Below are 144,179 nucleotides of genomic sequence, written 5' to 3'. Positions count from 1 at the left end.
TTCAGCAGATCTATTATTGCAGAGCTGTTAAGGATGTCAGCCTGATTTTGTGGTAATTGCTCCTAAACATATTCAGATGATTCTATTATAGCCGAGATTCTCTCTAATTGAAGATAAGTCACCTTTATTATTTCACTTGGATTCTGATTTATAGGTATAATTAGGTTGAGCTATAGCTACGGATCAAGAGGTAAATTTGGGCCGAGCTATAGCTAATAGATCAATGGGTAAATTTGGACCAAGGTATAACTTTCATTGGTTGAGTTATAGGTAATGGATCAAGACTTGTTTTCTGAGTAATAAGTGGCAGTTATCGAGTAATACGGAACGGACCAGACTGTAATGGCTGAATTTGAGGTATAACGACCGAATTATAGATATAACGATCGAGTTATGTGTTGGTAATTTGTGAGCCATAAAAATCCTAACGTCTTGACCTAATCCGAATTATAGCTTGTAGTCGGTGAGTTATAACGACCAAATCAGCATCAATCATGCATCATGCATGAGAATAGTAGTAGTAATGTTTAATATGGTTATTATGCAGTGGAGTGAGGGAGAAGGGTCATTTCAAGCTGTGGATACTCACAATGGGAAGCTGTTGTGCGGTTGTCACGATGTTCTTGCATGTCAGGTAAAGCAATTCATCTTCTATCATTATTTTTCTTCATCTATTTATTATGAACAATAACCCTATATGAAACTGCTACAACTAATTTTGATTCTTTGTCTTCAGCTGGAGCCACTTCACACGCTTGTTCATCATCACAGAAATCAGAATGCCAATCAAGGGCAATGATTGTTGTCAATTTACAGTCAATTAATTTGAAGATGAGTTTTATGGTGTCTTTTACTATGGTACCTAAATTGTCTAATTTGCTTTTAAAAGTAAAAAATAAAATGTTTAAAGCAAAAAATAAAATATTTGAAATTTATTAAATATTATCTATTTGCTTTTTCGGTAAGTTAGGCACAATTTCAAAGGCACCGTAGCATTCACCTAATTTGAAACCATTATTATTGCTTGCAGTTTAGACAAATAATGGTGTTAAGCTGAGTTCCCAGACCCATATACACAGTTAATATATACATTAAGGCAGGGCTACCAATGATGAGAAAATTATTGCATACCGATACAATCATTCTGCAATCTAAAGAGCTTTGCTGAATACTTTAATTAATTATAGGATAACGCTATATATATGAGATTCAAACATATACATACATTAATGTCCATGCAAGCACTTGAAATTAAGAGAAAATAAATGTGTAGCCAATTAAGATCTTATTAATACATTGATATCTAACTCAAGCATGCACATTACGACATTGCTCTTTAACCTGCATTAATATCCTAAATCCTAATCACCGTCCTTTAGGGTCCCCAATCTCTGAGAAAACATTCTCAGACATTAACCATTGTGTTTCTCTACTACTCTCAGTGCTAGTAATTGTGGTAGTTGTTGTCATGCTCACTCCACTATTCTTACTATTATTATCCCAAGCATGAGCTCCATCACTTATGCTGCTACTACTAATAAACACCTCAGAACTCCCACCTCCAATGGATGAATTCTCTTGAAGCTGCAGAACAAACTCAAGGACCCCAACGACGTCGTTCATGGAAGGCCTTTGAGTCCCATCATCATGCAAACAACTCATGGCAAGATCACCAAACTTTTTCAAGCACTCAGATGCAATCTCACCCTTCAATTTAGGGTCCACAATCTTACCAAGGCTACCCGCATCATAGCACCGCCTCGCCCAATCAACAAGCGACACTTGTTCCTTCTCCAAAAGAGTACACGTCAGACTTCTCTGTCAAACACTGTCGTTTATAATACTCGGGATCTAAATACCCCACACTCCCTTTGACTAGCGTGCTGACGTGTGTTGCGGCTGTACCCGTAGGCCCAACTCTCGATAACCCGAAATCAGAAACCTTGGCAACCCACCTCTCATCCAACAAGATGTTAGTACTCTTGATGTCGTGGTGAATGATCATGTGCTTCGCGCCTATATGGAGGTAATGCAACCCATGCGCAGCTCCTATGCATATCTCAAGTCTCTGCTTCCAAGAAAGCGAAGGATTATCGCTGGTGTTGTACAGATGATCCCGCAAGGTGCCACGTGTCATGAAATCGTAGACCAGGATCATCTCGTTTCTCTCGCAGCAGTAGTCAATGAGGGACACCAGGTGAAGATGGCGAAGCTGAGAGAGCATCTCGATCTCGTTGAGGAACTCGTTTACACCTTGCTGAGAACCCTGTTTGAGCCTCTTGATGGCCACGGGTGTTGCACCGTCATTGATGTACCCTTTGTACACGTTCCCGAACCCTCCGGCACCGATCACGAAGAGTTCGTCGAAGTTGTTGGTGGCGGTTCTGATTTCTTCAATTGAGAAGTGACAGCAGAGATTCGTGGGAAGCTGAGAAGATCCCTCTGATTTGTGCTTCAAACTATTGTAATAATCACCCTCGCCGCTTTTCCTCCTCCAGCGTTTCATGAGGAAGAAAATCGAAACAACTATAACTGACAGCAAAATAGCACCTGAAACTGCACCTGCCACAGCTGCAGTAGGGGTATTATTCTTGCTGCTGAAAACCTCTGGATTGCCGGAAGGTGCTTTGGGACGTGGATCAGGGTTAGGTCTGGCGAGGTTACCGCGCGAGTCGTTGATTTTGAAGAGTTCGAGTCCGTTTAAAACTACATCAACGTAACCAGTGCGTGGACTAGGATGCATTTTCAGTGAGATATTGGCATTTTTCTGATTATCTGAAGGAACAATGACTGCATAATCTTTCACAATAGGCACGCCTCTTTGTCCATTAGTCCACATGAGAACATCAGCGTGATCATCAACCATCTGATCCTGTATATAGATGTAGAATACCCTGTCACCGGGGATTTGAATCACGGGATCAAGCTCACAGAAGTGGAGCCTGAGCATGTAGGTGAAGCCAGAATCAGTCGGAAGCTCCTATGTGAGATTGAAGCTCCAGTTGATTGTGGCGTTTCCTCTCATCATATGTCGTAGAGTTCGGTAGACAAGGTTGGGTGCTGTGTAATTAGGGATCAAACTGAAGTTGAGCTTTGTAATTTCCCCGAACTCAGAGGCAACTTCGCCTGGAGAAGTCTTGTAGTCTTCATCTGTCACCCATGATCTCAACATGCCAGTGTCACCGGAAGGTGATATTATCCTATCTTGATGTTGAACTGGTACTTGGTCTCAAGTGCTGAGTTGTTCTCTAGGTGGTACGGAGTTGTGGACCCAAGAAGCCACAACGCTTTGTTGTCGTCATCGTTAGGGTTAGTGTGGTAGAGATAATGCGGCAATGAAACCACTTCGATTCCGTTTATGAAAGCATTGTATGTAGTGGCGTTGATAGATGTGCTTGGAATGAAGCTCAGGTTGAGTGTGTGATCACCGTCTTGGACATAGACGGAGGACTCTCTAAAGAAGGTATCAGAAGCTTGGTGGTCATCATCAGCATCAGCGTAGAGGGAGGCATTGAAGTCTTTGAGGAGTGTGTAATCACCTGATTTGACTGAGAAGTACGCTTTGGCAGGGTAACTACAACAAATTCATGCTCAGACAACCCTATAAAAATGTTGTCTATAATAAGAAAAAGTGTTGTTTTTATCAAAGGCAACACTTTTCAAAAAATGCAACATTTTTTGGGAGTTGGCAATACGGTCGTTATCTTTGGTGCAACGCTTTTCTGTATTAAAGAGAACCTTTTTTTAGCAACCTTTGAAAAACATTACCTTTTCTACACAAAAAAAAAGCAACTCTGCAGAAGGGTTGCCTTAGAGAACCCAAACACAATGCTTTAACAAAGACTTTATGGCAACACCTTTAATTTTACAAATTGAATTTTTTAATACATAAAGCAACACATGTCCAGATTTTTTTAAGTTGTCTTTTCATATACCTAAAGCAATATTTGTATAAGTTTTTTTTTGCTATTTTTTTATATATCTAAAGCAACACTTGTCCAGATTTCTTTAAGTTATCTTTTCATAAACCTAAAGCAATACTTATCTAAATTTATTTAGAGTTTATCTTTTTCTAATACCTAAAGCAACACATTATTGAGTTTTTTTTAGGTTCTTTTTTTATACCTAAAGCATTATATTTTTTACCTTTGTTATATTTATATGACATTTGAAGGATATATAGAACACACTAATAATATTTAAATATTTAAATATTTAAATTCAATTAATCAATATAGAGAGAATAAGCTAATAATATATATTGCATGTACATAGAAAGGTGTTCTAAGTGTCAATTAACATACTTGCTAAGTTATCAAGTCAAATAAATAATAAACATAAGTAAACAAAATACATGTTTTTCTCATGATAAACTTGAACAAAAAAGAAACTAATTTTTTCATTTGAAACCAAAAAGACTTTCTGTTTTACCATTGTGCCAAAAATCGCCTTTATCTCTTCAAAAAACTTCATCCAACCATAAGCAAGCTGCAGTCAAATCTAAATGGACAAAAAAAATATAGTCAAAACATCAGTTTAGCAATAATATTGTGGAATCAGAATAATTAATTTTCTTACAATTATAACAAGATATAAGATACAAAAAATACTCGAGTACAGTATCAGTTTATACATTACCTTGCTCTTCATAGATATTGCTACCAGTTTATCACGGTCGTCTTCCATCTTCTATTTTCTAGTTAAAAAGTTGAAATTCAGTGGAAGGTAGACAGGCAGAGTGCATTATCGCACTTCAAGCTCAAAGGTCTCGTGTGAAGATGAGCCTCCACCTAATATCTTAAGTTTTCTGGAGCGTTGGTGACTAATACAAAGAAACAGTAGAAAGAGAAAAAGGCCGGCGTCATTACTTGTGTAAGGTTTTGAGCCCTTTGGTCATAGTTGGTAGATCCAATTTGTCATTTTCTATATTTATGGTGATTGTCTTTTCTTTTGAAAGGGTTTGAATAATTTGTCTTCATTATTTTATCTATCATTATGAATTATCCTAGTTTTTCTGTACTTGTATAGGGGATAACATTAAATTATACAATAACAAATACATCAAAGATAGGAGGAAATTACTGAATAAGAAGTTCGTTTTTCCAAAGAGATGAATTATAAGTTTCTGTTTTGAGAGGAAATATATATTTTGCTAACAAGATCTCAGTTTTGCCAGCATATATAATCATAAAGAAAAAGCAGCTCGAAAGGAAAACAAAATAATTTCAAGAGTATTGCTACAAGTTTTGTCATGCTATTACTCTTTTAGGCAACACTTTCTTATTAGCAACACATGTGAGCATCCAAAATTATTTGGAAGGAGCCATACACTAAAATATTGAATTTTAATTTTTTCATAGAACAACAAATTAGAGAACAGTAACTCAAGTTTTTTCAGAAAATAGCAAATCACAATACAGCAAATCAGACAATAGCAAAATAATTTACTAACTAAAAATTAAGAACTAACTAAACTGTAATGAATCAATTCAAAGAACATCAAAATCAGTTTTCTCAAATACCTAGAAACAGAAGAACAGAGGAAGAACGAGAAGGAGAAAAGAAGGGATAGGGATTTCTTGCGATTGAGCACCGCGCCCATCGAGGAGAGCACTGTGCCGTCGCCGTACATGGAGGAGTGCACCGCGATTGAGCGCTGCTGTCACCATTAGGAAGGGGAGAAAGGGTCTATGCGTTGTTGTAGTGGCTATATTAGGGCTTGTAGAGAGCACTGCGCCGTCGCCTGTCAAGGATAGCACCGCGCCGCCACCATACGTGGAGGAGTGCACTACGATTGAAGGCTGATGTCGCCGTTAGGAAGGGGAGAAAGGGTGCGTTGCTGCAGTGGCTATGATAGGGATTGTAGAGAGCACCTCGCCATCGCCCGTCAAGGAGATCACCACGCCGGAGGAGTGCAGTGTGATTGAACGCTGCTGACTTGCTGTCGCCGTTAGGAGGAGAGAAAGGGTACGGTGTGTGTGTTGTTGCAGGGGAGAATGGCTATGTTAGGGCTCTTGTGGGTGTGAAGTGGAACTACTGAAGCACATTTGTTTTTTTTTTTTTCTTTTTTGTTTAAGTTACTTTTTCATTGAAAAATAATTGGTGGGAATATGATTAAAAGTTTCTCTCTAAAAGTTTCTTATAAAATGTTGTATTTTATTTAAAAATGTTGTCTTAAAGTTTTTATTTTGTAACATTTTGTAAATGTTGCTTTAGATATCAAAAACAAATTTTTTATGCGTGGCCAAAAATTTTGTTATCTTTGCCTTACTCAAAGACAACTCGTTAAAAATATTATCTTTGCCTATCTAAAGCAACTTTTGTTAAATGTTGTTTCGAATAAGGATTACTTTAGGTAAAAAATGTTATAGTGGGTTAAAGTTTTGGTAGGAAGTTGGGTTGAAGAAGAGGCGAATGAACTTTTGGCCTGGAGTGGCGACAGGGAATGAGTACATGAATTGGGAATACGAGACACGGGCTGAGGTGTAAAGCCCTGAATGATGGTTGGTATGAGTGCGTCAACAGCAACTGATGATGATGATGTTGTCTTGTTTTGGGTTTCTAGCAAGAGTTTGATGTTGATGTCTGAAGTCCAGTTGCGACCATCGAAGGTGAAGTTGTTGGAGGAGCCACAACTGATGCTATACACATCAGTAGGATTGTAAATTTGGTCTGCTGCGATGATGATAATGAAAAAAGGGAGGCATGTAGGAAGGAGGAAGAGATCAGTGGTGCTGGTGGTCCTTAAACCAACCAGCCGCCGTGTGGTGGTTATGTATCACTACAAGAATATGGCAGATTAGCTACCACAAAAAGAGTCGTAAAATCATCACTAATCTGACGCAAAATATAATTTGTGACAGATTAGCTACCGCCTAGCAACTAATGCTTTCCTCGCTAATTACAAGTCGCAGATCAATGAGGCAAACACAACGGTCGCTAATTCACCGGAAAGTTTTTTAGCTACCGAATAGATAGTCGCAAATCCATCACTAAAGTAAAAGCTAATTCTATAGAAGAAATAGACTAAAATATAGTCGCTAACTAGCGTCAAACTCTACTGCAGCAGAATCATCGCTAAATGCAAGCTAACTTCGTAGACAAAATAGAATGATTAGTTGACACTAATTAGCGAGGAATTTTTCCGAACCTAACTCGCCGCAAGTTGTCTGCTAATATGATCGCAAATCTGTCACATTTTGTAGCTAATCTATAGCTAATCTTTGAAAATCCTTAATCAAATTTGTAGGAATTTTGTTGCTAAACGAAAGCTATTACTATTACAAATGTCGTCGCAAATTCTTTTTAAACTAGTACCAAATCGATAGGTATCTCACAAATGTTTCACTCGCAATAGAATCTTTAATTTGTCACCATCATCAATAGCAAGTATGTCATTAATATTTCACAGAATATTAGTTCGAATACCAATTTTGTCACTATACTAAAATAAACCTTATATGATTCTTTTATTTTAGTCATTTAACTAAAAAATTATAACGCAAACAAAAAAAATTAGTTTAAAATTATATATGTTTAAAAAAGTTCAAACCATATTTAAAGAAATTATGTATTGAAACTTAACCTAATAATAACCAAATCTTTGGGTTTGATCAAATGCCTATTCTATCTATTCAATAGCTCTAAAAAATATGACTTAATCACTAAACTAACAAAGAAAAAGGCTTAGTTACAATATCATGTAAAAATAAGTACTCACTCAATTCTTTAGAGATGTTTCAATATAACTGTCCAAATGTAATCCTGCTTCTATAAAATCATTATACATTACACATCTCAGTTTCTCATTACACATTGAAAATTTTTAAAAAAAATGAAAAATACAAACACCTAAGACTTGACATATCAATTGCATAAAGAACATGTCCACCAATTCCACCTTCAGTTTTACTAATGTTGTCACTTATACTGTGATCAAATTGCAAAAATATCACAAAAAAATAACATCAGTAGGATAAGTCGAGTGAGTGTACCCAATCAAGTTCATTATTTTGGATTCAACTCTGACATCACTAAATTGGCATATTTTACTAATGAATCCTGAGTTGCTGTATTGTTTGCAAATTTCAAAACTAGCAATTTATTCTGGCTCCACCAGAGCATTTTAATTTCCAGCCATTAAATTTGTGAGAAAATAACCCAAACATAACTCAAAAGAAAAACTTAAAGTCATAAGCTTGCTAAAAATGTTCTAGAATTTTAACTAGTTGGCAATAAAAATATCATTTTTAAGTCTTCTGAGAATGTGACCTACTCGTTTATAATATATGTGAAAAATTTTAAACACGTATCATGGGTGCACATGTGATCCTTGGAAGTTGATATACTCCGTATATTTTGTTTACAGTATAAAAGAAATATGCTCATAATTAATTCGTTTACACAGTAAATGAGATATAAGTACCTGTAATTATAAAAATATATTTTTTATAGATTTAAAAATATAAATTTTTAAAATAATAAAACGATATTAAAAATATAATTTTGACCGATTTAAAAAATAAAATTCGATATATTTTTGTTAATGTTTAAATCTACTTTAATTAATTTATATCTCATCTATATTTTAAATTTTAAATTAATAACTTTCTCACGTTGTTAATGAGAACATTTCAATTAATATGGGAGATAGACGGTTTTAATGGACGATTTTAACTCAAGTTACATAATTTAAAACTGCCCATTTAAATACGTAATATAAAACAACCAATTTAATATAACAAATTTTATAAGATATTTCATGTGCTCTATTATTTGAAATGTTCAAATTATATCCTTTAAATTTTATTAAAATTCTTAAATTTAAATGATAAATCGTTTAAATTTTATTTATCAAAATTTTTAAATTTATGTGATGGCAGTTTTAAATTATGTGACTTGATCATTCTAGTTTAAATAGACAGTTTAAATTACGTGAACACGAAACTCAGACGAAAACAAAATGCTTCCAATGATCTGCATTATGTGTCCTCTAGTGTACTGTAACAAGCGCTCTTCTGTCGACTCCGCCCCTAATTTTTTGCATACAGTATCTCAAATCATGAGAGATTGACTGTCCACTTGTTCTATGATTGTCTGTCATTGGGTCTGGGTATAACAACTAACAACTGTTGACAGAAGTCCTCAATAGAACATCCATCGTAGAACCTATGCAACCGCTGACTGAATCTCCATCAATATTCTGTCCCAGCTGATATGCCACATCCTACAGGATGATGGTCATCACTTCACAGGGCAGGTGACACTACAAAAAAATGGTGAGTACCATCGGATTTAACGTCGAATTTAGCGTTGCATATTAGCGGCGGATTTACCATCGAATTCATTGGCAGTAACGACGTCAAATTCGTAAGGTTAAGTAATTACCGGTAGATTATGATTTTCGACAGTAAATTCAACGGTAACATTTTGAGGAAAAATAAATTAAATCCGTGTGTCCTTTATAGTCGGGTTTACCGTCAGATTTACCAATTAATGAAACGCTGCATTTTGGTGACCTGCAATGGTTTACCGTCAGAATTTTTTTATGGTAAAATGGGCGTAAATTCAAAATACAAACCCTCTCCCCCCCCCCCATTTGAACCCTCACCAGCATCACCATCATCCTCTCTCTCTCTCTCTCTCTCTCTCTCTCTCTCTCTCGTCGTCAACCCTTTATGCCAATCCCTCCTTCTTCCCCTCCCTCTCTCTCTCGCTCTCTCTCTCTCTCTCCTTCGCCGTCACCACCATCTGCCACCATCACAACTCAAGCTACCACCACTACAACATCCACCTGTTCCCTTATACAGGTTCTTGAACAACTCTTTTTCAATTCCTTTAATTTTAGTTTACTTTAGTTTAGGTTTGAGTAGAATTTCAATTTTAATTTTGAATTAATTTTAAAGTTAGTTCAGTTTAATTTTCTAATCTTAATAGATTTAAGATAATTAAGTTAGGTTAGATTCAATACATTAAGTTTTGAATTGTTGAAGTGTTTGGAATTGTGTAATTGTGTTAATTGTTGTATTGATGACTGTTTTGCTGAGAAATTTTTGCTGAGATTGTTTGATAATTGTTTAATTTTAGTTTAATTTAGTTAAGGTTTGATTAGAATTTTAATTTTAATTTTGAATCAATTTAAAAGTTAATTCAGTTTAGTTTCCTAATCTTAGTGGATTTAGGTTTAGTTCAGTTTAGTTTTCTAATCTTAGTGTATTTAGGTTGATTAAGTTAGGTTAGATTCAATATATTAGGTTTTGAATGGTTGAAGTGTTTGGAATTGTGTTAATTGCTGCATTGATGACTATTTTGTTGAGAAATTATTATTTGGATTGTTTGATAATTGTTTAATTTTAGTTTAATTTAGTTTATGTTTGATTAGAATTTTAATTTTAATTTTGAATCAGTTTCAAAGTTAGTTCAGTTTAGTTTTCTAATCTTAGTGGATTTAGGTTGATTAAGTTAGGTTAGATTCAATACATTCGGTTTTGAATTGTTGAAGTGTTTTGAAATTGTGTAATTGTGTTAATTACTACTGCGTTAATGACTGTTTTACTGAGAAATTGTTGCTGAGTTTGTTTGATAATTGTTTAATTTTGGTTTAATTTTAATTTTGAAGACATGATGACAGGCTCTGTTGCAGATCAGACTGTCAGTCGTGGTTGTAGCCATGGTCGGGGTAGAGGGTGGGTTTCTTCCGGTACCCCCGGGACTTCTGGCTTCTCTCCCTCTACTCCGAACACCGCAGTGACGCCATATGTTGCGGGTTTAGCAGACCAGCTGTTCATCATGGTCCCTAGCTAACCCTAACTACGTGCCTCCGTCTACGACGACGACGCTGCCTCCTACCACTTAGCAGCCCGCATCCACGGCGACGCCACCTCCAGCGATGGATGCCGCGGCCCCGGAGTCCAGCCACAGAAGTGAGGCAGTAGCTAATGCCCCTCCACCACCTTCCATCATACGGTTGACCATTTGGCCTGATGACAGCACCGGATAAGTATCATGTTTAGTCTGATGTATTTTCTGTTTATGATTATTGCTAAAAGTGCCTGAAAATTGATTCTAGTTTAGTAGATTTAGGTTTGAATGCTAGTTAGTATTTTTAAGTTTCAATGATTATGATTAACTTTATTGCTAAAAGTTCCTGAAAATTGATTCCTGTCTAGTAGATTTAGATTGACTTGGTTGCCTTGTTAGTATTTCCCATTTCAATGATTAACTTTATTGCTGAAAGTTTTTGAAAATTGATTCAATGATTATGATTCCTGTTTAGTGGATGTAGATTGATTTGGTTGCCTGCTGGTTATTATTTTAAGAATCAATGATTATGATTCCTGTTTAGTGGATTTAGGTTAATTTGGTTTTCTGATTATTGTTTTAAGTTTCAATGATTATGATTCTTGTTTAGTGGATTTAGCTTGATTCTTGTTTGTGGGTTGTTGTTAGGTTTGCGCCGAACAACGCCGCGTGTACTCAGGAGAAAACCAAGACCATACTAGTAAGTAGTGACTTTAATTTTGTTAATAACTCCGTGATATTCTTTTACATATCATTACTAGGCATCCTAATCATTTTGTATTTTTCATGCAGCATGTGTAGTAAAAGTCGTTGGATCGTGAGGTGACATTGGTGGAGACATTCAAGTACACCCATACGTTGAAGAAGAACAAAGAGATATTTGCTGATCAGCAGTCTTAAGACCATTATATAAGTAAATATACATCTGATTATCTTTTGCTATAAAATTATTAGATTAGATAAAAAAAATATTATATATGTATGTAGTTGCATTGCCACCCACCTTTTTAACTTTTCTAGATCCGTTCCTACCAAGACCATCAGCATAATAGATTATTAGTTGATTAAGGGTTTGAGAAAGAACATTTTTTTATCAAACTAATTAGCTATCAAATTCAGTAACTAACATAAAATATATAATAAAATATAAATACATATTAAAAATAAATCAAATAACATATATATTTTTATGTAAATATATAGTGACTAATTTTAATGTACAAATAACATTATTTTTGATACATTTATTGTCGATTTTGTTTGATCTTTGAAATTCTTTAAATAAATTTAAAGTAATTTTGTAGTGATAATTATATTGGTTGTATTTGGTTCTAAGAATAGAAATAAAGATACAAAAATTAGTATTTTTGTATTTTGTTTAGTAATAAATTAGAATAAATTATAAAAATTTAATTTATTCTATTTTTTATTTAAAAATTTAAAAATATATAATAATAAAAAATATAATAATAAAAAAAATAAAAAATTATAAAAGCTTAATATATTCTATTTTTTATTATTTTATTGGAATACATTTTTCACACCACCACACCCATGTATATGGTTGTCCATTCTCCACTGTATAACAAGCTGTTTTCTATGTTTATCTTATTGTTATAGAGATATAATCATTTATCTCTTTTTCTTATCAACTTAAATGTTTTAAAAAATAGTATTATAATATGGTATTAAAATTTTTATGACTGAAATATTTAGAGTTTAATTTTATTATCCTTTAAAAAGAGAAAAAAATTGCATATAAGACAAATAAAAAAATTATACAAAAATATATATAAGTAAATCTAAAAATTAAATAGACTTACTTAAAAAATGTATTAAAAAGATATAATTATTTATATATATTTTTTTATTTTAAATTAAAAAAAATGATATCATGACATTTTTTTATATCTCTTCGTTCCAAATAGAAGTGTTCTTTATAAATTTTATTTACCCTTATAATTATGCATGGTAACTACATAAAAATTTGATCTCAAAATTGTATGTAATAATTAAACTTAAAATTATAATATAAGAGAATGCTAAAAACTAACACTTCCAGTAAAAATAAGTGAAGAGTTAACTAACCTGATATCTTTTATATATTATTATAAGGTGGATACTACAATGAAGATGTAAAATATCTTCTCATAAAGATATTTTGGTTAAAAGTGTGGTTTATTTATTTAGCCACACTTTAAACAAAAACAACACTTTTATAAATATCAAAATCTAACCATACAATCCATCATCCAAAGGTCAAAAAAAAATATATTCACATGAAGACAATTATAAAATTTTCATTGTAGTATCCACCTTATTATAAAACCTCTTTTTGGTGAGTGAAAACAAATGCTTAATCATTATCACCTTACGCTTCAATTATTGGATTTTTTATTTTTAAAGAAATGATAAATTATCTTCTTTTTTTTTTTTTAATCTTCCCTAACTCCTATTTTAAAAAAGTTTAAATAAAAAGCGAAACGAACCGAAAAAAGAAAGTATTTTTGAAGGTAGTGAACCTTGTTGATGAGACTCGTTAAGCTTCACCAACAGCAAATCATAGAGATGCAAGGGACGGACGTGAGGCGGCAACACGACAAACGAATATAGCTAGGAGCCTATTAAACAAGTTATTAAAAAATAATTTATATTAGTTAGATTCGGCATTTTTTATGCAAAATTCCTTTCAATTTTCATGCATCTGACCCTTTAATTATTATTATTACATTCACCATTATTGTGTATTGGATTAATGAACTAATTGGCCTAGTAAAGAAAACATCAACAACACAACGCCAACCGATCGAACTAACAAGACGTCATTAATTAATTTCATGAACAAATATTCAATATGGTGACAGCGAACATTCACATCCATACGATCGACTCCAAATAAGGATGATGTTCTTCCTGCAATCCTGCCCAACAAACTTCTTTCAATTTTCGTAAATACTGCATGTCTCATTAAGTCATAGTCCAAAGACATACCAATTTACACAAGTAAAGTCACAACATAAAAATGTTCAATTCTAGAGCTATTTCTTCTTGTTAAGAATAGTTATTTATTGGTTTCTTCTGTCATACCCTTTGGGTGGTGGCCTTGGTGGAGTTGGGTGATCTCCGTTTTTGTATGAGTCCTTTGGGCATCTGTTACTTTTGATAGAGATTTAAAAAAAAAAAGCACATATAATAGGTTGTCCACATAAAAAATAAAATCCCACGTAATCAACAAAATTTGTTATTTTTTAGCTAATACTTAATGAATACTCTAAAATTTTAAATATTAATTTTTAAATTTTAAATTTTAAATTCTAAATTATAATTTCTAATAGTATATAAATAAAGTGTTGATTAAATATTGACTAAGATTAATAAAAAATGTTGGCCTCTAATATTTTTCTCTTAGAAACGTTATAAATAACAATTGTGCTACATATATACTAAAATCAATTACTAAATTAGTCAATATATAGTATAAAATTAAATATATATTAAAAATAAATTGACAATATATAAATATATATTTTTATATAAATTTATATTAGTTAACTATGAAATACAGACACTTTTTTAATTTGTTGTGTTTGCGTGTCGGACACATTTTGAAAACGATACTCATCGACATTCATCTGACACACGTGTCTTCGTGTCCAATCGTGTCTCAATAAAAAATTAAAAAATTTTTTCGAACACACTTAGACACATCTAAATATCATAATGTGTCAGCATGTCTAGCCTTATTCTTAATATATATTTTTAAAATGAGTTTATAAATGGTATATATTATTAATTATTAAAATAAAAATATTTTAAATATAAAAATAATTATAAAATTAATTTATATTTTAATATTAATAAATTACCAAAATATCATTATAATTTTTTTAAAAATACTTTATAGTTTATATATATATATATATATATATATATATATATATATATTGTATTCCCGTGTTTTAAAAGAATTTTAAATTTGTGTGTTCGCATGTCCTGTGTCGTATCGTATCCTATATTTGTGTCAGCATCTGTGTATCATAAATAGTTAATTTTTGGTGTGCACATAATATTTTTATGAATAATGCTAGGTAGACAAAAAAAACAGCCAGAACTTGCCTTATTTAGCATTCATTAATTGTCGCGACAATTAATGAATACTAAATAAGGCAAGTTCTGTCTGATTTTGGCTAATATTTTTTTGTTACCAAACATTTCTCTATTTTTATACAACTAATATGTTATAATAGAAAATATAATATATATTTTTAAAATTTTGTATACATTAAATGCATTGATACGGCTAAAGTTTCTTATTTTTGTTTTCTTATCTAGTGTATTTAGGCATTCATTAATTAATTTCTATACATTTAATTAGAGGTGCCTAACTACTATTAGGTCAATAAGGCTAAAGGTTCAAAAAATAATTGAAATAATTTTCATGATTTAGCGTTTACTATGATAACATTTATATATTCGCAGTAACATTTATTTATTCTCTCATAAAAAAAAAAATGAGATTGTTTATTTTATTTTAAAAAAATCTATATAGATTACTTTAATGTATATTCTTGTAGCCTTTCTTTTTTTATATTACAAATAATTGATAAAAAATCATCGTTCATTGCATAAAAAATTATAACAAAAAGTGTGCTGTATAAAAAACACCACTTTTAAATTATCTTCCATTTTTTTTCCCCTTTGATTATATTGTGTACACTTTCATGCCTCTGTTTACCTATTGCCAATCAATAATTGGAAGGTGAGTTACGGATGGAGAACTTTTTCTTTTTAATATTGTATTACTAGAAGTGAAATCCTTCATCATGAACCAAACTATGTGTTGAGCACAACTATGGCCATTTACAAAACGTCAGTGACGTTTTGTGTTTCTTCAATTAAAATAATATTTTTTATTACAAAACGTCAGCGACGTTTTGTTCTTTCATGATTAAAAAATTTTTTTTATCGCAAAACGTCAACGACGTTTTGTGTTACTACCACAACCGTGTAGAACACCAAAATGATCAAATATTTTTGTATTTCACATTAAAATTATTCATATATAAAAATTTTAGCCTACGGATGGACTTCACTGCTTGAGCCATCCTTGCTCTATAATAAGAGTTTAGCTAATTATATTTTTAAAAATATATATTAAAGTTATTATTAATAAAAGATTTTAATTTTTTTATTTTAATAAATATATTAAAAATTTAAATTTATATATTTTTTAAAAATTAATTGTTAAGATAATTAATTCAACTTTTATAATAATTTTGAATTGAACAAAAGTACAATAATGCTTGTTAAATAAAAGAATAATCCCATGCATCATCATCATTACAACAAACAAAAATTATAGTAATCTATATATGTAGACCAAAAAGAAAAGATTATGTCATCAAACAGTTTTATTTTTAATCTTAAATTCCCTTTCATCATCAACCTGTTATTTACAAATAAAAAAAAAAGTCACCAACTAACGATTATTATAAGAAAGCTTTATCCCGTACGTAGTAGCTAGAAATGAATGAAATGAAATGAAATTTTCTCATATTGTATACAATAATACAAAGATGTCAGATATATATGGATGATATTTTAACAACTGAAAATCGTCTAAGAATTGTAAATTGAATTAATACATATGTAGATTATTTTGCAAGGAAATATATATAAAATTCACACAAAATATATGAGATCCATACTTTTATTAATTCAACTTAAAAAAATCATATATATTATATACCACTAGCTAGTCATCCAGAAAGAAACAATAATGACACAAGCATCTGTGTAGACTTATTGTGCATGGCAATTACAATTAAATACGGAGTAACAACTAACCAAATTAGTCTTTAGAAAATCCTTTACAACATGCTTTAAATTTTCAATAATTTTTTAATTATTACCTGATTTTTTTAAATGCACTTGTCTCTTGTGTAGTAAGCTTTGATTCGATAACAAAAACCACAGTACAAATTCAGTTCAATTTTCTCTCAAAAACTATACATTTGTTCGGTATCTCGTGTTCCGAACGGATCGGTGGAGCTCTGAAAGTGGAGTGATAGGAACTAGCCTTGGAATGGGTCCAACAGAGGGGTGTAGAGGTTTCACGATCTTCCAAACTGTTGCGATGTAAGGAGGGGGCGCCACCTGCAATGACATTCAAATCAGAAGAAGATACAGATGGTCGTATTAGTGAGGGTGGTAATGACGTATTTTGGGAGAGGGGTAGGGCTCTCCCTATGTATACCCTGTTAGAGGTGGGTCCCGCAAAGACAGACCTACCTTCTTCGAAATTTTCTTGCACAGCTATTACGTGGTGAGCTGGAGGATAAGTGTCCGGGTCAGTTTCCCGACTCGAGTTCGACGCCCATTGATTCAGCCGCCCGGGTCGGGTCAGGTTGGACGCTAGCTGGGCTGGGTCGGAACAACATTCAATCTCAGGATTCTTACAAAGACAATGAAGCATTATTAGCAACTTCTTGTTACTTGGTAACAATTTTTTAATACTTGTATCACTATCAAAATAACTTTGTTTATAAAAAAGTTGAATTATTCTGTCTCATTATTAAATTCTAATAATTGATAATAAAATAAATCATAGGATAAATAAAAATCAACGTCTACTATAAAGTCCAAACTAAACTTGTCCTAAATGTATAGAATCCTAGCCTCTTTCTACGGGGTGTTGGGAAGACTAAAGACTTGTACAAGTCTTTGCGAACAGTGAAAAGTTAGCAGGATATATCTTTTATTCTTTTTCCCGTTGGAATAATTTTGTGTGATTCACAAGTTGCAGAAACTTTCAAGAATGATGTGACACTAATAAAGTTGGAAGGACATGGGGACGTATGTAGCAATTAAAAGATTCCATCGTCACATGCCCCGTTATTAAAGACTAGAGCAAAAACAAACAAATTAAAATGAATTTCATTTTCATTTGGCTAGCCAATGAAAAAAGAAAAAATAAATTGAGAGATAAGAAGGAAATAAGGAAGAAAACAAATTTTGCAAGGTTCACTAAAAGGAATCATTTTGGTGGGGGAAGAAAAAGACTCAGTTTTTAATATTTTAACTTTCGTAAATTAAGGGGAAATAATAAAAGAGAAAATTATATTTTATTTCTCGCTCTTTTTCTTCATTTATCAAATAAAAGTCAAATATCTTAATCTAGTATTATTATATTTTGGTTTATGTAAATTATTTTTCAAATAAACCACATAATTAAAGAGATTCAGCTATAATTCAATAAGGGAGCTACTCAAATGAAGATGCAAAAAACATCTTTTTATGAAGATGCTTTGTATAAAAGTGTGATTTATTGATTTGGCCACACTTCAAATAAAAACAACACTTTTATAACATATCAAAATCTAACCCTACAATCCATCATCTAAGGATCAAAAAGAAAAATCATCACATGAAGACAATTATAACATCTTCATGGGAGTACCCACCACTCAATAATTCCATCTTATCCTAATAACAATCAAACATTTCCCACCTCACCCCAGTACCCCACCACACCCCAGCTTGTGATTACTGAAGACATAAAAACAACGATTTTGATAAAATAATTGCTGCTGGCCGGGTGGGATCGTACGATTGTTTTACCTATTTAATATAGCAATAATGTCTTCAACAAATTCAGTGTTGATGATTGATGAAGATACTTTGTTAAACGATATAACAGCCTTGTGTACTAGTAGTAGTCTACACTCTGAAGAATTGCTGATTTTTGTTTTAGAGTAATAAGCCTGAACAATAATAGTATTCAGTAATAACTGTAAGCAAAAATCACTAAAAAAAGTTTAATTATATTGAATAATATATACTTGACCATTTGCAACCAAGTATTTTTAAGCCTTTATATATTTATAATATTACACAGGAAATTTGTAAAGGAAAAGTAGATTTTAGCAGAAAGTAACAAAATTACCCTGCCTTTATTAGCTACCTATAACGGAAACTAACAAACTTACCTTATGGTCATAACAGACACAACGTTTTACCTAGCTATGTATATATTTAACAAGGACAATTCCCATCAGCATTATTATTGAATCAAGTTGTAGTAGATTTTATCTTGCTCTTGGATCTCCAATTTCAGAGAAGACCAGACCAGAAATCATAGCACGTTCCTCACTACTACCCGAAATCGTGGTGACCCTACTATCCTTGGTCCCGGATTCATCACTAGTAAAAAGCACGTCACTCCCTTCATCACTCGTAAACTGCGGTATCAACGGGCTCTCCTCGCCCTTTTCCTTATCTTGGGCCCCACCAAAACTTTTATCTTTGTCGCCTTCGGCCAACTGCATTGCAAACTCGAGTGCCCCCACCACATCATTCATCGATGGCCGTTGATTTCCATCATCATGCAAACAACTCATCGCCAATTGACCGTACCATTTCAAACACTCTGGCGTGATTGAGCCTTTCAAGAAAATATCCACCGTCTGATCGAGCTTACCCTGATCGTTCAGTTTTCTTACCCAGTCAACCAAGCTGGCCTTGTGCTTGTCCACGTTACGGATCAAAGGCGGCCTCGCACACAATACCTCAAGAAGGACCACACCGAACGAGTACACGTCAGATTTTAAAGTCAAGCGTTGACGCTTGTAGTACTCAGGGTCTAAATACCCAAGGCTACCCTTCACAAAGGTGCTGACGTGGGTTGTGGACATACCCGTAGGTCCCACTTTAGATAATCCAAAGTCGGAAACCTTGGCCACCCATTTTTCATCTAACAAGATGTTGGTGCTCTTGACGTCACGGTGGATGATATTGTGCTTCGCACCTGCATGGAGATAATGCAGCCCTCTTGCTGCGCCCAATAGGATCTCGAGTCTCTGCTTCCAAGGAAGAGGGTTGTTGTCTGAACCGTAGAGATACTCGCGGAGAGTGCCACGTTGCATGAAGTCGTAGACAAGGATCATCTCTACGCCGTCGTTGCAGTAACCAATGAGGGACACCAAATGAAGGTGCCGGAGCTGGGAAAGCATATCGATCTCGTTAAGGAACTCGTTGATTCCTTGTTGAGAACCGGGTTTGAGACGCTTGATGGCCACGGGGGTTGCACCGTCGTCGATGTAGCCCTTGTAAACGTTGCCGAACCCTCCAACTCCGACGATGAACACATCGTCGAAGTTGTTTGTGGCAGCCCTGATCTCTGCGATTGTAAAGTAGCGGCAGAGGTGTGATGGCAGTGACGACGATGCGCCTTCTTTTTTTGTGCTTCCCTTCCTACAAGAAGAACTCCTCTTTCTCCTGAAAAGGATTAATCCAATAACAGATGCTAGCAGGAGGCTTGAAACTACGACCGTAAGGAACGCAACAATGATTGTTTTCTTTGAGGATTTATTAGAAGATTGGTAGAATGGTTTCGGTTGCGGGGGCATTGGGTCAGGATTGGATCCTGCAAGGTTTTGACTCTCATCACTGATTTTGAAGATCTCCACGCCATTCAGTATGACATTATAGTAATTGGTTTTTGCCCTTTGAATTGGTAGTCGTTGAAGCTTGATTGAAAGAGTAACTTTATTGGAATTTTCTCGTTGGTCAGACATAAACACAGCGTAGTCCCTATGAACTGGAATCAAGTTGCCAGTGCTCCACTCAATCACATCAGCCTTGTCTTCAGCCATAGTCTCAGCTATGAAGATCTGAAAGATTCTGTCGCCTAAGTTTTGGACCTCTGGCTCAAACTCACAAAAATGCAACCTCACCATGTACGTGAATTTCGAATCTACATCGAAGAGCCAAGTCACGTTGTAGTTTTCAGTTGCGTTCATCCCGTAGCTTCGGGAAGTTAAGTATAACTCTTCTGGTGCAGTGTAATCAGGAATGGTGTTATTCTTGAGGTTTACGTGAAGGCCAAAGCCAGCAGATTGGCTACGCGGACGGTGGGTCACCAAGTAACGATCATCATCAGATTCCCAATTCCTGAACATACCTGTATCCTGTTCTGGAGGAATCGGTCTTCCGCCAACGTTAACTCTGTAAAGTGTCTCAAGAGCTCTGCTAAGTTCAAGTTGGTATGGTGATGAGTAGGCATAGCCAACAAGGTGAATCCCATTATCGGATTGATCAGTACTATTAGGGTCGCTGTAATAGAGGAAGGGAGGCATAGACACCACCTCGATCCCGTTGATGAAAGCATAGGCATCTTGGTGCTGCTTGGTGCTGGGAACAAAGGTTAGGTTTAACCTCTGACCTGCTTCAACATTTATCAAGTATTCTTTGGAGACGGTGTCTTCGCCGTCGCGAAGCCAAAGTGAAGCGTTGAAGTCTTTGAGAAGGGTGAAGTTATCTGCTGTAACAGAGAAAAGGGAGTTGTAAATCTCAAAGTTGTCATAAGTTGTTGGATAGAAGTGAAGCCGAAGGAACTTGGGGCCGCCACTTTTGAGAGGGAAAGAGTATGTGAACTGGGAGCGGAAAATGCGTGCGCTGTCATACGGAACCACATCAACTGAGGGCGGGGTGGTAAGAGCCTTAATTATGGATGGTTGCACATTTTGTGGCTCAATGGTAGAAAATAGTTTGGAGTCAATGTCACCAACCCAATTCCGACCACGCTGGTTTGCGTTACCGGAGTAGCCGCAGCTGACTGCCAATTTATCGACAGGATTGTATGAAATCACCAGTGGCATCCGGAACGACAACTGAAGCAGCAAAAATATTAGCATATAGAGGCTAATCATCGGTGCTTCCGTACCATACATGCTCGAAGAGAATATTGTTCTAAATTCTTAATTTCTTTTTTGTTGGTTCTTTCTATTTTATCTATCGAGTTTTAATGGAAGTTTCATTTATAATGATGCGGATATTGGCTTGGCTCACTGGGAAAACCCAGAAGTTGCAAAGACGCTTCTTCATTTTGAAAAAGTCAATTTTTGATTTTTTTTTTTTTGAAAAAATTCCAAAAATTAATAAATTTATTATAATAAAAGAGTTAATTTTTTTTTTTATGATAAATAGTAAATACTAATCAGTTCTGGATTATTTTTCTAAGTTCATTACTTTTAAGAATCGAATTTAAGAATATCTAAGGTTTAAAAAAACTCATTTAATGATCACGTGTTATTTTGGATTTTAAGACGTTATTGCTTAAAAGAATAAATTATAATAATTCTTTATTAATTTACTTAATTTTTATCATTTAATTTTATGAGTTTTTTTTTTTTTTTGCACCAGGTATCCATCAGGCCGGAAGTCCAATGACTAAATTATACGTATCAGTTCTGGATTATTTTTCTAAGTTCATTACTTTTAAGAATCGAATTTAAGAATATCTAAGGTCTAAAAAAACTCATTTAAAAGAGTAAATTATAATAATTCTTTATTAATTTACTTAATTTTTATCATTTAATTTTATGAGTTTTTTTTTTTTTTTGTTTGCACCAAGTATCCATCAGGCCGGAAGTCCAATGACTAAATTCCTCGGGTACTGCAGAGGCACACAAAGTAGGCGACCCTCCCAAGCAAGCAAGCTCCATTTCCATCATCCAGCGAGTATCGAACCCGGGAGAGATGGTTAAGAGACACAGACCCTCATCCATCTGTGCCAACTTACGTTGGTTTTATTTTTCTTCTTTTAAAAAAGAAGATTATAACATTGACTACATATAAATTTAATAACATCATATGAAGATAAAATTACAATAAAACATCAAACATCTTATAATGAACGTAGGTCATAAAAAGAGTAACTCATAAAAAAGATCAAAATACTATAACCTCAAAATATATACATTAGTTCAAGTACATGCACTTAAATCTTTATCTTAATTCCTCTTGCGATCCTTAAATGTCGGAATTTTTGCAGGTAAACTATACCTTCCCCACCCCTGACACACACACCCCTCTCTCATGGAAATGATGGATTTAGGACACTAGAAATACAGAATAAAAGAATGGTGACAACATCATATATATCTTCAATTCATTTTTTTTACAATTTTATTCAAATATTTTCTAAACTCAAAAAAGCAAAAATATTTCTAAGCAATGAAGTTGTCTATAGAATATGTTATTTGTCACATTTTTTTTATTATTTTGAAAGAAAGAGCTCAATGCTCGAAGTGGAGCAAGCAACCTACAAACAAATTAAACCATAAAAATATAAACCAAACAATACCTATGTCATCTCCAACCTAACTATCAACAACACGGGTTAATTAACATACTATTTTCTAGCACAACAGAATAATCGAATAACACAATCAACTACGTTTGTTACCTTATTTTTAAAAATAACAGCATTCCTATGTAACCAAATATTCCATATAATGAAGAAAAATCTAATCAACCAACACTTGTGCAACTCTTTTGTCAACGGCATACTCCATCAACTCTCAAAATGATCCTTTAAGGTACATGGGATAGTCCACTCCGGTCTAAACTCCTTGATCCATACACACTATACCTGTCAAGAGTACTCATAAGTAACAAATAAGTATTGTACAGTTTTAACATCCTTCTTATACGCTCCTTTGTATTGACCTGGCCTATAATACAAACCAAGTGAACAACTCAACTCTAGGCAAAACTAATCCTTTTCAAATTTTGTTTGTGAATCTGTAGCTCGGAATATCATTGTCCATGGTCTCTTCCTGTAAAATCTGAACATATGAGTTAGTAGAATAAACGTCTTCCCTGTTAAATTTTCACACCACTCTATCTTGTACTTCTGCTATCAATATAACAGATTGCAAGACATGAAGCATCTAATCCAAGATATCTACCTCCCAATGGTAGAGTTTTCTCCTCCATTGAAAGTTCCAAATCCACTCTATTCCATCCCAAAACCCACAATCTCCAATTACTAATCCTTTTTTGTTTGAAATCAAGAAGAGTCTCGGAAAGGAGTCTTTCAGTTTTTCCACTTTGAGTCAAGTATCCTCCCAAAATCTGATGGATCTATCATCTCCTACCTCCATAGAAAGGCCATCAATCATCTTCTGTTGGACCTGTTAGTCCTTTATTTGCAGTTGACATATGTCTCTTCACGGGTCTCCTTTTACTGGTAGTGTCTGAGTTGACAGCAATTGATCAGGGTTTAAGCTATTACAGGAGCACACAATTTTGTTCCATAATGGACAATCTTCTTTTGAGAAACGCCACCACCATTTAAACAATAGAGCAGTATTACGGATCACCATATCTTTCACCCCCAATCCTCCTAGCTTCTTTGGTGCCTGAACCATCTCCCACTTAACAAGAGTCATACCAGGTTGTCTATCTTCTTTCCCCCAAAAGAATCTCCTCTACAACGAGATTATTCTTCGTGCAACTGCATTTGGCATCTTATACAAGCTCAAGTAATAAATAGGTAGGCTATTTATTACTGACTTTATGAGTACCACCTTTCCGACTTTATTAAAGACCTTTGATTTCCACAAGCTAAGTTTTTCTTTCACTTTATCTATTATTGGCTTCCAAATTTTTACAAGTCGAGGATTTGCTCTGAGACTAATACCAAGGTACCTCACTGGTAAAGATGTCTACTAGCATCCAAGAAGAAGGCACATCCGACTCCCCCACTCCTGACTCTGATTCATTGGGATCAAATTTGATTTGTCGAAATTAATACTCAATCCAGACATCATTTCAAAGCACCTCAAAAGTCGCTGATAATTTCTCACTGTCTTTTCCTTCGGCGAATAGAATAATAGAGTGTCATCAGCAAATTGTAAATATGATAACTCTATATTGTCCCTACCGACTAAAAGTGGAGAAATTCGCCTGTTCCTTACTGCCTCCACGATCATCCTGTTAAGCACATCCACCACCAGAACAAACAAAAATGGCGACAATGAATCGCTCTGAAGAAGTCTCATCTCCATATTGAATGGTTTCAATGGTGACCCATTAACCAGAATAGAGATAGATGCCAATCTAATACACTCTCTGATTCATGCCCTCCTTGTACTGCTGAATCCCATCTTGTCTAACACAGTATCAACAAATCACCATTTAACTCTATCATATGTCTTTTGGAAATCCAGTTTGATTATCACTGACGCCTTCTTCTCCAGTTTCAACCATTGCACAATTTCGCATGCAATTAAAACTCCATCATGTATCTTCCTTTCCTTCACAAAGGCACTTTGTGATTCTCCAACTAAACCCGGCATTACACTCCTCATTCTTCTTGTCAATAATTTAGATATAACTTTATAGACACATCTAACCATACTTATAGGCCTGAGGTCTTTTATCTCCTTAGCCCCAATAAATTTCGGAGCCAATGCTACTCACGTGCCATTAGACTCTGCTGATAGTCTTGCTGTCTCAAAAAGTTCATCATATTTGTAGTGAAATCCGTTCCAATCTCATGCCAATATTTTTTTATGAAATTCATATTGTACCCATCATTTTTTTTTAAGTCTTAGATGATTCACAGTCCCAAACTGCCTCTTTCATTTCCTCCAGCAATGGCATCACCTCAAGAGCTTCAGCTTCCTCCCTTTCTAACCGATTAACTAAACCATCTCTAAACCTCAAATTTGGAGAAGCTTTCTGGTGGTATAGATTTTTATAAAAATCTCTAATTGTAACTTTTATTCTTGCATGATTCGTCACTAATCTCCCATTAATCACCAATGACTCAATCCAGTTATTCTTTCTTCTCGCTGAAGCAATATTTGTGAAAATACCTTGCGTTCCTATCCATCTCTGCAGCATGCAAGATCTAGATATTTGCTTCTACTAAATATCTTGCCTAACATACCACTTCTCATAGCACCGCACTAATGCCTCCATTGTACCATCATAAAATCTACTGCTAACCAAATCATCCACCTTCTTTATCTTTTCTTCAAATTACTTTATCTTCTCAGTTATATTCCTAAAATGCTGCTTATGTCATCTATTCAGCGGTATTGACAATGCTTTCATCTTGTCTAAGAATTGCCCATCTCCTAATTCCCCCACTCCTCCTTTACTGTTCTCAAGAACCCTTTATGTGTGAACCACAGGTCCAAGCTACGAAACAGTCTTGGGCCTTCAAATTTTCTTCTATCCTCCACTATCCAAGGGCAGTGATAAGATAAACCTCTTGGTCTTCCCCTAAGTTGCGTCTCCGGGTACGCATTGAACCAGCCCAAACTAACCAAACTCCTATTAATATGACTGCACGACTATCCCCTTAACCATGTATACCTGCGATCATTGAGCGCCAAGTCAACCAACTCCAAATCATTCATCCATGTTCTGAAATCATCAACAGATACTGGTAAACTAGTCGCTCCTTTCCTTTCTTCCAAATGCAAAATTTCATTAAAATCTCCTAAATAACAGAATGGTACCTGACACAACCCTGTAATATAACTCAATTCTTTTTACATATAAATCTTTTCAGCTCTCACATATGGTCGATACACCAAATAAATAGCACAATAAAAATTGTCTTTTACTACCACCCCTTCTACACACAACCACCTATTCCCTTTATAGCAATTAGCCAATTTAAAAATTGATTCGTCCCATATTAACAACAACCTTCCAAAAGTTTCAACTGAACTTACAAACTCCTAACTAGTTCTATCATTTTTCTAAATACGTATTACATCGAATTTAGACGCCACTTCTTTTTTTATCTCTAATAAACCGCAAGGTTTGAAAATCACAATTTTCAAATCTCTAAATTAATGAGTTTGAATATAATATAAAATTGATCTTTTTTTTATTTATTTTTTATTAAAAAATTAAATATTTCATAAATAAAAGAAAACAAAATTAATTTCTCAAAATAAATTTAATTATGTTAAAAAATTATATCATGTTATTATATCTCATTGCAAATGAGTTTAGCAAACACATATTCACGATGCAAGATGAACAACATATTTAAACATATAAAAAAAGTTGAAAAAATACGTAAAATTGCAGTGCTCTTTTATCTATGTTACTGTTGCGTGTTTATTTATTTTACTCAGGGCGAATAAGAATTTATTTGTCATGGTTTAGATTATGACTCATATAGAAGAATTTAAGTATTTGGAAACTGGAGAGCTATAATAATCGTTACAGCGGTAGAGAAAAAAAAAAGGTTATTTACCTAATATAAAGAACGTTAACTGTTAAAACAAAAGGAAATCAAAAGATAATCATGGTTTTATCATCATCAAAAAAAATCTTTGATGGTTCATCCAAGTTTTTCAAATTTTTTTCTAAATAAATAGTTAAAATAATTTAGCATATGATCTTTCTAAAAGTGTGATGGCTTATCCATCTTAATAACTATAATTTCGTTCAAGGATATTGAAAAATACAATCCAACGTACAGTTTGAAATTAAAAAAGTCTCTCATATTTACATTAAACTAAAAAATGAGAAATCACTACACTAATTTAATTTTGCTAAATAGCAATCGTTATGTATTTAACACCGTGACCGTCAATCCATTTGATTATGTTGTCACTACTTAAATCATTGACGTTTCTATTATCTCTACAATGTATTTAGTAAAGTAAATGTAATTATGAGAGGTTTCAAAAAGCATCGATCTAAATACTAAAATTCTTCCCAACAATAAAGTTTGGATAACAGAAAAAAAAAAAAAAAAGTAAACTATCATTTCTATTTACGAAGGTTGAAAACGCTAATACATTTATCCATAAAAAAGAAAATTACAATTTGTACCCATAAAATATGAATTTTATATAACAAAATTATCCAAACACTAAAAAATCACATAAAAACCTCAAATTACCCTTATCATCATTCGCATTATCCATCACTCCTTCTCTCTTTTCTTGTCTCTTCCTCGCCTGAGCCAAACTTTGAGTTCAAAGGTACTACTACTTCATCACTACCATCACCACCACCACCACTATACCTTCATTATCATCTTCTTCACATAAAGCAACAACAACAACAATAAAAAAAGCAAATTGTTTCGGACCACCGCACCACCACCGGCGACCACCAAATTGTCGCCCCTTCACCCGATTTCCTCTCTTCCTCCTCTCTCTCTCGCCCCTTCTCTCCCCTGTTCTCTTCTCTGCTCCTCTGTATAACCACCACCACGGCACTCAATAATCGTTGGCGCCGTCAAGTCCCACCCAACCTCCACTCGCTGCCACCGCGTCCTTTCCCCCTTTTCTTTTCTCCTCCACCCTTTCCTTCTCTCTTTCTTCTTCTTCCCCTCGCCTCACCTCCGCGAGTCTAGGACCACCATCGCCTTCTGTTTTCGCTGCCTTTTGCAATCCTAGAGCCGCTGCCGCTGCCTGATCGCTACCGTGCCCCAACCCGTTCCAACTAGCCCTCTATCTCTCGCTGACACAGAGCTCCGATCCATCCCATGTTCAGTCTGCGGTTCCACCTGCTCTTTCCCAATCTACAAACCCAGAGACCACGGAACCTACATCACGCAACTATTTGAAAAAGTAGAAGAGAGAGAGAAGCAAATCACATAAGGGAAGAGAGGGAAAGAGAGAGAGGAAGGAGTTGACAGACTCTGGCGACAACGACGAACTCAGAAAATAGAAAGAGAGAGAGAGAGGATGGGGTTAGTGGTGGTGGTGGTGGAGGAGGAAAAAATGATACAGATGATGATAAGGGTAATTTGGAATTTTTATGTGATTTTTTAGTATTTGGATAATTTTGTTATATGAAATTCATGTTTTATAGATACAAATGGTAATTTTCTTTTTTTTTTTTATAGGTAGATGTGTCAGCATTTTCAACTTTTGTGGATACATACAGTAATTTACTAAAAAAAAATATACAAAATTATAAAAAACAAGTATAAAAGCACATAATAGTTTGCTAAGAAAGATAAAATAGTTTATATATAAATTTAAATTTGTGATCCAATTATCACATCTCATACTTAGATTCATAAAGGTATAATTTGTTTTTATTCAAATTTTCAACAAATATTTTAAACATATTATAAAAAAAATAATGTGAAATTTTGTAGCACAAGTGAAGAAATAATTTTTTAAATAATTGTTTATTAGTAAAAATTTATAAATTAACTATTTAAATTAAAAAATCTATTATTTAATTATCTAAACAATTGTTTTTGATCTAAAAAAATTTATTTAGATAGATTACACACTTAAATGGATAAAAATCATTGTGCAAAAAATTCATTGTGCAATTATTTTAAGAGAAATAATTTTTTTATTTTAAAGTTTAAACTTAACATTTTTATGATTGAATCATTGTTTCTTACATAATAAAATTTAAGGATTAAGTATAATTTAGTCCCTATGATTTAAGTCAAAATTTTTATTCGTTTCCAAAATCAAGAAATTGCAACATTATATATAAATGAGTCTTCAAACCTAATTCTTTATTACGTTCAACTCTTCATCATCATTAAAATTTTAAAAATTAAAATTTAAACTTAAAAATTAAAAGAGATATCAATTAATAAATTAATTAGTATTATGTAAAAAATTAACATAAATAAAAATTAAATAAAGATTACAATATGACTAATAAATTTTAATAAGATAGCTACTAATATATTACACTAATATATCAAATTAAATTAATATTATTTTTTTATTTTTTTTATAATTAATATGCATTGTAAATATAAAGAGTACAATATCTAATAAATAGATATATTAATAAAAATTAATACGAATAATTCTTATCAATTAAAAGTAAATATTATTAAATGATTGAAATTAAATAATTTTTTATCCTATATTGCCTAATAAATTTTAATAATTAACACCTAAACTAAGTTAAATAATAATAATTGAAAAGAAATTTTTAACAAATGTGAGAAATAAAAATAAAAAAATTGGTAAATAATAAATATAAATATATTAAAAAAATAATATTTTTATTTTAAAGAGAAAAAGAATTCATGAGGAGATGATACCTCACCTTCATTAGTTAAGGAGAAAATTTAATTTTAGAAGATTAAGTAGAGTAGATAATTAAAAATATTTTTGATTGATAATTAGTTTAATAATGTATTAAATATTAAATTTATATAATTATAATAAAATAATTTTCTTAAATTCGTATAATTAAGCATTATTCATTAAATACTAATTGTAATCTAATTATAATAAAGATATTTTTTTAAAATAAATTTAAAAAAAGAATAGTGTATTTATTTTAGAGAAAAAATAAATTCATGAGAAATTGACACCTCACATTTATTAATTGATAATGTATTAAATATTAAATTTATATAATTATAATACAAATATTTTTTTAAATTATTATAATCATGTATTATTCATTAAATGCTAGTTGTAATTTAATTATAATAAAAATATTTTTCTAAAATAAATTTAAAAGAAAGACTAATATTTTTATTTAAAAAAAAATAAATTCACAAAAAATTGATACTTCATTTTTATTAATTAAAAAAATTTAATTTTAATATATTAAATAGATATTTACCGGTGCATGTGACTGTCGGTGACCACTACCGCTGATTGTATTAGTATGTGATGCCAAGCTAGCTATTGATAAATTTAATCCTCGACAAACAAAAATTTCCCTTTTAGCTAAACAATTTTTTATAAGAAATAAATAAATTCAGTAAAATAGAAAATATTTATTAAAAAAAAGTATAATAACGAAAATGAAGAGTAATTTTAAGAACTGACGCAAAATTGACCTTATCAATTTAAGGATAACAAAATCACTCTCTACATATGAAAATAATGCAATTAAAGACAATGCAATTTTGCAAATATAACCCAAAGAAGCCCTCAACTTCTTTCCAAAAGTTTTTCTGCATGTGACGCGTAACGTCAAATAAGGAGTTAGGGAGTAGGGACCACAGGAAGATATTCCTTCACATGGGAAATCTGGCCCCTTAAAAGAATTTATATTAAAAGTATTAAGTAATAAGACTATTTTCATCATCATATTTAGTTTTGAAGGTATATATGCTTTTATTTTCGGATATTATTATGACTAACATTTATTGAGGAATTGAGAAAAGAGGGTTTGGAGAGGATGAAATAAAAGGAGAGAAGCAGATCAAATATGGGATAATGTTCATGTTATTGATAAGTGAGCTAGAGTGTAAAATACTAAAATCCCAAAACTTTTTTTGAAAAATAAAAGAGTTCAACACAGCAAGGTGGAGCATATAGGAACAAACATAACTGAAAGCCTTACAACTCCCCAAAATTCTAATCAAAATATCCAACATTCTCACGTCATATTCGGCATAGCCATCAACAACCTTAGGGGTGCTTACCTCTCCACTCGTCACAACTCAAGGCAGTCATTGTGATGATCTCTTCTACGCCTTTACTTTCATTCTGAAAGAGTCTTCGATTTCGCTCCAGCCAAATGTTCCAAATGATCGTGCAGAAACACCTCAGACACTGCTTTCTGTCTTCCTTCCTTCGCGGCTCATTTGTCCAACTCAGAAAATGGTCCTTCAATAGCTCCGGGAAAACCCATGGCCGGCTAGACGCAGATATCCATGCACTCCACACCTGCCAAGCAAAGTCACAACCAAGGAACAAGTGGTGGATCAGCTCATCCTCCTTATTACACAAGACACAACGCTTATCGTCCTGACTAATAACCCTGAGCCGGCTTAGCCGTTCCTTTGTATTCACCCTGCCTACCAAGACAAACCAAACAAACAGCTCCACTCTTGGTGGGGCTAACCCTTTCCATATGGTCTTCGTGAAACTGTAACTGGTAACACCTTCTGATAGCATTCCTTCTTGTATTACCTGCACAATGAAGTTAGTTGAAAAAAATCCAGATCTATCATACTTCCACACGATTCTATCATCTCTATTATTCGCTAACCTCACAGGTCTCAAAGCCTCATGTAACTGGCTCAAAAGTTCTAACTCCCACTGGAAAAGCTCACGCCTCCATTGGAGGTTCCAGACCCAATCTAACCCATCCCAAAACCCACATTCCCTAATAGTCGACCCACATTGGTTTGAAACAGAGAAGAGCCTGGCGAACTGGTCTTTCAAGGAACCACAGTGCAACCAGACATCCTCCCAAAACCAAGTCCTTCTGCCGTCACTAACCTCCATAGCCAGACCTGTAATCACCTTATCCCTCAGATGTTGCTCCTTGAAATCTATATGGCATATATCCTTCCAAGGTCCCCCTCTCGCAGGCAAGACTTGAGTGCACATTAACTCATTCGGCCTCAAGTTATTGCACGAACAAACCACCTTCTTCCACAATGGGCACTCTTCCTTCGCAAAGCGCCACCACCACTTAAACAATAGTGCGGTGTTCCAAACCATAGCATCTCTAACTCCCAGCCCACCGAATTTTTTAGGGGCTTGCACCAACTCCCATTTCACCAACGCCATGCCCTGTCTCCCGTCCTCCTTACTCCATAGGAACCTTCTTTGTATCGAAATCAGCTTCTCTGCAACCGCCTTTGGCATCTTGTATAGGCTCAAGTAATATACTGGCAGACTATTCAAGACAAATTTTATAAGCACCAGCTTCCCCGCTTTGTTTAGCATCTTGGCTTTCCAGAGGCTTAGTTTCTCCTCCACCTTATCAATGATAGGCTTCCAGGTCTTAACTAACCTTGGATTAGCTCCTAAGGGGACTCCAAGGTATTTAACAGGAAGGGTACCTTTCTTGCAACCCCTAAACGACACATACGCTGTACCTACTGCTCTTCACAATTGAGTGGAATCAAGCTGGACTTATCGAAGTTGATACTGAGTCCTGACATTAGCTCAAACCAGCGCAACAGCCGCTTGTAATTCTGCATAGTCTCATCATCTGGTGGGAAAAATAGGATAGTGTCGTCAACAAATTGGAGGTGTGAGAGTTCCACCCTGTCCCGACCAACCACCAAAGGAGAGATACGGCCATTCCTGACTGCCTCACCAATCATTCTATGCAGAACATCCGCAACCAGCACAAACAAGAATGGAGAGAGTGGGTCCCCTTGTCTCAAGCCTCTTTCCATTTTAAATGGTTTAGATGGTGACCCATTAATCAAGACTGACATCGAAGCTGTGGTCACACACTCCATAACCCATTTCCTCCACCTGCGCCCAAACCCCATCTTCTCCAGAACAATATCCACAAAGCGCCACTTGACTCTGTCATAAGCCTTTTGGAAATCTAACTTGATTATGGCTGCCTTTCCCTTTGTCCTTTTAATCCAGTGCACCGTTTCGCATGCTATGAGGGCCCCATCATGGATTCTTCTACCTTGCACAAAAGCACTCTGTGTCTCTCCTACTAGCCCAGGCATCACTACTCTCATCTTCCTAACAAGTACCTTCGAAATAACCTTATACACGCACCCAACCATACTAATAGGCCTGAGGTCTTTCATCTCCTTCGCACCAGTGAACTTCGAAGCCAGCGCCACCCACGTAATATTGGAATCTGCGAAAAACCCCGTAACAGCTCCCGTGAACTCCGTGCCAATCTCATCCCAGCATCGCTTAATGAAGTTCATGTTGAACCCATCACATCCTGGTGCCTTCGAAGACTCACAATCTCACACTGTCTGTCTAATTTCCTCAGTTGATGGCATCACCTCCAAAGATGCCGATTCTTCCTCAGCTATCCTTCCCACCAGACCATCTCTGAACCGCAACAAAGGAGAGCTCTCCTGACGATACAGGTCTTTATAAAACTCTCTAATAGCAACTTTAATTCTAGCTTGGTTTCTTATCAGTCTGCCATTGACTACCAGATTATCAATCCGGTTATTCCTTCTTCATGTCGACGCTAGGCTATGGAAGTACCTTGTATTTCTGTCCATGTCCTTAGCATGCTGAGATCGAGACATTTTCTTCCAGTGAATTTCTTTTCTCACATACCATCGCTCGCAGCAGGTAACTGGTGCCTTCCTTCTAGCCTCCATAGTAGCATCATACACTCCAGAATTTACCATATCATCGACCTTCTTGATCTCTTCTTCAAACTTCAAAATCTTACTGTTCATGTCACCAAAAGTGTGCTTGTGCCATCTTCTCAACGGCCCCGTTAGCGCCTTTAACTTATCTGTGAACTGCAACTCCCCTAAGCCCCGCCATTCCTCCTTAACCATACGAAGGAAACCGTCATGTGTGAACCACGCATCAAGGCTCCTAAAGGGCCTAGGACCTCCTTTCATCCTCTGCTCCTCCACAATAATAAGGCAGTGGTCTGACAAGCCTCTTGGTCCTCCTCGTAGTCGAGTATCAGGAAACTCTTCTAACCATTCCACACTTACCAAAGCCCTATCAAGGCGACTGCATGAACCACCTTGAAACCAAGTGAACTTGCGATCTGTAAGTGGCAAGTCCACTAATTGCATATCCTGAATCCAATTCTTAAACTCTTCTGCAGATACAGGCAAATTAATAGTACCTTTTTGTTCTTCTGCATGCACTATCTCATTAAAATCTCCCATAAAGCAGCAGGGAACCTGACACAGACCAGTAATGTAACTCAACTCCTCCCATACTCGGCTCTTCTCTTCTCTACTATGGGCACCATAAATCAAGAAAAAAGCACAGTTGAAGCTATTCTTTAGCAAAACACCTTCAATACATAGCTATCGTTCCCCTTTATAGCAGTTATTCATATTAAAAAACGTGTCATCCCAAATCATCAACAATCCCCCAGATGCACCGTCCGACCCTACATATTCCCATCCTGTCCCAGTAAATCCCCAGATCCTACTAACATCAAATCTTGTCACAACCTGTCTCTTAGTCTCAATCAAGCCTATCATGTTCAAGTTAAATTTATTTTTCAAGTCCTTCACCATTCTCATCTTTCCTTCACCCATCAACCCCCTAACATTCCAAGAACAGAAAGTCATTTTGAGCTATATTTACACACCTGGTTTTTATTTTTTGGTCTGCATCGCCGCAGCTTCGCCTTTTGTTTCGCCAATTCCCTCTTTTGTGCTATTTCTTCATTTTGAGCTTGAAGAATAGCCATTATGTCGTCTTCCTCACTGCACAGTATAGCCCCTGATTCCAAAGCCAGCTCTAAGGTTTTTTTATTTTCCAAAATTTGCTCCTCCAAGCACTGGTCACGTGTACCCCCCTGTTCAGACTGGTCACTGTGTGCACCCCCTAACCCAACATCCCCATCAGCCCTGCTCCCCTCTCCCTCTTCCACAGCAGCCTGCCCATTTCCGACGTCTCCACCATCTTCGTCTCCCATCGTTTCTGACACAGCTGCAGCGTGCTCCAGGTTATCCGTCGCTGCGCCTGGAGGTCCGTCTTCCTCCTCGTCAAAACCTGTCCCACCAGCGCGCCTCACATTAGCTCGTCTGCCAGTTCGGGATCGGGCCTCATCGTCGCGGACCCTCCGGCTACCCAGATCGGTGCTCGCCCGTCTCCCTCCGTTCTCAACCCCATGGTAGGTGCCTCCCTCCCCTTCATGGCAACGCCCGCTGGTTTCGAACGTTTCCTGCTGCGCAGCCAGGATCGCCAGTGTCTTGGTGGGTTGCGGTGAGCGCTTTTCTCGACCCGGGTCCATTCCAGCTGCTGGTTGGGGAAGGCCCAGCCTAATAGTGCATCCTTCGAGCCCCCTTTCATTGTTCCTGGGCCAAGACTTAGTGTAGCCCCGTTTTTTCTTTTTTTTTCATACGTAACTATCTGTTTCAGCCCACTACGCAAAGGAGGAGGGTCACAAGTAACCGTGCGATCTGATTCTCCATCATAACTTGAATCATCCTCATGCTCAAAATCCAGGAAGCCTTGATTGATGCCATCAATGATTTTATTCGTTACTCTTTTTACGCATATTTGATTTGTACTGCCGTTATTCCATTCATTTAAAAAATCTTCAGAAATTACCAACCCACCCCCGTCATCTTCCTCTCCTCGGCTCACCACCATCAACGCAGCTTCATCTTGGGCGGTACCTTTTGATGAATACATACGCTTCGCCTGCCACGTAACTCCCTCTGTACTCGTACTTGCTTTGTTCCGGTTCAATATCACATCCATTGTGGGTTCACTGTCCATAAAGCCATCCCTATCCTGCAGCCCACTCAGTCCATGCCCACTCTCCTTTACCAGAATGTCGTATCTCTCGGTTCCAACAGCGACACTGATTCGCTCCTAGATCACTTTCATGTCACCCGTATCAACCAGTACACGGCCTACAGTGAAATCGCTGCATAACTCTGTCGCTTTCGCACACCCGACTACTGCTCCCCAACGACTTCCTATCAAATTAAAAGTGCCAACTGACCATGCATGCAAGGGGACACTGTAGCATTCTAACCACACCCTTCTGGTATCACTACTCTCCGATTCATTCCACCTCCTCACCTTGTGAAAAGTTTGCAAAAGATCATTCAACTTAAACGTATAAGTTTCGTCAGCATTCGGGACACTATCAAAGGTCAAAAGAGCTTTAAAAGCTCCCATTTCCCGCACTTGGGTAACAGAAGGTAGTTTCCTTGCTATTGTATTCCTCAAGGAATTAAAATCAATCGGCCTCGTTGTAATCCCTACAAGGCTTCGCTGTAACCATTCCATATTATCTTGCACCACTGCAACTTCCAGTACCTTATTCCCATCAATCCCATGCCCGGTTTTTATAGTTTCCTTCATCCTTCCCTCCGTCCCAATGAGCAAGGATTCATCATCGTATCTTACCCCTTGTGTCCGCTTTGCTGATGGGTCTAGTGCGTGATCTTCCCGTCGTCCCTTCTCTACTTTCGTTGGTCCCGAGGTTCTTCTGTACTTTGCCTCTCCTACAAAAAGGATCTTGTTTCTCAGCCTCAGGCGATTCATTTCTGCTATAGATTTCGATGCCCCTCCTTTCGTCGTGTAACGGATGAAAGCAAACATATAGATGTCTCTGTTTTTCCATTTTCTCGACAGGTATATATCAATGATGCGCCCAGTCCAGTTGAACAAGTGGAATAATTCTCTTCTCGATATATCTTCCGGGAGATTGTCCATAAAAATGGAGAAAGACTCAGATTCTAGCCGTCGATACTCTTCCCTGTTCCAAACCCTAGGATCCTTGTCCTGTTCTCTAGTTCTACCTCTCAGCGTGTTTCCCACCCACACACTCGCTCGCTCTCCCTCTCTCTCTCTCTCTGTCACTCATATTAAGTTCCTAAGAGATAATAACTATACTAGGTGACATGAAATTCTTCCCTTGTGTTTAGTAAGGATAGCTTATTTTTGTTATGGATAATCAGAGTTAGGCACACCTCTAGCATATTACTAAAATCCCAAAACTATTTCTAATGGAGCTAATGATATAATGATCAGAACCTGATACTATCCTCTTCCCATTACAGTATTCTTTTGTTTTAAGTTTTAACAAATATATTATATATATATAATTTTACGATTAAAATGTGCCATATGTCATTTTCTCATTGCAATTAGAATCAATTTTTTTCTCTAAAATTAAGAAATTCTCCTCTCCTCCTTACTAATTTTACAACTAAAATATGACACATGTCACTGCTTCATTGCAATTAAAATCCAATCTTTCTCTCTAAAATTAAAAAGTTCTCCCCTCATCCCTCTTCTTTTCTCTATTTCTCTCATTTTTTTAACGAGTTAATAGTCAATTTCATCCCTGAAAGATATCTCAATTTCCATTTTCGTCCTCGAAAGTCAAAATGAATCAAAATCGTCCTCCAAAGATACCTTACCTGATCACGTTCGTCCTTCCGTCATCTCCCTAGCTGAGTTGGCAAACGTCCGTTGACGTGGGCCGTTAACTGCCAAGGTGGCAGAGAACAAAAACGACGTCGTTTCGGTAGAAAGCGCTCTTAGGGTTGAAACGTCGCCGTTTTGTCTTCAAAGGAGGGATTCAAACGTTGCAATGCGTTACCCCCGTGTCATATCAACCATCGCTCTGTCTTTCACCATGGCAGCACTTTCACCTTCACCTTCTCCTTCTTCTCCTTCAACATGCCCCCATCGACTTTAGCTATGTTAAGAGAGTTCCATGGAACCCTTCAGCATGTGAAAATTTCCACTCTTTATCATCAAACTTGAGCAACTGTTGCACCTCGCTCTTATCTCTAATCGGAATAGGGTTCGCGCAGTACCTTAAAGCAACTACAAATTTCAACCTCCCAAACCTTGAAACATCAACCTCATGCGTCCATGATTTCCAGTCTCAGCTCAATTTCTTGTCTCTCCAAAATAACCTCGTTGACTTGTGCTTTGACCCTCACTAGTTCGTCATGTCCCGAAACGTCTGCGCAGGAATTGAAACCCTAACTAAAAGATTGGGACAAGAAGCTTGATCAAATGACGCATCTTGATACTAGTTGCAAACGAGACCTCACTGATCATTCGCTATGTGATGTGTGTCTTACTGCGGGTTTCAGGTGCAACATAAACTTGTCTCCATTGATGGTAATGCTTCTCACTCTGAAAATTGTTTCAAATTTACTATTCTATATGCTGCTACGTTTGTGAATCAGCATGGGCCTGAAAGCAATGGTGCCATGAGTTGCATCTTTGGTATGTCATTTTACCCATAGGGTGGTGGTTCTAGTGGGAAAAGTCACCAGGGTTTGGTTTTTGGGTTAACCGGTGCTGGTGTTGCTTTGTTACTACTTATGTCTTGTTTGTTAGGGGTTTATGTTTGGTATGATAGGAAGGTTAGGAGAAAGAAGTTTAATGATGATGAATTTGATTTTGATCTTGAGGAAAAAGGGTCTAAGCGTAGGTTGAGGCCAAATATGGGGTCTATTTGGTTTAAGATTGATGAGCTTGAGAAGGCTACTGATAATTTCTCAACCAAGAATTTCATTGGCAGCGGTGGATTTGGGCTTGTTTTCAAGGGGGTTTTGTCCGATGGTTTGGTCATGGCGGTTAAGAGGATCTTGGAATCTAATTTTCAAGGGGATGTGGAGTTTTGTAATGAGGTGGAGATTATTAGCAACTTCAAGCACTGGAATCTGGTGCCTCTTCGAGGCTGTTGTGTAGTGGATGATGATGATGAAAAATTTAATGACAGGGGAAGCCAGGGGTTTTTGGTTTATGATTACATGCCAAATGGAAACCTTGAAGACCATCTGTTTCTGGTGAGTGAGCAGCAAAAGTTGAAGAAATCGCTGACTTGGCCTCAATGGAAGAGCATAATCTTGGATGTGGCAAAGGGGCTGGCTTATCTGTTGTGCGATGCATGTGTTCACGGCGATGCATTTATTGTTCAAATTGGGATTAGGGTTTATCCACTCCAGGGACTAATTTGACGTCTTAAACAAGAGTTATCTTGTCATCAACAACATGCTACAGCCTGGCGTTTACCACCTTGGCAGTTAACGGTCCACGTCAGCGGACGTCATGCCAACTCAGCTAGGGAGATGACGGAAGGACGAACGTGATCAGGTAAGATATCTTTGGATGACGATTTTGATTAATTTTGACTTTTGGGGACGAAAATGGAGATCGAGGTATCTTTCAGGGACGAAAATTGACTATTAACTCTTTCTTCAACCATTCTATCTATTTTATATATCATTATCAATATTAATGACTAATTACTAATTTGACAATCAAAATGTGCAACATGACATTCTTTAATTGCATTAAAATTAAAATATTAAAATTGAAATTAAAATATACCTATATTATGTATCATATATTACTATCTAATTTAATTATTAATCAAATGTATCACATGACACTCTCTTATTAAAATTGAGATAATTTTTTTTTTCAAAATTAATAAATTCTCTTCCTAAATTCTCTTATCTATCTCTCTCTATTTTTCTATTTCTCTCTACCATTTTTACTCTATATATAATTTATATTTTATATTAATAATTTGACAAATCAAAATATGTTATTCGATATTTTTTTACAATTAAAATAATTTTTTTCTTCCAAAATTAACAAACTCTCACTCTCACTCTCATTTTTCATCTTTATCTTTCTTTCTCTTTTCTCCTATTCTCTATTTTTTCTATCTGTCTGTTCTATAAAAAATAAAATTAACAAAATAATATAATTTAAATAAAAGTTATTATTATTAAATACATATTTTTTTTAGTATTTTAATTATTTAGTTTTAAACTTTTACCGCTTATCTTTCTAATCTATATTTTTATTTTTCTTCTTTTAAATATTTATTACATATAATTTGGAGAGAATACTAATGTTATAATTAAAAGTTAGATCAAAATTCAATTATTTTAAAAAAATTAATTTCGAGTTAATTTTATAACTATCAGTATAATTGTTTTATGCTAATAACTAATTATATTTTTATATACATAGAGAGAAAAAATATTATTTTTAAATAGCAAGTATAAAAATTAATTATTTCAGTTTGTGCAACAAACTTAACACCCAATTAAATATAAAAGTATACACGTTAAATTATTTTAAATTTAAGATAACGAATATTAAAATTAATTATTAATAAAAATTAGACTTTTTCATATAAAAATAATAACTAAAAATTTTATTATTTGATTTTTTATGGTTTAATTATTCTATTGGTCCCTATAGTTTTGCAAAATTTTAGGTCCCTATACTTTTTTTGTTTTTAATTTAGTCCTTACCGTCATAAAACCGTTTGAAATAACAGAATATTCCATTAAAAAATCGAATATTCTCATAATTTAGTCAAAAAATTTAATTAAAAACACCTCTATTTTTATAAAATACCAAAAATACCCTTTATATTTTTGTCCCCAAAATCATAGAACTCTAACTATCCCTAGGTTATTCTCCTAAGTTTTCAATTGGATTTCTCCTCCGTCGCACTCTGCTGCCGTCTTCCATGGCGTCGTCGTCGTCTGTCGCTGGGTGGTCGTCGTCCCTCTGTGTCACCCACAGGTGCTCTGTTCTGCTCCGGTCGTTCGCCTTGCCTATTGCATCCCCTCGTCCCGCCTTGCCTCACCGCGCCTCGCGGTGCCTTGCCTCAAATCGCTGCTCCTCGACTCCGCGTTTTGCTGTCTGGATTGGTTCTGCAACAATAGGTGATGATTGAATTTTGTTTTAGTTTTTTAGCATTGGATAATAATTCTTCTCAATAATGTCTTCCTCCCACTACACTAAGAATGGGAGAAATGTTATGCTTAAAATAATTAGTAGTCAAACGGCATCCTCTCCCGATTCTAATGCTTCAGGTTCAATGTTGAGAAATCTTAATTGTTAAATACCTCTAATTTTGTTTATGCTTATTTTTTGTTGCTGCTTGTATATAATTTGACTTTATTTGATTAGATAACCAGCATTCTGAATGACAAAGAGAACCAATTGATCTAATTGTAAAGCTTAGTTTGCTAAAATTAGTTTTGATTGTGCTAAAAATTTTGATTATGAGTTCTGATTATGTATTTTATCTGTAATTAATTGATTATGTTAGAAATAAGAAAAGAGGTGAGATTGGAGATAAGGTGTTTGATTAAATGCCTTTGAGAGAGTTGAATTGATTATGTGTTTTGATTATGTATGTTATCTATAATTAATTGATTATGAGTTTAATTGATCATTGTCATAGAGGCATACAGGTTCTACTTGTAAAAGTTTGGGCTGCAATCCTCAAGGCATTGCTGCTGACAGGCTTCGATGCTTGGTTCTGCAATACCGAAGATCGGTGGTAAAAGCAAAGGCCTCAGATACAACTGAATGTGCTGCTATGGTTAATACCAATTCCCGCAGAGACTTTCTTGGATTGGCTTTGGGAATCTCAAGCCTCTTTGTTGGTTCATTGGAAGCCAAAGGAGCTGGTTTGCCCCCGGAAGATAAGCCGAAACTATGTGAGGAAGCTTGTGAGAAGGAGCTTGAAAATGTATGGTGAGAATACATTGTTCCTTTCTCTGCCTCCTTTCTTTGTTTTTCTCTGCTAAGACATTACAAATGGTTATTGTAAATTGCTAATAATGCTTTGATATTTGATGTAATTACATTGCATCTCTTGTTTCTACTAATGTTAGTCAGCACTTTTCTCAAATGTCAGTTATTTTTTAAGAGAAATTCTTCAAATAAATCTTGAGAATTCAAAGCATTATTAGTATCTAAGCTATTCTTTCCTGATAATAGAATCTATCATTCTTAAAGGAATAGCAGACATTCTTGTATTCTTAAATTTTAATATTCACATTTTTAAGACCCTTGATCAATGACCACCATGGTATCAATGGATTTTACTTGGAATATCCATAGCTAAATGACTAATGTTGACTTGGAATATTCCAATATTTAGAATGATGTTTCTTTCCGTATTTTGTCTGAACCTCATCCAGGAAAAGAAGCAAAAGATTAATGCAGAAAAGAAGAGGAAAGAGCTCGAAAAGGAGAGAGCGAAGGATGAACTTCTGACGAGAAAGCGCCAGAGAGAGGAAAGACGAGTGAGATACCGTGCGCAATGTGGTATGAATTAAGATTGGGCTGCAATGTGGCATGAATACACTGTTTTCAATTAAGATTTAAATGTTTCTTGTTTAGTTCAAAAATCTGTTCTCTACCTTTGTTTCAGAATGCTTTGGTGTTGCTTTGTGATTGTAGGTGGTCCAAAAGCAGCATGTGCTGGTTGTGCTGGCTTTGGGGCATTCTTAGTCGTTATAGAGAAGTTCTTAGACAGGCATGGGTAGTTACCTATTGAATTGAAGTCACCCAATTTTGCATTCATTAGGCATAGCATGGATTTTCATAGTGATAATCTTTTGTCCATTTGCTAAAGGGCGCATACAAAATTGTAGTATTTTATTTTACATCGATTATTGTTTATTTGTATACAATATCAATTGGTGGATGCATTCCTCAAATTCCAAACTAGATGTAAGTATGCTCTTAAGTATTAATGTAAAGTTTATGGAAAAGTCTAGGGGGCCAGCAATTTTATTGCATTTTGGCCAGCATGTAACCAGCAGAGAAATGTGAGCCATTGGATGAAATCTCACACCAATCTTACACCATCAAATCATCATTGATGGCTAGTTGATGGCTACCAATCACAAATGTTGCTGGCCCCTAGCATTGCTCAAAGTTTATTATGTAAACTGGATGCATTATCATAATCAATACTTGAAGGATGAAAACTGAATTTTATATATGCTTATTACTACTATTTCTATTTCATTTTATCCATTCTTTTTTTTAGGTTCTTGAGATAAGGTATTTTAAAAGTCGAAAAAAAAAAAAAGAGAAAGTATTTTTGGTACAATTTGTATATAAATAAGCAAAAGAATGATAGTGACAAAATAAAAGGGATTATAGGAATATTTTTCATGTCTTAGAATCATTGAATAGGGATTATAGGAATATCTTTCATTGAATATTTATAGTTTCACCGAATTTTCAATTAAGTCCCCATATTTTTTTTCTTTTTAATTAGGTTCCTAAGGTATAAAAGTAATTTCACAATTCACTAACATTTTTTTGACGTTTAACGTTAATATGGACTAAATTGAAAAAAAAAATTAATGTATAGGGACCAATTAAAAGGAAAAAAAATATAGGGACCTAATTGAAAATTTCGCAAAACTATAAGGACCAACAAAGTAATTAAACCATTTTTTATCTACAGATACATTAGTCTTCTTAGCTAGAGACTTTTGTCAACTTACGACTTTTTTTTTTTGTAAAAGTTGTTTGATTTTATAAATCTTTTGTGCCATGCATAATCTATACTGTCAGAATAAAGTGGATCATAATTTTAAAAAACTTATACTCCATAATATTATTACGGATAAAAATACTAGTATCTTTTAAAATTCCGGACCTCATATCTAATTAGATTAGACTTTCATGGAACTTGTTTTTCAGATAGATGCACCAAAAAATTACCTTTTGGCAGTGTTTGTTTTTAAATGCTAGAATTGAAATTGGTGAATTGAAATTTAGTATTATATTTGATGGCCAGAAACTAAAATTTTAGTTTAAAACACAAAATTTTAGTATTTTTTAATATCTCCAGAAAGCAAAAAATAAAAACAGAAAAGACTGAAATTTTTGGAACTAAAAATTAAAACTTTAATAACATTTCTTTTTAAAAATACTCTCGTTTAATTTTTTAAATTCTAACTTTATCCCTCAACCTTCATATTTATCTTAAATCAAATATAATAATTAGTCATAATTCAATCTAATACATTTTACACTAAATACAATACATAAATTTAATTTAATTTTAATCTCTCCGGCTAAGTCTCGGTGTCAATCTCCTTTTCAAGTTTCAACTAAAACTAGAGATTTTAAATTTTATTGGATCAGAAAATGTTGTAGCAAAATTAAAATTGTGAATCAAATCAAAAGAAATAATCATCCAATTAAAAAATAATGAATATAATCATCTGCATACCTATTGAATTGAACATCCGACATATTCATTGTTCATATTATTTAATATTGTCATTGTTTACCTATATTTTTCCATAATATATTTATATATAGATATATGGTAGTTGTAATTGATTTTAACGGGCGGATTTTAATTTGCAAATTGCAGTTTTGTTTTTTCTTATATAAATGGTGTCTTGTGGGCTGTAGCTTAGCTATTGTGTCGGTAGTGTTGGCAAGGAATTAAATAGAAGTTGGGAGAGGCAGAGTAATAAGATAGCCTACAGTTGAATCATCATGATGAAGGAGCGCCAATCCCAAGTAGTGCTGCTCCTGCTAATAATGCTAGCAGTTCTTGTGAAATCAGATGATGGAATCTCGGGGTCAGTGTCGTCACATAACATCACTTATGGATGCTTTGGCGCTCACTGCTTAGCAACCGATATCGTGGAAGAAGCTGATCTTTTCATCACGAACCAACGAACACGAGGCAGAATCCTTGCTACCAGGACACAAGGGACTGCTTTTAGGTCAAATAATCAAAACAGTCCAGTTTGTCCACAGTCGACGGTGAATCCGTACAGTGAGTCCTGCGTCGGCGGTCCTAAACCTAAATGCCACGGCGATGTGCATCTGAGAGCACCTTATGGCTGCGCACCATAGCGATGCCAACCCATCATCATCTATCGGATGTAATTGCCTTTATTACTTCTTGTCGCTATTCTCCTTTTAATTTGCTGCCAGGCTTATCATGCTTTAATTTGGTAATATAAGACGAGGAATGCTAGGGGCCAGCATCTTTTGTGATTTGTAGCCATCAAATAGCTATCAATGATGGTTTTAATGGTGTGAAATTTGTGTGAGATTTCATCCAATAGCTTACTTTCTTTTGCTGGTTACATGCTGGCCAGAATTTAACAAAATTGCTGTCCCTAAATTTTTCCATATACCATAATATGTCTCGTTTTAGGTTTAATTTGTCGCCCGCTATATATTTGTGTGTGCATTGTTGTATTGGTGGGTATTTAATTAATCTGCATCAGCTATGACAATAAAATATTAAAATTATCTGTATTTTCATTTCTACTTCTGTGCACAGTGAACATTTCAATAATACATGGCGTCTTCTTTTTAGCTCAAATTTCTTCTTAATTATTCTCATAAGTATATGTAAGATGGGAGAGATACATATGCATAGCATGGTAGCATTGAGTGGGGGAATTACGGGATCTTTAGTTGATGACGGTATGGTGCATCATGATATTATTACTATCATTTGTTTAATTTGGGAATATAGTGAAAGAATTCTCTTTAGTTATTTTTTAGAGGGGTCTTAGGACAGTGATTTTTGTGATTTGTAGTTATTAAGTAGTTATTAATAATATTTTTAATAGTGTAAAATTTTATTTAATAATATAGGATTATTCACTTTTTTTTTAATGGTTACATATTGATCAGAATTTAATAAAATTGGTGAACTCCTGGACTTTTCTTATTTCTTATTAGTGTAGATGTACATATAAACATAAATATATAAATAATAATTATATAAAAAACAGAAAATAAAATATTTGAAACGCAAAATTAATTGTCCCCTTAATGCCCAAACCATTTTAAATATTTCTTCCAACCAATTACAGTATTTACCCGCGATGGTTTTTGTGAATTCCGAGAAGGGGGTTGAATAAAGGAATCTTAATAATTTTATCTATTTTCCATCTTTAGGACAAATTATACAAAATATATATATATATATATATATCTTTTTCGTTTTATCTCATGTCGTGTTGAAACAGAACAAAAGAATGATCGAAGAGTAATGTTATTATATAGCATGGTTTAACCTCCAAATTTAATAAGACATACATCTAGCCTCCATTACAAACTATATAGCAAAATTTTCATTATAAATTTATAATAAACCAGTTATAGCCACTAATTTTAATTAATTCAAATTGAAATTCATTCTCTACCAGCTCAAACCAAATTCCAGTATTAAGCTCAAACCAAAATTACTAAATAGGTATACTGAAATTAATCATGTCCAACTACTAAACTCAAATCAAACTTAGCAAATCTCTAAGGACTAGCCAATTTAGAAAAGGGGGACAATATTAACTCAAATCAAGTACAAAGGCTTGAGATATGCATAGGCGCTGCACATGGACTTCATTATCTCCATACAGGTGCGAACTACACTATCATTCACCATGATATCAAGAGCACAAATATCTTACTAGATGAGTAATGGGTGTCTATAGGTAAAGGATACACAATTATTTTTATGTGAAATTAATTATTAAGATTTTTATTAGATGATTCGATAAAATTATTTTTAACATAATTGTCAGAACCGAATCAGTAATCAAATCAATTAGATTATTGGTTTACTAATTTATTGGTTTAACCGATAAATTACTAGTTAAACCGACAAAATCGATTTCATATACATAAAAAATATAAATAAAACAGTAAAAAATCTAAAATTAAAATTTAAAATACATATCTTCATTAATATTTTAAAAATAATCAAAATTTCAATAAATTATAATAAATAAATTATATTATAACCAAAAAATTGTAATTCGGTTATTATTAAATAAGTATATAAAATTTTAGTAATTTTTCATAATGAGTATTTTTTTATTTTATTTTTATATTAAAGTATTTTTATATTTATTATATTGTTATATACTGTATGTATTTAATATTTATTAAAAAATAATATTAATAAATATCATATAATCATAAAAATAATTATATTCTAATTAATAAAAATATTTGATATTTTTTTTTTATACAAATTTAATAATGTTTATATTAATAATTATGAATAATAAAAAATATAATTAATTTAAATATAAGTGAGTATAAAATTAAAATAATATTTAAAAAAATTATTATGCGATTTTATTACATAATTAATAAGTGACATATAAAATAACAAGAAATAACATAATTTAGTAGCAAGGGGAGCATGTAGTACAAGGAGGACTTATGTTCGTATTACATCTTTATCAATTTTAAAATTTTCTGTCAAGTGGTTCGGTTAAACTGATTTTTCACCTATTTTGACCTACTTTGACTAGTTCTCACCGGTTTTTATCCTTAATCGATATTTGGGTTGGACCAAATCAATTGGGAATCCGATTCACTGGTTTTTTTATCGAACTAGTCGGTCCGTCCTTATCTTTACAACTATAATTTTTAACTATTAATTTTATGTACATTTCTACAATACCTAAAGTCTATGATCTCGAAATAGAAAAAAAAAATTGAAGAACCAACACCTTTTATTAATATTAACCAATATCTTAAGCCAATACCTTATTTTTATGGTGAATTATATGGTAAAGATATAAGTTTACAAATTTTTCTTTTTATGGGATGAAAGAGAGATTGAAAAAGGGAGAACCCACACTTTGAATAGCAATAAAATAATAAAAAATAACTATAAAAAGAATTTATTTTCTCTCTATACCACTTCAATCTGTATAGTAGATTGTCCCTATTTTTATACTATTATAATTTATATTAGAATTTAATTTTTAGTGTTTAAATTTTAGAATTTAGAATTGACTAAATATTGGCCAAAAATAAATAAATTTTATTAGTCATAGTAATATGACTCTACCAAGATTTGGATCTACTTACCATGACACACGTAAGAGAAGGAACAATATATAGGGAAATTAAATGCACAGACAATTACATTAAGAAAAGAAAAGAGAACACTATTGACAAACTGATAAGCATAGCTTACACCAGCATTGTCAAGCTAATGTACGAAATCAATTACACATGGAACAAGTCCATAATTTTGGTTCTCAACACAAAGACACTTATATTCATTTTACACACTGCAGTGAGATTGAAGAAGCACCCTCCCACACGCATGAATTAGTTCCCACTAGGAGGAGGACCACCAAAGAGGTAACCCAAGGAAGATCCACCACCTGGGGCAGCATGAACCTTCGTAGATGGTCGATCCTGCACCCAAAATCCGAACCATCATTAACACCGTTAACTTCTAACCATCATAACCAAGGACAATAACAAATCAAAAACAAATGGAGAAGAGAGCGATCTATCTGTGTCTTTTCTATAATAAGAAGTAATTTCTATCACTTCAATTGGGCCAAAAATTTTGGTTAAGATGCAACATCAAATAAGTCATCCGAGTTTTAGCTAACATAGACAAGAAAGATTAAGATTAAGAAACCCTGATAATTAACATATTCTCGATAAGAAAGAGAATAGAATTTCCATTACTCCCAAATCAAGCTGTAATTAACATGGTTCAGATTAATTTCTACACTGAAGTTTGTGCAATAACTTAATTATGCACAGCCCTGTTTACTAAATTTCTGATCCTGTCTTAACTTGTAGAGATACATGTAAGTTCTTCATCACTTTTTGCAAACATTACTCATTACTGTTATTCAATGATAAATAAGAAAATTTTCAATCCTATCTATTATAACACAAAACTGCCAAGTATTTGAGAACTTTCTAGGCTAACATACTCTACGGTGAAGTAAATTATGCAGTCCAATTGAAAAGAATTTAATAAAAAGTTGACAAGGGGTGTACTGTGAGAAAATTGCCACAGTTCTGTCCTTCCGCCCGGTGGTAATTGTTTGTAAGAGTCCCTGGAATTCCGGCCGGTATTTGCTTCTCGGTTGGTGGTGATGCAGCATGCACATTAGAAGGAGTATGTCCACCATTTGCAGGCTGACCATGACTGCTTGCTCTTTGGATATTGCTGGCGGCCGCGGTTTCTCCACTGCCAAAGAGATAGCCCAAAGAGCTTTGACCACCACCGGCACTGACCCCGCGACCCATTTCCAGTTGGTTTAGAACTTTGTGTGACTAAACCTGCATTGCACATTTACTTTGTTGAGAAATCTAGTGTCCAACATTTACAAAATCACCAAAGGAATCAGCATATGAAACAGAAAAAGCAGGGGATATTCATAGTCATAGTCATAGTCATAGATGCCTATATGGCTATATCATGTAATTGTCTGTACAATTTCTTTGGAATGATTGAAAAGGGTTTCACACCCCTGAGGGATGAGATGAAAATGGGAATCTTGTATTGATTGAAAAGGGTTTCACATTCCTGAGGGATGAGATGAAAATGGCAATCTTGTATCATACAAAGCAATCAAAAGCACATAGATCCCAACAACCATTCTGGAATTCTCATATTTCAATTATCAAAAGCACATAGATCCCATAGGAAAAAGCCAAGATTTTCATTTTCCAAGGACTCTTACAGCCAATGAAATCAAGTACAACAACATCATATCATAAAAGAATGAAAAACACAGAAGAATATGCAACAAAAATACACATGCAATGACAGTTTCATGTAGCACCAATCATCAAACCAAATAACAATGATAATTAACTAATTAAGTCTAACATGAAAACACAATAGATGAAGTACAAGCAGTCAACAAGATTGAGAAAGCAACTGAAATGAAGTGGATCCAAAGTGGTGTGTAGAAAATTACAAGGCAGTGATTGAGATCTGGGATTTGATTTGATTTGCTTACCTTACACTCAAGAAGAGTCCACGGAGTCGGTGACAAGTTAAGTGAGTTGAGTTCATGTTTCATGAGTTGTAGAGAGAGATATAAAAGCTGATCAACAAAATGTAGTTGGAGCTCAAATTCAGTGGGCCCATAATCGACATGGACCACATATATTTGCCTTCTCATTCTTCATACAGGTTTTTCCGTTTACTTTATTTTATTTTCTTTTTTAATGCAGTGTATAAGAGGGTGATTAAAATAACATTATGATTAGTGTGTCAATTATCTTGATGTTAGATTTTATTGGTAGCAAATTCAAAGGGAACCATTGAACCAACAAAAGCTTATTCACTTCTTAATTATCCCATTCTTTGTCACAACTAATGGACGACAGAGAAAGCACAAACCAAGACTCTTCTTAAGAAAAATCACATCACATCTTAATACATTAGGTTTAAAAGTTAAAACACATATTAAGATTATTATCAGTATAATTTTTTTTAATATTTTACTTTAATAAATATATAAAAAAAGTTAAATTTACTATAAAAACATTTTAAATTAGTATCTTAATATGTATTCTTATTATACATATTAATGAAATTCTAATTTATGATTAAGATAATAAGATATATATTTATTATTTTTTACAGTATCTTTCAGTTTGACTGATCAAAAACTAATCCATTACGAATCTGAATTTCATTTAAGAATTTGTTACCGACTAATATGAATTGCTATATACATAAAGTGATATTTGAACTTCTGATATTTATTTAAACAAATAAATAAATTAATTATTTGACCAATCCAAATTAATTAGATGATAAATATATATTAATTTAGCTTAACATTCACCTTCAAAAATAATAATCACGTTACATATATTGATATATATATAAATAAATTACGTATATAAAATACATATATAGTAAAAATAAATAAAATAATATAAATATTTATATACAACACCATAATAACTTATTTAGTTATTGAAATTTTTTATATATAAGTATTTTTTTTTTTTTGGAATAAAGTATTCCTTTTTAACTTCAGTGACTTCAGTCCTAATGTCTAGCGCACTTCGCATCTGGATTGTTCCAATTCCAAAACTAGCTTGTCATTGGGGCAAAGTTAACAAAGCATACAACGAATTAAGCTATAACTTCCTTTTTTTTTTCTTTTTTTTTTCCATTTTTCTATAAAGAGACAAAGCAATTGTCCCTTTTTCAAGGATCACGCATGCCACAACTTGCATTGGATCGTCCATGTCTACGAGAGCAAAAGCCTATTTTGCTTGCTACATGAAAAATTCGCTGCCTACGGTAATGGCTAAAAGAGTAAAGTTATGCAATAACAAGATACATAATTTCATTAGAATTTTAAAAAGAAAAAAGAATAGAAAAGAAGTGCATCACCATTTGATCCTTCTCTTATTGTCCTACTTTCGTTTCACCATCCAACAACTTAAATAATAGAAAAATTTGGATTGAAAGAATATGATTTATAAGTTTAATAGAAGAGGTGATTACATTAACACCCTCTAAAATTAAAAGGTGTTATATTTTTAAAAAATTTATAAAAGGTATAGTACTATCTAAGTGATATCAAGAGAAATTAACGTATTCAAGAGTAATTTGATTTACAATATCATCAAATCTCTTGTTTGCCTTTTTTTCTTTTGGAATATAAGAAATGACTTAACACCTGAGGGTGGGTATTTGGGTGGCTGCACTTCATTGTGCTTTATCATTTTTGGATATATACAGGAAAAAGAAAATGACTGTTTTACCAAAAAAGGCCAGACCCAAGACTTACATGACAAAAGATGAGCCCACATGGATACTGAAAAAGAAAATTGGACCAAGAAAATTACATATCAACCCAACCAAAAAAGTATCCTACTCATTTTAAGGATAATTGATACAATTGACCAAAAAAAAAAGGATAATTGATACAGTTAGTAAAGTGAATAATTTTCCACGTCCAAAAAAAAAAAGTGAATAATTTTCTTTTAAACGAAAAAAAAAAGTGAATAATTTTTTGCCTTATGCATATAGCAATTTATTGATTAGCGACAGACTTTTAAATAGAGCTCAGTTCTGCGATGAATTAGTCTTTTTAATCCATTAGACTAGAAAATACCGTACCAAAAAAGGTTAATAATCGCATCCTTATGGTTCAAACTTTGATAAAATGTCCAATACCCAAACTTTTAACAAAACAGAAGTATACTCGGTAAATCCAAAAAATATAGATGGTACAAATATTCATTCAAAGTAGTCTTTGCATTTGGGACTTTTGAAGATACAAAAAACAAAATTGGTTTCTCCCAATTCAGTTGGTAGGAGGTGTTGTATTCAATTTTTTTTCCTCAAATTTGCGTATGAATTGAATGTCACCACCCACAGCTACTACTATACCAATATAATCTCACGTTCAATATTTAATTCCACGAACGCACTATGTTTAAAGTAGAAACTCAGGTGCAGTCAACTTTATGTAAAGTTGATAATTGAGAGCTATTAAATGAAAATTTAGTCAAATCATTTAACGGCTTTCAACTATCAACTTCACGAGTTGACTACATCTGAGTTTTCACCATATTTAGATTCTAATTTTTTTTTCCCAATCATATTGAGTGTATATTAAAATCAGTTACCAAGATAGAATATATATTAGAATATAAAAGATACATTAAAAATAAATTAAACTACACAAATATTTATTTATACACAAATACATAGTAAATAATTTCAGTGTACAAATACTATTTTGTATTTTTTTTATCCACAACAGCAATGTCAAATATGTAATTGATTAATTAATTAGAGGGAGTGTTCCAGGCGCAAAAGAAATTCAAAGAGAGGTCATTGACAACTTTCATTTTATTAAAAGAAATACTACTATTTCACTTTCTCATTCATCGTATATTAGAAGTCAAATTCAATGAAAAACCATATGGACTTTACAAATTGTATGTTCATGAATGATGCTTAAACGTGAGAAGAAAAATCTCGGCGTTAGAGAATATTATAGTAGACTCATCATATTAGTTAATTTGATGAATACTTTTTAATAATCTTATAAAGCATTGTTAATTTTTTTTAATGAAAAATTCAATATTTGATACCTCAAAAAGGTTTATATTATATTAATCTGAGTTTCTTTCTCCATTCCAATGGTATCTCAAAAGGTCAACAACATATCAAACGTGTTCTCACACGAGATATCAACAAAATCAAGAGATTAATTAAGTAGTTAAAACATCTTAACTTTCATTGAACATTTGTAAAGCACAACGAATTTCTTTATTCATTTTGCTAACAGTTTCCATCTATTATAATTAGAGTGGAAAAATATTAAAATGTTGGGAAAAGTATGTAGGAAAAGGAAGAGAAAGAGGGAGAGAAAGTAGAACATAACACATGCCAGCCATGTTAGACCATCAAAAAAAGAATGTAGAACACAATTCATGCAAAGACTTTTCCTCCTTTGCAATGTGCATAGGCATGATCCCATGCTATGGAGAAGTAGATTTTGGATTTTAATTTTGTATTTTGGTAAAAACTCAGGTGCAGTCGACTTCACGTAAAGTTGATACCTGAGAGTCGTTAGATGATTTGACTGATTTGACTAAATTTTCATCTAATGGCTCTCAAATATTAACTTCACGTGAAGTCAACTTCACCTAAGTTTTCACCTTGTATTTTAAGTATCTCCATCATTATTGTTATGACTAATTCTGATCGAAACAATTCTTCTGTAGACACAAGTCTAACATGTCATCTTTGACACAATCAAATAAAAAGTTGTGATAGAATCCTGAATCGTAATTATATTTAAATAAAGTTAGTGAGACCTACTTTTATTATGAATGCACCTAGAAATAATGTGGTAAACCTGTGTCTATGCAAGAATATCCCAATTAAGAGATCTTCTCCTCAGCAAATCTTAACACTTTTTTTTTTCACTAGTAATACTCAGCAATATACCATGGATTTTATGTTGCAAGTACTATCTTTTACAAGTTACAGGTTTTTAACTCAAAAAGAATTAAATAAAAAAACAATGGAAAAGAAGAATGAAACCTGTAACTTGCACACAATAACACATTCCTATATGATGTTATTGGAGCTTTTGGTATGGAGTTGGCTTCACAAACAACTTATGTAGATGAATGTTATCATCAAAGGATCTTTGAGATTTCTACAAGTAACTTGTGCAGGGCTTGAGGCTTCGAGAAAAAGGGAGAATGATCCGCACCTTTCAAACGAAAAACCTTTTCAGGAGGGCTTGCATTTATCATGGCTTCCTGGAGAGTGATGGTTATGGCATTGTCTTCAAGAGTTTCTATGTAGAATCGCCTTACGATACCATATTTGAGGTCGGAAAGGGAAAGTTTCTCTAAAACCGGTGCAAATGGAGTTGGCCTCATCGAAACAGATGCTAATGCAACATCCTGCATTAAGAGAGAAAAAGAGAAAAGATGGTCAATTCCAACTCGCATCTGATTAACCGATTGCTCCCTCTATAACTATCACTTTAGAAAAACTTTCTTGGTTCGATATATCTGTCATTCTTACAGAAACAAAAAGAAAAGAGTCCTCTCATTCATATATATATATATATATAACAGTAGAAGAAACATTTTCGAGTAACATTGAAACTTACTTTGGCAGGACTTTGATTGAATAACAAATCCCTCAACAACGACTTGTCAAGATCGAAAGCAGTGGGAGGATGATCATTCCCATTTGCATACAGAAAAATTTGTGCTTGTTGCATAAGATCATCTGAACCTTCCTGCAACAGATAGCCAGAAGGAAAATCATCAATAAAAGGACATGTTAATTCTCTGTTCTCAAATTCACTAGTTCCTTGTAAGATATAAACATTCTTCATCAAAAGACAGCAAGTTCATCAGTTTAGCATGCAATTGAAGCATATTATGCCCACAAATCCAACCAAAGAACAGGTGAAAAATAAGATGTAATGGTAGCAAGAATGGAAAACCTTTTGAGAAATGATATCCAGAGTACTTTGTCCACTTGTTAGCATTGCCGCAGCAATAAACACAGCCTTGGAAACCTTATGAGGAAACAGCTCCATCGCATACGATATACATGCCCCGCCAAAATCATGTCCAACCAAGATTACCTGTTTTAAGAATCGGAAACTCTCAAACACAGCCAAAAAAGATACAAATTAACATAGAACAGTCCATCATTTATAAAATGAGCATGTAATGAAATAAGCACCTTTTCTCCTTCAGGAAGTTTTTCAACAAAGTCAGTAAGTGGCTTCACATATTGTGAGAGGCTCTTTATGTTGTTTGTGTCAAATGAATGAACTCCAGAACCGGTTAAATCTATGGCGGATACTTTATAACCAGCTTCTTCTAGAAGTGCTATAGTTTTGTACCAACACCAGGCACCAAAACCACCTCCATGAACAAGAACAAAATGATTCGTCTCGAGATCATCAACCTTTATACCCTGTCAAATTGATAAGAAAAGAATAACTCCTATTATTTGAGTTCGAAAAATGAGAACTAAATAATCATAGTTTGCTCTAATAGCAGTACACCAATTTCTGCAATAGATAAAAAATAAATAAGTGAATAAACACATTCAACAGAATCCGAATCAAGGAAGCTAGAAATTCTTAATACATTTTTTTGTTTGAAAATGACACTATACAGTCATTGCATCCTCAATACTTAGATTCTGAATGTCAATTATTATTTTAGAAACCATGTCTTTGTCACCATAATATCTCTGTTTTGTCATAAGAAAGAGCCAAAACAAGGTTACCTTCAAAGCTATACACAACTTGCAGTAGAAAACACTTGAAAGGTCAAACCTCACATCCTCAATTCAATGAATGAAACACAACATATTTGAAGTTTTGAACACACGTAGGACAAGCCGCCAAGAAAAATTCTCTTACACGTTCCTTAAAAATTACGTCTTGAACTAGGAGAAGAGGATGCATACATATCAAACACAAGTGATTTTCTTTTCTTTCCCAAACCACTGTTCTTGTGTCAGTCCAAGAAAAACTGATCATCACAGAAACCAATCACCACATAATTGTTTCATCTCAATATCTTATTCCATTCCCCAAACGCATCATTTCCCTCTTCATTATTTTAAGGCCATGATAGAAAATATGATCACTATTCATTATAAATAACAGAAATCAGAAGCCCAGAAAATCAAACCAGTTTTTTTAATTAAAATAACCGATCAACAAGGAAGCTAAAATAATAATTACAAAAAAAGAGAGAGACCCCATTAGTCCATTACACCTAATCCAAAACTGGCTAAATCACTAAATTATGCAACTTTACCAAATCAGCTTATATGAAAATAGCAAACAATTAAATCAAGCAGTTGTTTCAATACCATGATCAAGTTTCAATCCTTCAAAACCACAAAAAAAAAAAAAAACCTTTTCTTTCCCCTCTGGTTTTGTATGAACAAACCTGATTAACAAGCTGGTGAGGCTGAAGCAAAGGGTCAGTGAGGGACCTGGCTCTGGAACTAGAGCTTCTAGGTAAAGCATTCTTCTTTGAAGAGCCATTGGGGTACCTTAGAGAGGTAGAACGATCAAAAGCGGCAGCACCATTTTGTAGCTGCTGCTGGTGCTGCTTGAACAGTATTGCAGCAGCTATGGCTTGTTCTCGAATGGAAGCATCATCAAACTTGTCTTTGCGGGAGGAACGCGTCCTTGACCAGCGGTTGCTTGAAGCAGCAGCGTTTGAAGAACGAAGCTTCTTGGAGTTGTTTGTGGATGGTAAAGGTTTTTGTTTGAGGAGAGCACAAAGGTTCCCCATTTTGGTGGTGGCGCATGCAAAGAGGGAAGAAGAGAAGAGAAGAGAAGAGAGAGTATAATAATAAGAGAGGGAAGGAAAGGTATGCGCCTTGTTGTGAGTGAAGGAAGGAAGGAAGTTTCAGATGAAGCTAAGTAGTTGTCAGCAACAGAGAGAGAGAGAGAGAAAGTGATTTTGTGGTTCTGTATATACGGCAGCTAGTTGCCAAACTTAACTGAAGAAAACAATCTTAGATCCTACGTTTTTCAAATACATACGTGTACTAGGTATGAAATGTATTCTTATATTTATAGCTCTCTACACTTTTTCTTATTATTATTTTTCACTTTTAAATAAAGTTATTGATGCATATATGCATAATATAGAACCGGTCAAATTACTGATTTTGATCGATTTTGTTTGATTTTGATCGTTTTAGAGTCCAGTTCAATATTTTTTCAATCGAACCAAATGATTTGGTCTAATTTTAACAGCTATACATATAGGATTTAGATTATTATTATTATTTTTATTTCTCATGATATCTTTGTGTTAGATAAGTTAAAAATTAATCTACTATTTATTAATGAATTATTACGTGGAATTCAAATTTTTAACTATTACTTAAAAAGATAACCCATATTAATTAAACTTCAAATGATTATTATAATTTATAAAATAAAAAAACTTCATATTTTTTATAATAATTTAATGAAGCATTAAATATTAGTCAACTTTTAAAAATTTATATTTTATTTTAATTTTAAATTTTAAATTCTTATTTTTAAACTCTAAATTTCTGGTGAGTATTTTAAACTCTAAATTTGTTTAAAAGATAAGAATTTTTATTTTAAAAAATTTAATTAATAGTAATTAATTAAAAATTAATTTTCAATGTTTATTCCTCTTATAATATTTAGCGTACAAAAGTCTTGCTTAATCATTTTCTTCTTTGTTAAACCGGTCCGTTGGGTCCCAATCTTACCCTGAGAACGAGAGAACAAAGATTAAAAATGTGTTTGGGCTCAAGAAGAAGCATCTTAGTAGGTTTCGAATAATGATATTATTTGGGGGAAATAATTTTTAAATAAGTAATGAATTGTTTTATACATGGTGCATATACAAACAGGGATCGCGTTGTGTTACTAAAGTATGGGATAAGGACAGAAGTGGATTACACAATTAGAAAATGGATTAATATAGATAGATTTATAAATAGATTTAGTCTTTATTACAAACAGATTTTTGGTTACCGAAAAAATTACCGACGGATTTTGTCCTTCTGTAAAAGTTCCGTCGAAAATTATTTACCGACGAATTTTTACCAGTTATCGGCGGATTTTTCTTCTATAAATTCTCCATCCATTTTTCGAAAACGACAAACTTTCCGACGGATTTTCTGTCTGTAATTACATACGGATTTTTAGACGAATTTTCCGTCTGTAATTACAGACGAATTTTTCGACAAATTTTCTGTCTGTAATTTGAACTTTGGGAAATCATCTCACACTCTGATTACAGACAGAAAATCTGTCTGTAAATCCGTCAGTAAGGTAAAATAGAATTTTTTTTTAGATTTTTCCAATTACAAAATAAACTTATTTTCATACAAAATAAATATAAATTTAATACAAATTTTTATCTAATTTGTATTCGAATATTTATAATATTTCAAAAAATAAACAAATTCATCGTATTATCAAACTAAAAGACAAGTATTATAAACAAGCAAGTTAATATAATTCAAAACATAAACAAAGTGTATTGATCGTCAACTATAATTCCTAGTATATTGTTCAACCATACTAAAACTATCAGCTATAGTCTTCAGTGTCATCTTCATCCTCATCATCATCATCATAGTCCTCATCCGAAGAGATTGAGGATGGCGACGGTGGCGGTGATAGTGGAACTGCACTAGAACTACTTGACTTCACTTGGACTCCTAATATAACAGAAAATCATAGTTTAAACATCAATATAATATCTTGCACAAATTCTAAAGGATTGCAATCCAAAGCAGTTTAAACATCAATAGAAAATCATAGTTTAAACATCAATAAACAATGAATCATAAATTATATCTTAGTATAGTTATAGCAGTGGGGTAATTTTTTTCTTTGTCATAACTTGTAATGTAAGAAAGGACATACCTTTGGTGAAGAAATATAAGGTCTTTGAGATGATATCTTTGCAAGAAGCTCTTCTGTGGGATTCAGCGGCGCAGTTGTCTCTTCTACTACCTCCACTATTTTACAATATGCAAGATCAGGGTTCTTGGCCATGACTGCCATAAGTTCTGCCACCTACCATAAAACAGAACTTGTTACTTTTGCTCTGTCATTCATAGGACTAGTTTTACAAAATTGGAAATTAGCACAAAAGTTTACATGTTAAGCACCTGAAGGTTTGATACTTGACCCCCAAATAAAGTGTCTTCTGTTGATAGTGTTAGGTTATAAGTTTCCTTGTAAGAATCCGTCGGCCGCTCCATACCTCTAGGTCTCACTATCTGAAGAACAATGTAAATAGTTTTAGACAGTTAGGATCCTGCTTTATGGCATAACTACCATCATAATCTTAAAAGTGAAAAATCACATGCAGTACTATTTTCAATATGAAGTTGATACTTAAAAACAGACTTTAAGATCGGAAATTCAGCAATCAGTTGAACTTCTTGTTAAAATATGATAATATCAGAAAGAATTTCATTAATGCTCACTTGAGAATAGTTGCAGGTAAACTAAATTTGTTTGTTCTCAATGAAGTAACCAGTATGAAGTGATTACTTTGGCAACAGTTGCTGCATCATAGAAAAAACAAAACCATTTTGAGTTTTCATCATATTAAGACATTAGTCTTAACCAAATAACAAGGAACAAATTGTTATGACAGTTTTGTGTTTTAAGATTAGGACTTAACAAGATCTTAACATAAGAGTGAAGAATCTTGTCTTACCAGCATCAATAAGGCTTTTGGTGGCGCGATAATCGATTCTACAAGGGCCAGTGATGTCAAAAACTTCCTTCTCACTAGCACCAATAGAACATATAACTGTTGATGCATTCCCCAGTGCTGGTCCAATTTGATCTGGTTTTTCCAAATCACATTCCACAATTTCAAGCTTCTCTACAGCTGGGCTAAAAACCAAAAACATTGTCTTGTTATTCAATACATCAGCATTTTCTTTATTGCCAAACCTACACAAATCATGAAATCCATAAACTTTCTTGTCTTACCTTGACTCCCTCCACTTGTTCCATCATCAAGCTTCATTTGCTCAACACTCTGCATATGTTCTATATCTTAATGCACATCCTTTTCATGTCAAGCACTAATGGATACCAAATCTTGTTCATAAGATAAAACCTGTACCTTGATTAGTAGACCAGCTCTCTCAGCACTCCTCACTCTAGCTCTTACTTTAAATCCAAGTTTTATAAGCTCTCTGAAATGAAACTATCACTAGTCAGCATTTTAAAGAAAGGAAGTTTCTTCTTAAAGAACAAGTGAATTAAAGAGTACTTACAAATGTACCTAATAGTTCTTGAACCAACTCTACCAGTAGCACCAGCAACAAATACTAAGTTATCATCCTTGGAATCTGTTTTCTCAGGAATCCCCTCAATTTTTGTTGAACCTTGTATAGAGTATAAATATTAACATTCATATTAGTGATCATCAACACAAACCAAACATGTATAGCAAAATTATATATCTAACAGTTCTATCTGAATCACCTGAAGCTTGAGCTCTAATGCAGTGGAACTCAGATGTGACGCTATCAAGAAAGGATAGACTTCAAGGAAGCAAAACCATGGAAACTATGAAGAAAGGATGGATTGCAATGCAAGCTGTTGTTGTGGCTACAGAGATGACCAAGTAGAAGCAAGAGTTGCAGGCGGTAAAGTTTGCTGAAGCTGTCTAAGAAGATTAATCATGCGGCCAGCAGTTTGTTCCGTTGCGAGGTCTTTTCCAGCACACAAAACCTACATCACATAAAATAGGCAACACTAAATAGAAAATCAAATTAAATCAAATCAAATATGCATTGGCACATCAAAGCAGCAAATGCTTGATAAAAACTAACCTCAGCAAAAACTGAAACTAAAAAAGAGTAAATGTGGGACTGCATTAGGAAACTAAAAGGGAAAATTTGAGTTCCTTACCTTTCAACCATGGAACAAAGTTGATCATGGACAACTTTGGCCTCAATCAAATCACCTTTTATTGGCCAGGCAAAGTCTACCCAATATAACCTTATATTAAGCTTGGTTATCAAATTCATGCCTAGACTAGGTCTCCTAAACTAACAAAAAAGTCCATACTGCACTCACAAAGGAACACCTCAGCTTATATGATATTTCGAGACTGATCAACAACCCCCTAAGGATTCAGATCATAATAACAACTTACTCATGCTATAAAAACCTAATGAATTCCATATAGATGCATCTAAGAACAGATAAACTTGTACACGGAATACCTTATGTAAAGCGTCCACCAGAGCTGGGGATGATACTGTCACTCAAAAATTTCAAATAGGATGCATCCCGACCTTGAGATTGCCCTTCAATAGCCAACTTTGCAGAACGTAATAGCTCCGACATTGCTAAAATGATATAAGAAATCATAACCATTAAAAACAGTTGGGATAATGGCATAAAGCAACTTAATGAGCAGAGGAAAATTGTTAACAAAAAAAGATGCAAAGGAAAAATCATTCTTATACCTGAAATGGCTGCTTTTCTAACCTCCTCATGGAAGTAAAATTTAAGAAGTGGAACTAAAGTTCCTGCAACATGTCCCACATGCAATTTAATACTCAGAAAAAGATGTTTCTATAAACAAAGTGCAATATGTAAAGGTGTTATTAACTTTTATAGTGTTCCCAGTCTAACCTGATCAATCCATGGAAAGAATCCTTCCTTCAACTCATCAGCATAACAGCAAAGCATGTTACAGGCTGTGGCCTTTTCTTCCAGAACACTAGTTTTGATATCAATTCTTTTGTCTCCAAGAGTGATGGTCTCCATACTATAATAGTATAATGAATAAACAAAACTTAGTTGGATTTATCTTGCCTAAGTAAAATTATCAATGCATCTGATTCACCAGTCAAATGAAACTGTAATGAAACTGTAATGAGCATTCGAAATGAATAAACATACCTGAAGAATTACAAGCAACTTGCTAACAATTCCATCTGATGGTTTATCAATGGCTAAGAGAAGAGGGGGTTGAATCTTAGCCCATTTTTGCTTGATAACACTTGCTGTCCTTTCAGAACACTTGAGGAGATATTTCTTATTTTTGTCTCGTGCCTAGTCAAGAGACTTTTTCTTTTTGTCTCGTAACCAGCCAAGAGATATTTTTCAGTTTTGTCTCCTACGCAGCAGAAAACAGAAATGGAGTAGAAGAGAGAGAAAATCACACTAAGATGTATCCTGGTTCAGCTGCTAAGTGCAATGCAGCCTACATCTAGTCTCCATCACAACAATGATGGAATTTCACTATAATCATCATGATTACATACACCAATTCTCCCTAGGAACTACTCTTCCTATCCGGGACAAGTCCAGAATCTAATCCCCAATCCTGAACTTGACTTGGTCACTGCCAAGCTTTCAACTGCTAAGTGCTAATCTAACTTGCAAGGGGATTCCCACAGAATCATAAAACACAACACAGATGTACAAAAGACCTCTAAGGACATCTATGGCTTTTCTTTTAATTTTGTGCACTCTGTCTTTTTTTGCTCTATGGATTTTTCATACAAACCTCACAGTTTGCCTTTTTTCATGAGACTCAAGACAGACAAAATTAAACAGAAAAATTACAAAATGAAGAACATTGAAGGAGAAGAACTTCTGTTAGCTTAGGTAGCTATGAGAACTCTATGCCTTGCACTCTCGCTCCTTGCTTCAAGCCCTGGCTGTTCTCCCTTATTTATAGAAGGGGAAGCCTCCACGGTTGAAACTGTTGAACCAAGCTAAACTTCTTCTTCTTCAAACCAAAACTGGTTCGGCCAGAGAGAGAGGAGAGAAAACCGAATGTAAAACCCAACATGCAATTACCTCTGTGTCTTTCCTTGTCACCAATCTTCATCAATCCGGGCCTTCCATCTTGACTTTCACTCCAAGAAGGATTCCTAGCCCTTGATGAGTTCTTGATGATGACAGCTCCTCCTGCTCTTATCCTCTGCCTCATCCTCCACGTAGCTACAGTAGCTACCTCCTGTAGTGGTTGAGCAAAGGTAGAGACGAGCCATGCCTCCAAGGATCTTCTTCCTCTGACCGAATGGATCTCTTCCATTTTTGGTTATGGAAGGCTTGAGACTTCTTCACCACACCTTACCTTTTGTTACAAAGATCTCAGCCACTCCATACTTCAGATTTTCTTTTTTCTTGATGCCATAATCACAATGGCCTCTTCCTTGCAACTAGATTCTCTGTGATTTTTACTGATAGCTTGCTTCACCCCTCCTTTCCTGCTAGACAAGACCGAAAGAGAGAGGATAGAGGACTGAGAAAAACTTGCAATGTAATTAAAGAAGAAAATGAAAATGAGTTAGGTTTACATTACCCATACCTAGCCTCTGCTTCCTTCTTCAGATTACTTGCTTCTACCATCTTCTTCTCTAACAGTGAGGTGACCGAATGCAAAGAGAGAGAAGAGAGAGTAGAAAAAAGAAAAGCAATGAAAGTAATGTGTGATATAAATTATAATCAATTAAAATCAATTAATCCCACTTCCCATGCCTTTGCCTTGTAACGTGCATAACTCAATAAATGCCATCAAATCAGATTTTCTCTTTCCATTTACCAAGGCATTTAATGATAATTGAATAAGTTTAAAATCCACCATATGATGAAAATGAGATCCGTTGGAAGCATGCAGCAAAATATTTGAAGAAATGGATTTTATCATTTTAAATGGGTAGCTTAAACCTTGACCCAATTCCTTTTTAATTTCGGGCCAACCATCTTTGTTGGGCTTCAAAATGGTTTTACTGGCCCAACAAATATAACAATTCAGCCATATATTATATAACATATTGCACAAGGCTGAATATATTATTTTAACACGATTTGGGCTTTGATTGCTTTTGTGCCCAATACAAATCTGCACAAACAAAATTATTAATTAACAAATGTGAATTGAAGATCAAATTAATAATTTTGTAATTAATTATTTTAATAATGTTTGATCATCATCAATTTAATTTGGAGTTTTCCAAACTCATCACCATCCAAGTAGGGTGTTAAAATATCAGGCGTGCAGTTCTCTGTCTCAGCACTGTAGTTACTTGTTTCGCCGGCATCTTCGTCCTCTGTCTCAACACTGTGCCAAGCAGGATCATCCTCAATATCCAACAGCATCTTCATCAGAATGGCGAACATCCTGCTGATAAACTGAGGCAGCTTCCTCATCATCCCAGGTGCCCTCTCCCTCGCCTCGGCCAGAGTAATCACAAACTCGATCGCCAAATGCCGCGTCCCTTCCTCCAGCGACTCTGCCTCGGCAATCTGAAGCATGGCTCCAACAACATCCACCAGCTGCCCTGGAGGAACCTCGGCTCTGTACCGGCAAGCTCGATCAGAAGTTCCAGAGCCTCCTGTGCAGTTAACCACTAATCGGCACTGTTTCAAACCGAATTTAGAGACCAGAGCAAGACACTGCACAATAATGCGTTTGGAATGAAAAATTAGCGAGAGAAACAAAGGATGGAGTTAAAGCTAACTGGTTAGTGGAGTGCGAATAGATCAAAAGAATGAAGATCTATGTAACCCTATATATAAAGTGTTTGATTCGATTTGATTCAGTTAGTGGAGAAGCTGGTCTTTGCCGGAGAAGAAGTTACCAACGGAGTCAACTATCATTCCGAGCTTCGCTTCAAGCTTCGGCATTCAACAATAACCACCGAATTTCCACCGAGTTGAGATGAGTTTCACGAATCGCTGCAGACGCGACCAGAGCGGCGGTGGAGAAGCCCGTGCGACGCAAGGGATGACAGAGAGAGATCCTGCGACGCGAGCGGCGGCGACAGCGGCGGAAGAAGCTGGTGCGACGCAAGCGGCGGTGACAACGGCGGAAGAAGCTGGTGCGACGGAGAGAAGAAGCAACTCGGTGACGGAGAGACTCATTTGATTTGTGTGGAGTGTGAATGGATCGAGAGGGTAGGGATAAAATTAGGATTAACTCAATATTTTCGACGGAAAATTTTAAGTTACAGATGAATTTTCTGTCTGTAATAATTTAATAAAACGCAGCGTTTTGTCTATTGAATTATAGACGGATTTTTCGTCTGTAATTATTTTCCACGAAAAAAAATTAATTTTACCGACAGAATTATCGACGGATTTTGTTTTCTGTCTGTAATTTATGCTAATTCATTTTTTTTGTTTTCTGACAAAAAAATTCCTCTGAAATTCCATCTGTATTTCCGTGGGATAAAATCTGTCAGAAATATCCGTCTGTAATAACTAATTTTCTAGTAGTGATCACTATTTTCTTGAGGAGTTGCGTTGTCATTTTGCGAAATAGATAAGGATCGAGTTAGTAGTTCACTTTTTATCATATATTATCCTTATATTTTGAAGTGATTCAAAATTTTACTATTTAAACTTTCTTTTGATTAGGTTAAATGTTAATTAAACATCCCTTTAAATATCACATTTCTATATGCTTAAATGATTAAGTATCTGATTATTATTCATTCTTAAAAGTAACTAATTACGAAGTAGAGACATTTTTTTATTTATTGTGTCCGCGTATCGAATACATTTTGGATAGACATTTATTCATACTCGTCGATACACATTTTTTATAATCAATCGTATCTTTATAAAAAATTATTCTTTAAACACATTTGGACACACCTAAATACTATCACTTATCAGCGTATTCAACCTTATTCTTAATATGTATTCTTAAAATGAATTTAGAAATAGTATATATTATTGATTGTTAAAACCAAAAATATTTTAAATACTTTATATAATTAAAAAATAATTTATATTTTAATATCAATAAAAATACAAAAATATCATTACAATTTATTTAAAAAATATTTTATATTTTATATATATGTCATATTTTTGTATCTTATAAAAATTTTAAATTTGTATATTTGTGTATTTCATATCGTATCATGTTCTATATTGTCAGTATCTATACATGATAGTCAATTAATAAGCAAAAGTACAATGCAACAGTAATATTAAGATATTTAATTAAACCGGTTAATAACTGTTTCAATCCCTTCAACATCATAATGTAAAGTATGCAACAAACTAAATCAAAGTCTCGCACATACTAAGCTATAGCTTAACCACAGACAGATAAGCCTTAAAAGTTTTCAGGTACGCTTCATAAATTGGTTGACTTTCTTTCCATATCTGAAATAATATACAAAACTTAATGAATATATATTCATGTGACCAGCATCTTAATAATTAAGGCCGGACCATACAATTTTCCAACTGTATAAGCTTTAATATGTATGTCTTAGAACCCCCAACAAAATCCCATAAAGCCACCTACAATATCTGTTCTTTAATCTAGACATACACATTAAATTTTGCCAGCAAACTTGTTTTTCTTGTACAGTAGTGTAAAATCATATATTGTTAATGGTTAGGTACATATATATAACTTTTATTATACCCAAAAAACACTATAGTATATATATAAAGGGACTAATACCAAATAAACATTAAGAATATTTTTGTCCTTATAACAATTAAAAATATAATGTATTCCTAGCCATCCAAATAAATATTTCATAATAGAGTGATTAGATAGAGTTGTAAGAGAATGGATAACTTGCTTTTGTTATAACCAAATCCCTTCTCGTTTCAAGAAAATACTAGTTTTCCAAAAATTGATTGTGTTAATAAATAAGCTGTGAAAGTAACAGAATGGGATTCACAAAGTGAGAACAAAACAAATTGTTAAAAGAGGGTATCCAAAAACATGATTAGATGCAAAACAATAATATTGTTTCAAAAATGCAATAATAATAATCCACGATCAAAGTCTATTTTGTCAGATTTTACTTAATTGATGAGGACCACACTTTAATTCCTCTAACTATAACTAGGACCACTCTTCCTTGTTGTAACTTTTCAGGAGATGGATGCAAGAGGAGGGCCATTAACCAAAAGCATTATATCTAACATACCTTCAATAGGATGAACAAATAATGTATCAGCTTAAGCATGTGAATCCACAATCATGGCGTGCATTAAATGCACATGATCCAAGTGATCATTCTGCAAAGTAACTAGCTAGCTACACTTAATTTGATCATAGACTAATTCATTCATTCAACTTTTTTCATCACCAATTAACTTTATAGATCTGGTCAAATAGTAGGGCTTTCTGTAACCTGGTGATAATGTATACATGATCGATTTTGAGACTATTGATGGTGTCATACTAAACCTCTCTGTATCATAACTTTTATGAGTCTTCTTAACTTTGATAAAATTGTATTCTGTTTCTCGAACTACAATTTAATTAATTAAACATTGAGTAATATTACGTAACCAGCAAATATTATCGTTTTTTACTAATTTATATCCATATTTATAAAAAATTTACACACAAGAAATATATAGTATGTACATATATTTACTAGAATATACATATGAATTAATACAGTTTATACTTATATTTTTTAAAATTTGTATACATGAATTAATAAAATTTATTTATTAAAGATAATTTAATATTTATACTAATTAAATGATGACCAAAAATACTAAAAATTACTAACTCTTAAAAATAGATCCCGCTAGGAAGACAATGGACTATTTGTACAATGTGTACAATGGGTTATTGAGTTACAAAATGAACATCCCTCATACTATATAGAATAACCATCCGAGTACTAGCTAGGATAATAAACATCTTTCTAAAAGATTAAATTAATTTTGGGATTCACCAAAGATCGAATTCTTGACCTTTCGGATCTAACGTTTTAACACCATATCATGATACCACTCATTCCAAAAGCTTCAGCTGATGGAAAAAAGTAACATTAATGATTATATCTCTAATACTCCATAAACCTCCATTGTACATATTGTACAAGTATTCCATTGGCTCCTCATACTTTTCCCTTAAAAATTTATCTCAAATGACCAGTTAAATCTCATGTTGCCTAAAATAAAAAAATACGATTATTCTATATTTTTTAGAATTTGTACACATAAATTAATAAAATTTATTTATTAAAAACAATTTAATATTTATACTAATTAAATGATAACAAAAAATACTAAAAATTACTAACTCTTAAAAATTTATCTTAGAAACCGGTTAAATCTTACGTTGTCTAAAATAAAAAATATGATCATTTTTATAAGCATGATATAATATAATCTTTAAAATTAAATATCTTATTTTAAAAGATAAGTTAACTCTATTTAATTTTTAATATAATATCAAAGCTAAATTGAAATTGTTATTAGCCCGTTCTTATGCTACACAAAAATTCAAGTTGTTTTCAAGTGACTAGAACACATCCCCGTAGTTCAATTAGAAAACTCACTGAACGAAACTGAATGTTAATTAAGTTGAAAATAAAACAATAAAAGCGAAGATATATATAAGAAAGATTAAATATAGGTAGCTAGGTTTAGCATAGAAGGATGGGAATGAAGTGGTGTGTGTGTTATATTATTTGATTTATGTGGTCCAAACTCCAAACTCCTTTCACGGACTTTGATGTGTCGGTCCATCGAAAGTTAGGTGTGTGCAACACAGTATGTAGATATGTGGCATACTGCCATTTTGGTGATACATGAGGTAGGCATCATATATAAATATATATACACCTATCATCAGTTTTCTCATCATCAATATTATTGTTTCCAAGTAGTGGATCGATGGCCACTGCAATCCTCTAATTTAATAAAGTTTCATCCCTAATAACTAAATGTGTGCTCAAGCTTCAACTTTTTCAAGCTTTTGCCATAAAGATGAGAAGAATATATGATTATGTGGCTGAATTTTTTTTTCATATATGAAAAAAATATTGATATTTTTGTTGGAAATAAAATTATTTGGTATAATTATAGATATGTAAATTTTGTGGGTGGAAAGTTAATACGGAAAGGTGTGTTGAACACGTGGTAACATCCTGTCCAATACGCAAGAGACGTGTTGAATAATTTCTATAATACTATAATACACTTCAAATATTAATATTCAACCAAAACACCATCTCTATTTTCATATTAAAAATATTTTTGGTGATTATTTTATGGTAGTTATGATATTTTAAAAAGTGTTATCTAAAAAAAATGTTACAAATAAACATATAAAAAAAATATATAACTTTAATTTTAGTAACATCGTAATCACTATAGTAGTATAGTCATACTAGAATTCACCTATCTCTATATATATAATAGTATAAAAAATTTTATATTATTATTTAATAAATTAATGTGTTTATATAACTTTTAAATTTAAAAAATTAATTATGTTTCTAAAATGACAATATACAATTGAATGACTTGGTTTAAATTTTTAGTACATGATGCCTTGATTTCATGTCATCGCACGTGCGTGAATATAAATAACAAGTTTATTTAAGAAATGCTCAATTTATAAAGAATTTAATTTCACCTTCTACTTGGCCTGTTGGCTACAGTTTCATCATGTCATCATTCAAAAGACGGTTAATATATAGAAGAGGCAAAGCTAAAAATTTCAATCTTCTATGTTTTATCACCCTTCTTGCACGACAATTTCTTTTTAAGGATATATATATAACTGCTTCACGACTCTATCTCTCTTAAGTATTCTTTTTATGTTCACGTCACATACATCATTTAATTTTTACCTGTACAAGTTAAAGCTAGCTAGAATACAAATTTATCATCATGTGTATTACTAATACTAGTAATATGAATAATATACCATATATTATCAAATAAAGTACACAAATTATATACCATATATAATTAAGCTAAGTCATAGATATGTAATAAGTATTATATATTAAAATTCTTACTTTCTAAGTAACATATTATTCAACTCGAACAAGATTATTGGAAAATAACAACATAATCCTTTTGACATAAACAAAATTGTGCACAGCAGAGAAACTTCTTCAGGTGATATTATTCAAGTTGTTGAATCAATATATTAAGACTTTACTTGAGAGAACCACAATGATTATTGGGACATGAATGAATTAGGTTAGTAGAGTATTAAGTGGGGCTGTAGGAGTCAGATAAGAAGCATGAATGTTAAAACTTACCATCATATTAAAGTAATATTATATTCTTCCGTACAATGGTGGGTAATACATGGACATGAAGAATTGAAGGGCCTCTTCCTAAATCCACCATGCACGATACAAACATAAAATCTTTGACAGCTCTTGCATCAAAGTGGGTAACACTGCTAACTTAAATATTAAGCAAGAAAAGTCTTTTTGTTGTTTTTTTTTTCTTTTATAAAAATAAAATAAAAATAAATGTTTTTTTTTAATATTTACTGATATTTCCTACAAAAATGTTACATTATTGTTTCATTTTTATATAACTCATAAAAAATGCCGATATATTTATCCGAGTTTAACATTTTATGAAAAACAGTAAAAGTAATGTCTTATATTTTTATTTTTTTACTATATTTTTTTGGGCTGCAAATTTTGGGAGATACTTTTTGGTCTGGCTTTTCAGACTATTTGGAAAAAAAGGACCTGTCAAAAAAACCGAAAAAAATGCCCTTTGAGGTAGCCCATTGGGCTTCTGGCAGGAGTATTGTGTTAGTGAGGTAGGCCCACTACGGATGCATCTTCTCCTTTATTGGGCTGAAGGGAGTTCTAGTTGAAGGGACCGGACTAACGGTTCCCAACAAGAAAACAAAAATTTGGGCAGACGTTTCAGTTTTCATCGGTCCCAAGAAAACTGTTTCTGTTTCCAAGAGCAAAATTAAATTCTAGCTAAAGATCAAGACCAAAAATATAATATATATATTCTAGCTAAGGATATTTATTAGAGCTTTATCTAACAACTCTTTATTCGAAGTCAGTTTGAATAAATAGTTTAATTAATTTTTTTAAAAATAGACTTAAATAATAAATATAATTATTTTATATTTAATTTTTTAATCATAAAAATATTTATATTTAAAAAAAATAATAAATTTTTTTATTATAAAAAAAATTATTTTTTTATAAGTGCTTAAATAATTTTTTATAAATTTATAATTTAATTTTAAAAGTTACATTAAATATTAATGTTATAATTTTTTATAAGTTAACAGTTAAAAAAAATTATTTATAGACCTATTCAAACACCCTTAATTTATTATGGTTTTAGAATTAATAAATCGCAGCTGAGAGCTTGAGACTTTAGTCAAAGTAATAAATCATGTGTCTCTTAATATATTGTATTTGAATTTAAAATTTGACGAAAACTAAATAGTGAATAGAAATCCTTTAGTGTTGAATGTGTGAGCGTATAGTGTGAATGTGTAGTGCGAGTGATTTCGTAATGTAATACCAAGAATTTAGGATTATTCAATTTATCATAAAAAAAGATTAATAAATTTTAAATTTAGTTAATGTGCTAAGAATATATGTTAAGGTTATTAATAGTAATTTTTTTTACTTAAATAAATATATAATAAATATATTAAATTTAAATATTTTTTTTATAATTTCTTTTAATTGATAAATCTTATAAGAAACTTGTTCAAATTATAGATTTAGTTAATAAAAAATGTCTTAAAGACGTTGGTTCAACATATAAAAGTGATTTTTTTTTAATTTTTCCAAAACTTTAATGTCTAGTAAATTTAAAAATGTTATATTATCTTATTTATATTTTTTATACGTAAACTTTTTAATTTTAATATATTTAAAATACACATAAAACACTTGTTAATAAAATTTTAAATTATTAATGTAGATAAATTACATTTTAATAAATTTTACATAACACTAAATTATACATTGTCATATCACTAAAAATAATAATATTTAATAATTAACTAAATACATAATGACGTAGGAATAAATTTTTCTATAATGAAAAAGGTGGTAAAGTAATTAATAATGAAAAACTTTTGCGCTTCTCTAACCATTGAAAGTACATTCCAACTTCCCAGTAAATTATTATTTAATAATTAATAAAACGAACCACCCTAAGTTGAAAAATCCCAAAGCACTCGATCTCTCTCTATATATATATATGTTAACGTTTTCTCTCTTTAATATATATCATAGACAAGAACAAAGTAACAATAACATGGAGTCTGATGAAAACCAAAGTAACAAAGTAGTTTCTAAGATATCAATGAAAGGTGTTGAGAATAATACTTATGTTATTAGATGCTTGAAGAAAAAGCTTCTTGTTCTTGACATCAATGGCCTCCTTGCTGACATAGTGTCTCCTCCTCCAGAGGGTTTCAAACCTGATACAATCATAGCACGGCGAGCAAGTAATAATAATATATAAATTAAAGATACATGCATAAGCATATGCTTATGATTATTGAGTTATTATTATTATTCTACGTGTATTTTTAATAAATCATGTATAATTGTTTACACACATTTTAGTTTTTACTAAATGGGAAAGCTTAATAATCTTGGTAGTAGTTAATAATGTTAATTACGATATCTATTCCTTACTTTCTAATAATTAAATTTCATTTTCAGTATTCAAGAGGCCCTTTTATTTGGAGTTTCTGAACTTTTGCTTCGATAAATTTGAAGTGGCTGTCTGGTCTTCAAGAACTAAGTATCCGTCGTTACCCATATGTTTATTTTTTAATTTATTATTATTATTAGTAACATTCAATTTTCATTTATTATTCGCTGCTTCTCAGGTGTGTTTTTTCTATATTTAGTATTTTGTTCTTCTCTTGGAATTTTTTAATTTGTAACGAACTTGTTAAGTAATGTAATGTTAACTTATGTGGCTATTACGACTTTTGTAGGGAAAATACAGATATGGTCATCGATTACGTGATGGGAAGTATGAAACACAAGTTGCTCTTTTGTTGGGTAAGCATTATTATGATCATGCTCTGTTAATTTTCTTTTGTTCTTCATTCTCAATATCTCAATATATAGTGTATTCCTAACAAGTAGAGCCTACTAGAACTAGAGTAATGGTCAATTTCATCATTTTTTTTATTGTTATTTGTTATACAATATCAACAATAGGTTAACTCTAAAAGAAGCATTATAAGTGTGTTGATTATCAAAAGCTTAAGCCAAAATTAAATTTTAAATTAAAACTTGCATTTTGCTACTTGTGTCAATTTTAAGGATTATTCATTAACATAATCATTATTATGGATTTTTATTGTATTTTATGCCTTATATATTCTTGTGATATACATTACTACTATTGCACTTGTTCAAATATTATTTTATGATACATGCCATTGGTTACATAATTGGGGATTGTATATTAATTTTAAAACTTGAAGAAATCACCTCAAGTATTAATGGTTTATTTTCATCTCATTCTACAAAATATAAACTTGGGCAGGATGCTTCTCATTGTACTAAAACAACTTTCAAGACACTTGAAAACAAGCACAAGCCAGTGGTTTTTAAGGACCTGAGGAAAATTTGGGAGAAGCATGATCCAAGTCTTCCATGGGAGAAAGGATATTATAATGAATCAAATACATTGTTGTTGGATGATTCTCCATACAAAGCATTACTTAATGCTGTAATTTAATAACTCCTTTCTTTCTTTCTATGTTACAAATAGAATTTCATTTTCTAACTCGGTTATGAATATGTTTGTGACATTATTTCAGCCACAGAACTCGGTCTTTCCGCATACATTCAGCTTTCAGAATCGGAGTGACAATTCACTAGGTATGGTGCAAAAATTAATAAATGTTAAATAAGGTAAGTTATGGCTGTTTTTGACTGATTTTCTTTGGTTACCAAATATTTCCGATATTTAATTAGGGTAAAGTATATTTTTTGTCCCTGAAGTTTGGCAAAAATTTCAAAAATACCCCTAAGTTTTATTTTGTTTCAATTTTGTTCCAAAAGTTTTCGATTTGCATCAAATATACCCTAAACGGCTAAATTTTCAAAAAATTTAAGGCTAATCTAACAATAATACATGAAAATTATGCTTGATTTGCTTATGTTGAGGGTTGTTCTTATGATATTGTTGTTGAATTAACCTTAAATTTTTTGAAAAATTAGCTGTCAGGGATATATTTGATGCAAATCGAAAACTTTTGGAACAAAATTGAAACAAAATAAAACTTAGGGGTATTTTTAAAACTTTTGTCAAACTTCAGGGACAAAAAGTATACTTTACCCTATTTATATTTATTAGGATAATTATAATGGTTAATTAAATGGAGATGATAATTTTTTACTTTTTCATTTTATGTTTTTTAAAGCTTGTGTGTGCAATTAATGTTTTAGGTGATAAAGGTGATGTGCGAAAATATCTGGATGGATTGGCGAATGCTGAAAGTATGAACAAGTATGTTGAAGAACACCCATTTGGTCAACAACCTATCACTAAAACAAGCCCTTCCTGGAACTATTACCACAACGTTGTTGCTACTATTTCTACCTCTCAACAAGGAAAGTGATATCACTTATAATACCAAAATAACAATATTATTACTATATCATAAACTTTAATTATGATATGTATGGACTAAAGTTTTATATGTTAGGGACTAGTTGGTATCTTAAACCATTTAAATGTTTTGTACTTGCTATTATTAGTTGCGGACCTTCATCTTGTGATTCCTTTTTGTTTTATGAATATTAACATGCTAATTAGTAATCAGAGTTTCTCCTTTCTTTCTTTTTTTTTTTGTCATAAAGTTTCTCCTATGTTTTTTTTTTTTTGGCCGTGTCTCCTGTGTCTGTATGATGCTATATTGAATTGATGATATCATTTTGGGCCTCATTTCCGGTCCACATAGAATTGGGCCAAATGAATTTTTGGTCAGCGCAGTGTGAGTCCAAAGTTTAGTATAAAGAACAAAGACGCATATAGTACCTTGTGGATAGTTTTTTCTTTTTTTTTGGGCTTCGGCCCCGATTACCAACCCAAAAAAAAAAAAGAACAAAAACACAAAATTTAGTATTCTTATATTTTATTTGATGATAAAATAAAACAAATTATGAAAATATAATTTATTCTTATTTTTTTATTTAAAAAAATTGAAAAAATATAATTATAAAAAATTAATAAAAATAATAAAAAATAAGTTATACTTTTTGTTAATATTTTGTCTTTTTTGTCGTAAAAGACACAAAATACACTAATTTAATATTTTTAAACACAATATTTTAGTGTTCTGTTTTAGTGTCTGTAAATAAATGCAGTCTTAAGCCTTTGTTAAGTGCCACGTCCAAAAAAAAAAAAAAAAAAAAAAAAAAAAACTTTCTTAGATTTTCACAAAAACCAAAATATATTAGATTGGTGGTATGGAATTTTTGAATGTATCTTTGGTAGGAAAAAGTGAAATACAAATGAGTGAAGGATTTCATGGATGAATTTAGACGGTTATTCAAATATTCTTTATTAAGTCAAGAGTGTTCTGCTATTTACTATATGGATAGGTTTAATTTTGACCATATACTTTCTCTGTTTAGATAGATCATTTAGATTTATAAAGACAATTAATTATTCTAATTGACCAAATTTTTTATAATATAATATTGTGATGATAAAAAAAATTAAATAAGAATTTCTACTGTATTATACAAAAGAGTATTATACTTTTTATTTTTTTTTTTCCATAACGTATTAGCATTTGGTCTAAATTGTATATGAAAAGAAGCCATTTTGTCTTGGAAAAAAAGACAAAAAAAAAAAAAAAGAAAGAAATGATACCATTTATACATATCTAGAGGACTAGAGGATTGATTTAATATTCATATCACATTCACAACAAATTTACTTTTCATTCAAATTAGGATTGATGTGTACACATACATAGATGTTGAATGAATTTTAGCATGACACATAATTGTAGGTGAATTTTACGATTTCCCCCCCTCAGCAAATGAAGAACCTTTTAAAAAGAAGATAGAAGGAGGCAAAATTGCCTGAACCAAATGGAGTAGTTTGCCCTCAATTTACGAAAATAGTTTGGTGAGACTCATCATTATTATTCATACGTTGGACGGAACATGTGGCAAATAAGATGTCACATTATTGGAACTGGTTCACTGTTGTACTAACATGTTTTGAGCAATGATTCTAACGTATCAAAGAAAGTTGCATTATTCCTATTCATATCTCGACCTATACACTTGGTAAATTTTTTTTCATCATGCAATATATGATATGATTACGAGATTGACATGTATGTTACCAGTTACCAGCAGTGGCCATCATATTGTTGTAGGAGATAGTGGATTCTCGCGCCCCGAGTTATTTGCCTAACAACTCGCATGGTGCCTCCTCCTCTTATCAAACTATATTATACATATCAATCTTTTTGGAATTAGATGAATCCTGAGCTTGCAAGAAATTTAATTATTTTATTAACCAAGGAAAAAAAGGGTAAAAAAATCCATTGAATAACAATTGCCAAAGATGGTCTCACATTAAAAAGAAATGAAAGATTCATAAATTTAAGGTGAAAATTCATGTGCAGTCAACTTTACATGAAGTTGATGGTTAAGAGCCGTTAGATGAAAATTTAGTCAAATTAGTCAAATCATCTAACCGCTTTCAACTATTAACTTGACGTAAAGTCGACTGCACCTGAGTTTTCACCTAAATTTAATGTCTTATTAAAGGATTTGAATTGAGTTAGATGTGATATTTTTTCGTAAATTTTCGATGGCCAATAATATAACTCTCCACGGCAGCTCAACGAAAAATCTAATATGTATTTGAATTTAGAAATAAATATTAATTAGGTCACATGAAAATATATCAAATGATGATTGATGAATATGAGGACTTGAGGAGTGGTATTTATTAAAAATCCCATGACACTTAAACAACATAATTATGGTAACCTTTATAAGTACTTGTCAGTTGTCATTTTTTTAATGGATAAGTGTTTGTCATTCTTTAATTATTCTATAAAATTAAATTAGATCTATTTACATTTGAATTGAATCCACCAAATTTTAGTAAATTATTAGATAAAAATTCATGTAAAATTATTTTCATATAATATTATTAGTTCAGAATCATTAAATAATAATTTAATCAAATATGTTAAATAATCAAAGAACAACTTTACATAAAGACTATATATAAGTCCCTACTAAATTATTAACACGCGGGGGTATCTTATTATTTTGGACCGATGAGTATTTAAATTCTAATGAATCTTCACATGAAACTGTAATGAGCTTTCGGGTTTGATCCTTGGTGATCTGATCTGTATGTCTATTGAATACTATGATTTAATTTATATTTGACTTTTTATTAGTTAACAAATTATCATAAAATTGTACAGGATTTTTTAAAATATATTGCTTTGAATGTTCGTGACAATGAACATGCTAAGTAAGCACGTGACATCTATTATTGATGTCAACTTCATTCTCGATTTCCTTTTTCCATGTATATGATAGAGAATTTGTCAGAATATTGAGAAGGTTTGCGTTTGCAAGTGATCATCATCACTACTTAATTAGCCAGGTCCATAATCTTCCACGTATAAGATATGAAACTAAAGTATTTTATGCGATTCAATTATTATGTGTTATGACTTGCAATTCAAATTAAAACGAGAGAAGGAAAGAAGCAAGTTAGTGTTGATTTTATTGTTTAAGTTGTTGGAGGATATTGTAATAATAATTAAACTAGTACCTACTAACACATGTAAGATTTGAAAGGCTGTCTTCTCATGTGACATATATATGATAAAGGTCTAAAGGATAAGATGGAATCAAAAAGTGCAATTTGCCTCTCTAACATGCTTTGTCCCTAGTTTAATGCTCACACAATTTTGGGACCCTTTTCTGCATTATTCCTTAGAATGTGAACAATATTCTAGTTTTGCTCACTTTTGAGCTTCCTTTTATCATAACATCAATCTCTTTCATTCTTTGAGATTCCCCTATATTTTTCACCTCCCCCTCTAGCTACCTATATATATTGAGTAAAGTGGACAATAATAATCTCTCAATTTAATTTATTATGTAACAACTATATATATACATTTTTTTAGTAAAGTATCGTTTTTATCCCCAATATTTGTGATAAATTCTATTTGTCTCCCTAACGTTTAAATCGTCATATTTGTATTATTAATGTTTATAAAAGTGATTCAATGTTATCCTACTATCAATTATACTAACAAATCATATTATGTTTTTTAATTATTCTTACTTAGATGTATTTATTCTCAATTAGGTCTCACTTGAATGTGTTCAATTTTAATATTATACCCACTATTTGTGTTTAGATTCAATTATGTCCCTAGAAAAGTGAATTATGTAAATATTGTAGAAATTAGTTTCAATATTTGATGAGCTATTTTTCGGAGTACATTATCGATTCTATCTCAAACATTTGTATTTTAACTTCAAGAAAGGATTTTTAAAACTCAAACTAAAGCGTTTATGATGTGTAATTGACGGCAGGATAACATTGAATCACTTTTACAAACATTAGGAATACAAATAGAACGATTCAAACGTTAAGGACACAAATAGGATTTACCCCAAACGTTGGGGACAAAAACGATACTTTACTCTTTAATTTATTATGTAACAACTATATACATCTTTTTATAAACTTATTAAGTTAAATGCTTAATTTATTATAAAAATTAAAGATTACTAAAGTTGGAAACCAAACATATAGCTAGCTGAAATTATTCTAAGTCATTTAAATAAATTAAGTACCACATATTAATTACCTAACATTATATATATGTTAGTCATCAAATTAGGTAAATGTCATGAAGATAGATATTATTGGTAGATAATCATATGATATGCCAATATATATAATTATTAATTAATGGGGTCCGAATGAAGCTTCTTAATTGGACTCATTAGAGTTTGAGAGAAGTAAGATGCAGATGGCTTGCTTGCAATTCTAATTAGCCTATGTCCAATAATAAGTAAGGAACCTCGTGATGCTTCACTTTTTACATGTGATTGTGTATCCCCTTTTCCATTTCCACCTTTAACCATAGATCACCATCAATTCCTTTAGGTATGTAACGTCAAGCAATGATTAAATATATAATATAACATTGATGCTTAATTCCATATTGGTGCAATATTAGCATTATCTTTAATTTAACCGTTATTAATTATTATATAATGTTTACATATATTTGGTTGATGTGGTTGAATTAATCTATATTTAATTGTGTATATGTTATATTCAGAACCTATATATATTTTCATCATCGCGGTCACTATGATAGACTATACATTACTATATATTATATAATACTTGATGTTGAAGACTTAGTTTCTCTCATAGAACAATCCACATGACCTTCATGCAGTGTATGATTATTATTGTACTTCATCATGATTTTTTGGAACCACCATTAGCCATAAATTACTAGACACAGAATCATGAGGAATTTAGAACAATTAAAACTTTCACAATATTCGGAGGTGGCTTAGCTTATTCATATACGATAGTAATCCCCTTTATTAGCATAAGATATTTTACTTATAGATTAATTTTTATATCTTTCCTTGTTAATTAATTATATACTACATGATATACAGAAAAATAAAATAAAAAATGGGTAATGCTAGAGAGAGAAAAAAAAAAATCGGAACTTGCTTCATTTAATATTTATTACTTATCGCGACAATTAATGAATATTAAATAAGAAAAGTTATAGCTGTTTTTGGATAATATTTTTTGGTTACCAAACAATTCCGACAAAAAATATAAGAAAAAAACAAGGATTTGAACGAATGATTTTGAATTATGGTGTAGAGTCCCAAATTAATTGAAGAGAAAAATAAAATATGATTAATAAAGGCGTAGATACCTCTTTTTGTATTACATATAATAGATATAATATTAGAATTCTATGTCTAAAAAATTTAGAATTTGATCTTTAATAAATTCTAAAAATAAAAAAATAACCTAAAACAAAATAGAAACTAAACCTAATAGTATCCAATAATTCATCAATTATTTGCAAAATTAAACATGACTGTATATTTCTCTTTATAGCTGATTTAACCTAATTCTATCTTGGGAAATTGCACCCCATCTTACCTTTAATTTGACAATTATTATATGCTAATAGTGTCGATACTAAATTTTCATTATAGTAGCATTTATGAAGAGGACTATTCCATCTATATTGCATGGACATAATTAATGGTATAGTATAATAAGTTCATTATTCGTTCATCTACCTTACACATTTTGCTTAGTGCAAAACCTAGCTAGAAAACTTTATTAGGTCACCACTTGATTAGGTTAATGCAATTGCTAACAAGCCAATTTATTATGGCAACATTATTCCCCAAATTTATATCGTTACATGCGCAATTAAATGTTGTTTGGACTTTGGAGGAAATATATCTTAAGATAGAGAAAATGCATTCTTAACTAAGGTTCTTCAGCAGAGCGTGACACAGCTATTAATGTATGTTATGCAGTTTCCGGACATTAAGCTGTCCCAAATATATTATTGCAACTTTGTACCTTTAAATAATATAATTAGTAGTACAGTGTATAGGGAGCCTACATATGGATTTAAATTAATTAATAATTAAAGGTGTAGACTGTAAATTAAAGTTCATATATATAAAATCGGAAATGTTTGGTAACCAAAGAAAATCAACAAAAAACAGCTATAACTTGTCTTATTTAACATTCATTAATTGTTGCGTTAATTAATTAATGTTAAATAAGATAAGTTCTGGTTGTTTTTTTTTTTTGTCTACCTAACATTACCCATATAAAATATCTTCGGATCAGATCATTAATGCAAGTTCATATTATATACTCTTTCTTTTTCAAGTTATTAACTATTTTTTTTTCAATTAGTTGTTGTATATAGTTATTAAGATAATTATGAAATTTTACTAAAAGTATAAGTAATTAAAAAAATAGAAAAGTATTTTTAATATTATTTTTCTTTTATTAATTCTCCATTTTACAATTTTTTTTCTATTTAACAATAAAAGATATAATAGATAAAAAGTAATTAATAATTTTCTAAAATTAAACAATATACCTAATTATAAAATTCAAAAAGAAAAGAGGTAAATAATTTGAGTAAGAAGGATAAGGAAATTTATGGAAGGATATTTTAATTAATTTAATTTACACACTTTTCAAACTTAGCGGCTAACATGCACATTGCATAATAATCATTAGACTTACAAGGGGTTTTGTGAATTATTGAATATATAATTTCACGGTTTCAGAAGCTAGTGTCTTATTTATAGGATCATTATTCTGCAAAGAATTTTTCAAACTGTTGTATTACCTAAGACAATGGTTAATTTTTGTTTTAATTTTCTTGGAATCTATAAACAAATAAGTAATTAATAAAGAGCGTATATATGAAGAAAAGGTGTGAATGTTTATAAAGATTTACCTTGATGATTGATGTGCTTTAAATTATTGCCCTTGAGTATATTATAATATTGCTGCTAATTTCTGGTGTACTAAAATAATATTGAAGATCAGAACCATTAGTTGTCCTACTTTATTACCACCAACATAAAATATTGGAGGATGTAACGTAATCTCTAATTATTCTTTCTCTGATATTCATAGTATATAGATAGTATTCCAATAAAATCTCAACTTTATCTCTTATTCCAATACTATATAAAGTTCCTAGCTAGATTGTATGTGGAATATAGATGACACTCATCGTAATGTTTCATCCTATAGTTAGGAACTGTACTGATACCTCCGATACGTGTTGAGAGATGGATCGAAAATTTGCGGATCGAAACAGATATTAAATTATTTGACTGGAGTAATGTGGAGTGTTATCTACAAAAATATTCCAACGCTCAAATCAAAATAGATTTTAGAGGTATAAGATGTGTAGAGTGAATGAAATATCTGAGGGTATGTGTGGTTGGAGAAATTATAAATAATTCCTAGGAATTTTAAGATAGGAATATTATATTTCCATGTTTGGTTCAAAGTTTGAAAAGCTATTTCTAAGCAAGTTTGATTCCAGGGAATTAGAATACTATCATTTCAATTCCCACCTTCCCGTTGGTATCTTTAATTTCCATGGGAATGGAATCTTTGTAACAAAGTAATACTTGAACCACACACGTTCTGAGGGGTTTGGAGCTCCCCTTTATATAGGTGATAGTAATTATCTTATCTTATCTTATTTGGTTAAGGTAAGAGAGGTATTTAATTTTGATTATTGATTAGAAGCTCTAGTGAGCCGATTCTGGACCTTCTAGAAGGGTGAAGCGGTTCGGATTCGGATAACCAGATTTGGAGACTGTTCTGGGTGTGAAAGTCGTGAGCCAGATCCGTAACAGGAACAAAACAATTGTGATTGATGTGTAAAATTGGGTGAGGCTAATTTAATTTTAAAAGTTAATTTAAAAAGTAGAAAATATATTTATTTATAATTTTTTTAAAAATTTTATTTACAAGAGATGTAAGATTTATAATATTGATAAAATATGAAATTTTAAAGAAAAATAAAAAATATAAGAACAAACGTTTTTAATAAAAAAAAAAATAAACAAGTGACTAACTGTTTTTATTTTAAATATAAAATAAGTATAATTAAAAAATATTAATCACTTAATATTTATCAACCAAATTAAACTTGTGCCATGTGTTCTTACCCCAAGACTTTATGATGTTGTTGAATAGGAGAAAGCAAATTATCTTTTGTGCTCATTCAAATTAATTCACTAATTTTTATAATTAAGTAGTTTAATGAGAGTGTTGATGATGCAGCAATAACATGTGGTGGCTTTTATCTGCAAAAGTGGGAGCAATAATAGACCTTAACTTTGCGGCAAAAAAACTGATACCCAAAGTACTTGAAAAAGATTTGGATGGTTTAATTGAATATTATGAGAATGTTAATTAATGGTCCAATTCCACAATCAAGAGTGAGCAACTTTCTATGAATTGCATAATATTAGTGACTACACACACACATTGGACAAAGGATTTAGGACCACACTACATTTCTATGCTTCTGCTAAAATGTACCAACTAAAAAGCACATAACCAACCATGTTGCCATGGAAGTGAAACACTCTTTGATACTTGCAACGTTGGTAACTACAACGTAATCAATATTTCCTATAATGTTTTTATTCAATTCCCATTTTTAACAAACTTTTGGAGGTAAGGTTAGTACATTATTATTGACCTCTCTTTCAATTCAGACATAAATATTAATGATTTATTATTAGGTAAAATGTAACATTCATGTAATAAATAAAAATACTTGAATTGAATACAATTAAAACAATGTTAAGACTCTTTTGCATATTGAATGGTAAAGTGAAATGATAGCAGCTCCATTTTGAGGCCAGGTCCCATGTATGGGAGAAAAAGCTGATGAAACTAACCATCCAAGGGCAATTTGGTGAAAGCATGAGCAGAGGGATATGTATGGGAATGCTTCAACATACACTTTAGATCATGCAGAATTTCACTCAGTATATGTAACAATGTACCATTTCAAAAAAATATATTAAAATTATTCATCATCTCTTGGCTTGTTTTATCCTCCTTCTTTCATTTTCTCTGACAAAGTCCACATGGTTAAGGAGAGAGGTCCAAGCCACAGACCCACCACGTTGTTTTGTCCACATGGAAGTGCTAGGAAATGACCATAGAGCAGATCTGACCCTTCTGACCCACACATTCACTTCCATTATTTAATCCAATCTCACTTAGATACTTTCCTATTTCTTTTCTTGTTCAATCACACTTGTATAAATAAATTTCAAATTTAACTATCTAAGTCTTGATCATTAGATATATCAATTCTATATGTACTTCTTTTTTAAGAACAATTCTATCTTTGTATAACATCATTGTATCAAAATGTAGATACATACTCTACTACTCCTATTTAATATCTTTTATTTCATAAGCTAATTTTAATATAAAAAGAGAATCTAGAGATGAAATTTAGATAAGATCAGAATAAATAATTAAATTAGTTTTTTCAAAAATCTATTATTTTCATGATCTATTATGATTTTTGTAAATTGTGGCAGTTCCAAATCTCCACTAAACATTTTTTGTTCTATATTATTCTCATGTTTATGTTTATAACCATCATAATCACTTTAGGAAGAATTGAATAACATATTTCTTTTGAAAAATAAAAAAACTACTCTTGAATTCATACACAGCCTGTTATCTTTCCCTGCTTCTCATGTGTCTTTTATTAAGCATATTAAATTTTTAACAACTCCTTCAGTCTTCTCTCTATCTCTGATGCACTCGGATTTTGACACACCAAATTCCACCCATTCTTTCCCTCTCTCTTACGTAATGTAATTAAAAAGTTGTCACTATTACTTTCTTATATATTCTAAGCAACCTATGTTTTTTTTTTATTTTTCTTGTGATATATATAATAGTAAGGTATACACCACAATACAATTCCTCTCTATAACACAACACACTCTGGCCTCTCTCTGCACCTGCTTCTGCTTGAGCTAACAAAAGAAAAGAAAATTAAAACTAACCCTTTGTTCTGTGTGCAAACCCAGATAGAAAACAAAGAAAAAAACAAAAACATCTCTTCTTGGGTCTATCAAATTTTCTCTTCAATGGTGGATGCTAGCTACTAGCTAGTGCTACAACAAAAACTTTTCGGATTGCTTTGTTTCCACTTATTTTTTTTTTTTTTTGGTTCTTTCTGCAGAAGTATATATTCCCTTCACACTTTCTTTTTCTTTTATTTTCTCACTCTCTTTGATTCTGTTCCAAGAACATTCTCTTTCTGTGCACATGCATACACATGAAACAAATAGTACATGCAAATTCTTAATGTACTATTCTTGTTGTTATTATTATTATTCTCTCCTTTGAGAACTCTAAATTCTTAAGGCTAGTTCAAATTCCATAACAGAAGACCTGTTTGTTTGTTCTACATTAAAGAAGCCTTTGCTTGTTGACTCTATAAGCATCATTCTTGAACATTGAAGCTTTCAAGGAAGAGAAGTCAAACAAACATGTCTTCAAATAAGGTATTGAAATCAGTGAAAGATGAAAACCCAGAATTGCAGAAGCAGATTGGTTGCATCACTGGCTTTTTTCAACTCTTTGACCGCCACCGTTTCCTCACTGCCAACACTCACCAAACACCTTCTTCAACTTCAGGTATTCTTCTTCAATATCCACTTTATTTTTCTTCTTTTTGTGTGAACATTATTCACATCTGAGTAGGACAACTGCATTATTTATATTTTCTTTTGTTCTGTTTCATTTTCAAGATTTTTGCTTCATGGAATCTTAGTCAAACATGTTTGAAGAAGAAAATTTTGATGAACATGAACATGAACATGTGAGAAGGACTAGTCTTCGTACATACATAAATTGTTTCACATATATATCACGTGTATTGAGGTGGAGAGACTTTGTTGGTTTGCTGTCCTTAGAAAAATGAAAATTTTTCACCTTAGGCCTTCATATAGTATATAGTTTTATTTCTTTTATTTTTTACTACACAAAATAAAAGAAAAGAAAGAAAAGTTCTCTAGTGAAAATGAATATTTTCTTCCAACAGTAAGGGACTGACACAATTAACCTTACATTATGTCAGTAACTTGTCGGATTGCATAGATAGTTCTGTTTTCTTTTCTTTTCTTCTTCAGTTTTCATTTGTTTTCGTGTGGAGTGATTCCGGTGGTTAAAGTTCTCTGACTCCACTTAGTTACTAGATATAAAAGCAAAGCATTTAATTTACTGAACTATTTTTTTTTTTATTTATTTATTTTTTCATTTTGGTTCCTTACTCTCCAAATTAGATTTGACAGAAGCTGGTAACTGGAGTTAAATTTTGGAGCTGAGCACTTTTTTTTTTCTTTTTGTTTTTATTTTACATCTATATATTTTCAGAAATCAGGTTAGAATACATATTAAAGTAATGTTCACATCAGAACAAAGTTAAATATTCACATTTTTTAAAGTGATAATTGTAAAATTTAAGTATTATTTGAAGGGTATGAACATTACAACTAACCTGTAATTGTTTATGCTTTCTTTGTAGCTTCAACATGAAAACATGTCCATAGATATTATAGAAGTGATCTGAAAGGAATAAAAAGTGAGTTGAAGATAATATCTGAGAAGTTCTTAGTACTATAACTGAAATTTCCTTTCTTTCTCAGGTGAAAGCAGTAATGGCATCAAAGAGCTTAATGCTAAAAACACAATGCAGAAAGCAAAGGTAAGATAATGTTAGAATAGTAGTTTAACATGAAAGAATTTTAGCAGGATCAATTAACAAACTTAATATTGTGATTTTCAGGAAAAGAATCTAAAGGGTTCCAGAGAGAAGCAACAATTCTCCACAGAGTCTTCAATAACTTCTATGACTTCATCATCTTGTTCATCTAGCATGTCGTCCCTCGAGTTCAACAGGACAATTCAGACCGAATCGCTATCAACCGGTCGAATCAATGTTCTTGAAAACTCGAATTCAGAACTATCATTGAAGCGCCTTGACACCCCAACACAGAAATCCATTGACTTCTATGATATTGTCAAAGAGTCAATTCAGAGAGAATCTCATGGATTGTCTGTGAAGACTTTGCCTAAAGAGCAAAAGAAGGGTCCCAATCACACCTTGAAATACATCGACTCACCCCGGCCTCTGCCTTCCCCAAAATCTGTCAATGCAGGAGTTATGGTCTCCAATGAAGCATTCCATAATCTTGCTAAGTCTAAGAAAGCGCCTTGGGACTCGCCTCGGCTGTCTTATGATGGAAGGGATACACAAGATAGATTCAAAACTGCGACAAAGCATAAGGAACTTCCAAGATTTTCCTTGGACAGCAAGCAAGGATCCATTGGAGGTCTCAATGAAGGAAACAAGTCTCGCAACCTATTGAAGGGTCCACAAAAAGGACATTTGAGAAACTCCAGCTCAGTGCTTAACCAGCCACAAGAACCAGATACTTCGAGAAGATCATCCAGTGTCGTAGCAAAGTTGATGGGACTGGAAGCATTGCCAGAATGGACACAAACTTGCCAGACTCCACCAGCGACTGCTAGTTGCTACAACAATAAAAATGAGCTCTTGGAAAGATCTAGAACAAGTGATGAATACAAGCAGCACCAAAGCTCTGTATCTCCAAGAAGTAGCCAGGAATCTACCTCGGCTCGATACAGAATTGCTGACTCGATCACAAACACAACACCATATTCGCGATTTGCTCTAGAATCAAGTCCATGGAGGCAAACTGATGCAAGCCAAAGTTCTCAACTGCAAGTTTCCAAGGGAAGTGAATCTGATGTGAAAGCCTCGAAGTCCTGCATCTCTGTATATGGGGAAATTGATAAAAGGCGGGCAGAACTCGAGTTCAAAAAGTCTGGCAAGGATCTCAGAGCCCTTAAACAAATTCTTGATGCAATGCAGAGATATAAAGATACATCTGGCAGTACTAGTGATCAGGCTTCAAAGTCTCCATCTTACAATAGAAAAATTTGCAGTCTCAATCAAGGATCAAAGTTACAAAGCCCAAGAATTCGACAAAAAGACTCGGAGTCTGTCACAAGTGAGACATCAAACACAAGCCAGGGTAGTGAATTGCCAATATTCATCATGAAACCGGAAAAAGTTGCTAGAAAATCCAGCAATCCTTCTTCTAAAGGAATGCCAGTTCGTGGTAATGGAAGATTGGCTGAGAAGCAAACAGGCAAAGATATCAATTCAACCATCAGAAATGTCAGGGATCCTTTTAGTCAATCAATTCCTTCAGCAAATAAGGGTAATAACTCGAGAACTTCAAAATCGATGCAACCATTGAAAGTTCATCTGGAAAGCAATGGAGAAAACACTAGTTCTGGTAACATAACAGCTGCTAGGAGTCCAAGGGTACAGAAGAAGTTTGGATTGGAGAGGCGCTCTCCACCAAGCAGCCCATCTTCAGATTCTGGTATTAGCAGAAGGCAGCAGTATAGGAACGCTTTGGGGTTTCCTTCTTCTCCAAGTACAACACCAAGACCGAAATTGCACGAAAGAAATGAATGTTTCAGCGAGCCTAGCGTCCATTGGAGGGATTTTAAGGCTCGTGTTAACTTCATTTCTCCAGATTTTGACAAGAGAAGCAGTGATAGAGAAATCATTCGCATGGATCAATCAGGAAATACTAATAGCACTTCCATCCAGCTTGGCAGCCTGAATCAAAATGTAAGTATTTCTTCATTGCATTGTTAGATTTTGCATCTAAACCAATTGCTTAGTCGTTCTTTTATTTTGATCAGTGTTCAGGAAGCTCTAAGGCTGACACAATGGTTACTGTAGAACAACCAAGTCCTGTGTCTGTTCTTGATCCTGCATTCTACAGGGAAGACCCACCATCTCCAGTGAGAAAGAGATCAGACATGTCAGATGATTTAGGTATTCAACTTATATTTCATCATGGATAATCTAAGTTCATTGTCAGATTAATTATTTAAGCTAATACACTTTTTGGTGGCATTACAACTACAATAACTCAGGAAACTCAAATCAAGTTACATTTTAATTCTCTTCAAATTTTCTCATACAGGTGAAGAAGTTCTAAGTGCTGATGAAAACAGTGAGGAGAACTCTGTTGATCTTCCTTTATCCAACACAACAAAAGCTAACTTCATCATTCATGATAGAGACTCGAATACCCAGAATTTCATTCAAATTCTTCAAGATATCAATCAGAATGATGAGAAACTCACCAGCTTCAGTGACAATAAGGATCCTGACCATAAATATATAGCAGAAATCCTGCTAGCATCCGGTCTTCTTAGTGGACGCACCTCTAGCCAGATTTCTCATTCACCAGGTTACTTGATTAACCCAAAGTTATTCTTTGCATTAGAACAAATGAAAACAAACAAGAAGGATTTTAACAGTGGCAAGATTATTAGTCCAGAGCAAATGCAAAGAAAACTCATATTTGATGTGGTTAATGACATTCTTGTTCAAAAATCATTCTTGGAGAGTTCTTATACTCAGTGGCGCCTAACAAACCAGCTACCAGGTAGAAACCTACAGGGGAAGCAGCTTTTGGATGAGGTATGCACAGAAATAGACCAGTTACAACCTCAGAAAAAGAATCTTGACTTGGCCATTGAGGATGAGAATTTGACAAGTCTCTTATGGGGAGATTTGAATTTGATGCATCACCCCACAGTTTGGACTAACAGCAGCACTGAGATACCAAATGTTGTGTTGGATATAGAGAGGTTGATCTTTAAAGATTTGATAACTGAAGTTGTTAGAGGAGAATTAGCAAACAGTGCTGGTAGGCATTGCAGGCAATTACTGTTTCATTAGCTTGACCCAAAAAGAGGAAAAATAAAAAGTTCCAATCTTGTGTGTCACCTTCCAAAACACACAGTTTGAAGAGAGGCTAATAAGCTGCTTAGTTGAGTTTAACCCTTGTTTTTTGTATAAATTATTGCACATTTTAATGTCTTTCTTTATGTATTTATGGTTCATGAGTTCATAAATACATGCAGAAATACATGATTATGTATATCAGTATCTAGTTTTCACTACAGCGCCTTCTCTAAACATAAAATGGTGTCGGTTCCTCCATCTCAACTAAACATTATTATACCCTCAACTCTTATGTTCTTATAAATACTATACTGCCAAAGCATCATTAGTTTCTGTAATGTCGGAAGTAGAGCAACTCAAAGCAAACCCCATAAATAGGCAACTCTATACTCTTTGGCAGAGAACAACCATAGATTGAAAAAGTAGTACATGACGATAAAACTGTTGTGAAATTCCCATCATTGATATATGCGAATTTTAGAATGGAAGTTGTTTTTAGTGTTATTGGCAGGATTTCAAATAATGCTTTAAAGAAGCAAAAACCAAAGTAAATCGGAAAAGATGTTATTTTGATACTTTCTATGGGATTTCAGTCTTACATGTTGCATTGATTTTTAACACACGAATTCAAAGCATTTTCCACATATCAGATTGCCTACTGGCACATACTCAGAAGATTGTTAGAGTGGGAAAATGCCTGGGGAAAAATGTAACATTCATTTCAATAGTATCAGTCGCCTAAATTTCAATATCCCAGAACTAGCTATCATCACATTGTCCTGAAAAAGTGTCGAGTATACAGATCCTAGTTGAAGCAATCTCATTTACAATTGAACAAGCTGATCTGGATTTTCTAGAGATTCCCTCAGAATTTTCTCAGCCCTTCTTTTCCTGTCATCCTTCTCATCTTCCATTGCAAACCACGGCAAAGTCCTCTGATGCTCCTTTTCAGGACTCAAACCTGTGGACCTTCCTAAGAATTTGTTTCCTACCCCAATCTTAAAACGCACCCTAGGGTTCTCATTCAAAACACGCGTTGTCTGATCTTCTCCGGAATCACAGGATGTGCTCTTCATCGCTTCAATTGCTGGAGCAAATGTCTCTAACACCGATACGGATTTATCATCAAGGAAATTCCTTGCAACAGGATTATCCAAAGTGACATTGTTGAAGAGCTTAGTAGGAGGGGCAATAGGAGCAACTTCCTTTTCCCCAACTTTCAAAGGTGGTGCAAGGAAAGGATTGCCTTCCACAGATGCTTTCTTTGCCTTGGCATCATCCGGGTCAGCGAAGGTGGGCTTCTCAAACATACCTGAGACCATCTGCTGCTGTGAACTCAACAGCGACCTATCCCCGTTATCGTTCTCTCTTTCTTGGTCAAATTTGCCATTGGCAGCATGAGGGTCTGCTCCTCTTGCATCCACTGTAGGGTCAAGTGAATACGTCTGTGGATCAGGGAATGCAGGCAGCCAGGCAGGAATATGCTCCGCAGGAGGCACTTTTCCTTTTCGTGAAAAACTTGGAGTCAGCTCACGATCTTTCACGATTGGAAACCGGGGAACAGGATGTACAAATGGAATTGGTTCAACTTCATTAACATAATGAACGATTTCCCGAACAGCACCAGAGTCCTCAAGGCAATGGTCAACATCAGAAGCACCTGAAAACCCTTGCACATATACTAAATCCTCCAACCCTTGAATGACATCAAAAGCATTGGATTCAGTCCTCCCTGCAAGATTAGCATAGTAATGAGCAGATCTCCCAATGCTCGAAGCATATCGAACAGCGACATCAGACAGCGCCTCAAGGGCTGATTGCTGAAACGAATGAAAACCTTGACTCTCCAACAATTGCGCTACCGCGATCTTCGCGATTGCCTGGGCAAAATCATCAGCACCTGATTTCCTCTTCCATGTGCTGGGCTTCTCAAGATGCCTTCCAGTCTTCCCACCACCATTGCTCATATTCAGCACACTTCATATCACTTTAAAACCCGAAAAATATTATCCAAATCACTATTTCTCTTCATTTCCAGAACTCACCAAAAAATTGAAATTCACCAACTTCGCTTCTGAGAAATTTTTTTTTTTTTTTCGGAAAAGAAAAAAAGTGAACTTCAGCTAGACAGAACTTTAACTAATACCAACAATATCTTATAATTGAGCTACAAAGCCCTAACTAGTAACTACTCCCAGGCTGAACTCTATAGAGAAAACAATTTCAGCTGAATAATTAAAATTTGAGGGGGAAAGTGAAGCTTACCACGTTACCAGTAGATGAGAAGTGCTGATTGGATCTGAGGGCATAAATGGAAGATCGGTAGATAAAATTGGGAAATTTAGGGTTTGCGATTCGGTTTAGCTTAAACCCTTTGAAACCCTTGGATCGAAGACATCATTTGACTCAGAAAGAGAAAGGAGATTGAAATGGAAAAGAGAACTTCGCTCGTAGACCCGATGCGATTTCGTCTTTAGAGCCCTCTAAAGTTTATTGCGAAAATTTCGAGCATCAATGTAGAGTGTAGTCAATAATCTTGAATCTTCGTTGTCGTGGAAAGTTGAAACGGCGTCGTCCTAAACGTATGGAACCAAGCAGCGTAAATCTAGAGAAGAAAAATACTGTGTTTTAAATTAATTATTAAAAAATTGGATAAATTACGTATTTAAAAGATATAAACAAAAAAAATCTATAAAAAATAAAAATTAGATATTAAATATATATTTTTTAAAAGTTTTTACAAATATTATTAAAAAAATAAAATACTTTATATATTTAAAAGTTAATAATTTTAAGCTAATTAATTTTTCTTGTAAATGACCAAAATTATCTTTAAAAATTAAAAAATTTTGGGACTCATCAATTTTGTTCTGAATATTTATATTTATTTTTTAAATAGTTATCTAATTTAAAAAAATAGATTAAACGCACATAGTATTTTAATAAATAAAAAAATTATTTCACTCATAAGAAATAATATTTTTTTTCATATTTTTAAATCATTTAAAAGCATTTATCATTCGTATCTTTTATTATTATTTTTATCAATAGTATAATTTTTTTAGTATCATTTTGGTAGTTTAACTTAAAAAAAATACTTGTTAGTATAATATTTTGTGTAAAAAAAATCGTAAAATCTATATTTTTCATTTTTTTTTAAATCCAAAAGAGAAGTAAAACATTAAAGGAGAAACAAAAGATATGTGCTTATTTTTAGGCTTTTCTTTTGTACCTATTTTTTTATATATATATATTTTTTGTCTACCTATTTACTCTATGATGATTTCCTTTGTTAAGCTTCTAACTCTTTTTTTTCATAGACCTCTACCATGTTAGGGTTGTTTTCTTGGACCATTATTTCTATACTAGTAGTATAAGTCCTTAGGTGTAGTCTTGTAGTCAAACTATTTATCGTCGTTTAAATTGTAGTCTTATAGTATAATTATTTACCCTTATATGTGTTATGTGTGAGTTTTACCAAAAGGACAACTTATTATTGAAATGCAAATGAAATTATATATGATTTTCCCCTTCTCTTTAAATCAATTGTAGTTCTATCCTCACAATTAAAATAAAATTAAATCCTTATTTCAAATAAATGATAAAATCATGTCCAAAATTTGAATATTTTTCTTTTCCAATCCATGCACATTTTGCATACACACAACATTATTGATGCATGACTTAACCATTCTTCAGAGTTGTATTGATTCTAATAAAAAGTTATCATATAATTCCTGCTATCATAAGTTCTATGTATAAGTGAATTTGTTCATTATTTTTCTCATGAGTTAATTGATATAATTTTGTAAGGAAGAGTAAACATGATCAACTAATTTTTCATAAAAGTAAATCTAAGCGACTAGCTAACAATTTTTTAGTCAATATTAGTTATTAGTTAATTTTTAATATTAATTATATATATTGACTAAATAAATATTCTATTGGCCAAATAATATATGACGCCTTTCGCAATAAGCTTTAGGGCTACTGTAAGACAAATGTATTACACTCTAATTATATTTATACTATTTTTAATTTTTACAGTAATATTAAAGAGACAAAAAAAAAAGTTAAAATTTATCTTATTTAATATTCAATAATTACTACAATAATTAATGAATACTAAATAAAGCAAATTTTAATTGATTTTGGTTAAATTTTTTTTGTTGTAAAATATTTTCGAATTTTTATCTATGAGTATTTTCTCAAACTCAAATCTTTCTTCAAGACACCAATGTTATGAAAAGATGTGAGGGTAAAGGGAATGAAGGATAGTGTGTAATGATGGGAGAAGAGGAGGAACAGACTGAGGTAGATTTGTTCTTTCTTTCTATTATAATTTTAAATTAATTGCGTTTAATTAATCTTGATATAAAATGTAATAGTAATTAAATATGTACAAAATACCTTTTATATCAATACTACATATATACAAATTAAATCATGGAAAATAGTTCACCTTCATGGTAATTGAAACACTGTTGTTACAACACAATCTTAGATGCTAAATTTGTTGCCTAGTTTGATGTATTTTTTATGAATACATGATGAACGTTGGAAGCTAGCTAGTGAAGGCTAGCCCCATAAATGAACTATAGTAATTATAAGAAAAAAGTTAAAAGGCTTTCAAGCTTTACTTAATTTTAAAATAGTCATGTTATTAGATGACTATTTTAACTTTCTGTATTAATTTAGGCTGAATTTATCATAAAATTTTCATGAATTAATTTAAAGAGAAAGTCTAGGGAGTCAGCATTTTTATTGAAATCTAACAAGTATTTAACCATCAAAAGAAAATTGAGTAATCTTATAATATTAGATATCATCTCATACCATTAAAAATATTAATGATGGCTAATTGATGGCTACACATTACAAATTCTGCTGACCCTACCACTCTTCTTAATTTAATACTAACTAAATAAGATTAAGATTCTCTAAAATAAAAAAAATTGATAAAAAAAATCTAATTACCCTTAAATTAAAGTAGTAAGATTCATACATGATAGAAATTATAATTTAATAGTAATTAATTTATTATTTTATTATTTTTATAATTTTTCTCACTTTAAATCATTTTTTTTTTTGCTAAATATGCATGATTCCTTGTAATTACTTATTCTTTTTTTCTGTCTTGTTTTTATTGCGTTGTACTGTATAAGAGTATATTCATCATTGTAAAAATGGTACAACTGATATATAAATAACACACCCACCAAAACAAATAATAAAAAAGGTTGAGAGAATATGTGAGATCTAACAAGCTAAGTTATAAACTCGCAAGTGGATATTTACACACAATCTGTTAGTGTAAGTACAAAATTCATCATTTTCCTGGAAATTATATTATTATAGCCTTATAGGGAATCAGTTTTTAAATACTCAAATCAATCTAAGATCATTAATTAAAAAAAGATAGACATTTGTCACTCCAACTACCATATTAGTAGTATTTCTATTGGCTAATTAGTTTTGATTAGTTAAATGTAAAGACTTTATTCATCTAATAATAACTATATATAAGAAAATCATGCAAGCCACCTAATAATAATAAACTGTTCTCTAACAACCCTACGAGAAAATAACTTCCTATGATTAATACACAATGCTAGGTAGACAAAAAAAAAAAACAGTTAAAATTTATTTTATTTAGTATTAATTAATTATCGTAACAATTAATGAATGTTAAATAAGGCAAGTTATGGCTGTTTTTGGCTGATTTTTTTTGTTACCAAACATTTCCGGATTAAAATATATGTGTCAACGTGTGTCTATTTTTTTTTCGGAAATGTTTGATAACCAAAGAAAATCAGCCAAAAACAGCCATAACTTGTCTTATTTAGCATTCGTTAATTGTTGCGATAATTAATTAATGCTAAATAAGATAAGTTCTGACTGTTTTTTTTGTCTACCTAACATTATCCTATTTAAATAAGGTAAAAATTTAAGCACACTTTATATGAAGTTAATAACTAAGAGTTATTAAATAAAAATTTAGTTAAATTAGTTAAACTATTTAACGACTTTTAACTATCAACTTTACGTAAAGTTAACTGCACCTGAATTCTTACTTTCTAATAAAATGAAAATTCCTTATACACAAGGAAATAATTATAAGAATATAACTTCTGCTTACTCTTATAACAGTAGCTAATGATAAGAATTTAATGTTTTTACAATCTATATGTCTTCATGTGCAATGCATTCAAACAAACTACATAGCAAAGTGTGGAACCTAAACCATATATAAGTCCATAATGTGACATAATATTTTCTCATCAACACTGTTTTTTCCTCTTCTTTTTCATAGACAACCCTTTTTTTTTCCTTTTTCTTTTTCTTTTCTTTTCTTTCTTCTTTTTCCCATCTCTCAAAAGGGCTAGACACATTCTGAATTTGTTCGGAGACAAAGTAGACTGAAGGAACAGTACTTTGAACTTTGTCTCCATGCGCATTTTTCTTTCTTTCTTTCTTTATAGTACGTAGTACTATATATAACGTGATTAATCTCAACAAAATTCCCTAATAATGCAAACCAACAATACCCTCTTTATGTACCTCTACCCTTTGCTTTGGCAGCATTTATATGCTATACTTTCTTCCACTATAACAACCATTCAATTCTAATTTCTTTGATTTCTATTTTTTTAAACCATAAGTGAAAACAACAAATAAAATCATATTATTTTCCTAATTAATTTTCTTTAAAAAAATATTAAAAATAATCAAAGAAAAAAAAAACTAGATAAGTCAGTTAATATTTTGAGAGACAAATTTTTAAATCTTAAACTCTAAACTATCTATAATTGATGCATTTGTGTTATTTCATCTCATGGAATACAAACAAACAAAGATTTAAGAGATTAAAGAAGTAACAACATTGTAATTAAGACTGTAAATAATGGTGCCATGTCTTACAAATAAAATGAACAAGGTGTGCACTTGTTCTCTTTGTTATTATGCAAGAGAACTATACTCTTAGAAAGCCAAAATCTTAGTTTATTAGACCATTCAACAACATATAATAAAAAAGATTCAAACTAAACGAGCAAAAATTCAAATAAATAAAGCCCTACTTAATTCAAGAAATTAAAGTAGAAAATCCAAAAACATGCATTCACAAACGACATGGTTATTATTCAACCAAACCTTGTCACTAATGGAGCTTTTCCTCACACTCCTCCTTAGCTTCATCCATGCATATATTTTAAAAGGGAAGAAGAAGAAATAAAATTTGGATTAAGTTTTGTACCATGCATGAATTCTTGTAGAATCATCATCACTTGGAAGAAGGAAAATGTTGATCTTTGTGATGAGATTGATGATGACTACTTTCTCTTGTGTTGTGAGAATGGTGGAGAAGGATTGGAGTGCTCATCATAGCCAAGCTGAAAGATGGAAGATTATTTGTCAAGAGATTTTGATGAAGATGATGAGAGGACAACATCTGATGATACTGATGATGATGATTGATTTGTTGTTCTTGTCTTGGATCCATTGCTTCTGATGAATGTGAAGGGAAGTATGACTGTGTTATATTGTTCCCACCGGTTGATAAGGACAATGTTGATGGAAAAGGCACAACATTAATGCTTTGCAAATCTGTTTGGTTTGTAATAAATCCATGATTATGGTTTCCCAATTGAGCAACATTAACATCATTTGATGAGTTATGTTGCTCAAATTGGTAGTTACCAATTGGCATAGTATTCAGCAAACCTAGGAATGAAGGATGATGATGATGATTTGTAGTAGAAACAACATTTGCACCTTCTTCTTCACCTTCCTCCTCTTCCTTGTTATTGTTATTATCCTCTTCATTAACCATTTGATTATCTTCTGATGAAGCTTGTTTAGTAGATGATGATGACTTTGACTTGTTATTCCACTTAGAATAATTCTGTGCTAAACCTTGCTGCCACTGATGAATGCTCCTATTGATATTGAACATTGAGGTGCTAGCTTCATTAGTATTATTGATCATAGAATTAGAAGATGATGATGGAAAACCACCAAGGGTAGTGAAGGGATTATTAATATGTGGCAAAGGTGGAAGCTCATCAATTTCATGCTTAGCAGCATTTAACAACCAATCAACAACCTTACTAGGTTGATTAAGCCCTAACCTATCTTGAAGATCATAGAGCTGAATTGCTGTTGGAACTGAAAGCCTCACACGCCTGTCTCTCAACCCTCTTATTGTGCAAACCTTGCTGTGCCTGTCTTTTCCTCCAAATGCTCTTGATACCCTAACAATTCTTGGATCCTTCAACCTTAGCCATTGTGATGATGATGATGATGATGAAGCAGCCTTTGCTGCTGCTGCTGCTGATGATGCCTTTTCATGTTGATGATGATCACTACTCTCTTGTTTTAGTGGAAAATCTGATGGGTCTTTTGGACTATTATTGTTATTCATCTTATGTAAATGTCAATCTCTTTCATTGTTTGTTGCTGCTGCTGGTTCTTGCAGAGTTTAGCTGTACTTTCAGTACCTTTTGATTCTCAATAATTTTCATCTGTTCCTCCATGTATATATATATCAGACAACAATAGTAATGAAATTAATTCCTAGATGTTAAGTCTCTCCACTGTTGGATTTGATGGTTGTCTCTCTTAGGTATATATCTGCAATATCAAGATAACATAAAGTGTATATAATAGGATAAGGTTGAAAAAGCTGCTTCATCATATCATATCATGCATGAAATTTTAAAATATTTTACTTAATTATTTGTAATAAACAGATATGATTCTTATACTGTTAATAAGTATATATATAAGTATATCATTGAGAATATCTTCTACTATTTAGATTATTCTAGAGCAGCAAATAATTAAACCTGATCTGTCTTGAATCATAGGACAACTACATGACTATATATCTCTCATCATGCATACAATTTTGCACAAAATTAACATAATCAAAATTAATTTTAGTTAATGAAGCTAAGGCATGGAAAATTCAAGTCTGAAAAATGATGTGGTACAAGGACAAACTAAAAATGAAAAAAAAAGAAAAGCGTTTATTAATAAGAATAACATACAAAATATTAACTATTATTAGAATAATGTGGTTTCACATAGAAAACATGTGAAATTGATACAAAGTTACAAACCCTAGTTATAGTGAGAGAAGGATACTTACTTGAACACCTACCACACTGTCTGATCTGACACCAAGGACCATAAGAGATGATGGAAGAAGTGATGAAGAAATTAAGCTTGCACTATATTACTATGCTTTGATTCAGCAAGAGATAGCTAGAAAATTCTTATGGAATTTCGGTTGGTGTATGTCATTGTTATTATTGAAGAGAATAATAAAGTTTGGGTGTGAAGAAGTTGAAAACTTGCATAGCATAGAAAAAGAAAAAGGAAGTAGATGCCGGAATTGAACCAAACCACGCCGCACTCAAAGATAAAGCAATGGCGCATGGGATGCCACGTGGCACACATCCCCTTATTGGTCAAATATAATTAAATGGTAGTCTTAGTCTCCATCTATCTTATCATTTTTTATTATGGTCAAGCATTATCAATAATCATTGCCATACTAGTTACATAACACCTGCTTCATATATTATATCCTCATCATCATCACATGTTTAATCATTAATTAATTTGTGACAAATGAATTGAATTTAATAATATATTTTCTTGGAAATTAAATCCTTATTAGGATTATTATGAAGGTTAAATAATAATAACCCTAAAGGGGACCATTATTGTTAATACTTAATAACACATAGACATATATATAAGATGTAGAAAAGCGGCTAGTCACACTTTATCGACAACTACAAAAGGTTAATTATGTGACTGAATTGCATCACATGGGGGTCCATGGGAGCAAGCCAAAACCGCATCAAGTTAAAATGTACTTACCCATGAGACCACAACTTGTTACAAAAACCAATATTCGCATCATGCCTCTATATCTATCTATATATTAGTACAAGATTTTCTGCAAATAGTATATTATTAGTACAAAATTTTACAAACTTTGTGATGTATTATTTTTTTTATATTCATCATGAAATTAGAACAAAAAAGACGTATTTTTTTTTTCAATTAATATGGGCCAATTTTTAACGTTAAATTTTAAATGATCCAAAACATAAAACATAAAAATTAGTTCTATATACTTATTTTATGAGAAACGATTGCAAAATTTTGATAAGAAAAAGTCATTACTATAATTGTGAGAGTTTTGTTAAGTTACGCTTAACTTTTTGGAAAAATATATAGAAAGAAAACGTTTGCCACATACATACACATTTTTGGAAGATATATGCATGCTTTAATTTTGATTCTTTCTTACTCAAAGGTAGGGTAAAGTTAGGAAGGGAATTGAAAAAGAAATATGAAATAAAACAAATAAAAAACACGCGAAGAGAAGCATCACGAGGAGAGGATTTAGAAGACAAAGAGAGAAATCCACTTTAGATAACTAATAGTGATACTCATAAAAGTTGTGGTGTCTAGTCCATTGCGCAATTGTCATGTCTATGTGTATGATAGCTACTTGGGACAATAATTGAAAGCTACTCGCTTTCTTAATATATGAATTTAATTTTAATGTACTAACAGCATAAAATATTTTTTTATCATATAATTATATTTATTTTTTTAAATAATTTTTTATATAATTAATAAAAATAATAATTATTTTAATAATTTGACATTATATAATTTTATATATATATATATAAAATTATTTTATAGTATTAATGTATTAAAATTAAGAGAAAAATTTAAAATAGCTTTTGACAATTACTTTGAAAGATAATAAGACCATTGACAAAAAAAAAAATCCAATTCGATTTCTGATAATTACTTCGAAAGGACAACGAGGTTCTTGTGCCAAAAAAAGTCAATGTTATTTTTTTTGGATCAGAGACTAATCTATCCCAAAATAAAAAGATCAGTGACCGAATTTGGTATTTTTTTTTTTGGAACCGTTGTCTTTTCGAGATAATTGTCAGGACCGGATGAGTATTCGCTCTAAAATTAAATTTGAATGGAGAGAGAGAGAGAGTAAGGGACCAATTATTATGCATGTTATCTTTTATTTAAAACTCTCCACTCAACGAAATTCAGGACCACATGCAAAAAACTCTTTTGGCAGAGAGATATGCATGGAGGAGGGGCAATTTGAGGCTTTTCACTAGCTACTTACATAAAGTAGTTAGTGACACTCACATCACAATAAGTGAATTAAATCCAAATGACGCATGCTTTCTCTTCAAAAGATTAAAGTCAATTATTAATCATGCATGTGTGTTTCTGTGTGTGAGATGCAGAGAAACGTAAGCAACTTCTCTTTTCTTCTTTTTCCTTCCCCATTTGGAAATTCAAGACTAAAGTATTTACTAGTACTATTCAGAGCTAACTTAAACAATGTAGCTAATTAAGTGTCAGGTAAACTATTATTTTTGTTTAAAATATTTGCAATAAATTTCAATGTATTTTTTATTTTTTTTTTTGTATTTCAAACATTTTAAGTGATTCAATATTATCTATACCTTTTAACTCTATTAAAAATAATAATCATGTATATCTTCTAAAACTGTGTAATTTAATAAAAAGACGATTTTATATAAAAATAAGAACATGATGACAATGTACAAAGGAAAGAACGAAGACTATACTATCTTAAATTTTTTATGAGTTATTTTTTTATTCATTTTTACTATTTTTAAAATTTATTCACAGACGATAATATTATAGCAGTTTGCTAAACAATATTTATGATAAATAGTCTCACCATATTTATTAATAATTTTTTATTGAGTTAATTAATAGTGGGATAAATAATATTGAGTCATACTTAAACCTTTTAGACCATAAATATGAAGAAAAAAAATATTAGAGACAACATACATTACTATTTATTTCAAATATTTAGAACAAAAATAATATTTTATTTTAGGTAAATTATATAGATTTTAAATGTTAATGGCACGAAATCAATAATGAAAATTTTTTAAAAAATGTTTTAAATTGTTGATAAAGAATATTCTTTGGGACATTTAATTTATTAGCTCACAAGTTTATTCAAATAACAAGAACATATCATCTATAATTTATATCAATAAATTAAAATTTATATATTAAAAATATTTAAAAAATTAATTTTATATATTATCTATCTATTAATTATAAAATTTTAAATAATTAAAAAGATTAATATATAAATGCGTTGCTCTTGTTCTCTTTTATCCTAACAATTTAACTAACTTTATCAGGTTCTAGTTCATCGTCCATTTAATTTACAATAAAATAAATAAAAATATTATAACTTAAATATAATAAAATAAAAAAATACATTCATATATATATATATATATATATAATTGAACCAGCTCATGAACTAATGAGCTGAGTTTATCCAAACTTAAGCTCGACTCATTAATTTATGAGTCCAATTCTAAACTCAAACTCAACTCACCAACTTATGAGTTCACCTTATCAAACTATTAATGAATCGAATTGGAACTGACTCATGAACTAGATTAACTCATTTTCAAACCCTAATCACAACCTTAAGACCCTAATTAGAATAAGCATGAGAAATTTCTTACTTGTTAATAAGGTGGATTCATCTATCTGCAAGAAAAAAATACCTGAAATATACAGAAAACTAGCTTGGTCTCTAAGCAAAGCTAATGACTAATAGAAATTTTAATCAAGTTCAATGGTAGTTGCAATACAATGTATGGTTGAATGCCCTAGACAAGTCTATTCATATATATGCATGCGTGAATGATTAATTTAACGGTATGAAAAAGACACCAAAAAAAAAAAAAAAACATTTAACGGTATGAAAAATAACAACTACTTAACAAAGCCCTTATCCCTTTAACCCTTTGAATTTGTCTAACTTCCAAGAAAACGAAATGACCTAGCTACCCTTCTTTTATGCCCATAAAAGGAAAATGCGAAAGCGACCCTATTATTGCTTCATATATAAGATAAAAAAATAAAATAAAATAAATTAAACTCTAAAATATCTGCTGGTGTCTTGTGTGTGTTTTTATTTGCAAAAGTTGGATGCCAATTGCAAACATCAAATCAAAGGATGATAAATTTTTCTACATTAGGAATTGAAAAACCATATCATCTAGCATCAATATATAGTATAGCATATAACAATTGCAAACAAAAAAATACTTAATTAATAATTATTCGTTAATTAAAGCAATTCAATACCATATGTATAATATAACACTACAGATCAGAAGACAGAAGTATTTATCATCCATCATGATGAAAACTGTTTCATCCATGAACAGTGAAGCATATAATTAAACTCAACAAGAAATAATAAAACTAGTATTATATATATATGAATGCAATGAAAACAGTTTATAGAGGATAATAATAAGAAGTAGAAGAAAAACACAAACGAGGGTATGAACAAAAAGGATCGATGAAGCTGATGAAGATGATGATGATGATGATGAAGAAAGACAAAATCCAAGTTCGTTCCTACTACTTAGCTTCATTCTGAAAAGGAAGAGAAGGTTAGTTTCAACCTTAGAGGCAAAGTTTCTTTGTTATTATCTGTGAAAAAGATGGAGCAATTGGTTATGGTAACTTGTAACACAGAGAGTGGCTTGGTGGTACAGAACATAGAAGAAGATCGAAAATGTTAAAAGGAATTATTGAAACCGAAGATAAGCAGTAGTAGTAGAGTGGTGAGCATCTCTAGAAGGTTCTGGCAAAGAAAAAGAAAAGATCAAAAAAACTTGATGAGTGTAATAACTGAGCTGGTTTGTGGGGTTAACATACACATTATGGTCCAAAAAATGGTCCCCAGATTGTTAAGACAAAGTTTTGGAGGAGACAATAGTTCAGAGCTCGTGACTAATCACTCTCACTTTTCTGAATAACCAGAAATGCTGCAGAAGCTATGGCAGGAGTTGCATAATGCATGAACCTCTGTCTGCAACGTTTTCTTTTACTCCTTTTGTTCAGTTATTAACTTCAATTTTGTACGTAGTTGAAACTTGAAATCACTTTAACTTGTTCAAGAGATCAGAATTTGAAGTAGTGAGCTTATTATATAAAAGTTTATTGGATTTTAGTCCATCGCTTTTAATAAGTTGACAGACAGGTTTATCGAGAAATGTAATTAACTTCAGTAACCATTTCATACGTGAACTTAGCTTTGAGATGATACAAAATCTAATTAAAGCATTTTGAGGAGGTAGTTGACTTATGTAGCTTGCATTATACATGAGAGAGTCAACAGTACCAAACATATCATATCATATGTTTAGGGGAATGTTTGGTTGGGTGTAGGATTGAAGGTAAAGTACTTTTATAAATTAGTTTTATGTGTAAAATTATATACAATTTTTTTTTTGAAGCTTGAAAATTTTATTTTATTATGGTTGTGATACATACGATTTTCTCTAAAATTTTTGTGGGTATAATGAGATTAATCTATGTAAATATATGTTTCTCTGCACGTAAGAATACAATTGTAATTTAAATCTACTTGTGTAATCATCACAAGATTGAAGTTACATCACCTCATTGCAGTCCATGATTTAAATAAAGTATAAGAGAATAGAATATTTAAAAGAAATATTTATTAATTTATTTGTCAATATAAAAAAAATTTAAATACAATCAATTGTATATTATTACTATATAAAAAAATTATTACTTTTCAAATTTTATTTTGATTGTTATCTAAAAATAGACTATTAATGTATTAAGTTGGATTTAATTAAAACTGCAAAATCTATTCGACGCTTGTTTAACGAATTAGTGAATTAATCACTAGACCAATTTAAATTAGTTTAAAACAGAGTTTTTTTTTATAATATTTTTTAACCTAACATGTCAATAACTAAATTGAAACTGTATTATTGGTGAAGAAGTGAACAAGCTTATTATTTTAAAAAGTTTATTACAATAGGCCATTATTAATAGTGAGAGTAAAACCCATCATAAAAAGAAATGTTGTAATTCAGCACAATAGATTTAGTAAGTAGGAACTGAACAAAAACCAGAACTACTAAAGCTATAAAAGTCCACAAGCACTAGCATAACAACAAACACCTTGATCTTAGCCCAAAGGCCTAGAAAGATATATCATCCTTGAAAATAAATTACAGCAATAAACCAAGGCCAAGTTCCACACCAATATAACAAACACACTGTTCTGACAAAAAAAAAAGAAAAAAAAAAACTAAACACATTGCAATATAGGTGAAATGTGAAAAAGCACCTCTTTCACAACCCACCCTGCATCTACAGCAGAAAACTTAAACATGACTAAAATATGGAAACATAACAGTAATTGCACTACTAAATGTTATTGGTCTCCTTCCAAATGGATACACATGCATGAAGATTCTGGCTATCACAAGCAAAGCTCTTTTCAACACAAGATACTGTATACTCTTTTGCCTGAAAGATATGACAACGATACATGTTAGGAAATATTCAAAATATATACAAGTGTCAAAGAGCAGAACTATACATTTAAGTAACATAAAATGCAAACCATATCCCATATATTATTAACATAAGAACAAGTTCACATGATTGCAATTGGATATGTAAGAGTACAGAATGTATATATATAAAGCCTAAATGCTAAATATATAATAAAAGAATCTGTGTTAACATGCATGTAAAAAAAGTAAAAATAGTAAGTTTCAACAACATTACTGAATTATGCACTTATCTCACTCCAAATGGATAACCATGGAAATCTTCCTTTCATCACATGAACTAGTGTTGGGTAAAATTCAACATACATATGCACTAATGTCAACAGATAGCACGTATTAAAAGTAACAGAAACGCTTACCATATTATATATGTAAGCTACTGTGTTTATCTAGGAACTAATCAACCAAACTATGCTTTAACCATTAAAAACCAATAATAAATTGTTTGGCATGTCCAATTTAAAGTTTCAACTATAAAAACGTACAGTTAACATTTTAGTAGTACAATATCTTGTTTCGTTTACATAATGTCCTAAAAAATAGAGCAGATGTTAATTTTCTTGATATACCAATATTATCAATAACAACTATATAATTGAAAGGAAGTAGTATCTCAACAAAAATATAAACTAGAAGAAATAGAAACGGTACGTACCTTCATACTTGAGATATGATCCTTTTTAATTTGGCCACCTTAATTGCAACAAATACATAGAGCTTGTCATAGACATCACTCATTAACTTGAAATAAGCATATCTCCAAGATTTCTTCAAAATCAATGAGAAGCAAACTCCCCAAAATGCCATGACAAATCCAACAGCCATAGCAATGTAGAATCCCTCGGTTACAAATTGTTCATCATCACCATCAGCATCATGTTCACTGATCTGGTGACCATGTATGGGACAAGTATTGTTGAGAGGAGCACCACAAAGCTTTGGATTTCCTGCATAAGCAGAGGCATCCCTAGTTTGGAGTTGTGTGCCAAGTGGGATTTCTCCAGATAAATCATTGTATGACAAGTCAAGAACACTGAGACGGTCTATTTGAGCAAGTTGTGAAGGAATTGTTCCTGACAAATGATTTCTGGATAGATCAAGAAAATCTATTGATTTCAGATGTCCAACAGTTGGAGGAATGTGTCCACTAAACAAGTTTCTTGATAGATTTAAAGAAACCAAGCCAATAAGACTCATCACCTCACTTGGTATTTCCCCTGTTAACCTGTTGCTGGAGAAATCAATACCTCTCAACAATCCAAGGGTTCTTTCATATGTTGACATTTTTCCTTTCCATATGACTGATGTACTATCATTATAAACTCCGAAATTTGGAAAGTCCCTGCCAATGCGCTCGAAAATACTGTTGTGTATATCGACAACAAGATAGCCATGGGTAATGGTTGCACTTGAACTTGTTAGAGTGGCCATAGCAGAAAGATTACTTATGCATGGAGGTATATTCCCAGAGAGAATATTTAGAGAGAGGTCCAAGACAAAGAGTTCATGAAGATTGCAAATGCTTAATGGAATGCTTCCATGAAGCTTATTGGAATGTAAGTTAAGTACAAGTAGCTTTTGAATATTACCTCCAATCCAGCTTGGTATTTTTCCAGACAGCTGATTATCTGCAGCATCAAAAACTCGCAGTTTTGTGCAATTATGCAAGGATGATGGTATCTCTCCTGAAAAATGATTGCCCCCCAAATGTATTGACTCAATATGTTTTAACGATCCCAGAGACTTTGGCATATTTCCATGAAAGTGATTATCTGACAAATCTAGAATGGCCAAGAACTCATAACCCATCCAACAATCTGGAAGTTGTCCTCTAATGTAGTTGTTTGACAAATCCATAAATTTTGTGTTTATGGACGAGTTTGCACATAAAAGAGGATTTGCATTTGAAAATCTGTTGCTGGACAGAAAAAGTTGTGCAGCAGTTGAAAAGAATGCTGGAATTGGACCTTCAAATAAATTGAAGCTCAAATCAATGGTTTGAACAATTACAAGATTATCAGTTAGTCCTCTATGAGGGTCCACAATTCGGTCTTCAATTTTTCCTCTAATATGGTTGTGAGAAAGATTCAAATTCCATATCTTGAAAAATTGATCCCAATGCCAATCAGGAACTGAGCTAGAGATTTGAGCTTGTGAAATATCCAATTGATAAATATTCATTTGGGTGTGAAGCCATGATGGAAAGTTAGGCCCCAAATTGCAAGAAGCCAAGTTAATGAAATGGGAATCGAACGGGGGATTCCATTCAGCGCTGACATTAAAAACCAAAGCATTATGAGACAAATCCAAAGTGTTAAGATCGGAGAGTCTTGAGAAATGAGCTTCAGTTATCAAACCTTTCAACAAGTTATTTCCAAGGCTTAACTCAGTTAAGTCGGATAATTGTCCAATACCTTCATGTATGCTTCCATTTAATCTGTTGTTACCAAGTCGTAACACTTGCAAAGATTGAAGCTGAGAGAGGTCAGGCACCATCCCCGTAATTTCATTCCATCCCAGATCCAAGATTCGTAAGGGTTTATGAGCACAACGAGAATACTCTCGAATATATTCATGAAACTCTCCTGTCAACTTGTTATTGGATAGGTCTAGTTTTGCCAAATTACAACTATGAAACAAGGATAGAGGTATTTGGCCTTTGAGCTCATTATTTGCAAGATTTAACTTCTTAAGAGAGCTCAAGTTCCCGAATGTTTCTGGAATGGTTCCTGATAAACCATTATCATTCATTCTAAGAATAACAAGGCTACTAGTGGAATTCATTAACCATGGGAATATCAAGGATGAGTCCTTTAGAGAGTTGTGAGAGGTAAACACAAATGAGAGAGAAGTGGAGAAATTAGCAGGGGATGCAAGTGATGAAATGGACATGGAATCAACAAGATTGCAACCATTCAAGTTTAGATATTGAAGATGAGAAAGGCCCCTCACTAGGGGTTGCCAATTGCTTGCACTACTGAGGTTAACTAGAGAAAGCGAAAGATGCCTCAAAGAGAAAAGCTGAGATAACCATTGTAAATCAGAACTCAACAACGCGTTATCATTGTTATAGGGACTGAGGTCAAGAAATTGTAAAGAAGAAAGATTTCTGAAATGATGAGGAATGGTTCCAGTGAATGCATTGTGACTTAGATCAAGATGTTCCAAGGATGAGAGATTTCCAAGTTGGGGTGGCATTGTTTCATTAAGTCTATTATAACTAAGATCCAAATATGTCAAGGATGACATATTTGTGAGTTGAAGAGGGAATCCTCCAACCAAATTACTGGAACTAAGATCAAGGTACACTAAATGGGAGAGATTTGAGAACTGAGAAGGGATTTGTTGCGGAGGATAAAAACAATTCCCTCCTAAATCAAGATACTCGAGGAAGAGCAGATTTCCCAATTGAGGAGGTATGTTTCCACCGAAAAAACAAAAAGAGAGATTGAGATGTGTCAAAAAGGTTAAAGAGGCAATGAAAGGAGGGATAGATGTGGTGAGAGTAAACTCAATACCGCTAAGGTCCAAGTAGTTCAAATGATGTAACTCACCCAGTGATGGGCTTATGGATCCAACAGTGTAATCACCATGAAGATCAAGCATGACAACATGGCCTGTGCTGTTGCTGCAGTTGACGCCTTCCCAGTTGCAACACTCCTTCTGCTGCTCCCCCTCTCCCCATGAAGACAGCCAATCATCATCATCGGTCACATTAAAGCCACGTTTGAGAGAAAGCAGAGCTTGCCTTTCACTCTCAATGCACTTCACGCTTGGCACCACCACTGCACTGCTCGTCCATGCAAGTACTTGCACCATCAACACCGCATAAACTACACCATTCATCATCATCACTGGAAGCATAAAATATTTCAAGTTAAGTTGTTGTATCATATATCATATGTGTGTGCTCAACAACCTAAGGCCATATTCCAATTTATAAGCAACTGATTCAAACTAATATTGATCAGTCAACAATATAATCACGCGTACGTACGTTATACTCACAAAAAATACAGAATGACGACATTCAATTCAACGAAGATTGATCCAAAGCAAAGATAATGTATATATTCGTGTGGAACGGGTAATAAATTTTCAAGTGTGGGCCAAATTCTTCCACTCACTTAACTTAGTCTATACTCATATATATGACTCATGAGTCATGAACTATCGACTTAACAAGTCAACTTATTATAACTTATAACTCCCATAGCTATTCTTGGGTGTCCCACGTTAACTCTTCACGGCCTAATAACTAATCCATCATTAATTTAAATTTAATTTAAAAGTATTAATAAATTATTATAGGTATAAAATAAAATTTAAACTTTTTTTTTTTTAACCAAAGATAGGAGACTCGAACGCGCAACCTCTTAATTGAGTATGGGAAGACTATGCCATTTAAGTTATTACTCATTGACAATAAAATTTAAACTCTTGATACTTATTTTAATAGACAAGTGATGAGTTAATAATTATCCAAAAATACTATTGTATCTTAAAATTAGTCACTAAAATAAGCTACTGATGCATTTGTATATAAATACATATATGATTTAATTTATTTTTAATATATATTTATATTTTAATATGTATTTTATACTGATAGCTGACTTTAATAACTGATTTTGATGTACATATAATATAACTCATAAATATATTATAAAAAATTTTTTAAATATACTAAATATACTGATGTTCCTATAAATGATTTTAATTATAAAAAATACATAATATAATATATATTAATTAAAATCAACAATTAAAATTATTGAAATATTAATGTTTCGGATATATTTTAAAAAAAATAGAAAAAAAGATAGATAGGTTCTTGACTTTTTAAATTTTTGACAAATACATCCATAAAAAAATTTAAATACCAAAAAAGTTTCCGACTTTAACAAATGGAAGACAATTTAGTCCTTCTGTCTATTTGCCTTTCATACACCAAACGGAACTGGTTGACGTGGCTGAACGGTGTCCAGGTATCCGTTACGGTGCCACGCTAGAAGGAGAATAAAGTTCGAAGGAACAAATAAGTCTTTGACGTCATTTTGCAAATAAAGTTCGAAGGACAAATAGGTCCTTGAGAATTTAGTTCATTATACTTCTATTATGCTTTTATTATGAGAATTTAGTTTATAAAATTATGCTTATATTTTGAAATCTAGTTAACTTGTTGTATTCTGTAATTTAAATTATTTGTATTAAAATTGCAGAAATTAGACTTGTTCTGTTTCTACTTTTTTTTTCTTAAATTGCATTAGTTCAGTTTTAGTACATCTGTGTATTATATTAGAATTTGTTAAATTGTATTAGTTCAGTTTTCATCATACCAATAGAATTAGTTAGCATCAATTCATTTATGCATCAAGTTAGCATTAGTTCATTTGTGCATTATTCATGTATTAAGTAAGCATTAGTGTATTTGTGTATTATATTAGAACTAGTATTTTTATCTATAATAACATTACGAGAATAATTTTTTTTTTAAATTATAGTTCACTTTGTTCTAACGGTATAAATTATGCATGGCACAAAAGATTTATAAAATCAAACTACTTTTACAAAAAATCGTAAGTTGACAAAAGTCTTTGGTTAAGAAGGCCAAGATATTTGCAGATAAAAAATTAAATAATAAGATTTTTAGTTATTATTTTTATATGAAAAAATTTATTTTTTTATTAATAATTAATTTTAGCATTCGTTATCTAAAATTTAAAATAATTTAATGTGTATATTTTCACATTTAAAATATTTTAATTATAAAAAATATCGGATGATATATTTTAATTTGTCAAATTACTAATATAAAATATAATTATATATAGAGTAAAAAAAGTAGAGAGAAATAGAAAAATTGAGAGAGGTAGATGAGAGAATTTAGGAAAGGAGTTTATTAATTTTGAAAAAAAAAATTTTCTCACAATTTTAATAAGAGTGTCATGTGACACATTTGATTATTAAATTAGATAGTAATATATGATACATAATATAGGTATATTTCAATTAGATAGTAATATATGATTCATATAGAAGCATAATGAACTAAATTCTCAAGGACTTATTTGTCCTTCGAACTTTATTCCCCTTCCAACGTGGTACCATAATGGACACTTGGACACCGTTTCAGCCACGTCAGTCAGTTTCGTTTGGTGTATGAGAGGTAAATAAACGGAAAGACTAAATTGTCCTTTGTTTATTAAAGTTAAAGACTTTTTTGTATTTAAATTTTATTAGAGATGTATTTGTCAAAAATTTAAAAAATTAGAGACCTATCTGTCTTTTTTTCAAAAATTTATATTATATTCATGACACTACGAATGTACAAAACTCTTCACACCACCAATTACAAATTATTTATTGTTAATTTTAAAAATACTTATTATAAAAAAAAATATTATGTGATAATAAGAGAGTTTCTCTGGCTTATAACTCCAACTTCAATTCGAGTGGTTTAATTTTTTTTGTGCCATTAAATTAAAGGAATCCACTTATGGAATAAAATTTCGGAGAAGCTTTCTTAGTTTGACGAGGTTTTTGCTAATTCATGTAAGTTGCCTTATATGAGAGTCAAAAGTTTACACCAATATAAGTTATATTTTATTACTCAATTTATATATATTAAAAAAAATAACATTAATATTGAAACTATTTAATATCATATATAAAAGTAAATATCAAAGTAAAAGAATATAAGAAGCATAAAGTAACTTAAAAAAAATAAATAATATAAGAGTAAAAAAAAAAATTCTAAGTTATAATTTTTTATAATAATTTTAAAAAAGGGTGAGTATAAAAAATAATAAATTATATTTATACCTAGATATAATATTAACATTAAAGATATATAGTATCTTATATAAAAATAAAGAATAAAAGAATATAAAGATTATAAAATAACTTAAAAATAAATAAATATTATGAGAGTGAGAGAGAAAATAAAAAAAAATCCTAAACTATAATAATGAAGCACATGAGAAGTAAAAGTAAAAAATTTAAAAGTAATCCAATTAAAAATAAAAAAATAAAAAAATTCAAGTAGATATAAGTAGTAAATAAATATTTTAATTTTATTTTTTATGACATACGATAATACTATATATTTGACTATTTTTAATAATATTATAACTAAATGATATTAAAAAATATAAATGCATGATTGAAGAAAAAAAGAAGTAATATATAAATGATATAATTAATGAATAAAATTAACCTAAAAATTAAAAAAAAAAACTAAAAAAATGGTAAATGACATGATATATAATTAAAATTAACATTCAATTTTTTAATTTTATTTTTCATGATTTACAATAGTACCATTTCAACATATTACAACTAAATGATATTAACAAATATAAATTATTAAAAGAAAAAGATATGATATATGGATGATATAACTAAAGAATATAATTAGACAAAAAATAAAAAAATATAAAGATCTAATATTTTAAGATCATGAACCGAAATTCTTCAAATACTTGTACAGAATGGAGAAAAAAGAACAAGTGACATAATATTATGTGAAAAGAGGAGATAAAAAAGGTGTGAAGTGAATATTAATTTATATAGAAAACATAAAAAAGAGTAAATATGGAAGAAGATAATGAATAATGTTTTATTACTCAATTTATATCTATTAAAGAAAAATAACATTAACATTAAAATTATATATATAGTGTTGAGTTAAGAAATTAACTAAATTAATTAGTGATAACAAACATTATTTTTGAGTAAAATAAATAATTAGTGTTGATTAATTATAAATTGCATATTACTAATTATTTATAGTTGCAGGCCAAAATTAAATTTTATAGCCCAAATGGAATGAAAAGCAAATGGCAAGGATGGTGGGCTGAAAGCAAAAAAAAAAAAAATTAGAAGTCCAAGAAAAAGCAAAGAAAGAAGTCAGATGGGTCAAATGGGTTGCTTAATGGAAAACCGATCCAAGTCCGTGTCCATCCCACAAAGCTTCTCATACAAGATTGAAGCCTTCATTTTCTCTCACTTGTTTTTACCAAAGCAACGTTCTTCTCTCCTCTGTCTTAGTCAAATCACAAACTCAGAAAAGTGAGAAAGAGAAAGAGAAAACTTCTTCCCTAAGGTGATCATCAAAGAAGTAAGAAAGAGAAAGTCCAAGCTTGAAACACAGAAGTCTAATAAGCAAATTTAAACCATATCAAACTTAGGTTAAAGGTAACCCATTTCCTTTTACATGCAACACACTTTCTTCTCTTCATCTTCAACTCTCTGTATCTCCATTTTGAGCTATATGAAAAAGAGGATTTCTGTTCCTCTTTGCTGTAAATCCACAGTCTCAAATATGTCTTGGGGACTAAGTTGGTTTTCAAGGGCTCAGATTAAGTTGACCATTGGAAGACTTTTGTGGTTGCTGCTTTATGGCTTTCGGTCAAGATGAGGAAGTCAGAAGCAAAGTTTCTACTCTAAGGTTTAATAAGAAAAAGTGAATCTGTGGGTTGGTGAAGCTCAAGGCTCAAGGTGTTAACCTTGGAAGAAGAATCCAGTAACATGCAAGGAGATAAAAGAAGCTTGCTACTCATTCAGAAACTAAGGAGAGAAAACCAGTGAATAGAGATTTTGTTCTGAGAGAGCTCTTTGAAGAAGTTCAACTAACTGGATAGTGTAACCTAATCAAAGGTGCATTCCGCCAGTATGAAGAACTGAATCAGAGGCTTGCCAATCTGGTTTTTTGCATAGCACAAAGGCTGTTGATGAAATCAATCTCCTTCATGTTTTACAGATTGTGATGTACTTTTCTATGTTTATCTTTCTGTAATTTCTTATGAGAAAAGGCATTGTGAGAAAGTTCAAGTAAAAGCCATGAGTAGAAAAAAGTTGAGTGATACACTTGAGAAAAAAGTCTAGAGTTATTTTCAGATTTCTTTAGGTATGTCTATGTCTTGTATCTTGTACCTATGAGGTATCCCTTTCTTAGTTGGGTTAGCACTAAGAGTGAATAGTTAGGTATTAGCATAGCCAATGTCAAGTTAGGTTAGAACTTGAGTGTGAAAGGATTGTGTCAATCCTGTGAAATTGGTGTATGTAATACTGATCAACTATAGTGAAAATTCTTCCACAGTTGTGGAGGAGACTGGACGTAGGTGCATAGCACAAGGCAACCGAACCAGGATACATGCTGGTGTTAGCTTTTCTCTTTTCTGCTGTGTTCTATTTTCTGATATTCATGAGACAAAAATAAATTGTCTCATAAATTTCCGCTGCTGAGTTCAAACAGAATCAAAATTGCAAGTTTGTTTTAAAAGGATCATAACAACAACTTAAAAGGAAGGCATAGATTCAACCCCCCTTCTCTAAGCCTACCACAACCTTCATATAGTATCCTATATAAAAGTAAAGAATAAAAAAATATTAAAAATTATAGAGTAATCTAAACAAAAATAAATGACATAAGATTAAAAAGGAAAATGAAGAAGAATCCTAAGTTGTAATATTATATAATAATCATAAAAAAGAACTATAAAAGAGGATAAATTATATTTATATCTAATAAAAAATAATATTAACATTAAAGGCATATAATATCTTATATATAAAAATAAAGAATACGATAATATAAAAATTATAGAATAATCTAAAAAAAATAAATGTCATGAGAATGAAAAGAAAAATGAAAAAGAATCCTAAACTATAATAACGAGACACATAAAAAATAGAAATAAAATATTTAAAAATAATTTAATTAAAAATAAAAAAATTAAAAAATAATTTAATTAGATAAGTAGTGAGAATTGTACCAAATACCTACTTATGTTAATGTGGCATAATATTAAAAAGTTAAAAGATTAAAAACACCTTAAAATATTATTTTTAATTTTATTTTAATATATTATAAATAGATAAATAAATACTACACATTCGAATATTTTATTAATTAAATCTAGTTAATTTGATCTTATTAACATCAATAAAAATTAATTAAAAATAATATTAATTTAAATTTTATTATTTAATTTAATTAAACTTTATTCATGAAAACACTTATTAGATGCACACATTACTATTATTTAAATTTGTTCAAATCAATAAGCTGAAGTCTTCTCTAATTCCGTAGTCAGCACTACACCTTTATAAAAATTGGAGAAAATGTTATCCTTGAAATTCTAACAGTTTAACGTTGACAGTAAAATATTTTAAAGGTTATAACAAATAAATATCCTAAAAATATTAATTAAAGATATCATAAATACAAAAAATATTTTTATAAAAAATATAAAATAAGCGTTAATTTTTAAATATTTTATACATACAAAAGAATTCAATTTTTTTCCATATATTCTCTTTAAACAATGTCCATACCAGTAGGACACTCTTTAATCAAACCCCATTTAAAATTTCTTTCATATGGCTTTAATATCAATACCATTTCAATTGTCCAACACCTTGAGGAATTTCATCAACTAACTATTTCCTTTGAACAATTCTGCTAGAAAACTAAGAGGAGGTTCATCCAACTCCTGCCAACTTTTTAATGGGTTGAACTTCAAAACTCATCTTAATAAAAATAAGTTAATATATATGGATATTTTTTCTGCTAAGTATCGAAATATTTTTTTTTTCATGCCAAATAGATGTTCTTTTATATATTTTTCGAATTTTTTTGTATTGCAAATGTGAATGTCTCTATTTTTTAAAGAATTTCATAATTTTTTTAAATTTTATAGATATTTAATTATTTTTGCCAAAATATAACTGGATATTTCTTTTGTTAAGTATTAGGATGTTTTTTTTCCTATAAAATGAATATTTTTTTTATATTTCTGTAATTGTTCAAGGACAATTTGTGCTCCACCACTGCTTCCTTAAACAATTCCTGAAGCTGAATCAAGTGCAAGGCAGAGACCGATTTTAAGAGAATCTACGTGATCTCTTTGACACGCACATTCCCTATGGGCGAAGCTTCATATTCTTCGCTACCTGGGAAGGCCTTCGGTTCGGGGTCTCCCATCTGGCTCAACAGGACTTTCAATTTTACGACTGTGACAGAGCTAAAGAAGCTTACATGCATGGCATCCGAACTCTCATACACATTCCAACCACTGATGGTGTTCTTGAAATGGGTTCCTACGATCTCATCACTGAAAACTGGACTCTCCTTCAACAAACCAAGTCCTTTTTTGTATTGCGACATCAGCAACTCAATGCATTACTGCGTCACTTTTAGTCTAAGAAGTTGCAAAGTCTTGGATGAGGGCAGAGGCGGAGAGGGCTTAACAGTGAAAAAGAGAGGTCTGTGTGTATGGTTGTTGGAGGTGGGTAGGTTAATGTGAGAGAGAAGATGAATGTTTTTATAGGTTTTAATTAGGTTTACTTAATCAATTTTAAATTTTTTAAAATTTGAATTTAAAAAATTTAAAATTAATTATTAATATAATTATAATTAATTAAGTTGTTCCATTCTTGACTGATTAGGAATTGATTCCATATACTTTTCCTTCCTTGAAATATTCAAAGAAACTAAACCAACAAGACTCATCATTTCACTTGAAATCTCGCCATTTAACCAGTTACCTGAGAAACCAATACTTCTCAGTAGTCCTAATGTATTTCTGTATTTTGACATTTTTCCTTTCCATATAAGTGAATCACTATCAGAATGAACTCCAAAGCTGGTAATGCCATCAAAATCATCATAGTATGTATCATAAGCATAGAATCTAGTAATCTACAACCTTTAAATTTGTTTGACTTGCCATTACAGAAAGATTGCTTATGCATTTAGGCATATTCCCTGAAAGATTATTCAAAGAGAGGTCCAACAAATGAAGCTCATCAAGATTACATATTTTGAGATAACAATGTGGGGATTGGATCTTCTTAATTTGAGGTAAAGTGTGATCTTTTACAATACATTTTATAAGATTTGATAGTAGTGTTAAGAATGATATTTTTTCTGTGAATAAGTTTACAAATTTTAAAAATTACTTTAACTAGTTTGAAAAATAAGAGCGTAAAATTATGAATACAGTTGTAATTTACAAACTAAATCTCTAAAATGGTCTTTCAGATTGGGCTCCTGCACCAATTTCACCCCTGAATTTCCAATTGCACCATTTTAGTCCTCGAGATTGAACTCCGGGCACCATAAAAGTTTCGAAACCTATTTTCGACCTGAGTCAGCAAATCGGAGTGCTGATCTGGCAAGTGACTGCCACGGTGGATGTTCCATACGGTGTTGTTTAGGGTTTTGGCGCCTAAGGAGAGTAAAACGTCACCGTTTTACATGAATGAAGAAAACAAAACGTTAGAGCCATATGGGTTTTGATCACTCACAATCTTCTCCTTCCTTTCTCCAACACCGAAACACTTAGACTCCCTCTTCCTCTGACAATGGTGAAGGCTTAGTGTGGTGGTTAAGGGTTTGCGAGTTCAACAGTTTTGCGGGACTGCTAGTGTCGCCATAGAGTTCACAGTGCCGTTATTGAGGAAACACCATTGTTATTGTTATTAAGGTGAGTACACAGTGCCCTTATTTTTTTTTCAACAATCATAGCTTGATTTTCAAAGGTTTAGTTGGCTTTCTGTTTGTTTGTGGTGGGGTATTTTCATCGTTGATAAAGGTTTAGGGTTTCATATATTGTTCTGTTAGGATATGTGTTTTAAACATGCTCTATTTTTGCCTAATGAAACAGGGAAAAGTTTTTTTTTACCATCCATGAAATGCAATCTGTTAATTTTTGGGTTGTGACTATGGTCATTGAGTTAATGTGTACAATTTTTATTTCTGATGCAGATGAAAAATCTAATTGACATTATGTTCTATCATGGGATAGCTTTGAAAAAAATAAAGAAGGAAGGATGATTTATTCTCCTAATAAGAAAAGTTGTTTGGCTGATATTGATGAAGATAGATTAGATGTTTTCTATATTAGGAATTACCATAAAGAGCTTGGGTATGACAAGATGAAGGAATGTTGGTGGCTTGTTCACCAAAAAGCTTAATGATTATTGAAATAATGATTATTTATTTGATTTTGTATGTGTGTGACTAACATTGGTTAACGACGATGATATATTGATTATTGATTCTTGAAATCAAAAAGTCTGCATAATAGCATAAGCAACCGTTTATGAGTTGTTCTTGAAATCAGTTTGGTGAATTTTATCTGGGTTGAATATGAACTGATTCTGCAAAATTGGAATGGGACCATGTTGTTTGCACGATATAAATGTTAAGGTCTATTATGGTGAATCAGTGTGAAAGTTAGGGACTGTTATGGTGCATTTTTTAAAAGTCAGGGTCTATTATAGTGCACGGGATAAAAGTTAGGGACTGTTATGGTGAATCATTATGTGTTCTCACTCAACATGGCTATGTTATTTCAATTTCTGTTGTAGGGTCTGATTCCAGCCATGAGGGAGGTGATGCCTAATGTGCATCACCGTTTCTGTGTGTGGCATTTGTGACATAATTTCAATAAACAATGAAAAGACTTGGAGCTAAGGGGATTGTTGTGGGATTGTGCATGAGCCACTACGTACCAGGAGTTCAATGAGTTAATGGATAAGATTAAGAGTCTTAACGAGGATGCCTGGGCATATCTAGAAAAATGGCCAGGGGATTCATGGACAAGGTTAAAGTTCAGTCACAAGCTGAAGTTGGACTCTATTTGCAACAACGCATGTGAAGTATTTAACTCAAAGATAAAGGAAGCACGAGGAAAGCCAATCATCACACTGCTCGAGAAAATCAGAATGTTTGTAATGCGCACAATGGCTAAGAATAAGGTGAAGCTGGAAAATCACGTGGGAATACTACCACCAGTTATCAAAAGTAGGCTTGAGAAGGTTAGGAAGGAGTCTAAAAACTGATATCCAATTTGGGCTGGTGATAATGGTTATGAGAAATTCGAAGTGCATGGTCATCCTACAAACCATGTTGTTGATTTGAGAAAAAGACTCTGCACTTGATGTTCTTGTCCAGTTCCTGGTTGAAGAGGAGTGGCTCGAACTCCCTACTGCGTGACTAGCACCACCCATCATTTGTCACAAGAAGAAGAAGAAAGAAGACAGAAGTGGAAGAAGAAGATGAAGAAGATAAGGTTCACATTGAGTTTAGAGTTTATAAATGGGAGTAGGGACTATATTGGAGCAAATTCACCAAATGTCCACATCATATAGCCGTTTCCACATTCACCGTGGCAGCTACTTGCCAGATCAGCACTCCGATTTGCTGACTCAGGCTGGAAATAGGCTTGGAGATTTTTATGGTGCTCGGAGTTCAATTTCGAAGACCAAAATGGTGCAATTAGAAACTCAGGAGTGAAATTGGTGCAGGAGCCCAATCTGAGAGGCCATTTTGGAGATTTAATCGTAATTTACAACTACTTATTTAATAACAAACTTGCGTTGCATAACCTAATTGCAGTCTAGCTATGGATAAGAAAATAGATTATTTAAAAGAAATTTTTATTAATTTATTTGTCAATATAAAAATAACTATAGATGCAGGGAATTATGTATTATCACTATATCAACAAAAATAAGTAAATAATTACTTTTCAAAATTTATTTAGATAGTTAAATAGTTAATTGAAAAATTAAATTAAATATTTTGTACTATTAATCTATCAAGCTAGATCTAATTTAAATTGCAACATATATTGGACTTTCTAAATTTTTTCGAAGACTAGTACTTGATATATTTACTTTTAAATATTCAAGTTTTAAGTAGACTAGCCCATTATTAGTAGTGATGAAATGACAGTATAGCCATTATAAAATAAGAAAAATACTATTTATACACCAAAATAAATATGGTAGCTCAGCCTAATAGATTTGTTAAGCAGGAACTGAACAAAAACTGAACTACCACAAATCCACAAGCACTTCCATAATAAGTAATAACTAACACTTCATATCGTCCCTGGAAATAAATTACAGCAATAAAACAAGGCCAAGTTTCACAATCACACCCATTACCCATATAACAAATGTTATGCAATACAGGTGAAATATGAAAAAGCATCCTCTTCCACACTCCACTCTGCAGCTACAGCAGAAAACCTAAAGAGGGCTAAAATATACAAACATAACACTTATTATATTAACAGCATCACTAACAAATGGATCCACATGCATGAAGATTCTGGCTGTATCACAAACAAAGCTCTTTTAATTTTCAACACAAGATACTGTGTACTCTCTTTTGCCTGAAAGATATAACAAAGTTACATATTAGGTAATATTCAAAATACATAGTGTCAAACAGCAGAATTGCAGAAATATATATTTAACATAAAATGCAAATCATATCCCATACACATACATATATATATTATTAACACAAGAACAACTTCACAAGATTGGAGTTGTATGTGTAAGAAAGTATATGTATATATAAAGCCAAAATATATAATAAAAAGTCTGCATGTATAAAAACTAAAAAGTGAGAGCAGTAATGATCCATATATAAATATCCAATTCAAAAAATCAGAAAGTATAAACAGAGTGATATGAAAAAGCATCCTCTCCGAATTTCATCAAACCGCACCAACAAATCTATAACAAATGGAAATCCTTAGCATACATGATACTTATTTTCAACAACCTTACTGAATTATGCACTTATCTCACTCCAAATGGATAACCATAGAAACCTTCCTTGCATCACACTAATGTCCAATTTAAAGTTTCCACTATAAAAAACGTACAGTTAACATTTTAGTAGTACAATATCTTGTTTCATTTACATAATGTGCTAAAAAATAGAGCAGATATTAGTTTTGTTGATATGCCGATATTTTCAATATAACAACTATATAATTGAATGGAAGTAGTATCTCAATAAAAATATAAACCAGAAGAAATAGAAACGGTACGTACCTTCATACTTGAGATATGATCCTTTTTAATTTGGCCACCTTAATTGCTACAAATACATAGAGCTTGTCATAGACATCACTCAATAACTTGAAATAGGCATATCTCCAAGATTTCTTCAAAATCAACGAGAAGCAAACTCCCCAAAATGCCATGACAAATCCAACAGCCATAGCAATGTAGAACCCCTCGGTTACAAATTGTTCATCATCACCATAAGCATCATGTTCACTGATCTGGTGACCATGTATGGGACAAGTTTTGTTGAGAGGAGCACCACAAAGTTTTGGATTTCCTGCATAAGCAGAGGCATCCCTAGTTTGGAGTTGTGTGCCAAGTGGGATTTCTCCAGATAAATCATTGTATGACAAGTCAAGAACACTGAGACGGTCTATCTGAGCAAGTTGTGAAGGAATTCTTCCTGACAAATGATTTCTGGATAGATCAAGAAAATCTATTGACTTCAGCTGTCCAACAGTCGGAGGAATGTGTCCACTAAACAAGTTTCTTGAAAGATTTAAAGAAACCAAGCCAATAAGACTCATCATCTCAGTTGGTATATCCCCTGTTAACCTGTTGCTGGAGAAATCAATACTTATCAACAATCCAAGGGTGCTTCCATATTTTGACATTTTCCCTTTCCATGTCAGTGATGCGCTATCATTATAAACTCCGGAAACTCCACGTACAGCATAACTACGGGAATAAACACTAGTGTCAAATTCATAATGATAGTCATCAGAATTTGCTTGATTGGCCATAGCAGACAGATTACTTATGCATTTAGGTATACTGCCAGACAGAATATTCAGAGAGAGGTCCAAGACACGGATTTCATCGAGATTGCACATGCTAAATGGAATGTTTCCATGAAACCTATTGGAATGTAAGCTAAGTACAAGTAGCTTTGAAATATTATCCCCAATCCAGGTTGGTATTCTTCCTGACAACTTATTATGTGCAGCATCAAAAACTTGCAGTTGTGTACAATTATTCAGGGATGATGGTATCTCTCCTGAAAAATTATTCCCTTCTAAATGTATTGACTTGATATTTCTTAATGATCCCAGAGACTTTGGCATGTTTCCATAAAAATGATTATCAGACAAATCCAGGACGACCAATGATTCGAAACCCATCCAACAATCCGGAAGTTCTCCTCTAAGGTAGTTGTTTGACAAATCCATAAATCTTGTGTATTTGGACGAGTTTGCACATAAAAGAGGATTTGCAGTTGAAAATCTATTATTGGACAAAAAAACTTCTGAAGCAGTTGAAAGGAATGCTGGAATTGGACCTTCAAATAAATTGGAGCTCAAGTCAATGGTTTGAAATTCAATATTTCCTCTGTGATGGTTGCCTTCAATTTTTCCTCTAATATGATTGTGAGAAAGATTCAAACTCCATATCCGGAAAAAGCCTTCCCAAAACCAATTAGGAACTGGGCTAGATAATTGAGCTTGTGAAATATCCAATTGCTGAACATGCATTTGAGTCTGAAGCCATTTTGGAAAGTTAGGTCCCAAATTGCAAGAAGCCAAGTTAGCCTCACTTAAATTGAAAGGGGGAACCCATTCGACACTAACATTGAAAGCAAATGCATTATGAGACAAATCCAAAGACTCAAGATTTGAAAGCCTTGAAAAGTGAGCTTCAGATATCAAACCATGCAATAAGTTATTTGCAAGGCTTAACTCAAATAAGTTGGATAGTTGTCCAATACCTTCATGTATGCTTCCATTTAATTTGTTGTTATCAACTCCTAATGCTCCCAAAGATGAAAGATGTGAGAGGTCAGGCACCATCCCTGTAATTTCATTCCATCCCAAATCCAAGATTTCTAAGGGTTTGTGAGCACAACGAGAAAATACTTGAATAAATTCTTGAAATTCCCCTGTAAACTTGTTCCTGGATAGGTCTAGTTTTGCCAAATTGCAACTATGAAACAAGGATACAGGTATTTGGCCTTTGAGCCGATTATTTGAAAGATTTAACTCCTCAAGGAGGCTCAAGTTCCCAAATGTTCCTGGTATGGTTCCTGATAAACCATTATCATTCATTCTGAGAATAACAAGGCTACTAGTGGAATTCATTAACCATGGAAATATGAAGGATGCATCCCTTAAAGAGTTGTAAGAGATATCCACATATGAGAGAGAAGTGGAGAAATTAGCAGGGGATGCAAGTGATGAAGTGGACACGGAATCAATAAGATTGCAACGACCCAAGTTTAAATATTGAAGATGAGAAAGGCTACTCACTTGTTGCTGCCAATTGCTGGCACTACTGAGATTCACCCAAGGAAGCGAAAGATACCTCAGGGTTGAAAGTTCAGATAGCCATTGTAAGTCAGAACTCAACAACGCCTTATCATTGCCATAGGGACTGAGGTCAAGAAATTGTAAACAAGAAAGGTTTCTGAAATGATGAGGAATGGTTCCAGTGAATGCATTTCCATGTAGATCAAGATGTTCTAAGGATAAGAGATTTCCAAGCTGAGGAGGCAGTGTTCCATTGAATTTATTAAGACTAAGATCCAAATATGTCAAGGATGACATATTTGTGAGTTGAAGAGGGAATCCTCCAACCAAATTACTGGAACTAAGATCAAGGTACACTAAATGGGAGAGATTTCCCAATTGAGGAGGTATGTTTCCACCGAAATAACAACGAGAGAGATTGAGGTGTGTCAAAAAGGTTAAAGAGCCAATAAAAGGAGGGAGGGATGGGGTGTGAGTAAAACGATTACCACTAAGGTCCAAATACTTCAAATGATGTAACTCACTGAGTGATGGGCTTATGGAGCCAAGAGTGTGATAACCATGGAGATGAAGCATGAGAACATGGCCAGTTACATTGCTGCACTTGACGCCTTCCCAGTTGCAACACTCCTGCTGCTGCTCCCCATCTCCCCATGAAGACAGCCAATCATCATCATCATGGGTGACATTGAAGCCACGTTTGAGAGAAAGCAGAGCTTGCCTTTCACTCTCAATGCACTTCCCACTTGCCACCACCACTGCACTCCTCGTCCATGCAAGTACCTGCACCATCAACACCACATAAACTACACCAAAGCTCCTCGAATTCGAATTCATCGTCATGATTGGAAGCAGAGAATATCAGAAGTTGTTGTATCATATGATATGTTTGGTCAAGATTCAACAAGCTCAGGACATTATGAATTAATAAGCAACTGATAGAAATTAGACTGATCAATGCGTAGGTTATAATCACAAAAAATAAATAATGACGACAGGGAATTCAACAGAGACTAATTCAAACCAAAGATAATGTATTATATATTCATGTGGAACGGGACATACATAACAATACATAACTTGTCAAGTCTGTGACAAATGCTAGCTTCCAATCACTCAACTTTGTCTATACTCATGACCTCATGAACCATTGACTTAACAAGTCAACAGATGTAAACTACTTTAATGTTTATTATGAAATAAAAAAAATAATTAGAGATAGTTCCGTTGGCTTATTGCTCTAAATTAATTTTTTGTGCAGTTAAACTGAAGAATTCCACGGATGGAATCAAAATTCAAAAAAAAGCTTACTAGTATGAGGAGGTCTGGCTAATTTATGGAGGTTGCATTATGTAAGAGAGTCAACAGCAAACATATATTGTTAGAGGAATGTTTGGGTGAGTGTAGCAGTGAAGGTAAACATTATATGAGTTTGTTTTATATGGAAGCATATGCATAAGGAAATTTATATATATGTCAAAGACTAGTCCAAAATTAAAGACGTGAAGAATGGAGTTGAATTCATCAACGCGTTTTAACACTACTAAAACAAAATAATACAAATTCATCAATGTTAAGTTTAAGTAAGCAAGAAATAGTAATAAAAAACAGCAACAGTTGGTGAACGACTGAATAAAGATTAGAGTATTATGTTAATTAAGTAGTCCAAATAGTGCAGTGAACAGATTGAGATGAATGAAGTTGATCAACGCGTTTTATTGACATGAAACTATGAAAGATATTGGGCCATATTTCACGTAATGGAAATGTTATTGTTCTTTAGTTTCACAAATTATATATACTTTTAGATACTTAAGCTTTGAACATTCTCTTCAAATTTAATTTAGCCATCTCAATGGCTGCCAATGCCAATACATAAAACTTGTCATAGACTCATAGGTGTCACCCAATCACCAGGGCAATGTAAAACAAGGTAAATTCTATAAATAGTTTATAACTTAAAACAAGGTAATTTACAAAGTTAGAAGGAAAATAAAATGCAGAGAAAAGAAGAAAGAATAAGATTTGTCATAATTATTTTATAAAAAAGTCGGTCGACAAACTTTAGTTCTCAAAATTTGTAGGGAACTTGTGTAATAATCCCAATAATCTGGTCCAACAAAAGCAGAAGGAAATTTTTTGTCACGTATGATCTTTGCCACACAACAATTTGGTTAAGGAAACAAGAAATTGAGTATCTAAAATTAGAGATAACTTGGCTAGAAGACTCCAATATTAAAGAGGAAGTAGGTAAGACGTTCAGTTAGAAGAAAACCATTTTATATTGTGGCGTGAAACTGAAACATATGTCGTGAGAAACGTGTTTAGGCAATTTTTACTCCTTAAAATTGAGGTTTTTGTATTCACATCACCTATCTCTGTTTCTTTCCCCTTTCACCATGAAAACTCCACAAGTGTTCAAGGCATCACCATCTTCATTGGGACCACAAAACTTGTTACATTCATCTTCCACTTCTCTTCCTCTAACCTTTTTTGACATATTATGGCTAAGGTTGCCACCAGTTCAGCGAGTTTTCTTCTATGAATTCCCCCACCAACCCTCACTCTTCTATGATACCATTCTTCCCAAACTCAAACACTCTCTTTCTCTTGCACTTGCTTACTATTTTCCCCTTGCTGGAACCCTCACCTGGCCTCATGATTCCAACAAACCCATCATCACCTACAACGTTGGTGACACTCTCTCACTTATTGTAGCTGAATCTGATGCTGATTTCAACCATCTTTCAGGAACTGACCTTTGTGAAGCCTCAGAGGTTCACCATCTTGTTCCTGAATTGACCATTTCAGATGATCAAGCCACTGTCTTGGCCTTGCAAGTTACACTTTTTCCAAACCATGGATTCTCCATTGGAGTCACATCACACCATGCTGTTCTTGATGGAAAAACCTCAACATCCTTCATCAAATCTTGGGCTTATCTCTGCAACAAGCTAGGAGATTCATCATCATCACCTTGTGATTTGCCTCCTGAATTGAGTCCTTTCTTTGACAGAGAAATTGTGGGAGATCCCAAAGGAGTTGAAGCAAGATATCTGAGTGATTGGTTAAAGCAAGGTGGACCCAACAACAGAAGCCTCAAGGTTTGGAATCTTCAAGTTCCACAAGATTCAGTAAGGGGTTTGTTCAAATTGTCTAGATCAAACATTGAGAAGCTCAAGAACTTTGTAGCTTCAAGACAGAAAGGGAATAGCAATCTTCACTTGTCAAGTTTTGTTGTATCTCTTGCATATGCTTGGGTTTGCAAGATGAAAGCTGAAGAAACTAAGAGCAAGAAAGTTGGTATGGCTATAAATGTTGATTGCAGGAACCGATTAGATCCACCTCTTCCACCAACATACTTTGGAAACTGCATCGGTGCAAGAATTGCATTTGCTGAAACAAGAAAATTCTTGGATGAAGATGGTGGAGTAGTTGTGGCTGTGGAATCACTGAGTTCTGCTTTGGAGACACTGAAGGATGGGGTTCTGAATGAAGCTGAGACTTGGTCATCACTTTTGCTTGATGGGCTGCACAGTGATGAAGAAATGAAGCTTACTGGTGCTGCTGGCACACCAAGGTTTGAGGTTTATGGAAGTGATTTTGGATGGGGAAGACCAAAGAAAGTGGAAATGGTGTCTATTGACAGAACTGGTGCAATTTCTCTCTCAGATAGCAGAGATGGTGATGGTTTTGAGGTTGGTTTTGTGTCCAGTAAACCTTCAATGGAAGCATTTGCTTCCATCTTTGCCAAGGGTCTTCTTCTTTGAGCTGAGTAATGATAAATCATAAATGTGTGTATAACACAAAAATGTTTTGTTCCTATTCACAAGTTTGGTTGTTCCTGATTTGTCATTTTTTTTATCATGAATTCTTGTTTGGGATATCGCGTACTGGGATTAACGTTTGGATGTTGCTATATATGTGTTTTTTTAGATTTTATTTTAATCAAAATTGGATATAATGTTAATAATGTAATTTGTATTTGGATATATTTGTTTGTCAAAAAGGATTTTTAAAAAATGAATATAAAAATTGCGTTGGAACGTAAAATTGTTAAACAGATTCTAATTTATATCATTTTTTATATTAAATTTGTAATTTAGTTTTACCAATAAAGTGAAATATTATTTTAAGCAAAATTATATTATTTTATTCAGTTATTTATATTAATATATCGTTTAAAAACCTAAGTCTTGTGCATAAGAAGTGTTCAAATTTTACAGTAATTTTAATCCAAACCAACAATTAAAAAGTCATTTTCATACTATTAAAAAAAATTAATAAATAAAAGTGAATAAAGATAAAAACAATATTGATTTTCTAATTTTATTTATTATGAATAACAACTGAGAGATGCCGAAGTAATAAAAGTCGAGTAAATACCCATAGTAGTCCCTGAGATTCACGCAATTACTCATAGTAATCCCTAAGATTTCGAATTCCCTATTGTAGTCCTCCAGATAGAGCTCCGAGCACTCAAACTAGTCCCTGGCCATATTTCAGGTGATGACTCATCACCGGAACGCTGACGTGGCCTAAGATTGCCACGCTAGACTGCTGCCAACGGCTAGCTGAGCTGGCTAAGTTCCAATTTTTACCCAGATTGGTCCCTCGTAGTATAATTAACCCTAAATCCCCAAATTCTCATACACCTCCACTCTTTGTCTTGTTCACCTCTTCTTCTTCCTCTTCCATACACTTGTTCCTGTTCATGCACTCTCATCCGGGGCTGCTACTGATGTCGATGATTGGTGGAGGTAGCACTGGAGGTGGAAGCTCTGTTCGTTCCCCATCTAGCTGGAATCGGAGTAGAACGCAAACGAAGAGCAGAAGATCGGCGCCGCCAGAATGGTGCGGCTGTGGCTGTAGGCCAGTTCTCAGATGGTCTGGCACAGATTCGAATCCGAACAAACCGTTCTATGGCTGCCCCAATTATAGTGTAGGTTAGAGTAATCACTTTTGTTGCTGTTATTCTCCTCCCCTGACTGTTCTTGTGTTGTTATGCCTCCCATGACTGTTCTTGTGCTGTTCCTCTCCAAACTTTGATCCTTTATTGGTTGCAGACAAGTGGGAAGAGATGGTGCGGGCTTTTTGTGTGGGCAGATTCTGTGAATGAGGAACAGGTTGAAAAGTCAGAATCGTGTGGTGATGAAGTGAAGATCAACGTTGATTGGAGGCTTCGAAGGTTGGAGGAGGATGTCCAGATGCAAAAAGTGATGACCCAGTTGTTAGTGTTAGGTGTGTGTGTGTATTGACAGTGTTGTTGGTGATCCTGTATTGTAAATGATGAATGAATTGGTGGTTTTGGGTTCCTTGTTATCAACATTTGTAAAAATCTGCTTCTTGATGGAATGAAAAGTGTTATTAACTATGAAATTGTTGTTAATTTAAATTCCATTGTGTATGAAAAAAAATAAAGAAACTGCTTCTTGAATGGTAAAGCACATAGCATAGCATATTAACATAAATTCCATTGTCTATCAAGAAACAATAAAAGTTGACTGTAAAAGGCAGCCTAGAAACCATGTTGCTGCTATCAATAGTTTCATCAAAAGCAAGGCCAAGGCATACCAAAAAGGCCTTTGCATCACAGTTTACCATCTAGTCATTATACGATGGAAAATACTAATAACAAAACACAAAACAGAAACTCCTAAGTACATATATCTAGTATTCAATTCTTCTTTCTTGGAGGCCTAAATCCTGGCGTTGGGATGAACTGCATCAAGTTGGCAAACTTTGAAGATGTTGCTGAAGATGCACCCTGCAAGGGATTCACTGTTGGTGCGGTTGGCTGATTAGAGGATCGTCTTCGTGGTGACAGCTTGGAAGGTCTTTTCGGTGCAGGATCCTATAGGAGAAATAAGTGGCATTAACTACTATTTATGCATGGAAATAACAACATACTCAAATGTAAAATTTTAGTTACCTTTTCAGAATCCTCTTGCTCAGAAGCAGAAGGCTGAGTTAATTCGATCTCCTGGGGATTGCTTCCCAAATCTGCTTGGCCAGACACGTCTTGGGGCTGATGAACCGGCTTCTCAGGCACAGTATGAACTTCATCATTTTTCTTCTTCTCAGCTGCCTTGGCGGCAGCGGCAGCGGCTGCTGCTGCAGCAGCAGCAGTAGCAGCATCAGCATCTTTTTTCTTTTTGCAGCCTCTCTTTGTATGCCCCTTATCACCACAGTAACTGCATGTAAATGCACCCAGCTGTCTCTTTAGGTGTACACCATCTGCAGTGTTGCCTGAGAGTTTTGGGTCAACTTTAGGCTTCTTAGTTCCAGAAGCACTCTTCTCGTCCGCATCCATCCTCCGCTTCATCTTTAGTTTTCCAGGTTTTGTCTTGATTTTAGGGGCATGTGGCCTGTTACAGTCCTCTGCTTTTTCCCACAGTGGTTGACCCGGAATTGGATTAATGTGGTGGTTATAAGTTTCCTTGTATGAGTCCATGGTCAGCCATCTGTGACAGAAGTCTTCTGGCTGTTTGTTCACACGAGACAGGGCAGCACAAGCGTGCACACACGGGATACCTGCAGGTGCCAAACAGTGAGAGGAACCATGATAATAGTTATGGCTGAAGAAAGTAAAATGCATAAACACAATTAACTTACCCGTTAGCATCCAAAATTGGCATGTGCACAGTCTCTTTCCTATGTCCACAACATGGTTGGTTGGATGTCCGTGCACCTCAAATTTTTCGTATCCGTTATCCCCAGTCCAAATAGGCTTCCAATGCTTGGATTCTTTCCTCACCTTTTCCAGCCTGCTCTTTATAACAGGTGTGAGCTTCCCAGTGTGATTCTGCAGCTTCACCTTGTTTTTCGCTATGGTTCGCATAACAAACATCCTTACCTCCTCCAGAAATGTTATGATGGGTTTGGCTCGTGCATCCTTGATCTTAGCATTGAACACTTCGCAGGCGTTGTTACAGATGCTATCCAATTTCGGCTTATGGCTGAATAAGCTTCTGGTCCAAGCATCCATTGGCCACTTCTCTAAGTATGCCCAGGCATCCTCATTTAACCGTTTGATCTTCTCCATTCCATCCCTGAATTCTTGGTATGTTGTTGCCCTTGCACATTCCCACAGAAGTCCCCTTAGCTGTAAGTCCTTCCAGTTCTTGTTGAAATTTTTCCATAAATGCCAGACGCAGAAACGGTGATGCACATCAGGCATCACCGCCTTCACTGCTGATATCAGTCCCTGCCAGATTCAGTAAATGTTAGACACATAATCGTCCCTGACATTATAATCGTTACACATAATAGTCCCTAACATTTAATTAACATCCCCATAATAGTCCCTATAATTGAGGGTCGTGACCCATAAAGGTCCCTAACGTTTAATAGAACAACTCGATTAATGACAAAACCAGTAATTACAAGTTCTCTATAAGATGCACTACAAGCATAATGAAAGCACAATTCTTCAAGCAAGCATAACAGCACACCTAATAAGTAACCATGAAGATCCAATCATCTCACAGTCTATGCAGATAAGCAAAACAGCAAAATTCTTAACAAAATAAATAACCATCATACTCAAATGGAAGCTACAATTATTCAAGTAAGCATAACAGCAGAAATCTAAATTCCCTTATAACTAACCACCAAAATCCAATAATCCAATGATCAAAAGTCTTACACTAAAAGCTAACCAGCCAAATCTAATGAAAGCACAATCATTCACAGAAAGCATAACGAAACAATTCTTAATATAAGATCACATAAAATCAAATAGAGACATTCAAATTAAGTCACACCTTTTGCATATCCGATATGAAGCACCAGTCATGCTCTTTATAATGACCCAAGTCCTGATGAAGTAGCTCGAGAAACCATCTCCATGTCTCTGTATTCTCCACTCTGACAATAGCCCAGGCTATGACATAGATATGATGATTAGCATCTAACCCCACGGCTGACAAAATCTGTCCACCAAACCGGGTCTTCAGGAAAGCACCATCCAAACCTATCAATGGACGGCAACCAGCCTTGAACCCATTTTTGCAGCCACTTAAGCATATATACATTCTATCAAAGGTAACTTCACCATCTGGTTGGAGGGTGGTGCATATTTGTATAGTGGAACCGGGATTAGTCTTCAACAGCGTCATACCATAATCCCTAACCATCCTATATTGTTCTTTCTCATCCCCATACACTACACTTCTTGCATCCATTAATGCCCTGGATATTGAGTTTTTATTCAGAGCCAAGTCAAACCGTGTCTTGAAGTAAGTTGTAGCCTCGCAGTGTCTAAAATTTGGATACTTTCTCACCTTCTTCACAAGCTTGCTGCATACCCAATTCCTGTTGGCAACCCTATTCTTGTCCTCTCTTGGGCAAGTGTGGTCATCATTGAATGTCTTAATTTGCCAACATGTGTCTTCATGGTCTCTTGATGCATAAGCCACCCATGGGCACTCTTTCACCTTACACACCGCCCTGCACCTAATGTTATCATTTTTCACTATCTTTATGCTCCTTCCCTCTTGGATTGTATATTCTCTCACAGCTTCTCTAAATTCCCATTTAGTTCTGAACTTCATGCCTACCTCAAGGTGCAGCTCTCCAAACCTTGCACCCTCCCTAAACAGCGGACTTGCCTCTTCAGATTCATTTCCTTCCTCCAGCTCATCTTCTGAGTTTGGAGGCGTCTTCATCTCCTCCGAGTGCCAAGAATTGGTGCCATCTGAGTCAACACCTGGGTCTAGGCCATCCTCTACCCCTTCATGAACACAACCCACAAACCCAAGGTCAACCTCAGCGTCGCTCACCTCCTCAACCAAACCATCGTCTTCATGTAATATCTTCTCCTTCCCTTTACCTAGTGGACTAATATTTCTCTTACCCACCGTAGCATGTATCATGTTTCTCCTAATCCTACTCCCAGTTTTAGGATCATTCCCTGTAGCCTCAGATTCAGAGGAACTACCCTCATCCGGACCTGGCTTGAACATGCTATCCTCTTCACTATCAGAGGAATCAGAAGATACATCAAATGGAACTTCATTGTTAAACACTTTGCTAGTAAATCCTCTAGCAGCAGACCGTGTGCAGGGTCTCCTGGAAATACTTGGTCTCTTGGACAGTTTCTGCTTCTTGCTCCTATCTGATTTGGTGTTCTGACTGGATTTCGTGGGCTGGCTGATTTTGGTGGGCTTGGTGAGCTGGGTGGGCTTCGTGAGCTTGGTGGGCTTGGTGGGCTTGGTGGGCTTGGTGACTTTTGGGGAGTTGTTCTTCTTCACAGGTTTGGTTGTCTTGGAAGGATTGGCAGTTTTTGAGTGTGATGGTTGTGATTGCCGTGGAGATGTTCTGTTTTTTTTGGGACTGGATTTGCAAGAAGTGTTGGGTACAACCTTAGGGATAGGAGGAGCAACTATGATTGCATGAGTCTCTGTAACTGGGGGACTCACATCAGTATCTGTACCTGCATTACATCCCTCTCCACCATGATCATCCAAGTACACAACTGTGTTATCTCCCTCTAACACCTCCGGCACTGACACTGTATGCTCGAAATATATATCAATCAATCCCTCATTTGTCCTAGCACAATTCACCATGTCTCTTATCTCTTTGTCACTGTTTACATTTCTCAACCCCTTCTCCAAACATTTTCCAGGAACATGCCACCAGCACTGTTTAATGTCATTGTACCCAAGCTCCCTATGGTAGTTCCTTATGTAGAACACATCCAGAGTATCAGTGTCTAGATCACCTAAACAAGCCTTATTGTCTGGAGAATATATCATAATTCCTTCTGCATTTTTTTTGAAGTCACCCCCATGATGAAACATGATGTCCAACTTCTCCTCCATCTGCAAGAAATTTAAAATTTTTACAATACATAGGGAGAATTTGAAAGCCTATTCATGCATTAAAAAGGAAAAATAATCACCACAAGAAAACTTTTTTTTCCAAACCTCCATACTAATCCCTGTTTCTTCCCTGTTTCATTGGTATTACAGCAACCCCACAAACCCCAACCAACATTCAAACCCTAGACACTACAATGACACCAAAACTCCAGAACCTCAACAACACTGACCAATGCTATCATCAAACAACACTGTATTCAAAATGCAAACTTAAAAAAAAAAAGGTTACCTTAAGTCCGATCACAACGTCAGAACCTCGTCTTTGTGGTGAACGAAGGGAAGGGAAGAGCAACAACAACTTCTGATCAGATGACTTCTTCTCTCAAATTTTTGTTAACCCAGCACATACAACCCTACGGCTACGCCATTGTTGGGGAGATGAAGAAGAACTCAGAAGGTGGAAGAAGAAGAGACGAAGTGTTTGTGTTGGTGGAGAAAACTGTTTTTCATATTAAGTAACAACTATACGGCGTCGTTTTTGGCTTTCAAGGGCGCCAAACCCAAAACGACGTCGTTTTGGACATGTCCCACGTGGCAATCTTAGGCCACGTCAGCGTTCCGGTGATGAGTCATCACCTGAAATATGGCCAGGGACTAGTTTGAGTGCTCGGAGCTCTATCTGGAGGACTACAATAGGGAATTCGAAATCTTAGGGATTACTATGAGTAATTGCGTGAATCTCAGGGACTACTATGGGTATTTACTCAATAAAAGTCTGATGAAAACTTTTGAACGAATAAACATCTAAACATCTATTTTAGGTCGTTCAAAAAATCAAAAGCATACTTGAAGAAATTGATTAGCCAAATAGGTACATTATGATGCTTTTACCAATCTGCTACTATTTTGTAAATTTATTATCGAATTGTCATCCTTTTCAATTAATTTGTACACTTATTATCATATAAGAAGTAGTTTAATATCACGACATAGAACCAAGTGAAGATGCTGAAATCAGTGATAACGTAATACAAACTTTTTCTTAGGTAGCGTTTAGTAGAGAGATAAAGATAAAAAGATTGAAATTGAAAAACAAAAATTAAAAGATAGAAATTAAAACAAAAATAAAATTTTAATTTAATTTGTATAAAAAATAAAATTAAAATTAATTAATTAAAATAAAAATATTTTAAATATAAAATAATATTAAAATTTCAGTCTTTACCTTTAAAAATTTTAGTCTCTTATATCTTTACTTTTTAAAAGTACTAAAATATTAAAATTTTAAAGACAAAAACAAATTTTAATACTAATTTTTAAACTAATAAACATAATATTAAATTTTAGTTTTTTCGTCTCTATCTTAATATTTTAAAATAAACGCTGCCTTAGTAATTTTTTTTTTTAAGACACCAGCCGATTGTGTCTCTGAGCCAACATTGAAAGAAAAAATTAGATGTAACTAAGACGACAAAGTGACATCTGTATAAATAATTAAAACAAATGGTAAGGTAATAAATTTAACAGATAATGGCAAACTAAAAAAGTCGTACATGATTGAGCAAAGTAGAATAGTGATGAGTAGACATTTAATGGCAACTTTAACTTATCAAATGCTACTTTACCAAAATTTATGTGGCTTTATTATAAGGCTAATTTTATAGTATTTATGAGTTAGTGTATATATTTTATTTTATTTATTATTTTAATAAATTTTAATTTTTTTAAAATTATTTATTTTTATATTTTAAAATTAAATATTAATTTTAATTTTTTTAATAAATAAATATTATTTTTTAGACACCATAGCATTTGTCTTATTATAATAATAGTTCTAAACTTCTGATGACTTTCTGTTTTTCTTTTATTTAAGTTTCAGACTCTTTTCTTTTACTGTCCCTTGATCTTCTATTTTTATTTTCTTGTTCTTGCTTTTAATATTGGTCCTATCCACCAAGGCACTTATGCTATTATCTAATGATGACGATGATTTGTGGACAATAGGCAAAGATTAGAGACATTTGTTTCGATCTAAATTCAAGAAGTTTTGAACCCTCGTGATCTCTTTGAAATCATGTTGATATTAGTTTTTCTACTAATATTACTTCGGAAATTTTTATATCTTGATATAGCACGCACAAAAAAAGACAAAAAAAAAAAAAAAACGCGCACAAAAAGTTAATAATAATAAAACAAAAATAATAGAGGGTAGGGTCACTCAACAATTGACATTAATAATTGGAGTAATCTAAAAGTCAATGTGTGCCCCGTATTTTCTCAGCGGGATCCATGCATGTGAGATATAAGGATTATTGACGCACTGTCCTAATCAGTGGATTAAGTTCCATATATTATATGTGGTTATAACTTATTTAAAATTTCGAACTGAATATTTGTGATGACAGACAAGAAAATTGTATACTTCAAATTTTAAATACTCATTATTTTTTTTACATAATTGTCACTTTTCATTTTTTTTAATTAATTAATTTTTATAATTATTTAATACATCAAGTATTTAATAAATAAAAATATGTAAAAAATTCCTTATTTAGTTATTTTTAAAAGAAAGGAATATGGTGTTTATTGTTTAGAATTCTAGAGCTCCACACGAGGCAAAGTATAAAATAATATAAAATATTGAGTATATATTTATTTTGGTTCTTAAAGAATTTTAGACTGGACAATTTAGTCCCCAACTAAAATTAGTTACTCGATTGGTCCCTAACAATTAACTCCGTTAGTCACTTAGGTAGCGTTTGTTTTGAAGTACTGAGACAGAGAATGAGAGACTGAAACTCAATATCATGTTTGTTGGTTCAGAGACTGGTACTAAAATTTCTGTCTCTGTCCCTAAAATTTCAGTATTTCAGTACCTCCAAAAAGTAGGGACACAGGGGACTAAAATTTTAGAGATGGAGACTGAAACTTTAATAACATTTTATATCTAAAATATCTTCATTTCAATTAATTAATTCCTATTTTATCCTTTGTACAAATTAAATTAGAGTTTCATTCTTATTTCAATTTCTGTCTCCCACTTTACACCAAACAGAATACTGAATTTTATTTCAATCTCTGTCTCTCAGTCTCAGTCTTTCCATCTCTGTCTCTCCACAAACGCTACCTTAGGTCCTTTACTCCGTTAATTCTAATTAACGGAGGACAAAATAGTCCTTGACAACTCTAACAGGGGACAAAATAGTCATTGATCTCCTCTGTTCGGAAACGACACTGTTCTCTCCCAATTTTCGTCATATCTCGCATAACACTAACAGTCTAGCACTGTAACTTCAAACTACACAATGCACACTCTATAAATTTAATATTTACAAGGAAAAAAAATCCTCAACTTGTTCTCAACTAATTCATACTCAGAAAACTAATGCATATGTCTCTCAACTAGTTGTCGTCTTCGATGGATCCCATGAATCTAGACAGCAAGTCTGATTTGTTAAGACTCGTCGTTGTCGTTGCCATCTCCCTCCTCCTCTGCCCTAACATCTCCATGACCACATTGTCCACCACTCCGATCGCTTCCTTCAGCTTCTTCTCCGAACCAATATTCAGTAATCGCTTCAGTTTCTATATGAGCGGCAACGGTGACATTGCTCGTTGTAATAGCTTGGATGCGAGGTCGAAACTGTCTGCTAACTTGGACTTCAGAAAAGAAGGAATGAAGCACTCGGTGTCTATTTTAAATGAGAATTTACATATGATGTCGAAGAAAAATCTTCTCATGATGTCCTAATGTCCAACAATCTATATTGCTTGCCGGAGAGTGGAGAAAATGTGTGCCCTTGGAGTAATTGTGGAACTTGGTCTTGAGGATGTCGTGGACGTTGTCGGAGTTGGAGGTGATGTTATTAAAGATGTGGAAGTGGATGCTTTTGGTAGGTGAAGTGTAGAGGAGGTGGATGTACCAGTCACAAAGATTTAGGAAGTGTGTGGTCTATGACATGTTGAGGTAGGTGCGACACGTGTGACAATTACACCATAGCTTAATTTTGGAGCTAAAGAGGATGAAGGAAAAGATAGAAAAGAAGAATGTGAATGTGAAGAAGGAGAGTATGAATGTTAGGGTTATGCGAGATATGATAAAAATTGGAGAAGAACAATGTCGTTTTTGAATAAAGGGGTCAGAGATCATTTTGTTCATTGTTAGAGTTGTCAGGGATCATTTTGTCCTATGTTAGAGTTTTCAGGGACCATTTTGTCTTCGGTTAGAATTGACGGAACCAAAGACCTAAGGTAGCGGAGACATGGACAACACTTGTTTAAAAAGTGTTTGGAAGCAGAGACATGGACAGTGGACATATTGTCTCCGAGACAGTTTTTTATACTTTTGTGTCCACTCTTTCACGAAGGACAATGATGGACACGGGATTTGGAAGAGTGGACACAGACAATTTTATAAATTTTGTTTTCCTTTTTTTCCACTATTACCCCTTCTTATCTTTCCTATTGCGTTGTTCAGAGATACTTTTTTCTTCTTGTTCTTCCTCTATCTCTTTCTTTTCCAGGTACTCTCTCCTTTCTGTAGAATTTTTTATTGGGGGTAGATAATTCTTTTCTTTTTATCGTTTTACTTCAATACCATTTTAACCTTATATTATATTATTTGATTTGTAATAAAAATAATAACAAAAATAATTAATCTTAAAATTTTTGAAAGATAAATATTAGCAAAAGTAAAATTAATCTTTTAAAATGCTAAAAAATAATTTATAAATTGTAATTGATTTTATATAATTTAAAGAAAAATCAGTTTTTTATAAAGAAAAATCAGTTTTTAGATAAAAAAAAATAGTTTTTTTTAAATAAAAATAGATTTTTATATGCAAAAACTAATTGTTTTTTCATGTAAAAATGGATTTTTTTTTTAAATTAATTTTTTATTTAAAATTAATTTGGCTTATTAACTTAAACAAAATTTTTTATTAATCAAACTCAAATTTATTTTTTTGTTAATCTTAACCATATGTATTCTTACATATTAATAATAAATTTTAAAATAAAATAATTATATTTATAAATTTTATTTTAATATAAATACTAATATATTTTTTATTAAAATTTTTTGTCTCTTCAAATATTTTTTTTAAGTTCCGTCTGTACTCCTACGTACTCTCATTTTTTATTAAATTAATTTGTATTGATGTAGAAAATTTGGAATCACAGGACTATTTTAGTCATTTCATATAATATTTTAGTCTTGTCCATGTGTATCCAAACATAATACTAGACATTACATTAGTGTCTTATCCATCGTATCCAAACACAATACATAAAAGATAATTTTTAGTGTCTCCGTCCTATTGTCTCCATTTCAGTGTCATGTTCTGTCCTGTCTCTAAAAATAAACACAGCCTAAGTGACTGACAGAATTAATTGTTAGAGGTCAATCGAATAATTAATTTTAGTTAAAGACTAAAATGTCTGATTTAAAATTCTTTGAGAAACAAAATAAGTATATACTGTAAAATGTTATATGGCTAACTGGTGATGAGCACGTAACCAGAAATCATTGAAATAATTTTTAAAAATGTTGTATACTAAAAATCAGACATTAAATTAAATATTATTTATATAACATACATATATATATATAATAATAATAATAATAATAATAATAATAATAATAACTAATTAGTAATTAATTTTTAATATACATATAAGATTATTTAGGGGTGTGCTACACATCCATATAACCATGTAACCAAGTTGGCCGAAACCCAAATAGAGTCACGCGCATTAATGATTAGTGAAAACACGCACCCAAAAATTTTTCGTTACTTCGCGCTCATTATGAAAAAACGTTACTTCTTCCTCAACACAAAACCGCTCATTCTCTTCGAATATCTCTCAAAATCACTCAAACTTCAGTCACGTTTTCTGCGAAAATCACTACTAGAGAAGAATCGCGAGAAGATTTGGCAAGAAACAACCAGAAACGAACGAAAACAGCAACAGAGATTCGCCTTCCTCCTCCTCCTCATTCTCCTCCTTCTTTTTCGAGTTCCTTCTTCTTCACGTGTTTTCTCCTTATCTTCATTCTTTTGATGTTATTGCTGCTGTATTTTTTTTTTTTTTATCTTTTTCTCTTTCTCTCCCTGGTGAAGAAGCAGTAGAAGGTGAGGAGGAAGAATTTTGAATTGTGCAGAACAGAAATAAACTGAAATGACCAACTCCACTGAATTGAAACATTTTTCATGTGCTGAATAAAACGTCATAAACATTTAATCATCAAGAAAAATATTTCTACATGCACAGGGACTCAATTGAACACACTAACAATTAAGTAAATCAAAATGAGCAACTCCACTGAATCGAACAACATTCATGTGCTGAATAAAACGTCATAAACATTCAATCATCAAGAATAGCATTTTTCATACAAAAGAAGTTAACTGAACACATAACGATCAGGTGAATTGAAATGGTCAACACCACTGAACCGAACACAAATCATGTGCTGAATAAACATGATAAGCATTCAATCAGTAAAAAAAATATTTCTGCACGCACAAGGACTCAACTGAACACATTAACAATCAAGTAATGAGCAACTCCACTTAATCAAGCAAAATGTTGGTGTTGTTGGTGATGATTATAACGAAAGAAGAAGAACCTACATGCGCGAATTTGAAAGAAGAAGGAGAAGGAGGAAGAGGAGGAGAAATACTATTCTTATTGATTGAAAGTTGATCACCATTTATTCACCACATGAACATTGTTCGGTTCGGTGGCTTTTGTGATTTTGATTCACCAGATGAATGTTATTCGGTTCGGTGGCCTCTTTTTACTTTATTCAGTGTTTAAGATTATTGTGATAGCATGCAACAATCATTTCCTAGCTGTCTCAACGTAATAACCTCATTCCACTGATTTGAAATTGAATCATTCATTGTTTCCATTCTTATTATGTTGAATTCAATGCAGATCAATAATGAAGAATGCGAGCAGAGAAGAAAAACGCGAATAGAAGAGAACGGCGAATTTTATTAGGTTGAAGAAGAAGAAAAACGAAAACGCGAGAAGAGAACAAGGTTTACGTTGAGAAAGGTTTATCACGCAACATAAAGTTTACGTTATATACGTTATATATGAGGCGCGTCTAATTGAAGTTACTTGGATAACTTAGATGAATACATGGATGTAGAGCTTTTCCCTATTATTTATAACTCTTCGAAATGAGAAAAACTAACATAGCAGATAAGAAACCATCATCAAATATGACTACTGCTAAGTGCTAATTTGTCAAATTAATAATTTCAAGTCAGTGAATTATAATTTAAATGACATAATTTCTCCATTTTTACCTAAAGATTTTGAGTTGGAGCCTCACTTCTCACTTTAAAAAAAATTAATAACTCCAAATAATAACTGCAAAATAACATTGTATTCTCCTAGTGAACGATGAAGAATATTTAAAAATAAAAAATACATATCAAACTTCTTCTTATTTCTATAAAATATAGAGAATAGTAGATATTATAAAACCCATAAATTTAATTTTTATAAAAAGAGGATACCTAAAATGCCAAAATCTATACCTTGAATCTAAAATTTTGGGTTCGAATATATATTGTTTCGCTCTTTTTAAGCCTGTCCGAAAAATATTACTATACACTTAAATATACAGGTGAGTTGTAGACCCCATTATTAATATTGGTCCCGCATGCACACAAACCTCAAGATTCAAGATATTGGCCGAGTAAAAGTGAATTGCATCTTGTATCTTTCTTTAAGAGGTAGATGACACATTAGTTTTTCTAGAAATATTATTTAGTTCGAAAGTTTCTATGTTGAACTGTTGATGAAGCCGTACCAAAAAGAATATGGAATAATAGATCAACTAAAAGATTTTGCAATAAGAGAGAGTCGTCACTCACTCGGTATCAATAATTATTGGAGGGAACTCAACTAATAGCCAGATATTGTGAAGGGGCCGTATGTATCCAAGAGAGCCAGATTTGTAGTTTTGAAAAGTATTCAAGTTATAAATACTTTTCAAAGCATTTAAAAGTGTACTTTTTAAAATTAATATATATTTATTAAAATTTAAATGTCTAATATAGTTATTATATCTTAATAAATATTTCAACGCAAATTAATCTTAATTAATTATTATTAATCATATATGACTAAAACTTTTTCATATATATCTATTATGATTATTTTAATTAGATTTTAAAAAATATTTTATTAAATACAAATATTATTATTTATATTTATAAAAAATTATTTAATTTATTAATTATAAATGCACAATTTCTAAAGTGTTACCTTTCAAAAAGTAATTTTAATAAACTACTACCAACAAGTTAAAATTTTACTGAACTGAACCTAACAACATCACCTTAGCTTTCATAAGTTATTATGAAAAATAAAAATATTATTTGTATATTAAAATTAATTATTAAAATTAGTTATTAATGTATTTGTGTGTAAATATATATATGTTATTTAGTTTATTTTCAATATGTATGTATTTATATTTTTATATATTTTATACCAATAACTAATTTTAACGTATACATAGCATAGTTGTATGAAATATTATGGGTATATAGTGAATCAAAATATTATGGGTAGCATTCACCTTTTAGATAATAGGTGCAAATAAATAACATATTACAAATTGAAAAAATATAGGTACCAACATATTATTTGTTAATTTATTGTCAACAATAATTAATTATTATATTTTAAACACATATATAAAGAAACACATCTAGAAAATATATCTATAAAGATATTTTTATTAAACACAGTCATAAAAAATATATTTTTATTAGACACATCCACAAAGACACTTCCATTAAACACAATTATAAATAAAAGTTGGTAGAAGTCGGTAGAAATGCTAACGTAGGCGGAATTGTCACAAATTTTATTGCAAGAAGAAGATAAATAGAAGAAAGAATTGAAGACAATAGTAAAACATTTAAAATTATGCAAGTCCTTGGAGAAAGAGAGAAGCAAAGGTATCCATGGATTCTTTGTTGGACACCAAACCAATCTCAACACCATCACCATTGCTGCTATCTGAGAAACAAAATGCACCAGTTCTATCAATAGACACCATCTCCACCTTCTTTGGCTTTCCCCACCCAAAATCATTGCCATAAACCTCAAACTTTGGTGTCCCAGCAGCACTCATAAACTTATCATCATGCAAACCATCATGCAAAAGTGATGACCAATTCTCTGCACCACTCAGCACACCATCCTTCAAAGTCTCCAATGCATTACTCAGTGATTCAACGGCAACAACTATTCCATCTTCACCCAACAATCCTTTTGTTTCAGCAACCGCTAATCTTGCACCAATACAGTTTCCAAAGTAAGTTGGAGGAAGAGGAGGATCCAATCTTGATCTGCAATCAACGTTCAAACCCACAAAGACTCTGTTGGTGTTAACCTTCTCAGCTTTAGCTTTGCAAACAATAGCATATGCAAGAGATATCACAAAACTTGACAGGTGAAGATCATTCATAGTCTCTTTCTTCTTTGACACCACTAATTTTCTGAGGCTTTCAATGTTTGATCTAGATAAATGGAACAAACCCCTTATTGAATCTTGTGGACCTTGAAGATTCCAAACCTTGAGGCTTCTGTTGTTGGGTCCACCTTGCTTTAACCAATCACTCAGATATTTTGCTTCAACTCCTTTGGGATCTTCCACAATTTCTCTGTCCAAGAAAGGACTCAGTTCAGGAGGCAAATCACAAGGTGATGATGATGAATCTCCTAGCTTGTTGCAGAGATAAGCCCAAGATTTGATGAAGGATGTTGAGGTTTTTCCATCAAGAACAGCATGGTGTGATGTGATTCCAATGGAGAAGCCATGGTTTGGAAAAAGGGTAACTTGTAAGGCCAAGACAGTGGCTTGATCATCAGAAATGGACAATTCAGGAACAAGATGGTGAACCTCTGAGGCTTCACAAAGGTCAGATCCTGAAAGATGGTTGAAATCAGCATCAGATTCAGCTACAATAAGTGAGAGAGTGTCACCAACGTTGTAGATGATGATGGGTTTGTTGGAATCATGAGGCCAGGTGAGGATTCCAGCAAGAGGGAAATAGTAAGCAAGTGCAAGAGAAAGAGAGTGTTTGAGTTTGGGAAGAATGGTATCATAGAAGAGTGAGGGTTGGTGAGGGAATTCATAGAAGAAAACTCGCTGAACTGGTGGCAACCTTAGCCATAGTATGTCAAAGAAGGTTAGAGGAAGAGAAGTTGAAGAAGGTAACGAATTTTGTGATCCCAATGAAGAGGGAGATACCTTGAACAATTGTACAGTTTTCATGGCCTCTTGCTGTTATGCTTGTTGCTTTCAGATCAAGCAACCATATGTAGATACTTATAAGGTGCATAAATTTTAGTTAAAAAAAAAAAAACAAATTTTAGTTGAGTAACACAGAATATAAATTTAATAACAAAAGTTATTTTAAATTGCACAAATTTATTAGTTGAAGAATACCAAAATAATGAGAGTCAATTAATTCTTAATGAGGGAGACAATGGATTATTTGTACAATGTGTACAATGAGCTATTGAGTTACAAAATGAACATCCTATACTATCTAGAATAACCATTCGAGTACTAGCGATAATAAACATCTTCCTTCCCAAAATCTTAAACTAATTTTGGGGTTCACCAAGAATCGAACTCTTAGACCTTTCGGATCTAGCACTCTAATACCATGTCATGATACCACTCATCCCAAAAGCTTTAACTGATAGAAAAAGGTAACACTAATGATTATATCTCTAATACTCCGTAAACCTCCATTGTACACATTGTATATATATTCTATTGGTTCCTCGTACTTTCCCTTTTTGTTTTTATAATGGACTAACACAAAATGTGGGCACTAATGGAGCTGGGCCATTGGATTGGTTTCTATGTCAGCCTTTCATTTGGGATTTTTGTGTCTAAGGCAACCTTCCTTTGAATAAGACATTCAGGATTGATTTTGATACATAAAAAAAAAAAAAAAAAAATCTCTTTTCTGAATAGGAATTTATTTCTTGTAATTATGTAAAAGTACCAAAGTATCCTCAAACAATTTAGTGCCAATGTGGCAAAAATATGAGTGGTGCAATGTATCCTCAAGCAATTTTATGGCAAAAATATAGTTTGTGTCAATTTAAGTATTTTTATAAAAATATTAAACAAAAATTGGAATTTTTTATAAGAATTAAAATGAAATTATTTTTTCAAAAAATAAATATAGTATTATTAATATATTAATTTATTTTGTGAACAAGATAATTTTTTTGTTTATATATTATTTACAAACAAGACGGGTAAAAATTATGTTTACATATATCTCGTTTATAATGTCAGAAAGATCACATCATTAAAAATCATGTTTGTAGTATAGTTTGGATTGATTTAAAGAATAAAAATAATCTAATTTTTTATTATTTTGTTTTATCGACTTAATTTTTATTTTTCAAATAAATTCAATTTTAATCAAACGATTGGATTTGCATGGTACAATTTGAATTTATTTTTTAATCCAATAACTAATCTCAAACTATTGTCATTTGAATTTTATTAATTTATATCTTATAAAAAATTTAAATTTTAAAATATTTTAAAGTTAATCATACACATTCAAATTTTAAAATTTAAATTGTCAATTTTTAATAACAATAATTATATTTTACATATTGTGTCAGTTGTAATATATGAGAATAATCACCCTTGCAACTCCAATGATGGTGAGAAAAAACAATTTGTCAATTTCAGTTCGAGTACAGTGTGTTTTTTTTTTTTAATTCACAACATGATAGCCACTAACAAACCAAAAATTTCATAAAAGAGTAATGCTTTTGGAAATCAATCTTCAATGTCATATTTAAAGGAACACCGCAACTAGGACTTTGGTTTGGTTGAGTAATCAAATATGTTACTTTTTAATATGTTGTATT

General features: G+C 32.6%; 11 protein-coding genes and 3 pseudogenes across 13 annotated transcripts; 4 read left to right on the top strand and 10 right to left on the bottom strand.

Annotated features, from left to right (window-relative positions):
• Positions 1–1,365: 1,365 nt before the first annotated feature.
• On the bottom strand, positions 1,366–9,338 carry LOC107635435 (receptor-like protein kinase FERONIA pseudogene; annotated as a pseudogene).
• A 9,269-nt stretch (positions 9,339–18,607) lies between these two features.
• LOC107635433 (receptor-like protein kinase FERONIA) lies at positions 18,608–21,626 on the bottom strand. Its single transcript, XM_088485280.1, has one exon. The coding sequence runs from the start codon at positions 21,528–21,530 to the stop codon at positions 18,888–18,890; it is 2,643 nt and encodes an 880-aa protein (XP_088341406.1). The 5' UTR covers positions 21,531–21,626; the 3' UTR covers positions 18,608–18,887.
• A 15,934-nt stretch (positions 21,627–37,560) lies between these two features.
• On the top strand, positions 37,561–38,947 carry LOC107637340 (putative receptor-like protein kinase At1g11050 pseudogene; annotated as a pseudogene).
• Positions 38,948–47,650: 8,703 nt separating this feature from the next.
• SP1L1 (SPIRAL1-like1) lies at positions 47,651–49,712 on the bottom strand. Of its 2 annotated transcripts, none has more exons than XM_016338907.3 (3): positions 49,550–49,712; positions 48,579–48,863; positions 47,651–47,975 (listed from the first exon to the last, which is right to left on the bottom strand). In XM_016338907.3, the coding sequence occupies exons 2-3, from the start codon at positions 48,828–48,830 to the stop codon at positions 47,886–47,888; spliced, it is 342 nt and encodes a 113-aa protein (XP_016194393.1). In that variant the 5' UTR covers positions 48,831–48,863; positions 49,550–49,712; the 3' UTR covers positions 47,651–47,885. The 2 variants fall into 2 exon arrangements, with proteins under 2 accessions (XP_016194393.1, XP_016194394.1); XM_016338908.3 differs by having other exon boundaries at positions 49,508–49,597.
• A 3,657-nt stretch (positions 49,713–53,369) lies between these two features.
• LOC107635430 (putative methylesterase 11, chloroplastic) lies at positions 53,370–56,627 on the bottom strand. The gene is made up of 5 exons (XM_016338906.3): positions 56,019–56,627; positions 54,790–55,026; positions 54,545–54,688; positions 54,203–54,334; positions 53,370–53,990 (listed from the first exon to the last, which is right to left on the bottom strand). The coding sequence occupies exons 1-5, from the start codon at positions 56,367–56,369 to the stop codon at positions 53,718–53,720; spliced, it is 1,137 nt and encodes a 378-aa protein (XP_016194392.1). The 5' UTR covers positions 56,370–56,627; the 3' UTR covers positions 53,370–53,717.
• Positions 56,628–64,512: 7,885 nt separating this feature from the next.
• On the top strand, positions 64,513–73,958 carry LOC107637337 (putative FCP1 homology domain-containing protein C1271.03c). The gene is made up of 8 exons (XM_088485097.1): positions 64,513–64,525; positions 64,582–64,624; positions 71,707–71,816; positions 72,037–72,118; positions 72,318–72,384; positions 72,878–73,063; positions 73,155–73,215; positions 73,786–73,958. Exons 1-8 carry the CDS (start codon positions 64,513–64,515, stop codon positions 73,956–73,958), a joined length of 735 nt encoding a protein of 244 aa, XP_088341223.1.
• A 9,952-nt stretch (positions 73,959–83,910) lies between these two features.
• LOC107635429 (protein LONGIFOLIA 1-like) lies at positions 83,911–89,001 on the top strand. The gene is made up of 5 exons (XM_016338904.3): positions 83,911–84,637; positions 85,648–85,706; positions 85,788–87,671; positions 87,746–87,881; positions 88,033–89,001. Exons 1-5 carry the CDS (start codon positions 84,490–84,492, stop codon positions 88,794–88,796), a joined length of 2,991 nt encoding a protein of 996 aa, XP_016194390.1. The 5' UTR covers positions 83,911–84,489; the 3' UTR covers positions 88,797–89,001.
• Positions 89,002–89,350: 349 nt separating this feature from the next.
• LOC107635428 (transcription initiation factor TFIID subunit 8) lies at positions 89,351–91,403 on the bottom strand. Of its 2 annotated transcripts, none has more exons than XM_016338902.3 (2): positions 91,068–91,403; positions 89,351–90,876 (listed from the first exon to the last, which is right to left on the bottom strand). In XM_016338902.3, exon 2 carries the CDS (start codon positions 90,767–90,769, stop codon positions 89,627–89,629), a length of 1,143 nt encoding a protein of 380 aa, XP_016194388.1. In that variant the 5' UTR covers positions 90,770–90,876; positions 91,068–91,403; the 3' UTR covers positions 89,351–89,626. The 2 variants fall into 2 exon arrangements, with proteins under 2 accessions (XP_016194388.1, XP_016194389.1); XM_016338903.2 differs by having other exon boundaries at positions 89,351–90,789; positions 91,068–91,375.
• A 4,261-nt stretch (positions 91,404–95,664) lies between these two features.
• On the bottom strand, positions 95,665–98,201 carry LOC107635427 (uncharacterized). Its single transcript, XM_016338901.3, has 2 exons — positions 97,954–98,201; positions 95,665–97,433 (listed from the first exon to the last, which is right to left on the bottom strand). The coding sequence occupies exon 2, from the start codon at positions 97,222–97,224 to the stop codon at positions 96,085–96,087; it is 1,140 nt and encodes a 379-aa protein (XP_016194387.1). The 5' UTR covers positions 97,225–97,433; positions 97,954–98,201; the 3' UTR covers positions 95,665–96,084.
• A 5,668-nt stretch (positions 98,202–103,869) lies between these two features.
• Positions 103,870–108,195, bottom strand: LOC107635426 (receptor-like protein EIX2). Its single transcript, XM_021122064.2, has 2 exons — positions 104,937–108,195; positions 103,870–104,234 (listed from the first exon to the last, which is right to left on the bottom strand). Exon 1 carries the CDS (start codon positions 108,173–108,175, stop codon positions 104,939–104,941), a length of 3,237 nt encoding a protein of 1,078 aa, XP_020977723.1. The 5' UTR covers positions 108,176–108,195; the 3' UTR covers positions 103,870–104,234; positions 104,937–104,938.
• Positions 108,196–119,038: 10,843 nt separating this feature from the next.
• Positions 119,039–123,392, bottom strand: LOC107635425 (receptor-like protein EIX2). Its single transcript, XM_016338898.3, has 2 exons — positions 120,149–123,392; positions 119,039–119,475 (listed from the first exon to the last, which is right to left on the bottom strand). The coding sequence occupies exon 1, from the start codon at positions 123,247–123,249 to the stop codon at positions 120,151–120,153; it is 3,099 nt and encodes a 1,032-aa protein (XP_016194384.1). The 5' UTR covers positions 123,250–123,392; the 3' UTR covers positions 119,039–119,475; positions 120,149–120,150.
• Positions 123,393–124,527: 1,135 nt separating this feature from the next.
• Positions 124,528–126,325, top strand: LOC107635422 (malonyl-CoA:anthocyanidin 5-O-glucoside-6''-O-malonyltransferase). The gene has a single exon (XM_016338896.3). The coding sequence runs from the start codon at positions 124,806–124,808 to the stop codon at positions 126,174–126,176; it is 1,371 nt and encodes a 456-aa protein (XP_016194382.1). The 5' UTR covers positions 124,528–124,805; the 3' UTR covers positions 126,177–126,325.
• A 1,668-nt stretch (positions 126,326–127,993) lies between these two features.
• Positions 127,994–132,233, bottom strand: LOC110265876 (uncharacterized). The gene is made up of 5 exons (XM_088485546.1): positions 131,881–132,233; positions 130,173–131,727; positions 129,022–129,613; positions 128,339–128,940; positions 127,994–128,260 (listed from the first exon to the last, which is right to left on the bottom strand). Exons 1-5 carry the CDS (start codon positions 132,231–132,233, stop codon positions 128,084–128,086), a joined length of 3,279 nt encoding a protein of 1,092 aa, XP_088341672.1. The 3' UTR covers positions 127,994–128,083.
• Positions 132,234–141,013: 8,780 nt separating this feature from the next.
• On the bottom strand, positions 141,014–142,595 carry LOC107635424 (malonyl-CoA:anthocyanidin 5-O-glucoside-6''-O-malonyltransferase pseudogene; annotated as a pseudogene).
• Positions 142,596–144,179: the final 1,584 nt, after the last annotated feature.

Source organism: Arachis ipaensis, chromosome B4 (assembly GCF_059453495.1).
Source record: "Arachis ipaensis isolate K30076 ecotype BB chromosome B4, ASM5945349v1, whole genome shotgun sequence".
Taxonomy (NCBI): Eukaryota; Viridiplantae; Streptophyta; class Magnoliopsida; order Fabales; family Fabaceae; genus Arachis; species Arachis ipaensis.
The sequence above is the reverse complement of the archived record's forward strand: the minus strand, read 5'-3'. Positions and strand labels throughout refer to the sequence as shown.

Excerpts from the sequence above, each read along its gene's own strand:
- LOC107635425 (XM_016338898.3), bottom strand. The coding sequence starts at position 123,249 with ATGACGATGAATTCGAATTCGAGGAGCTTTGGTGTAGTTTATGTGGTG.
- LOC107637337 (XM_088485097.1), top strand. Across the intron at positions 71,817-72,036 it reads AATCATAGCACGGCGAGCAA|TATTCAAGAGGCCCTTTTAT; the intron begins GTAATAATAATA and ends TTTCATTTTCAG. Across the intron at positions 73,064-73,154 it reads ACAAAGCATTACTTAATGCT|CCACAGAACTCGGTCTTTCC; the intron begins GTAATTTAATAA and ends ACATTATTTCAG.
- LOC107635430 (XM_016338906.3), bottom strand. The coding sequence starts at position 56,369 with ATGGGGAACCTTTGTGCTCTCCTCAAACAAAAACCTTTACCATCCACA. Across the intron at positions 54,689-54,789 it reads AACTTCCTGAAGGAGAAAAG|GTAATCTTGGTTGGACATGA; the intron begins GTGCTTATTTCA and ends TTCTTAAAACAG. Across the intron at positions 54,335-54,544 it reads TGGATATCATTTCTCAAAAG|GAAGGTTCAGATGATCTTAT; the intron begins GTTTTCCATTCT and ends TATCTGTTGCAG.
- LOC107635427 (XM_016338901.3), bottom strand. The coding sequence starts at position 97,224 with ATGAATAACAATAATAGTCCAAAAGACCCATCAGATTTTCCACTAAAA.
- LOC107635426 (XM_021122064.2), bottom strand. The coding sequence starts at position 108,175 with ATGATACAACAACTTAACTTGAAATATTTTATGCTTCCAGTGATGATG.
- LOC107635428 (XM_016338902.3), bottom strand. The coding sequence starts at position 90,769 with ATGAGCAATGGTGGTGGGAAGACTGGAAGGCATCTTGAGAAGCCCAGC.
- SP1L1 (XM_016338907.3), bottom strand. The coding sequence starts at position 48,830 with ATGGGTCGCGGGGTCAGTGCCGGTGGTGGTCAAAGCTCTTTGGGCTAT. Across the intron at positions 47,976-48,578 it reads ACTGTGGCAATTTTCTCACA|GATCGACCATCTACGAAGGT; the intron begins GTACACCCCTTG and ends TTTTGGGTGCAG.
- LOC110265876 (XM_088485546.1), bottom strand. The coding sequence starts at position 132,233 with ATGGAGGAGAAGTTGGACATCATGTTTCATCATGGGGGTGACTTCAAA. Across the intron at positions 131,728-131,880 it reads GAGGGAGATAACACAGTTGT|AACATCTCCACGGCAATCAC; the intron begins GTACTTGGATGA and ends CAAAAAAAACAG. Across the intron at positions 129,614-130,172 it reads TCATATCGGATATGCAAAAG|GGACTGATATCAGCAGTGAA; the intron begins GTGTGACTTAAT and ends TGAATCTGGCAG.
- LOC107635429 (XM_016338904.3), top strand. The coding sequence starts at position 84,490 with ATGTCTTCAAATAAGGTATTGAAATCAGTGAAAGATGAAAACCCAGAA. Across the intron at positions 85,707-85,787 it reads ACACAATGCAGAAAGCAAAG|GAAAAGAATCTAAAGGGTTC; the intron begins GTAAGATAATGT and ends TGTGATTTTCAG. Across the intron at positions 87,882-88,032 it reads AGACATGTCAGATGATTTAG|GTGAAGAAGTTCTAAGTGCT; the intron begins GTATTCAACTTA and ends TTTCTCATACAG.
- LOC107635433 (XM_088485280.1), bottom strand. The coding sequence starts at position 21,530 with ATGTATGGTACGGAAGCACCGATGATTAGCCTCTATATGCTAATATTT.
- LOC107635422 (XM_016338896.3), top strand. The coding sequence starts at position 124,806 with ATGAAAACTCCACAAGTGTTCAAGGCATCACCATCTTCATTGGGACCA.